The 144,179-nt window shown below is 36.9% G+C and overlaps 4 protein-coding genes and 1 long non-coding RNA gene across 5 annotated transcripts; 1 reads left to right on the top strand and 4 right to left on the bottom strand.

Annotated features, from left to right (window-relative positions):
- Positions 1–15,968: 15,968 nt before the first annotated feature.
- Positions 15,969–28,697, bottom strand: LOC148835586 (sodium/potassium-transporting ATPase subunit alpha-1-like). Its single transcript, XM_088913910.1, has 23 exons — positions 28,460–28,697; positions 27,403–27,513; positions 26,804–26,863; positions 26,163–26,366; positions 25,961–26,074; positions 25,560–25,694; positions 25,341–25,458; positions 24,791–25,059; positions 24,197–24,395; positions 23,651–23,760; positions 23,162–23,296; positions 22,834–23,026; positions 21,519–21,694; positions 21,298–21,434; positions 20,812–20,962; positions 20,360–20,528; positions 20,097–20,251; positions 18,758–18,881; positions 17,644–17,789; positions 17,397–17,527; positions 16,977–17,078; positions 16,612–16,703; positions 15,969–16,154 (listed from the first exon to the last, which is right to left on the bottom strand). Exons 1-23 carry the CDS (start codon positions 28,469–28,471, stop codon positions 16,126–16,128), a joined length of 3,072 nt encoding a protein of 1,023 aa, XP_088770036.1. The 5' UTR covers positions 28,472–28,697; the 3' UTR covers positions 15,969–16,125.
- A 6,457-nt stretch (positions 28,698–35,154) lies between these two features.
- Positions 35,155–42,052, top strand: LOC148835585 (uncharacterized). Its single transcript, XR_016090977.1, has 2 exons — positions 35,155–35,501; positions 40,897–42,052. It is a non-coding gene; the product is annotated as an uncharacterized LOC148835585 (long non-coding RNA).
- On the bottom strand, positions 35,491–49,792 carry mab21l3 (mab-21-like 3). The gene is made up of 7 exons (XM_088913948.1): positions 49,745–49,792; positions 48,123–48,263; positions 47,185–47,256; positions 46,364–46,655; positions 44,204–44,385; positions 40,871–41,065; positions 35,491–37,158 (listed from the first exon to the last, which is right to left on the bottom strand). Exons 1-7 carry the CDS (start codon positions 49,790–49,792, stop codon positions 36,925–36,927), a joined length of 1,164 nt encoding a protein of 387 aa, XP_088770074.1. The 3' UTR covers positions 35,491–36,924.
- Positions 49,793–56,178: 6,386 nt separating this feature from the next.
- Positions 56,179–66,323, bottom strand: LOC148835583 (solute carrier family 22 member 15-like). The gene is made up of 12 exons (XM_088914051.1): positions 66,237–66,323; positions 65,783–65,998; positions 64,673–64,805; positions 63,712–63,876; positions 63,158–63,287; positions 62,224–62,439; positions 61,121–61,261; positions 60,355–60,440; positions 60,077–60,197; positions 58,355–58,427; positions 57,847–58,050; positions 56,179–56,578 (listed from the first exon to the last, which is right to left on the bottom strand). The coding sequence occupies exons 1-12, from the start codon at positions 66,321–66,323 to the stop codon at positions 56,498–56,500; spliced, it is 1,653 nt and encodes a 550-aa protein (XP_088770177.1). The 3' UTR covers positions 56,179–56,497.
- Positions 66,324–70,511: 4,188 nt separating this feature from the next.
- LOC148835582 (kelch-like protein 1) lies at positions 70,512–121,131 on the bottom strand. Its single transcript, XM_088913122.1, has 11 exons — positions 120,728–121,131; positions 105,895–106,077; positions 103,640–103,776; positions 97,724–97,920; positions 92,211–92,420; positions 83,866–84,052; positions 80,829–81,053; positions 72,315–72,477; positions 71,932–72,144; positions 70,709–70,880; positions 70,512–70,588 (listed from the first exon to the last, which is right to left on the bottom strand). The coding sequence occupies exons 1-11, from the start codon at positions 121,129–121,131 to the stop codon at positions 70,529–70,531; spliced, it is 2,151 nt and encodes a 716-aa protein (XP_088769248.1). The 3' UTR covers positions 70,512–70,528.
- Between the last annotated feature and the right edge of the window lie 23,048 nt (positions 121,132–144,179).

The following is a 144,179-nucleotide window of genomic DNA, read 5'->3' as shown; positions in this document are numbered from 1 at the left end:
TGTTTAACCTCACACTGTGTCTGTGTGCTGCTGCACAGCCTGAGCAATTGTAGGCCTGCTTCTGAAAACTGCTAGGAGGGCAATTCCTGAGTGAAACTGTAGTTTCGTGTTTTGTTGAACATTTTGGCTTGTTTTTGTACACGCTCTTACACTTTATGTTGACTCATATTTATGTTTGATAACTCATGAGATCTACTTTCTGAGAGGATAATGCGTCATGGCCAGGAAACAAAAAAATAGTGAGATTGAGAAAGAATAATGAAAATACGTTTTTCGTCTTTAGTTTAAACATGAAACAACGAATGTGAAATATAGGAAAGTAAGATATCTGTACATTTTAAACATTCACAGCCAGTCTAATTTTTAATGGTTGCTGTCTTCCACACTTTTTTCATCTCTTTCTTCACTCAAATTTAAGTTTACCTTCAGGGGAAGGGATTACAATGAATTAGCATGTCTATGCAAGTAAAATAGAATCAGGACATTTATCTTGTTCTGCTATTTAATATAATGCTGATAATGTCAATGGGAGGAAATTTGTGTTGAAAAGGATCTATTTTTTTAACTAAAAGATATTTTTGTACTTTTGAGCATTTTTAATTAAAACGGTTTCCAGCGCCTTTTTCCTTGTTGCTGAACAAACTGAAATGATTAAATTGCAGAACATGCCAGGGCAGATATGGGATCCTGGTGCTGATCCTCTTACAGCGTCAGTCCTGATGGATGGCAGATGCCTGTCCACGAATGCCAAGGAAGTTCACCGATGTCTTCCCACAAGTTGCTGGGAAGTGCCGTTATTCAGGAGAGCTCAATGCTGAATGCTGAAGAGCCCTGGGCAGGACAGGGCAACACTCCTGCGTTTCTAGAATTCCACAGAGGGCACTTGGAGCCAGGGTACCAGAGAGAGGATGGATGGAAAACTCGAAGACACATCCGTCCATGGCAAATCTGAGAAAGAGCGTCCTTCAGACTGACAGACTAAAATCATTTTACACGGCTGAGCCTCTGTAGCCTGGAACATCTGTAGCAGTGAACAGTGAACATGTGCACAGTGAGTGACCAGAAGGAAATTTCAAAGCTACTTGTTCGGAAAGGGCTATAGAGAGCTGTCCTTTTTTGGAATTAGAAAGTACATTGGCTAAACCTCTTATCTCAGCGACATCTGGTCTTTTCAGCTGCGAAGGAGAATGTGGATGCCTGCAGTGAGAGATCGGGGGATTGAGGGGAGGGCCAACGGCGATGACAATGTGCAGTCATGTCCAGCTTATTGTGCAGTGACGGTGAATACATTTGGTCCGTGTGGGAGGATCCACTGTCTCTGTGAAGGGGCCAGGCGTCTGTAAGGAATGTTTGAGCACGAACTGCGTCACTGGAAGCCCGTCTCTGTGACCATGTCCTTCTTAAGGAGGTGAATTCCTTGCACACTGTGCAGGAAGAACAACCATGTGGTGCCCCAAAGGAATGCTTTCTTCCCCCATTTCTTCAGGCACGTTGTGTGGTCATTTTTATGGCTCTGTTTAGGAAGTCATCTCACGGGAAGTACAAGCTACACATCTCAGCATGGCTGAAGAGTCTGACTGCAGTGTGACATTCTCAGCTCAGTCTGTGATACTTCAGTGGAGCAGTGTGTCTATACTAAAGTAATTTACTCTTTTTAATATAATTTACCTAATTATTTACACTGAACAAACGTAATGCACACAAATACGTTTGATTTATTCCTTTATTGATGTCCACGTGGAAATATTTTCAGATTACATGCCATATGAGTCCAGGACTGTTTAACAAGACAAAAGTAAACAAATGGGCCTGGCAAATGAATAGAAAACATCTTGTTTCCCAGATAAAGATACTGATAAATCCCAGGGGTGGTCTGACTTTTAGACGTTCAAGGGAATAATTATGCTATAAATATGCTATGCTATGAAGAAATTCTTCAGGCCATGTACAGGGACACTGTTATTACGTGATATTTTATATCACTGTATATACATACAAACAATGGAAAGTCTGGAACAAGTTTGACTTAACCAACGATCTCCAAGTAAAAAAAATGCAAAAGAATTTTTAATTCTGGAAAAATAAACTGTAATTAACACCAAAAAGGTGCCTTAAAAAGGTTTCACAGGATCTCATAGTTCCTTTTACTATTGCATCCCTTCTCTCAGTGTTTGGTAAGGAATTCTCCTGCCTCCATTATCCAAACCCCCTGAGGACTAAGGCTCAATATCAATAACATGGCAAGGCAGCCTTCACTCTTATTAGCTGTAATAAAAAAAAGTTCAGCATAGGTTTAGAATAACATGGCATTTATGTACAGTATATCAGCAGAGAATTATTTTACACAGCCTGTGTGGCTCAGTGGAGAGTGAAAGAAAGACAAACCCCTTTACTTTATCTTGTGACACAGCCTGCAGCAGTGGAGACAAAACATTCACAAAGACAAGTATGTCCACTGATAAGGATGCTAAAAGCAACCTGTTTATAAAACGCAGATAGGACAATATGGCAGACTCAAAGAAGACTTTATTGGGAAGCAAAATAGCAGACTGAGGTTGAGGAGTGAAGGAAAATGTATTTTACCACCACTTCATACAAAGACACGACCATTATTTCACAGTGTAGACATTACAAGCTTGCCAATCCACAGTGCCTTCAGAAATAACTACATTAAAACTAAAGCACTCACTGTTCAGAATTTTATAACCAGGAAAATAATTTAGACTAATCCCAAAACGTTCTTAATATATATTTATTAAGTTACTATGTGGTGTATTTGAGGACAATAAAAAGTGTCAGATTAGCTGATCCAATGAATGTGTGTATATGTCCTAAGAAAAAAAAACTCCACTTCTCACTATAAATAGCAACTGCACAGCTGCCAGATAACATTATTGCTCTTCAAACACAGGCTGCAGGAGAGGAACTGGAAGAAAAATACTGAAAGGCATTAAAAACACAACAAACCAGTACTTGAACTAATAGCATTTGCTATGCTTTTCATTTCACTTAATATATTATTTAGATATATATATATACACATTTATATATATCAATTCATATATTATATATATAAAAATGTATAAAGAAAATACGTTTAAAAAAAATACTGTTCACAGACTACCTGACAAGCAACGTACAGAATGTGAAGTACCAGTCTTCACTATTAAAACTATTTTTCCTTATATTACTGTCAAAACACAGTGTCTTCAGCTTCAAGTCGAAGAAGCAATGAAACTACAGCACCCAGTTCCAAACATTATACAACGTTTTCAGGATGGTTTTGATTTTCTCCGGCAAAGCAGCTACACTTTGTTTTCCAGCCCCTGCCTTGTGCATGTCTCACGTTCTGATTGTGCAGCCCCAGTGCAGAAATCAATATTTCACATCTCAGGATACTGTCGTGGGGGGAGGACACACAGTTAGCAGGCAGCCTGTTCTTTCATAACGGCAATTTCTGTTCTCTGTTCACCCAGATTCACCATTATCTTATATAAACCGACAATCCTTACTTTGGCTTTCTTCCTCTAAAAAACATTTAACATGAGCAATCTCTTACATCACCATGATGATCTCTTTTTCTCCTTTGAGGGCCAGCACTTTGGAAATCTGGGCCAGTGAGCTTTTTCCAGCCAGCTGCTCCTGACCTCCCAGGATGCAGTAAGCCCTGCCCTTACCTTTCCTTTACACTTCTCCATGCCAGCATGCAAGACTGTGCTTCACATTTAATTTCTCTGTTTTTATTTTATCTAAATACTTACTTCTATAAAGCCTAAAATGGGGGAAGTATCCACTGTGTCAGAACTAAAAAATGTAGGAAGTACAAACTCAAAAACATAACACTTAGCTCAAAACATAGTCAAGTAAAAGATAACTGGTACCTTTTTCAAGATCTTAGTGTTCTTCATACATACTGTATAAAGCTGTCAATACTGGGATTTGAGAAATAAAAAATATTTTTATACTAGAACTGAACAAGCCTTACTTTCTCTTTTACAGGTAGAACTTAGAAATAGCATAAAAATCAAAGAGAAGCATTTTAATGAATGCAAGCGCCAACAAAAAATGTTAATCCTAGAGACACTTGCCTTTATGAGGCTTGCTTCCTTTCGACATTCCTTTACGAGCACATGTGATATTTTTTCACCCTTTAAAGCTCATTTTGTTGCTTGAACTTTGTTCATGTTACTGAAGTTTAATTAATCTGTAAGGTGTTACAAATTTATAAGAACACAGTTTGATATTACAGCTGAGCTGTACCAAGGAAAAACCGCTGGAAACATGAAGAAACACATTTCTCAAGATCCACACAAGACATTGAAATTTCTTTAAAAATAAGAGTCCAGACTAATCCAACACAATCATTAAAAATAAAACAATACCGTATAATACAAATATGCACAATTTTTAACATTTGTTTGGTTATAAGCAAAGTTGATCATTCACTTTTTTTAATTGTTCATTGTTTTGACTGAACTGATTTATGTACACATTCATTATGTTTTTGATTGTATAGCTCTTCTGTTTAATGAGATGACAAGTGAAATAATTACCTATTTATCTTTTATGTCTGCAATAGCTTTAATCCGAAACCTACCATGGCCTTGAGTCACTGGACAGTATTTTATTTACCTGTCTTTGCGGCCTTTTGATAAACTTAAATTATAGCAAAGGGGACATGTTTATTAAATCAAATGCTCACATTTTCTAAACCTTAATCCATCATGCATGTAGAATTGGACTTAATTACAATAGGATAAAAATAGATTTTAAATTTTTAAATACCCAGTTGTGTTGGTTAGTCAACAGATTTAAATGAAAACTTCATTTTACCACTGAGGTTTGTTTAAGTATTTGTTTAAGTATTTAAGTATTTGTGTACATCCAACATTTAAGTACTGTGTAGAGGTCTCTATAAAGAAGTCTAGGTATGACAAACAAGTATTACTTTTTATTATTTCATTAGTTCCCCGAGCGACTCTCTGAACAGGCCTGTACTTTTTATTAAACTCATTTTTCTTCATACTGTTGCCTCAGATTTCTCCAGCAGTGTACCGAAGGGAACATTATCTCATCTTGTCCTGCACTGTACACTGGCACCTCGACTTTGATTCCCCCATCTCCATCCTCTTGGAAGTCCTCTTGTCATCCAACCACAAATCTGTCAATAATCCCCTCACCCACTTTGATCAGTCCCCCTGATGTCCCAGTTAAACCTCTGAGGGGCATGAGAACAGGGTAGCTGGGGCCAGCATGTTCTTGAGCCGCAAGGTAAATTGCATTATTGCTCATCATAATCTCACTGATGGTACGAGTCAAAATTATAGTAGTATAACCGTAGCATACAGAGAGGCATTAAAATCCAACAAATGAGTATTGCAACCATTATACTGATTTGTTGATTTTATTACTTCTCATTAAAAAAACATGGTACATCATTGTGAAAATTAAAAGTGTTTTGGGGAAAATTAAATCACTGGTAATCAACATTTTTAAAACACGGTGACTGTGCTTCTTATTTTCATTTTTTTTATTGCTTAAGAACGCAACACACAGTCTTACACAGAATTCACGATTTAAACTATGGCTTACTTAAAATGAAATGTGCTATTAAGGTTATTATTGTCATGAGCTATTTATGTTTTTACAAGTAACCTGCAATCTGCTTTTTTCTGGTGTAGCGTGTGAAACGTATAAAGTAAAGCTATTACAACATTATGCTTGAGATAAAGGGCCAGAAAATATGATGTACAGTACAAGCTTTAAATATTCTAATAAATTTCCATTACCCCGTCAAAAATTAAAGAAGAGTGAACAGTCAAAAATGTCCTTCTACATACGAAATAATAGTATAATTGATTTAATCTCTCCAATGTTTTCAAAAATGCTGCAGAATGGCAGCCACATACAGAACACTCCTCAAGAGGTCTGAGACATTACAGCTCGGTGTGTTAAGCATGACCCATCTGCATGCAATGGCTGCAATACTGACGTTAGAAAGGGAAGATTACAGGCTTGGGCGAAAGCAGATGGTGCACTTGAAGCCCCAGTGGCATAAGCTGCAGTTGCTCCACATGCCAAGCAGGTCACAAGGCAATACAGATTTTTTCACAGTGAGCATTTTCCCCCTCGGTTTCTCTTTTCAAATCCCGTTTTGCCATCGTAGGCGCTACGTCGTTCGTTCTCAGAGCCCATAGCAGTAAGCTCTTATTGGTTACAGTCTCACACCATGCATTGACTGGTTAAGATGATGTGCACAGGAATAAACCTGACTTCTAAATCCCATTTTCACAGACAATTAGAATACATCAAAACGTGAAATAAATCAATAAGCTTCTAACAGCTATATCAGCAGGGGAGGTCCCAATTTCTTTCTCTCATTTTAAGTCTAATTAGTCTTGTATTGTTTTCTGACAGTTTTTATACAATAGGTGTGGAATTATATATACAGGATACTGTATATGACCTTATTGCTGTGGTGAGCAATACATAGCAAAGCACAAAGAAATAAAAGAATACAACAGCAAATATAGATGCAGCAAAAACATGGAAAGATAACAGTACAAAAAGTGAGTAGGAGACTTGGGAGTATTTTGAGGGGGGTTGGAGAGTTTAAAACAGTACAACAGGGATTGTAACTGACAGTTTTCTTTGTAGAATTATTCATAAGTAACAACACAAACAAGTGTGGAAACTGTCATTGGAAATCAAAGTGATTGTTCAAAAAATGAACTCTGAATCATTAAGAGCACAATGACATTTCCCTTAACATTTCACATCAAAGAGCACTGAACACACATCTGATAACTGATGAAAACCAAAACTAAATTAAAAACATTCAATGAGTTGCAAGGAAGTGAGTGTTAGAGGTAATTCTACAGTAGCTATCCAGTGGAGGGGATTGGTCAGACACTGACCAGTGGCCAGGGTTTATCCCAACCAAATAATGATGCCATTGTACAGCCTGGGGTCTCACACGTTATTCTTCCTGAACCTTGATAGGAAAATTTAAAAATCCCCTCTGTAGCATAGTACAGCTATGAAAACACTACCCAGCATTTTCTATTTTACGATTGGCCTGGTTCCCATTGTGCAGGTTGTAGTTCTAACATGTTGGGTGTGTTTTAACATGTTAATGTGACGTTTTACATGGATTTGCAAGTTTTATATGAAAACAGATTAATTGGCTAATCTAAGTTTTGAACTGGAGATAAGGTGGCAGTGATCGTATCGTAGTTTTGTACTCTTATACGGTTCTCTTCTGTACTCTGTCCTGTCTTGAAGGAATTGGTTAACAAAAGGAAGTTCTGCCCAGGCAGTGAAAATGGCCAAGGCTGTCATTGTATACCTTGCGACACTTCGTCTTGAGCAATGTCTAATTACTCAGAATGGTTTAGAGAACAAAATCCGCTTTATGTCCTTTGGAGCTACACTTACATTGAAAGGGGAAGTCTTTAAAAGGTTTAAAAATATTTTTTTGCACTTAAAGGGAAACTGTAAAATTTTTTTATATCTCAGGATGAGAAAGAATCAGCATCAGTTGCAAGATAGACAAAAATCACAGCTACTGTACGTACAGTGTCATACCTGCGATTCAGAATGAGGCCATAAAACGTCCAGTGGTGTGAAGCGGCCCTATGGCACTGTAAACAAGCAGGGTTGTCTCTTTGTATCCAATTGAAATGTTCCTCTCAATTTCGAGATGGTTTTGCGGACAAATACTATGTACTTGTTAACTCTGCGTGCAGATCACGTTGGAACATTTCAGCAGTGAAATGTCTGCTGCACAACCTGTACTTATTCACTCTACATCACAGTACATTAGTCATTACGGAGACTAGTGAGCAATTCCCGCAACGGTTTGTAACAATATGGCGACCATACAGTACTTTCACAAAACTCACGATTTTGTGCTAAATTAGGAATTTATCAAATGTATTAAATTTCACAATAGCGTCAATTAATTTATTCTGTTACCAAGATTTAATAACCGGTCTGGGAAATTGGGACTGCAGTTTCCCTTGAACAAAGCCAAATCTGTAATATATATACTATTGAATTGTTACAAGAATCATATATCCTTTTGAACACAATATTGCATTATCTTTTTTAAAAATGCAATATTTTTTTAAAACACCAGAAAGACCACTTTCAAAGCTTGTTTTTTTCATTGACCACAACATGTGCTCAAAGTTTAACTTTTAAAAGACCCTGGGCACAGGAGCAGAGTACTCTTGCCATGAGGTGGGAAGCAGACACTTCTCTGAAAGAGATGTGGGAAGGTCACCTAGGAGGGCCAGACCAGTCCTGCAGCAGCAGACAGCATGCAAGATGCAGCCTAATCATCTTCAGTGTGGATCCCCACCTCAGAGTGAGAGCACCTCTGGCCTGGAGTTTGACATCTGGAGGGGGCTGCTGGGATACAGGCTGCAGCCCCACAGGGTCCAGAGTGGATTGAGTAGTCATGTGGTAGACTTTCAGACCAGGAAGTCTCCCATGTGGCTGCCAAGAGCCATGGCCTAGGAGCTGCCTGGGATTCAAAAACAGTGTTCTTTTATTGGCAGTTCAGTGAACTAACACACCACTCCAAACCAAAATCAATCACAAGGCTCTCTCCTTTTCCTCCTTTTCAAGCTCCTGACTAAACTTGTCACAGGGAACAGATACAGTAGCACAGAAAATACAACATTCATACACCTTCCATTGAGCGGTTGCTAGATAAGTTCCTGAGGGTGCACACTCAGGGCTTGACTAGTAACTGCTATTACTTAATTTCATATACATTCACGTACATAAACATACCTAATTTCACATACACTCAAATACTTAAACACAGGTATGAGTGAGTATTGTGGTGTGAATGGAGAGCGCTCTCAAAATGGATGTTACTCACGGTTTGTTTGGTGTTGATACTTCTGGGGTGAGTCAGCCTATGGTGGCCTCAGAAGGCCAAACTTAACCCCACTTCTCAAGGGGTATTTATGGAAAGAGGAAAAACCACCTTGAATTAAAGAAATGGTTTGTTCCAGAGAGGGAGGGGCTTACAAGCTATTTAAGCTGGCTCCTCAGCCTAAGAGTGTTGCTGGTTGCTTTTTTTTGTGGGGGACTGGGAGCACTGTAAATAGACTGCATTTGTTTGCTTGGGTGCTTTTGCGGCAGAGCCAGTTTGAGATAAAATGGACCTACTTTATCCTTGCTCAGGCCATTGTGACACTTCCTATGTATCATAGCTGGGCAGCTGTGCTGCTTACCAGCTTCCAAACATTTCAGCCTCTGAAAGAGGCTTTTTTTCCAAAACTAGTCTCTCCTGAGGCACTTCTCAAAACCTTCAAAAATCTTAAACTGTTACAGTTCCTTTGTCCGCAAAGCAAAGTACTGCAGGGTGAGGGTCAGTCATTCTTTCTTCAGCATTTTGTGCACACAGAGTATCTTCATTCTGGCCTCCAGATAGCAGAATTATCTACTAACTCAGAGTGTTTCCAGTTCCTGTTTTTTAAATACCTGCCCAATTGTCTCCCAGCCAGTGGTCATGTGCCTGGGAGTGGCACCTCATTGCCTCAGAGGCTTCTGGGAAATGTGGTCCAGACAAGGCAGGACTCTCACAATATGTATTATCTTTGAACAGAACTTAAAGCCATGATGAATTATGTAATTATGTAAGTCTTTTTTTAACCACAAATATTAACACAATCAAGGCTTTATAGTTTTGCTTCTTGTTAAGGAGTATCTTTTACATTTCCCATTCCATGGGTAGATTTTCCTTAAAGAAATGTTTGTGTGATCAGTCCTAGAGACCCTGCATATCACACTGCTACAGTTGCTTTCAAAATTTAGACAAAGAATAAGCTTCTCTCCCTGTCTGTGTCTCATGGAAAGCAAGTTGGGGTATGTGAAAAGACAAATTCCTAATACAAGAAATTGTATATGGCCAATAAAGTGATCTTATCTTATATTTCTCCTGAGTGACACAGTGTTAGTATCCCAGAATGTAAAAATAAAGTTGCACACCTTATCTGCCTTTATTACACAAAATATGTCCAGTGATGCAGACTGTTTAAAATTTGAGTGTTTGCTACAGATTTAGACCATGAACATTATTTTCAGTTTCCATGAGTATCATTGATTTTTTCAGTAAAATTGAGAGACAGCTTTATTCAGTTGTTGACTGTCATACCTACAGTGTGCAATATACTGCATAATAATATTAACTACAATAGCTGATGTTACAGACTAGTTGAAGAAGATCAGAATACTATTTTTACTTGACCTAATTTCTCTCTCAATAAATTATTAACTACCAGAGTGCACACAGCAATTAATTGGTACAGCTTATCAGCGAGTCTAAATTCAGAGGTAAATTCTTGGTATGAACTACAATTACCTGACAGAATTTCTGATTAAATGTCTTTCAGAAACATGCACATTTATTTTCTTTAACACTATCGAAGAACTCTGTGTCACTCTGAAAATACAGATACTTTTGCAAATGCACAATGGTTTGCTAGGTCTTAATTCTCTTAATTCCTGTGATTAAACGCCAGGTGACACATTGCATCCATGCGTTGAATGAGAAGTATGAAAAATATTAATTGTACAAATACTTGGTTTCATTTACTGTTTGAGTCAGATACAGTACAATTAAAGGAAACAGTATTTTTAGGATTTTTAAGAGTTCCTTTTTAGAGAAATGTATTGGGGAATTAGAGATTCTAGTGGAGTGAAGCAAAACTCTAAATATTAATTTGGATTTTAAAGATGCCCTTGATAGCAATTATAGCAAATCAAAGTATGAACGTCTTGACTTGGTGCTTAAAAATCTTAAGACATTTTGTGATTATACATAATTCAGCGCACTATCCTATATTTTTGGATGTGCCAGAAAGAAGAGAAAATTCCAGTTCATCCACACCAGCAGAATTTATCTGTCTTATGGGTCCCATGTGTGACCTGGATAGACAGCTCATGGAGCAGACAATGAAACTCCATCCGCAGCTCTGGGGGGTGGGGGTGGGAGAAAACTGGAGCACCCAGAGAAAGCTCACGCAGACTCGGGGAGACATGAGAACTCTGCACTGAAGGGCCCCCAGACGGGAATTAAATCATACCCAAGAGCAGCGACGCAGCTGGGCTTCACATCGCCGTGCTGGCAAGCGAATGTCATGCAGAGATCACTAATAAACAGTCAGAAAATCAAAGCACTCAGAACCTAGAACTGTAGAGATACTCATCCCTTTTCGAACACAATGTTCATTGTTAACATGGAGCACATACTTATCAATGTTCCTATATTTCTGCTTTGTACATGTACAGTATATACTGTATAGGGTTAAACATTTTGTTAGTTCTTATTATTCAATTTGTTTTAATTTTGTGCTTGCTTTCACTTCCAACAGTTTTTTGCATGCTTTTTATTTTATTCTTATTTTATTGTACTTGCAGCTCATCACATCTATTGTTGCCTTGGTAATCACACTTCATGTTACCCTCGTACACCTTGTAACTCACCCTGGAAAAGGGCGTCTGCTAAGAAAATAAGTGATTAATAACACGGAATAAAAAAAGGTTGCAGATTTGTATGGCACCTTTCAGCAACAATCTCAATCAACACATTTCTCTCCCTTGTCCGTAAAGAATAGGCTTCAGGCACTGTATTCAAACTGTTAACAATCAATAAAGGTAAGTAAAACATAATTCCTTACTGTAAAAAACAAAATTTATGAATTTGATGTTGTAACACACATGTGGAAGGAGCACCCCTTTTCCATAATGAGATAATTAAAGATGCAGGCAACAGGTGTAACTGTAGGAGGAAGTGGCACAAAAAGTAAGTCAACATCATGGTACAGAGCCTTTTTTTGGTGGGGTTCCCCATCTTGGCTGGCAAGACTCCAGTGTGACCCCTTCTTTGGCCACTGATTAAAGCCTTAAAGATGGCACCTGGGACACCCAATCAAATATACATGACAATAACATCCTCTCAGCTCATAGTATCATGAGCACTCATGCAATAAGCACATTCAAACGATAATTGATAATGTGGGAGTGGAAGGAAGTGGTTTTCAGAGCTACGACTATTATCGGTCTTTGTATGTATTTGAATGTGCTTTCTGCTCCCCAGCCTGCTGCTGCTTCCTCGACCCTGTCTTACTGAAAGGTCAGACAGCTCGCTGCCGCCTTGCTAAGGTTTTGCCAGTGGTCAACCAGGAAAATGGAGCACTAGGTTGCTTAAAGGGCAGGGAAGCCTCAAGGCATAGCCATAGGCAAATTAAGCATTTATAAATAGTCTGTGGTGTTCAAGAACCATTGTATTTGTGTGACTCTGCCTCCTGCCTGAACTGGGATAGGCAGGAGTTTTTGCCAGCTCCACAGATCCATGCAGCTTCTAAGCTCTTGTGCTGGTCAGTGAAGCATGGTCTGCAGCCACTCATGGTGTAATAGCACCACTGAAGGATCTGTCACGGTAACAGTAACTGTGTTTGAGCGAAAGACGTAATAATACGTCAGCCATATCGTGACACTAGCACATATGGCACTCTCACATGCGGAACACTGAGCTTTAAAAGAGATAGAGATGATCCATTCTGAGCAGTTCATGACGGAAAGGGGGAGATTAAATGTGAATACGAGCTGGACACATTGTTTGGAGGCTCTGACAGTAGCTCACACAAGACGATAATGCAGAGTGTGCTGTATGCTGGTGTGGGTTTCCACCGATCTGGTGGTGAGGTATGGCCGAGCCCTCCTGTGTATTTAGATGCACCCCAGGCCTGAGGGAATGTGAATCTAAGATGAAAAGACGGCAGCTGTGATTCACTGTACACTGTTGCTTCAGATGCTTCGTTCAGTTATTATTTTAAAGTACTGCATTAAGGCTTGGGTAGGACTTACCTCCTGGGAAAGTGCTACATATTATGCCCAGAACCAGTGAGTATTGGCACTCATCTAAAGCTTACTACCACATTAAACACAGTATTCTGCGTGACAGCGCTTTAATAACTATCACATGTTATATTGAAATTACCCGATTTGGCTGAGCTGTATAACATTCAGATAAGGACAAAACATCAGCCCAGATGTTGTGAGAAGGTGGCTGGGCTTGTTTTCACTTCAGCCCCTGTGCCCCTCACAAGAGGGTCAAGAGTGTGGTTAGTGAACTCACCCCAGGGGAGACAGGTCCCACAGCAAACATTGTTCATGAGCCCTTTCTTCATCTGTCACTCTTTTGCCCTCTCTGTGGGATGAGAAAGAAATGTCATTTCAAAGCACCAGACATGAACAGTTTTTATTTTGAAAGCAATTTTTTTTATTCAGGATCACAAACATTAATCAAAATCTGTAAAGACTGTATCTCTCTCCCTGACCAGACATGGCACCGCAATGAAACAAATATTAAATAAACCACAAACATCCCTCTAAATCCCATCAGCAAATGTGGTGACCCTGATGTGGCTTTCTGTCCTGCAGGGACTTGTGTACGTGTTTCAAGGCTGGTAGTCTAACTACAGTGTTTTCACAATCATTCCCCAGCCTATAAACCAAAGTGGCAGCTCTGATCAGATTTCTAAATCTTTGTCAAATCCCACAAGCAGTGTGCAATAAAATATACTTACTAAACCACTGCATCCTTTTATTTTTGTGTTCTTTTCAAAGAAGGAAGATATTTGTTTTAAATCAACTAAACATCAAATTAAATAATCACATGGTTATCAGGAAAATGCCAATGCATGTTCACTAGCATATGTTTTGAGATTTTATGGATATGGAACAGACACAACACAGATACATTTATTATGCCGATTAATGTTTATAGTCATTAGTCAGGTTGATCACTATGAAAATCACAGGCTAAGAAACTGTTCACCTGCGCTGTATTTTTTAGCAGGTTACAGATGTGGACTTGTGTTACTGACCTCTTCCTCTTGTAGGACCAGGACAAGAATGTGCCTGTTCATCGGTCTCAGACCTACCTCATGTCATCTTAGCTCATCCTACAACCTTCAAGGTGACACAAGTCTGGTGAATAGGGTGTCTACACCTGTCACATTCATGTCATGCAGGAAATCCCTTGTTGACTGTCTGCCTGAGATGTCATTACATTCTATACAGTCCAGAGGAGGTGTCAGGACTTGATCAGTGTTGTGCTGTAGAGGCAGGTTGTCGTTGATTAGTTCTGTACTGATCAAACACACCTGCACAAACTACAGTATCTCTCTTGGAACTCACAGTATGATCAACAATTAGCTAATAATTCTGCAAATGTGTTCCACTTTCACTGGCATGTGTTAGCGTGATCTACAGTACACAAAACCTTAATTCATCACTAAAGATTCCCTTGTTGCTGAGTCATCCTTGATATGCAGGCCGTTCTCAGTTTTAAGCAGCATGGCATTCAACAGGTTAAACTGGCTCATCACCTGTCTCCCCAGCCTGGTGATTTAGGGTTTTCACAATAGTCAAGGTCAGATGAGAGTATCGCAGCCATTCATGAAACAAATGATCAATTAATCAAAACCCAAAAACATTTAGTTAAAAAAAACTCAAAACCTGTATATTTTTTTCCATTTTCTTGAAAAACACTTGATCTTTCTTATGTTTTAGAGATTAGAGCCATAAGCTTATGGCAGTGTATAATATAGGCTCTGTGGATAAACAGCTCAGGCTGGAGGCCCAGTTTTCTCCCGTACTGTAGCACACAGCACAGAACACAGGAGTGCAGGCATGGCAGTTCCCCTCCCCTTTCACCACACATCATCACACACTTAGCTGCTAATTCATAAGTAAATACATCCAATCCATGGCAGAGGAGAGCTTTTAAAGCTGTCTCTAGCCATCACTCCTGCTGCTTGTCCGAACTGCCTCCCTTCACCTTTGCCTACTTTCCCCTTCAAAGGAGGAGGAGCAGAGCTTCTGTCTCCCTGCCCTGCTCAGGCAAGCTTAGTTTTGAATGTTGCATAGAGATGTAGCCTAAGGACAATTATGCAATATGACAAAATGTAAAGGCTTAAGCAAACACCTATTTGCCTGAGGTTTTCTGACTCACGTTTTGTGAAGTTACTATAATTCAACTTCTGAAAAAGTAAAAAAAAAAACAATTCTGAATAAAAGGTTAAAAGTACTTTAAAGGTTTAAAATTCAAGGCAAAGAATTTGTAACCTTTGTGATTTTTAATTTGAATGCCTTTGAAAGCTTTTTTACCGAGTTTGTTACCACAACATGTGCATTACACTTCACTAGCTGACCACTAGATGGTAATAAAGAGTCTATTATTTTGACTGGCTTATTTAAATGGAGATCAAAGTTGTTTTTTCCATTGTGTATATTTTTATACTGCTCTGTTGACAGCACTGGAGAACAGAGCTGTTATGCAAGTGAAGAACAGATGTTGTTTTAAAGCAAAGGAAAATAAATGTGACATTTCCTCTTACAGAGCAGTAGGATGCTTGTTTTTTATTTTATTTACTGAGGCAAGTGCTGAATATTTCACATGTATGACTTATAATTCTTTTTATTTAGTACCTTTTTGTTTAAAAGTCTTATTAGTGTAGCCTGCTCTACCTACAGATACCTAGAGTTATTTTCGTCAAGCCCTCTCACAATCATCAGAATAGATGAAACTGCACACAGCTGCTTGACATACTGTACAGCACACATGCAGGTTGGTTGGCATTGGCTGTTGACCACCCATGAAGTCAGAAAACAACATGAGCAGCACAGTGCTGGTAATCTACCTTAGAAATCCATTTATCTCCTCAGATTGAAGGACTCATTATATTTAACTTCTCATTCAACAATTCTACAAAGTGAAACTGTTTTGAAACCTGCGAGAGATGAAATTGCTTAAATATTGTAAATGGTTAGTATAAAAAAATAGAATAACCTGGAGATGCATTCTGTTTTTAGTTCTCAAGCACAAAAATACAGTTAGTGCTAGCTAATATGATCAAATAAATTGAACCACCAGACACAGATAGTAACTCTGTGAAATTTTATTTTGTTTTACAGAGTTAAAAACATACAGTTCTAGGTACTCCATAACAAAGGCACAAAAAGTCTTGATTCTCTAACTGAGCTGTTAAAGGTCAGAGCTGTAAGACTCATGCACAGGCCTGTATGATGTAGAGAACCCTAATAGTATGTCTCTTTCTCCACCCAACCTGAAAAAAGAACAAAAAAGATATTATTCTTTCAAATTTCCACTCATGTGAAAAGTTACCCCAAACCCAAAGAACAAAGACCATAGGAAGACTGCAAAAACGCCAGATATCTGAGCCAATCAGGCACTCCCGAAATGTATTAACATCACATAAAAAGTACATAATAATAAACACATAAAATATTGGAACCAGCTGCATTTATTGCATGTCCAGTGCCACTCATTCAATAAGGTTATTGAATGTACTCCCACTGCAGATCAGCCATTCGGGTCTGCGATTTCATGGTGGCAATAAGCATGGTCAGAAGCCAGTTAGCCACCAATCGCTTAGACGTTCTCAGTGAAACCCTCCAATAAGTGTATGTGTCCGGTCAGTTACGCTCGTTAGTATCACTCTAACATACAGCAGGTGCAGAAAGTAATGCCAAAGAAAATTTAAATCTTGTGTTCTCACTCACCTCCTGGACAGCGTCGGAGGATGTATTTCCGGATCTCGTCATAGACAAAGATGAAGAGAGCAAAGGGAAAGGGGCAGAACCACCAGTGCGGCCTGAAAAGGAGTAAAGAATCTCTAGCAGCACGTATGGAGGCAGTACTGTCTACTCTTGAGTATTACGGTGATGGACACAGACAATTTGAAAGTTAGAATTAAAGTCCCATGTAAGCAAGAGGCTGGTTACACAGAGTACTTTTTGCCACATGTTCTGTTGCCCATGACTTTCAATATAGAGCATTTCTAAATGCAATGTATTCAGCATTACACATTGGTGACAGCAAGTACAGTAATACTAATAAAAAACAAGAAGAAAAAATAAAATCTCACTTGAGTGGGTACATTCTGAGGGCAATGTCCATTCCTGGGCAGTAAGACAGGAGGGCAGCCAACGCTGTCTCTTCAAACAGGCCAAAGACCAGGATTTTGTTTCTTGTGGACAAAACACAAAGAAATGAAGTCATCTAGGAAAGCTGAGGTGCAAACAGGGAACAGGAGGCACTTCTTCACACAAAGGATTGTGAAGCAAGAGGAGGCAGGCTGTGAACCAATTCAGCAATTTGGTCAACTGTGCACACATCCCAGAAGGTGTTAATGGATTACATACCTATAATATTTCATAAAAAATAAACATGCAAATAAAATATTACTTGGAACAAAGAAAACTAGCTTATGCATTCGTTTTTTTTCCAGCATCTTTGTACTGCTGAAGATTCCTTACATTATTAAGACCAGTATTAATCAACTTACCTCAGTCCCTGTTGGAAGACTGAGTTTCTTCTTGTTTTACAGATGATTAACACCATCCACTGGCAAATCACAATGGTAACAAAGAAGGCTGTTTGGCAGGTGTACTCAGCAATCTTTCTTTGCTCATAGGTCTATATAAAAATCAAAAAACAGAAGAGGATGAGAAATGTTATATGGGTTTGTGTTTTTTTCCATATTTTGAGCTCAAAGAGTTGCTCATTTACAAGGAATGATTGATCATACTGACCCACTGCTGTCCATAGCTGTCTTCCAAGTCATTGATATATTTGTCATCCCAGGTAACACGGATTCCCATAAGCCTTGATGGAAGAAAACCATATTCACCAAGAATGACGAAAAATGTGAAAAATCCTCCCAAGGCTTGAATCATTCCTAAGAAAAAGAAGATTTTTTGTATTTATTTGGTTGACAGTTTTATTGAATGTCATCTACTTTTGAACCCATTTATAAAGGGTACAATGGAAATGCTCCATCAAACATCGAGTATAATTTCCAGAATCCTAGTAAGTGTTCCTCACTGCTGTGCATTAAAGTAATTTTGAAAGAACAAAAAGGGCCAATTGCACATTCTTAGCAGGCTTTTATCATTGAATGTATATATATATAGCTGCATTTGTCTGTCAAAAGCAGGTTTAAAAGTTCATTGAAAATTTACTGTGCATTTATTGGAGATCTATCATAGCTCACCTCTGATAAATTTGTTTTGTTTGCTATTAATGTAACTTTGTCTGTGTGAGGAGGAACCAAGCTTATTATTTCACAATCTTTAACTCACATTGATCAAAATCCTCAAAAAGCCATGGTGACAAGTCAAGGTAAAGTATACGTGAATAAGCAATATGAAATGTTGTTGTAGCTAAACCATCACATTTACCAGTCAAATTTAATTGATTGGTAACATCCATAAAGCTACAGTTCTTTTTGTATTGCATTATACAGATCTACTAGCATTTGTTGTATTTTATATTCTAAAATTTGAGTTTCCACATTTTTTCCACAAAGAAAAGCACAGAGTAAAAAGAATACAATAGTGCAACATGTCTAAGACATTTGCACAGCGGTGTGTGCATGGAGCTTCACATAACTATCAGCAAGCACTCAGCAAACAACAGCTTTGTTCATAATTCCCTGTGAAGTACACCTGCCTCTCTTATCTGTAACATGCTATGAAGTACCTTCCTAATTATCCTCATTAAAAAAAGTGGTATTGCCATTTAAATTGACTTACTACAGAATACAGGACAAATAAAAGTAGTGCTATTATGCTTTGACTTTTTCTTGATAATACTTTAAAAATCAATTGTTTTGTTCTCTTGGTTTTGCTAAAATAAAGCTCTTACCGATTTGACCATAGGCCATACTGATCAATCTTTCATTCACTAGCTTGTCGGTGAAGATATTCCTGGGGTTTCTCTTCATGATGTCACTCTCTGCTTTTTCATAGGCATAGGAGATCGCAGGGATCTTGGACATACAGACACATTTAAAAGCCTGTTATTAAATCCTGTGCACAAATGCTGCACTTTTTATCTTCATTCCCACAATAACAGTCAGGACTAAGACACTGTAAGCGGGATTTGTGCCTAAACCGGTCAGACCTCAGTTCTGGCACCTCTTAATTTGAGTCATTTCTCCACATCTAAGACGGTCACTATTTTATCTTGTTCACTCATCTATTACATTTTCATGATGAAATAACTCTTTGCTCTGAGAATACCTTAGATACAGACTAGAAGAGTAACAAAAATGGAACCGGATGCAGAGCCTCACTTTTTGGTTTGCTGCTGCTTGTATGACAGTACAAGTTTGCTTCTTAAATCTGACTAAAGTGTTCTGATTATATTACTGTACATATCACGATGGGTTTAAGTCATTATTTCATTGAAATTATGAAAGATATTAGAATTTTATCCATGAAATGAAATGATCTACAGTATTTGTGTCTGCAAGGTTACCCACAAGGCTATACAGATAACATGTGTGTTCTGTTTGCCACTGTTGAGACTTGATCATGATCACAAAGCCCAGCTCCCAGGCTAGCAGCTATTTCTGCAGGGCCAAATGCCTGGGTCACCTGCTGCAGCAAAACTCCACGCTATCTTTTAAGGGGATGAAGTCACGTTATCACCTATAGTCTACAGGGAGATCATACAGTCAAAACTCAATTGCCCCAATGACAGGAAAAGTAGACTTATCAGTGTATGAGTATAGAAGTTTAGTTACTTTGTTAACATGTTATCAACAGTGGTGGCTTGAAAATGCATTGAAAGAGAGTTACATTGAAGTTAAGCTGTATCGAATGCTCAGAGCACAGTAAAGGTGCCGTTCTTCCGTTACGCATTGCACAGTACACCCCCTCTTTGCTGTTTACATCGAACTCCGGCTCCTTGTGACTTCCAAGTTAATTTTAATAGTTAGGTATTGCTATTAGTAAACAGTACCCTCTGCTAAATATGTACAGTGTTGAAACTGTGGAACATGAAGAGTGTTCCCAATTCCCAATTCCCAATTCCAATTGGGAATTCCAGCCCCAATTCCAGCCACAGTGTTATAATTAATAATTGTACATGAGATACTAGAATTGTGGTTTGCCATACTGTGTGTGTAACCGTTCCAATTGAGTTTTAAGAAGAAAAACAACAGTTCTTGAACAAATGAATAAAATGTAGCTGCTCTCACCAAGTCAGTGCCCAAGTCAATGCACAGAATGGTGACAGTTCCCAGTGGCAGAGGAATGTTGGCAATGATGAAGAGCAGGAAAGGTGTGATCTCAGGAATGTTACTGGTCAGGGTGTAGGCAATGGACTTCTTCAGGTTATCAAAGATCAAACGGCCTAGTAGGAAAAGAAACAATTTTTAATCAAGCAAAAGGAGGACTTTGGGCAATTTCACATGGAATCTAACATTACTGTCCCAGAAACTTTGGGACACACTTGCTTTACCTTCTTCTACACCGGTCACAATGGAAGCAAAGTTGTCATCCAGCAGGATCATGTCAGCAGCCTGTTTGGAGACATCTGATCCAGCTATGCCCATAGCAACACCGATATCTGCTTTCTTCAGGGCAGGGGAGTCGTTCACACCATCACCAGTCACAGCTACAACGGCCCCCTGTAGATGGACAGGGGATTTACTGGTTTGTAAATGTAGGAAGATGGCCAACTTGCTTTGGTTTATCAAATTCTTTCATTTTAATACAGAAATTAAAAAAAAAACAACTGACTGGAATAAAATGAAAAAGTCTGATATGTTTTCAAGCCTGTTACGTAATAGAAGATGTCAGATCTCTTCTTACGCCTTATATACCACAGTATTGTGTATAACCCAATCTAGGGTGTTTAGTCAAGGCTAATGACTATTGTCAGAACAGGAGTAACTCAATACTGCGCAGCACCTGTCGTTGGCAGCCCTCCACGATGATGAGCTTCTGCTGAGGAGAGGTTCGAGCAAACACAATCTCAGTGTGGTGTTTCAGGATGTCATCCAGCTGCTCGGAAGTCAGATCCTTCAGGTCACTGCCGTGAACTACACAGGCTTTGGCATCTCTATAAAACAAGGTAATTTAAAAAATGTAATTAAAGCGACGTGGAAGTTCATTTTTAATTATTCCAAGGCTCTTGTGTTTTACGCCTAATGTAATATACATTGCTCACAACGCTAACAGTCAGAAATGCATCAGTTCCTTCTCTCAATTTGTTACACATGTACTGTATTACATAAATAAATCAAATTTCCACATTTTCCAAACAAAATAAACTCTTTAGTCAACATCTGGGAAGTGATTTCTCCTAATACTGTACCTACATCCTATCACTTAGTATTACTGCAACAAAATGAAGGAAACCTGAGCCACAGAAGCTTAAAGTCTCTGGTATTATACCTCGGGTTGACTTCAGCAACAGGGATTTTCAGACGGGCTGCAATATCTTCCACAGTTTCATTACCCTCAGAGATGATCCCAACACCTTTTGCAATGGCCTTGGCCGTAATGGGGTGATCACCAGTAACCATGATAACCTGAAAGAAATAAAGTGAAAAATGACTCCAGATTGCTTAAGACAACCAACATGACAGAATGCTTATATAAAAAAAGCAAGTTACCTTAATTCCTGCACTCCTGCACTTGCTAACAGCATCAGGCACAGCAGCCCGGGGAGGATCAATCATGGCCATCAAGCCCACAAAGCAGAGGTTCTCGGTTGGGAAGTTCACCTCATCGGTGTCAAACTGAAACCCTCCAGTAAACTGGTCGTCAGGCAGGGCAAAGTGGCAAAATCCTGCAGGACAGCAAATGGAACATGAGGAACCAGCAGATTCAGCAGCAAGAAATCTCGCTCATCTTACTGCATTAACCCACAAGAAAAGAAATCTCAGAAGACTCAGAAGACAAGACAGAATGTACTTTCTTATTATTGTGTGTTCTAGAGTTGGTTTTTAAAGTCCAGTTAGGGAAAGAATTACTGTGTCCCAGCTTTGGAGTCACAATTCCACCAGTTATTAGAACGCACACTATGGCAATTTGATGAATACAGAATTTTTACTTCTTTACTTTTAACATTTTTTAACACCGTGGCAATTTTACTTGCCACTTATTTTACTTATTTACTTGCCAATTTTTCTTATTACTATAAAACCTATTAAAACTATTATTTCTATTAAAACCTATTACTTCAGCCTAGCCTACTCACACCTTACATCATAGTTCGTTGCAACTATGGCTGCTGATGCTGCTGTACATGCCATTGTGTGTCTCAGTGCTGGCCTTCCAGGTACACTGTAGATACATTTGTTCTGACCAAACTATCCTCCTCCCCACATGTCTGGATGGTGCCCGAGCTGGGCACCATCTGAGTTAAATACTGCATTACTGCCATGGATTCAAAAGGGACATAGCGAATACAGCTATCGTTTAGGAGGATTTTCTGGTCTCAGAGATTATTTAGAATTATATAATCTTAGCATGTCTAGAGGGGTTGGGGAGCCAGTTGACCTTGGACCTCTAGAGGTTTTTCCTGACTGAGGAGTTTTGGTTCGTTTCCTCTGTTGTCTTCTGGCTTGTTCTCTTTCTGTATTGTAATGTCATGCATTGTCACACAGCGTTCTTAAGTGCCTTGGGGCAACCTTGTTGTGAAAGGTGCTATATAAACATAAATTGAATTAAATTGAATTTTACTTCTAAAGTGTAAGGAGTGCAGCTCCGCCTCTGCTGGGATTCAATTTTATCTACTTACAGACAACACAGGGCCACACCTCAGTTAAGAATTTTGCTTTATGAAAAGATTGGATTTTCTGCAGATGGTGAATAGAACAGTATTGAAGTTACAAACATGTCACCATCTGTATTTGCTGAGGAACCTACTTACAGTAGGTGCCAACATTTCCAAGTTGAACCACAGCACTGTGGCTGTGCACTTACCAAGCACTCTTTCTCCCAGGCCACCGAGCTCAAGGTAGGCATTCTGGAAAGCATCCTTCATCTCATCGTCCAAAGGCTGTTCCTTGCCCTGCATCAAGATGGTGGAGCAGCGGTCGAGAATTCTTTCTGGGGCGCCCTTCATCACCAGGATGTATCGGGATTCAGATGGATTTGGGTTCTTATGGATAGACAGCTAGAGAAAAAAGCCATTATGCGTTAAGTACACATGAGAGTCTGTCCACATTGATACAAAAATTGTTGTGCTTATCCATGTTTGGAGAACTGGCTTTTGTGGTTTGCCTTTAGGCACCTGGATTAATGTTTGTACCTGGTACTTGTTGGTTGAATTGAAGGGGATTTCTGCCACTTTGGGATACTGCTCTCTCATTCCTTTCACAGACCCACAGCACAGCTCAATACATTTCAGCAGGGCAGCTTCTGAGGCATCACCAGCAACATCTCTCTGCAGAAACAAACATACTGAACTTCCATTGCAAATGCAAAAATCCATACTGGGAATGGGAGTCTAATGCATAGAGTAAAAAATTATTAATTATGCATTTTTGTGATATTTTACTGGGATACCATTTTTTAGAGGGACTTTTTTTAATTGTGTAATATGTGATACAGTATATTCTAGAACAAACAAGTTTTAATTGAGTACTCTAAAGTAAAAATATGTCTATACAGTATATCAATTAACATGAAAGCCTTGAATTATAAATGTGTTTTTAAAATATAAGACAATACATAAAAACTAAAAAAAACAGGACTTGTTCACTACATATTAAGTATGTATTCACAAAAACAGTGTTACCTTCAGCACTGGTAAATTCTCATGGTCAGACATAAACACAGCACGGTTACACAACCCAGCAATACGGGCCAGAGCAGGCCAGGATGGGGAGCTTTTGTCAAAGGAGATACCTGTCAGAAACCAGACATGAAGAACATTACAAAATCCAATCCATCTCTAGAACGTTTCTCAGTCAATTAAAAGTCATTGTGTTACATTTTGTTTTTCTAGGTGGCCAATTAGTTAATTGTATGTTCATAAAAAGGATGGAACATGACATCGGCAGCTACAATCCTTATGGTGCTATGAACTTCCAGCGGGCAGGAGCTTCCAGAGAGTACCTGTTTGACTGAATATGACTGGATGGAATCGGTCAACTGGAGAGATTTTTCTGTGATCTGCTTTTAACATAAAAATACTTAAAAGCTCACAATGCAAGAAGAAGTGGATGGCTTCACAATTCATAGCTTTGAGGATGAGGAGTTTGAACTGAGATATAACAGTCTTGTAGATTGAAAAAATGTTTTTTTTATTATCTGTTGAAATGAAAGTGAACTTTTTTCTTACCGCTCTGATCCTCTGTGGTGTCAACTTTGTGAATTTGGTTATCAAACCACAAATGAGCAACAGTCATTCTGTTCTGGGTCAGGGTGCCAGTCTTGTCCGAGCAAATGGTAGAGGTGGACCCCAGAGTCTCCACAGCTTCCAGATTCTTCACCAGGCAGTTCTTACGGGCCATACGTTTCGCTGTGAGAGTCAGACAGACCTGAGGGAGAGGGAAAGATTAACAAGTATAACAACTGTAAATGCATAAAGTAAGCAAAGATTAGTCCAACTGAAGCTCTACATGTTCAATTCCTTATTTTAACAACAGAGAATGGACCCAGATGATCAGATGTCAAGTTATTACAATACGTTATACATTACATGTTCATTAAACAATGTTACAGTTTGTCTAACTTGCTAAATGCCAAAATTAAATTTAAATAGAGAATCAATTTGTCTTAAGTGAAAATTTGCCTAAATGATCTTTAGTGTCAATGAGATCATGCCATTATTGGTTCAAAACAATAAATATTTTCTTCCTAAACTATCTTTTTATGCCAACAATATTTTCCTATTCATGTTTCATGGTATTTATTGAGAAAATGTTATTCTTACAGTGACAGTAGCCAGGAGACCTTCAGGTACATTGGCCACAATGATTCCAATCAGGAAGATCACGGCCTCCAGCCAATTGTAGCCAAGGATCAGGGAGAGGATGAAGAAAGAGACCCCCAGGAACACCGCCACCCCAGTGATGATGCGGATGAAGTGCTCTAATTCAATAGAGATGGGTGTGCGACCAACTTCCAGACCAGAAGCAAGAGTTGCAATACGTCCCATCACAGTATTGTCACCAGTGTTGATGACAATCCCACGAGCAGTGCCTAAAAGAAGAGAGATACACAATAACTAGTAATACAAAAAATCCTCATTCTTTCTTGAGTCCGACCCTGTAAGTTAATGTACCCTGTAATAATACCCTGTATTAATGAACGCCTTATAAACAGGATGCACAGTACATGGTTTACTGTAGAATGCAGTTTTATTGCAATGTTTAAAATAAACTGGAAATGAGAAATAACTTTTAGGTGCATCACATGCTTCTCAAAATATGTAAATAACTTAATAAAATAGTTCAAGAATGACACTGGATAAAAACCCGCACCTTCAACACAGTTGGTAGGGAAGAAGGCAATGTTCCTGGTCTCAAGAGGATTTTCATTGGAGAAGTCAGGCGATCTGGTCTGAGGTTCAGACTCACCAGTTAGGGAAGAATTGTCAACCTGCAGAGAAAGACAACTGTAATTTTACCAACGTTTGGAAAGGACAGCTACTGTATGTCCAATGGAGGTGTCACTTCTTTTGTCACACAGAATTAGCCAACCTTGCAGCCGTGAGCCGAGATGATTCTCAGATCAGCAGGTATCCGGTCTCCCCCCTTCACTTCCACCAGGTCTCCAACAACAACCTCCTCCGCATGGATGCTCTTCTTTTCACCGTCTCGGATAACCAGCGCTTGCTGAAAACGGACAAATTAGTTATACTGCATATTCCATTTCTTTTCAAATACGGTAAGGGTTTGCATGTGTAATAAACCAGTTGGATACATTATGCATCATTGTTTCATTTAGTCTCACTTCACTAGGACAATTAGTCACACAGTATACGATGTGTCTGTGGTTTAAAGACATTTCATTACCAAGTATTATTGTGAATTTTCTTCCAGGAACAAATATATTAAGCATGACTGTCATGACTTGACTTTAAATAGATGAAAAGAAATACCTGTGGAACCATTTTCTTGAATGAATCCATGATCCTGGAGCTTTTAGCTTCTTGGTAATATGAGAAGAAGCCACTAATGATCACAACAAAAGTCAGTGCAATTCCCAGGTACAGCTGCAGGAAAATAGAAAAAGACACTTGTCGGCACCAAGAACTATATTATACGTGTCTTTAAAGTTTCAGACCTTACCTATGTGCTTACATTGTCATTGACGGGTTCTGGCTCTGTGGCTTGTTGAATTGCATAAGCAAAGTAACAGAGGAAGGCTCCAGTCCACAGAAGCATGGAGAAACCGCCGAACATCTGCTTACAGAACTTGACCCACTCGGGGGTGGTGACAGGAGGAGTCAGGACATTGGGGCCATCTCGCGCCAGGATCTCAGAGGCACGGCTAATGGTTAAACCCTGAAAAAAATCAATCAATCAACCAATCAACCAACCAATCAACCAACCAACCAACCAACCAACCAATCAAACTTTCCTTCCTAAAACTCAATTAAAGATCCTCAATTAAAATGTGTTTGGTAAACTTAATATTTTTAAGATATCATATGTACCATCATGTCCAAACCTACAGCACAAGCTCATTTACGTTCATAGTTCTGTAACCTTTAATTGAACTTTAATTGAAGGATTCAATAGAGTGGGATAAAACCCACCAGGTTTGAGAGCTATACCTATTCAGGTATCAATGGATTAGAATTAAATTTTGGATTAAAAATGTGTGAAAATAAAAATATATACAATATACCATTACAGTGACTGAAATGTGAAATGTTCAGAGATAAAAGGTACTGAAAGGATTACCCCAGTGATCGGAGGAGCGCAGAACAGAAACCTACCCGTTCGAGATCAGTGCCATACTTCCGCTGGATCTCATCGAACGCCAGCTTATGATCTTCCTGAATATAAAAGTTAATAAAACTCCTGAGTACAAAAGGTCTTTAATCAAATAGTATTGTGACAAAATATTAATATTTCAATATTTACAAGATATTAACCATTATATTTTTTCAGATTAAACAAAAGTGATAAGAAGAGGTTGTACTGATAAATATATTTTTTTGTATAGGATATATTTTTTTTAGCTAAGAAAGTAAGTGCTAAATGTTTAACATTCTTGCAACACACCCATTAAGATTATTTCCATATTCACGATTTACCATTGTCATGTTTCTTTACGTAAGGAAACATGACTCTTGGGGAAACTCAATGATTCATTCGTTTAAAAAAGGCCAATTACTGATCATGCGGCATGCCAAATATGGTTGAACCCCAGATTCACATTTCCAGTACTGTCACTCAGTACAGACCATATTATAGGTTCATTTCCCCCCTTGAATTACTGCATTTTACACTCTTACTCTCAATGTAAAAGAGAAAATAGTATCTACAAGTGAAGAGTAACTTTACAAAAACAAATAATATATCAGATACTCACCAAATCAACTTCCTTCTTCAGTTCTTCTATGTCTCTATGTCCCTTCTTCTTTCCTTTCTTCTTCTTTCCTTCTTTCTCTGATGTTGGAGTTGCCTCATACTTGTGTCCTTCCTAAGACATTGTGGAGATTATTATTGTCACTACTGCACTCAGCAGGAAGACAGAATGGTTAGCATTGCAAAAGGTTCAATGATCATTTGAAGAGGAAAACTGAATTGGACCCCTTCATACAAATTCAATTTATGTCCTCAGGATGAAATCTGTGACAGCTTTGCACCAATTGAGAGATTATACTACAATGTACATGTGCAATGGGTCCTATTAACTCTTCTCTTATCCTTATCTTTCCTTATCTTATCAACAGTTTGTAAAGAACAATTAATGGATTGTAAGCAAAGGATGTCAGATACATAAATACAGAAACCCTGCTTATGGTACTGCATATCAAGCCTATTGGATTGTCATAAGGTTATACCCTTAGAGGACAATAAATATGTTAACTGAGGTTAAGATGCCAAAGATTCAAAAGTTAAATTCATTCTTCATACTGCAAATACAGCCATCTTCTCAAATCTGTGACTAAGCTGCTTTGTCAAGTGGTAAATTAGACGGTGGTGAGATTTATTCTTTGGCTGCTTCATCAGGTCTGTTGCCCACCATTGTCATTCAAACAGAGTCCAGTACCACACTTAAGAGATCACTTTATTGGCCATATACAATTTCTTGCATTAAGAATTTGCCTTTTCGCATACCCCAACTTGCTCTCCATGAGACACACAGACAGGGAGAGAAGCTTGGGGTCAGAGCGCAGGTTCAGCCATTTATACGGCACCCCTGGAGCAGCTGGGGTTAAGGGCCTTGCTCAGGGGCCCAACAGAGTAGGATTCCTCTGCCGGCCGCAGGATACGCACCGACAATCTTCTAGCCACAGGCGCAGATCCTTAGCCACAGTGCCACTGCTCCACTTTTTTTTGCAACGTGATGAGCAGATATATGTTGTTTTAACACAAAACTACACTGAAAATACCTAAGGATAGAGTACATAAAAAATACTTACTAAAAATCCCATGTTTGCTGGCTTTGTGTGGGAGTCTTCTTATTTAAACAAACAAACAAACAAACCAATAAATAAATAATTTGGATTTCCTCCTGAGTAGGCTGTGTGGTGTTTCCAGCTGTTCCCAGGGTGAGTGAGCCTCTTCAGGAGGACACAGCCAGCCTTCCCTACCTGTCTTCCTCAGTCCTGCACATTTATATCCTCCAGCCAGCGTGATGTCACAGATCCTGCCATGAGCAGTGAGAAGACTCTTGGCCCTTATTTACTCAAGTAAACTTCAGCGTTGGTTGTGCCTTCAATTTAGTGTAAATTGAACCGTGAAGGTAGTTTAGCCAAGTGGTTTGCCATCATCTGTCTGCCTTTGTAAATACAGGATTCAGTATAGAAATTATTTTGCTCAAACTGCAAAGTTTTGTTTTATCTGCAAAAACTACATCTGTAGAATTTTGCTTGACATCCATATTTCAGCACTGGAAATGAAGAATGTTGACACTTACTGGTGTTTCACATGCAAGTGTTAGTAATTTCTTGATATTAATTAAGGTTTGCGATAAACATTCTTAAACAATTATAGCACCCAATCACCATACCCGAATATTGTCATAAATAAAGAATTGCTAAGAAATTAATTCTCCAGGGAAAAATGTCCTCTGAAGTATGCAGTTTTAAAAGAAAATCATCACTTATTTGACTTAGGTCTAGATTATATTTCTCTATAAGGAAGAATTATTTAATTTTTATCATTTTAAGGTTAGGTGATTATTGACAAAACTCTAGTTCTGTCAACTAAATTCCTTGTGTTAAGTTATGGTGTATTGATAACATGTAACATTTTGATACCACAAATGTATACATTGTTTGTGAAATTTAGTATCTTTACAGGTACATGTTTAGACAAAATGCATACCGTGTATTCTAGAGATTGGCAGAGCTCATGTGGATTCTCTTATATTCAATCAATAAAAGGTTTAGATTTAATGCATGTTAAAATATCTTAGATGCTCCCATATCAGTAGGTTCAAATCTCTGTCTAAAATGTGAACTTAGTACAAAAATAATAAATCTGCTTGGGCATCTGAAGCTATAAATAGAGCTATTCTGTAATAAAGTATCCAAGAGGATGCCATCTCTCAATTTAGTCTCATTGAGTAGTTTCTGTTCTTTTTCCATTTCCTTTGCAGATAACAATATATTTTTGCAATTGCTTAGAACAAAGGAGCCCCTATTTTCTTCATCCGAGTCATGTTTGTTTAGCAAATGTGTCTTTCTACAAAGCCACAGCCACAGCTGAACGGAGCCAGCCCAGCCTAGAACTTCACCGCAGCTGCATGAGGTGACCTTATAAGGACCATAGAAGAGGCTACAGCTGAGATGAGGATCAGAAATGGCTATTTGGTTGGTAGTAGTTCATTGATCTACAGATTTCATCCAGTGTTTTCTTTTGAGAGGTCAGTATTTTAGCTTCAACAACTTGACATGTTGACATGTTGTTTGTTGCAGGTCTTGTGTGTGAAAAATGCCTCCTTCTCAGAGGTTTAAATGCACTTCCACATACAGGAGTTTTCCATTCTCTCTTCTGTTACATGCTATTGATCTAATGATCTTGAAAAAGTAATTTGGGTTCATTTAGTCAACGCCTTTGAACATTTTGAAAACTTAAATCAAGTCCCTTCACATTATTCTCTGCTCAAGAATAAAAAGGGGTTTGTTCCTTTTGCCTGTCAATGTGTGATATTTAAGCCTGAGAATGTATCTGATTGCTCTTCTCTGGACTGAATGTTATACATAACATCCCTTGATTTAAAATCTGCACCTTAAATTATATATCCAAACATTTTTTTCTGCCTCAGTTATTGCTTCCTCACATAGTGTAGATGATGTACAAATGACATGTAGTGTAAGCAGTTTTTATGAATGGAGTTTTAAACACAGGATGAGGTCAAACCCTAATCTCACCCACTTCCCTTTACCTACATATTCAGATCATTTTTCTTACTCACTCTCTTGTAAGTTTCACCCTTACAGAACACTCTGGTGATCCCCTGGTGGGGTGCCAGGGAAGCTACCCCAGAAAAGCATGTTTTCAAATCATGCCTCTTCTCTGCCTTCATTAGATTTTGACAGAACTCCTGAAGTATTTTCTTCAAGTTCAGTGTTATCTGTTCTTTATGCATAGCTAAAGCTTTTGTTGTCTATGTCAAACATTCTATTTATCTTTCCATTTCCAGGTTTGCATAGTCCTGAATTCTACCAAAATAATTGTAATACCAGAATGTGGGTGTATGTATGTTCATATGTGACTGCACATATTTCCATGTATATAAAGGACTGTAGCAAATTTGTGATAACTGTTATCATTTGTATTAAAACTATTTTTAAGAATCTGAGGTTTGAAACTAAGAAATTAGAAAAATCAGTACATATTAAATGTTTACTGAGTCTGGAAGGTGTAAGGAAGTTAGTTGATCTTCAGTAGTATTTGTTTGCTCCACACCACAATATAGCACTAAGATTTGTACTTGACTTCCTTTACCTGTTGAAGGGCTTTGGGAATAAAGTATCCAATAATATTGTCATGCTTGTGCTTACCTACAGTATAAGCTAAATTAAGGGCAGGTATAGGCTAAACTGAACCAAAACAACAGAAACTATAAATGTACTTCTTTTTAATGATAACAGGCATTTCCTGCTTCCTAAATGTTAATGCATTTTTCTTTAAAAAACAGTTTTTAGTTGTGTCTACAACTCTATAAAAAGTGAGATTTCAATGTACCAATTTCAGTAATTACAAATAAAGAACATTTGTTTTGTTTGTTATATTATAGAATCTAAATAAATAATACATTTATGTATTATTTGTTATATCAACGTGGCACAACAGAATTTCACTCAATGTTCTATCCATATCTAAATTAATACTTTGTGTGATATGTAACCAATAAATCCTATAATATTGAAAAACTACAGGTAAATTCATTCATCCACTTTCTAGCCATTTTATCCAAAACAGGGTCACAGGGCCAAGACACCAGTCCTTCACAGGGTGCACACAGACACCACCACTCATATACTCACACTAGAGAGAGTTTTCCCAGAAGCCAATTCACCCACTAGTACTGTATGTCTTTGGACTGTGGGAAGAAACCAGAGCACAAGAGAAAACACACACGAACACAGGGAGAACATACAGACTCAAGTCTGGAATTGAACAAGGTGCTGCAAGGCAGTAATGCTGACCACTGTGCCAGTGTACCACCCCCTACTTTTATTTGGACATTCCTTATTTCGTGTTAAATACAGTGTAATGTCTTTAGTGCTGGATAGTAATGGACAATACTAAGTGTTTGTATAACCTACTGTAGATTGCTTCTTCGTGTCTTCTACTCCAATTGAAATTGTTTTCCTTATATTTGCATTCTAGAATTAACGAATGAACCCGTCCAATTTTATAGTCTAAATTCCTCTCATGTGACATTGGTCACTTCAGATGTTTGGCATTGAAACTCATGTCTAGATATTTTTTGTTTTCCACAAAAAAAAGCTACTCTGCATTCAAAAAAAGCTGTTAAAAGAGGGCACTACTCAGAAGGTTATCTAATGTATTGTAAGTACAGTGAGATTCTAGGCTGGGATGGCTCCATTCCAGTTTGGCTCTGGGTCATTAGGGAGACAACATCTTTGAGCAGACACCAGTATGATGGAGCCCATGAGCTCTCCTTTGTGACCCATGAGTGCAGAATGTTCTTGTTAGCTGCAGTGAGGGTACCTCACAACAAACATTGGCCTGTTTATGATAAACAGTGAGGTGAATCATCATTTTGTAGAGAAAGAGACAGGATGGCGCACTGGGGCCCCGGGTTAAAGTCTTGGGTACACCGGTGTGTGTACAGTATGTTCTCCCTGCGTTTGAGTGGGTTTCCTCTGGGTGCTCCGGTATCCTCCTGGAGAAAAGGCAAAGCCATACTGGTACTGGAGGTTAATTGGCTTCTGAGAAAGCTGAAGTGAGAAAACTGAAGTGAGAATTAGTGTTAGGGGAAGGAGCATGGCTAAGGGCAGTGCCTCCCTACAACTATTTCCATATTAAAAAAACACTTTGTGAGAATAAGCAACGGAATACAACTTGCACGGTATACAGTAGTTCAAGTAGGGAGCTGCGTCAGCATGCGTGGGCTGCTAAGGAACAGGTAACGGGTTTATTCTATGCTGAAAAGAAAGGAAACACAACATTTTGACTGTGGAGCCTTCTTCAGGTGTGAGAATATATACAGTATTGTATATATTGTATATAGTGCTATATACAGTATTGCCAATATGACTAAAAAACATACAGTAAACCACATAAATCCCATATAAAGTTTATACAGTTTAAAGAAGTAAGGGTTGAACATAATGAGTCATGCCACAAATAACCTTTAACTCCAATTATTTATTAACTTTAATTGCCCAGTTAAATAATACACAGCAAAGGACCACAAAAATCAATTTAACATTAATTGGTCAGCACAGTTTAAAAGAAACCTTAAATGCCATGTGCTCTTTTCAATACATGCTGTAGCACAGCCATATGATTCAGTTCTGTTGCACAACCAATAACAGAACTAAACGTCTCATAATGTCATTATTACTCATTTCCACAGCCCAAGTTGTGGACAATCAAATTAACTTAAACACGGAAACCAAAATCCTACTTCAAAGACAGTTGCTACCAAACCATATTTCTCTTTCTGTCCTCTCAGGTTTGCACATACAATCTATGCTAATTATGGCCAAAAATGTATTTTCCTCATGTACAATCTAATTAGTTTACATGTCACAGCTAAGTATGCATAGGAAAAAGATGGGATTGTTTTTAATTCAATTTGGACTTCAAGCCACAAGAGGAAATAAAAAAACAACAACATAGGATCAGGTTCTCGAATGAGGGTTGGGGTTATGTATTTTTTGTAGTAAAGATTTTATTTTCTAAATGGCAAAAAATAAAGTCAGGAGAGTTAGTTATTTTTTAGAAACATGTCCACCTTAGGCAGAATAATAGCTCATAAGGTCACCTAAAAGAGTTGCAGTTAGATTCTGGAGAGGGCTGGTTCATTCTAGGAAGACAAAATTATTTAACAGACACAAGTGGGATGGAACAAATAGGGGTTCCTCTGTTCTCTATGATTGCAAAGTTTTCTTCTTCTTAAAATAAACATTGGTCTGTTTATGATAAATTAAGAAATAAATCATCGAGTGGTTGAAAGAAATTTGGAGTCGGTACTGCTACTTATCCCTATATACAAGATGAATTTATGGCAACACTTTATGACCAAAAATTCCTAACAAATTCCCATTGAATAGGTTAGGAGCAGCATGTGAATACCTCACATATTCTCTCTGATTTCTGCTATACTTCATTTTGAAATCAGTAATTAATTAAAATAATTTTTCAGCCATTATTTTAAAGTGTTAACACATTTATATGTTCAAGAGCTGTCTGATAGATTATTAGAGAAGGTTAAATTTGATTTTGTTTTATTAAGCAATGCTTTTAATTTGATGTATTTTCACTTTTGCAGCTTTGAAATAAAATCGTTCAATTGAATGTGGCTTTATTTGGAACACATAACATAGTTACATAGCTACACTCAGACCCATATTGTGCAGCCAAACTCAGCATGTAATACAGCATACAGTGACAGAGAGAGAGAGAAAATGGAGACAGCAGGAGGCAATTAAATACAAATCAAACATGAAGCTTTTTTCCAGACTATCAAACATTGTTACCAATGTAACATTGCACCAGATTTGATTAAAAAGCTAAAGAAGCTTAAGTACTAATGCCCAACATTTGTCTAATAGTTATTAGTTAATAGTTATGTGAATGTACAGTAATGTTCCATTATAATACAAACTTTAGTCACTTCAAAAGCATTTATGTTTCCTACAAAACATCTTCAGAAAATAAAATGTTCAGGAAAAATATATATTCATAAAGTTTGCTTCCTTAAAAACAAAAACAAATGTGATTTCCAATGGCAAAATATAAAAACTTTTAAGACAAGTCTTCTTAAAACGTATGGCAGGATTTCTTGTACATAACTGATTTTGATTTATTAAACTGTATTCACACTTGTACAATTTGAAAAAGCAAAGAGTATCTAAAAGTTGTAAATACATAAATGATTTAATAATAATAATATTAATAATATGACATTAATAATCAAATTTCTACTTTTTATTTGGAAAAAATAAACTTTCCAGATTTGCGATTGTTTGATTTAGCAAAACATCAGTTCTTTTGGTTTCTTCATGATTGTTAAATGATTTCACTTAAACATAATCTTCCTGAAATGAGCATTGGCTATTCTTATAGTTGGTTTCAATCTATAGCTCTTGTCTACTGTGGCAGCTATACTGTAAATGGAGTTTTAAACAAAAGTTCAAGAGGAGGTCATTCTCCAATCTCAAACCCTTTCAGCTACCCACATACTGTATAAATATCAGACATCCTGCTGACTCACTTGAACATTTTGTATATGCATCCCTCCCTCCACCAGTTCCACCAGCCCATCCTTCATTACAGGTTCAGGAGGGAGGAAGATGGGCTGTCAATCTCCTCACCCAGCTCATTTACCCAAATAAAGTTCACTGTTCAGATCACGCCTTTTCTCCACCTTGTTCAGGGTAGAAAGAGGTACTGAGTAGGGTGTATGTGTACGCATACTGTTTGTTTATGCAGGTAGCGAGAACATGCATTGAAAGTATAAGACAGGATATTAAAGAAGTAACCTTTCTTAGGGTATACCATGAAAACTGTAGAACTGGAAGGAGGAAGTTGAGTAGCTAGACTGCATTTAGAATATTGTAGTCGATTCTTCTCACTTTGTTGCAACAACATTACTGCTCATATACAGTATGGAGAAACTGAAGAATCCAAATCTCTTCAGTCTTGTGCAAAGAAGACTGTGAAGGGTGCTGGAGGCAAGAATTTACTGTGTATTACTGAAAGATCCTGGAAGAGTCAACCCAAGGGACTACTCCAGGACCAACATATACCAAGTGTGTAAGTAGTGTGTATTTGGGTCCTAGAGTGTGGACTTAGGACTGAAAATAGGAAGCACTACTTCAAATAAAGAGGTTGTGGGTGTCTTGAAGAAATTATCCAGGTGTATAAATGCTGAATCAGGAAGAAAAGGGTAAATTACTTCCTCAGATTAGAAAGTTGGGGTAAATAGCCTTTACCTCTTTGGAGCATTTTCTATTCTTATGACAAAGAAGGGTCCCAGTTGTGTTTATATTACTTCCTCATGATTGGCCAATTTAAATTAAAGTTAAACACAAACATTTACTAATGACAGTCACGGCTGTATTTTTGTTAATTTCTTTATGCTACTTAATAAAACTCTAAGCTCATCATAAACCGTAATATAAAACTGCACCGTAGACATTCTGGTGATAATAACATCAGTGTTGATAATATGTTTTGCACCAGATTCCAGCTTTTACAAGACCAAACATTGTGGTAATGGTACCATTATCAGGGTTTTGCTGTTTCAGATTTTAATTATTTCAGTGTTTCATTTTGCTTGAATGACACCTTTGAATTTGCCCAATAAATCACTATGTGTGATGAAGCTTTCAAATGCTCACACATTCCTGATGAAATGCCAGGAATTCTAATTCTAATAATGGTATGTGAATGGCATCACCTTCTGTGGAAAATGCAAAGCAATTCTATTTTATCTCTTTGAATCCTATGATCTTTTTGTCCCAGTTATAAAGGACTGTTGGAAAAATACAGAGACTCTGTTTCATCCCTTTTTCTCTGTACAAATCTCTCACATCTCTGCCTCTTCCTAAAATCCAGTGTAGCTTAAATACTGTCTCCCCATGATGATAAAACCTGAATCAATGCCAGTATTGAAGTTATCATCACTCTGAAACAACATTCCTCCCAGCTATTTCTGCATGGGAAGTCACAGATAATAGTTACTGAATGCTATAGTAGATTTTGAAGGATATAAAGCTGTGAATAGAGTTTAGTTTTGACACAGATTTGTGTTAACATTCACGCAACAAACTGTGGTCATGGGAGAATTACCATGATTAAATTTGCATAATATAAAATGTCAGTGTTAATGTGCACATGTCAAATGTAACGTAAAGGTTTAAAATGGGTGTCAGTCATTTAGGAACATTTCATTTTAAACAGAATAATGAATTCAGGATAAACATAAAACCCAGCAATATATATTAATGAAATAAAGCCTTGGCTTTTAGCCTTTCTGCTCACCTATTATTCACTCTTATACTTAAAAGCCACCTCTTCAATAAGCCCAAACTTGCAGTGCATGTGAAATATGCACTAATTCTAATTGAATATGAGAGTGAAATACAGTATGTTTTTGCCCATTAAAATAATTTATTTTGCCTGGCTCTTGTTTGCATCTATTTTCTTATTCAAGAATACTGTAAAAAGTCTTATATCAGTACATGTAGAGTCCAGGGTTCTCAAGAAAATCAGAGATCTTTTTGCTCATGATATCCAGCTCATTGGTGTTGGTGTATTTCAGCAGGTTGTAGCCCCGGACGAAGTAATGCCTCAGATACCGCTGACTCACACATTTCTGAAGCTTCTTCACAAGACGAAGCACGCTCTGTTTAAAGTTTCTCCAGTCCTTGGTACATGGATATTTCTCACAGGACCAAAATAACAGGGTCTGGAAAGGAAAAATATAGAGTAACATCTTAAACAATTAAATTATCTGCAATGAATTGCTTGTATCTTAAAATTAAAAATAAAAAATCTGAAATTATCAATCTAATAAACCTTCCTTACATTTCTACAACTACTATACTGTATGTGTATTGTACAAAACTATGTACAATGACCCAGTAAAGGAATTGAAGCAAATGAAATGTCATCTACTGATCCATCCGTCTTCAAACCATATTATCCACTAGTGGATCATGGGGCAGCAGTCACCTATCCCAGCGGTAACCTTCCAGTATGTCTTTAGACTGTGGAAAGCAACCAGATCACCCAGAGGAAACCCACAGAAACACACAGAGAAAACCCAATAACTGAACCCAGGGCCCTAGTGCTGCAAGGCATCAACACAAACCACTGTGTCATTATTCCTCCCACTCAACCACCCAAAGAAGACCACAGACATTTTAATATAATGCACAGTAAGAAAGCTTTTTTTTACTTTTGCTTTAAACAAATTTCAAAACACTAATGCTATTTCTGGAGAAATTTTGCTAGGTTCAATGGTGTGCATAGAATGGTAAATATACTGAATGTCAAACAAAGCATCAATCTTTTTCACAGTAGATGCACTGACATTTTATTAAATAGAAAAAACACAGACTAGTAGCATGTAAGGCTACAGCTGGAAGCAATACAAGCTGTACATCTGTGACACATGCGTTGCCTCAGGTTACAGATGCTGTCTTGTGAGATTCTGTCCCATTCCTCCCACACAGTCTGACCAACCGCGTGCCTCATAACCACGTGCCTTACTGTTCTCTCAGTCCTAGATGCCTGAAGTTATTTCACTGCTCAAATGTTCAATGGAGCTCAAGTCAGGCAAACAGTGCATCTACCCCATTGTGTCATGTTTTCTATCGTACAGGAAAGCGGCTGTTACGTAAACAGCATGAGGATGCCCAGTCAAGTCCAGATCATCACTCTCGAATCTACTCAATCACTACCATGTTTTACACAATTAGCCTATTATTCTGCATGGCTGTGTCACATATGCTGTTGTCAAGTAAAGTAAAGTTTAAAAACCCTTGATTCATCATGAAAAGAGGACTTGGTTCCACTGTTGGTGAGCCCATCCAAGGTTTTGCTTCAACATACCAATAGCACAAAGGTATTGCCCTCTTGTTGAAGATGGCACAATGCCTCCTTTTTGTGTTTCTGTTTCTTGATTTTCACCTGGCTTGACATTGCACAGGTTAAATTATCCCACTGAGAGTTGTCCCAATCAACTCTCTCACTAATGAAATGATTCAGTGCTTCTGCAACAGTCAGAGTATCTTTCAAGTATATCTCACTCAGTCATTGATTAATCAAAATGAAAACAGAAATATTTAATAGATCCAAAATCCTTATACTTTATTTTTCTAAAAAAATGCATACAGTACACAGAGTAAGCAAAAACAAATATTTTGCTCAGTATTGTGACAGTGGAGCACACCTCCCACTGCACTCCCTACTCCGCGGTGCGTGGGAATGTGCAGCTACAGCACCTGAGGCTCATCAGGTTTGCTATTTAAGATCCCCACGAGATCGCGGACAGGCCTCAAGCTCTGAACCAGCGTTGTAGCGAAACTGCTACTGAACTATTATTTTTCCCTTTAGTGGAAAAACTCATAGGTGTATATAGCAGAGAAGACCCGCCTTACAATACAACGACACACCGGCACACCGCTCGCTCCCTGGCTAAGGAAAAGAAGCTCTCTGCCAGTGCTCAGGCAGTCCACGCAAACCCCTCACTATTACAGTATATACTTTAAAAAATAGACTCAAATTTTCTGGTCAATTCAATGCAGTACAGCGTTCTGCAAGGCTGTACTGTTACGCCTTCTTCAGGTGTGTACTTGAACCTGTGCAGCCCACCCAGGCCAACACGGTCATGACACCCAAGGTGAGAGGTCTTTCCCTGGACAGGCTCTGTATGTTCTCTGATGAATTATGGATAAAGAAGACAGGGGCCAACTAATTGACTCCAGGGGTCTCCAACTATGGGAAGATAGTTTTATCAGAAGATCAATGTCTGCAGAGAAACTATCCTGCTGCTCCACTTTCTTCACCTGGCAAAAAGGCATGGCCATGAGAATGTGGGTGACTCTCAGCTGCATGAGTGCCTCCCTATCGCTGCCGGCAGACTCTCAAAATCTGCTGACCTGCTGCCAGATCAAAGCCTGTCAAAACATAAGCAGCCAGACTCTCGGGTGAATCCTTTACAAACCTGCTTGCCCTCCGGCATTCAGAACACTAGACAAAATTTGTTCTTCTGATCCACCTCCCACTCCGTCGTCTTGTCAAAGAGTTTCCATTTGAACTCGCCTCCCAGCGGCCCTCGCGTGGACAAGGCAGGGCCAGGCAGTGCCGGCTACAGACAGGAAGTGGGAGCTGACAGCTGGGGCCATTTCAGTCGCAGGCAGCTATGGTCTGGGGTGAACAGTCGGGTTAGCCTAAATGGGGGTTCCCCAGCATTCAGAGGGTTCCCTCTGGATGGTATGGGGATATGCAGCTCTGCAGGTGGGGGTGAGCTGCTGAAAAGGGGCTTCTCTTCCACTTCCACATCCTAGTAGAAGTGCGGCAGCAGCCTGAAGCAGAGGCCATTTGTCCTTCTTCTCCCTCGAGGGGGAACGGCGGTAGCTGGCGCTGCAAGCAGGAGCACGCCACCGAGGACAGACTTCCTGGCTCATTCTCGCATCTGTCTGGAGGCTCTGTGCCTTCTTGAAGAGGTGCGCTGTTTTTCTAACCAGGCACAGCTTCTTGTTCTGTGGCATGGCTGGCATGTTGGCACTGCCATGGTCCCCCGGCCCCGGGTTCTGTGTCCTCAAGTGGAGGATTCCCCAGTGCGATCTACCAATCTGGTCCTTCAAGATGGAAAGGTCTGGCTTCAGCCTGTCCACTTGTTCTGGAAGAAACTTCCCACTTGGACCTGATGTCCTCCATGGCCTTCCACTCACCTTGACACCAGCATAGTGCTCGGACATCCAGTCAGTTTTTCATGAAGCAACTAAACTTTAACCTCAGAGACAGGCAGTGAGTCACATTGCTCACAAAGGGGGAATAATGATTTAATTATTGCAGCGTGCAGCGTGGCAGGAAGCAGATGGCACTGCCTCCCCCACACTCAAAGTGCCCACTTGCTTACTGCCAGCCCTCTCTATACTACAGATTAACAGGGGATGACAGCCACAGACACCAGGACAAAGATACTGTCCTGTCAGTTCTATCCCAGCAGCATCCATGGTAGAGGGCTTACATGATGACAGGCCCATTCATTGCAAGCGGTCGTGTCTTTAAGACATAAGCACTCCAAAAGCCTCTGGGCACTACAATATTGATCTAATTTCTAATGCAAAGTGAATGCACAGCCTATACAGTGCTCCAAATCTTAAGTTAACACAGATATATTATTCCTGGCTTTGAGCTAAATTGGCTATCAACTGACATAAATACAAATAAGAAGCTTCAAAATAGAAACACTGACTACTGAGTTCTGAGGAATCGTTTATGTTTAAAGTCATTAGCTGATACTGAGGCTGATACAGATTTAGAGTAGCTTGCTAATTCTGTAGATTCATATCATCAGTGTTCACCATGTATCACTAAAACAGTCTCCAAAGACAACAGTTTGTTTGATTTATTGATGTGAGTTATGCTTACCAGAATCAGTTTCTCACCTGCAGATGATACGCTGTAATTACAGGTTTACTTCCAGGGCACCAAACATCCTCCTTCAGCTGCCTGACAACCCGGTAGCACTTCCTCCTGCATCCGCCATCCTCGTCAATACTGCTCATCAGGACCTGCTCTGCCCTGGAGAAGGACAGGAGCCAGTGGTAGTTCGAAGAGGCCATCAGGTTAAATCCAAAAGACTGGAAAACAAAATGAGTTATTTTTACATTCACAGTATGTTGGAGCTCCTGTGTGTTTGTTCAGGGATGGGGCTGAGTATTACTGTGTTCAGGGGTATGAATAGTAGGTGTAGGTACAGTACGTTGTCAATGCAGAGAAAGGAGAATTTGTTCTCTCCAGAGAAGGGATTATTTGCCACAATGTAGTCTGCTACAGGATGCACTGTTCTACTGAACATATACACCATGTTTTCACTACTTTATCCCATACAGGGTTGAGGGGCAGCTGTAGCCCATCCCAGTAAGCAATGGGCACAAGGTGGGATACCCCCCGGTTGGGACGCCAGTCTGTCAGAGGACACACCAGCACAGACACGCTCATACTCAAACTGGGGCAACACCTTGAGAAAACCCAAACAAACATGCAAGAACATACAAGAACATGCAGAGAGCACCCCAGCTCCAGAACTGAACCCCAGCGCTGTAAGGCAGCCATGCTGATCACTGCGCCTCTATTATTCATGTCTTCATGGACAAAATTTATACTAGATATAGATAAATACTGTGATGAGGATTTCAATGCTTAAAGTAATGTTTTCCCTCTACCCGAAGTCACGATTTACATTAATTATATGCATACATTTGTGTGTTTCATAAATAAATAACATGTGACATCTCTGCCTTTATGGATTGTACTTTCTTTTAGGCAAACAAACATTCTAATTTTAACTGTAACCACGTCTTTCTTAAGTATATTTGTATCTAAAGCAAATCCCTTGTAATACTTTTCTGAGTTTATTTTGAAACCAATGCTTCTTTTGGCAAAATTGATATGGAGATATGTATATCGCCATCCAGCCGCAGGTTTTAGCAAGGATTTATAGATTTTTTAACTGAGGAAGCCTACACATAAGAGGCCTTGCAAGGGGGTTTAAGGACTCACATTCTTGAATATTAATGGAGGTACTGTATGTTTTAGAATAAAATATCTCTTCTAGCAGTAGAGAAGTAAATTGTGTTCTTGTGTTCTTTGTGAGTCAATACACATTGATGCCTTTCCAAAATACTACTGTATATACTGTATATATAACATATAAACTGTTGATTGGTGGGAAACTCTTATTCTCCTAAAACTCATTCACCCTTCTTCCCACGTTTCCAAAGATTAACATGGACTACCCAACAGGACTAGCTATGTAATATGACTATTAAAATAAATTATTAAAATATTAAAATAAAAACAAAAAGGAGCCCAAGGTTATTGTGGTTATCTGCATGTTTCTTCTGAACCAAACAAAATAATTTTCATCAGCAGGAAAGACAACGTTTTGAAAAAGCTTATCTACAGTATGTACAGCAGTGTTACCACACCATAGCCTGATCCTGCAAGATCTGAGACCAAAGAAAGCCAGTCCTGCTGGTCAGGTCAGGGAGACCTCTCAGTAAGACTAGGCTGCTGTTTCCTTCAGGGGAAACAGTGAACTGAGGTCCTGACCACGTGGTCTTTAAAGATCTAGTGGCACTGATCATAAGATTACCTATCAACACCAGTGCAAAATTCCCCTTAGGTTTTGAGCAATTTTTACTACCTAAAGTTCCCCCTTAGATGAACGTGTGAAGTCATTTCTAACTTCTCCGCCTAGTCTGCTGTATAATGAGGATGTTGGTGCATTAAGGCTGCTGCATGTCACCCAGCAGGACAATGCCTATGTTGGGAGATGACTTTTGAAGGAAAACAAAAATAACTGCTTGAGGCTGATAATACCAGACATCTGCATTGTATAATTGCATGTCACAACAAAGGTCGTTCATTCATTGACTATGCATTTCTGCTTTGATCTTCTTTTATTCATGTCATTCTCAGTGACATTTCTAGGTGTCTCAGAAGCTGTATGCTAATATACTCACTAACAATAACTCATCAAGAGTTCTTATTGTCTTCCTAACCATTCTTCCCCCTTTCTTCAATATGCAATTAAAAAAGCAGATTTAATTTTTGTTGTTAATATTTTGAATCAAGCTACAACTCATTGAATTAAGTAAGATGTGAATGAGCTTCTTTCTACAATTATGTCCATATTAATCAGAACCTAGTTTTATATCACAATAAACCTTTGATTATTCAATTCAAGCAGCTGTTTCATATTCTCAAAAAAAACATCAAGCTGTGCAAGGTCTGCAATACTCCCTATTTATCAGCTTATTAGAATTGAGACTAACCTTCATATTTTATTGGAAGACATCAATTATACAGCACAGTCTAGACAAGAAGAGGATTAAGATATACTACTGTCTTTGGATGCGGTAGCAGTAAAACTGAAGACATAAATTCAGGTATCTAGGAATTTTATCAAGAAGCAATTTATTACAACTTTGACATTTGAAATATACATTTGAACATCTGAATCCCATCATCAGAGAGCATTGCAATCTCAGTATGCTACCTTACATGACAAGTGAGACCTCTTCTGCTATACGCACAGACAAATGAATCTTAAGCCATCTGTTTTCACCCCTGTTATAAATAGCATCTTTCAGAGTTGTCAAACAGATTTTAGTCGGAGCACAAGTTGCAGAAAAACATATAATTAAATGGAATGGGACTAAAGAAATATGAAGAGCAGCAATTTACTTCCTATTTAATAACTGGCTTATTAGATGTGCTGCTAAAGCATTTCAATGATCAATTATTCAATTAATATACAAAGGCTGTTATGGGGGGGCAACACATTTTTCACTGCCGGTGCCTTATTTTAAAGCAGAAAGTCATATGATGCATAAAAATGACGTGGCAGTACTACAGTATACAGCATCGAGTATGTAACCTACACAAAATGATTTTAATATTTAGTCAGAAAACTAACCAGAGTGCAAGAGTGCGTAATCTGTGATCTCCTTTATACAAGGCACAAAAAATGTAATTTTGTATGGCCTTAGAACTGTGATCAATATTTCATGTCTAAGGGCACCATTCTGGGACAGAATGAGCAGTATGAATTAACTTTTTTCTTCATTCTCTTTTTTAAACTGACAGTCTTTAGGGAAAGAAGTAATCTACCCTGAGCTTTGGAGATTCTTTTTTAAAAAAACTAGATCTGACCTTGTTTCTGCTGAAAAGAATTCCACATGAATATTGCATACAGAAGTATTTTACTACACCTTGATGCATCTGGCTTTTTCCTTTGAGGGCCAGCGTTTGAGAAATCTGGGCCAGCGAGCTTTTTTTGGCCAGCAGTTCATGAGCTCCACAGTTGGAATAAGCTCCGCCTCTACCTGCGCTTCAGATGTCTCCACAGCAACACGTACCATAGCACCAACAGTCTCTAAAATAGTGACTTTACCTGTGGAAAGAAAGCAGAACCAGTTTTTACCACTGCGGTGTGAAGACAATGATTTAATGCCAGATATCAGTCCAATACTGAAACAAAAACATCAATGCCTACGTGGTTGATACCATTTTAATATAAATTAAAAGACATGGTTTAAATAAACATATCTGGCGAGCATTAATCAGTATTCAATGTCATAGAGCAAACTTTGATCCGTTCAATCACAATCATTGAGGAGAAAATAATATAGATACAATTTGTTTCTTCAATTTTATGTAAACAAAAATAAGTCAATTTTCCCAGAAGCCAGCTAACCTACCACTTTGTCTTTGGATATTGCATCATTTTTTGCACATTTTTTGTTTATCTTCTTTTAAAGTTTGTGGGGGTTCATTTTATTTTCTTGAATATATATTTGATTAAAACAGTGTGAAAATGCACCTGAACTTGTTCCACACTACAAAGAATCTACAGCCTTATGTAAGACAGCATCATCTAGTGGTGTTATGTGTTATAACATTTTAAAAACCTTGTGTTTCTTAATTAGGGACATTTATTAAAAAATTAAACCACCATCAAAACTCTTTCAATCACATAAGAAAAATAAGTCAGCTTTTTCATTTTATGTATTGACAAAATGGCATTCGGACCGGTGGTCATTTTCAGAGATATTTCCTAGGTTTGTACAGATCCAACCATTCAAAACGCGCGACATATGCTCCAGTAAATCGCAGTGCACGTACGGAAAAGAACAGGGTAATACCGCATGTTTTTTTTTAAGTAGGGTGAATATTTTTTTTTAATAATTTGAAATACCAGGTGGAGAACGTCTCATGTGCGACATTTGGGCTGTCACCAGAAACCGCCTGGCTTTGAATCCCGGTCAATGCTGAGGGATAATCTTTTTCCAATTACAAAATTTACGTTGTATACTGTTTTAAACTTTGTATTACAGCATGTTACACACTAGACTGATTAAAAAGTAGGTATATTTTATAAAAGAAAGATTGCTCAGTCGGACAAAAGTACACAATCTTCCACCTTCTTCATAAAAGTATTTTATGCATCAAAGTCTTTAACTTGGTAACTTACAGTGGGTTTTGGTTGTAACGTGCTTGTTCTAATATTATAAAAAGTTATAACGTTTTATCCCGTTTCTAAGAATACGTACCGTAAAACCAAGTGGTCCTCATCCAAAAAGAAAAAAATCAAACATAAAAAATCTTACTGATGTGATGACAATCAAAACAGATATAAAAACAAACAAACCAGGATGTTTAGGACACCTTTATGGAACATTTTATGGTTGATTATTTCAGTCATAAGCAGAGTCATAAGCAAACTGCAAACATACAGACCAGGAACGTATTTTTTTCTTCATTTTTAATATTGTCTTTCATCCATGTTAATTAACTAGAAGTTTTAAAATGATTATGTATACAAATAAGAATGGAAAAAGAGAAGATATTTAACCAAACTTTAAATCTATAGTTTTTTCAAACCCATAAATATTTCTAAAATCAGGCTTTAACCTACTGTTGTAATCTTTAAGGAAATATGTCTGGTACCACCTTCACTTTAAGTGCCAGACAATATGCATTTCTCAGCTCTTGTTAAACGTGTTAAACTGATGTCTTGGTCATACTGTATACTCTTGTGCATAATCTGCCTAACAAACTCCCCCACCTCTCCACCTTATTTCAGCTGGTTAAGTAATTTCTCTGGTTTATCCTTGTGCTCTTTTTCTACTATCTGGGATAGTAGAAAGCCCTTGATGGTGCGTGTTTAAATGTCACAACGGAAGATGACCTATTTTCTGAATATTTTACTGGAGACAAACATGTCAAAATGGTTTCAGCTACGTTGCCTTAGTCATACTGTATGTGCAGCCCTAAGACAGAAAGAGTGCTGGAACAGGGTTTTACTGACAGGGGGATGTCAGAGTTACAGATCCTGATGTCTGGGCAAGGTGAAAAGAAAGACGACTCACTGGCAAGGTTACAGCTCTGGATGGCGGCTTCCAGGAGCTCCTTGAAGAGGTTCACCACTTTGGCAGGCACAATGTCCCCTTCAATGGCCACTCTGGAGTCGTGCCACTCCTGCGAGGGGCTGCAGAAGTTCTCCAGCTCCAGCCACTGGTGCAGCTTCTCCGGCTCACGCACTGGAGAAAGCAGCCTGGAGCCGCTCAGGGTGTAGTACCGCCACTGCCTGGCCCTGCGCTCCTTGTACCCACACAGGCCCCTGACCGGCACCGAGATTAGGAACAGGGCGGGCGTGAGGACCTGCAGGGGCAGCACCGCTTGAGAAAGTGCACACAACGTTCGAGAACGAGTCTGCTTCAGGATTTCAAAAACAACAGAGACTGAAAACATATTGTTAAGCAAAACACTCTTTTTGACACACGGCATTCTAATATTTATAATATTGGAGATTCTATTCATATAATTCAGCTCAGCCCCACATGTACAGTATATTCAAGTAACAACAGCGTTATGCTTGACAGTGTACACCTTTCAACAAAGAGAAATGAAAAACAGCAAGTGTTTAAAAGTAAAAATGAACTTCGAGCTAAAAGGCTTAATACAGCAATCAGTGGGACAGAAACTGTGGCCTTCCAAGTGTACACAGTGTTTCAATTCCAGAAAACAGTACCAATTATTAATTTTATTAATATCATTAATGTCAGGACCGATCATCATTCATGGGAACTCTATTTCTCTACAGTTAGAAATTGCAGTGAAATGGTTTGGTTTAAAATCAAAGCAGACATGTCCGATGACGCAGATCAGCACAACGTTTATGAGACGCTACCTGAATGGCTGGGTTGAATGCACATTTTCCCCTCAGAAGAGCTGCCCATTTGGCCATTAGAGCAGGCTGATCCTGGCAAGCATAGTGAAGTCAGAGAGTCAGAGAAGAGGACTGCACTGAGAAAACAGGGTTTTTATTTCAGCATTTTTAGTAAAGCTACAGCTACAGTTACGTGTTGAAATTCTGTACATCTTACTACCTTAAACATAACCCCTTTGGAGATACTTGTGCCCCAAAATTGACATTCTACAGTATGCAGTTATTATATAACTTCTAATAAACACTGGACATTTTAACCTACATGATAATTTGGGTTTCAAAGACAACATGGTCTCCATTTGATCTTCACAACAATTCTTTTCAGCAGTAATCCCAAGAAAGAAAAACACAAAGAACACAGACATGCTGGCAGTTTAAGAAAACCTCTATGGAGGGGTGTTGAAGGGACTGTTCTGGAATTAAAACTAGGGAGAGGAAGAAAGCCACATCCGAAAATGGCAAAACTCTGAAATTGGAGACTGAAAGCAAATAAAAGATCCAGAAAGTGCCTGGCATGAGCTTTGCAACTGCACACTCTAATTACAGGGCTGTCAATACGAATGTGCTGGATTTAGATCTACTGTAGTTAAGGCTGTTGATGGTGCCTGTAATTTTGACAACCTCTTTGCTCCTATTACAGCAAAGCAACAAAATAAATTTATGTCTGAATTGGTATAAGCCAGACTTAATTGTAAAATGCTAATGTAGGCACATACAATAATATTTATTTGAATTTCTTCTACCTTATTTTCTTCCATTAATACATTACAGTCATTACGAATGTCCTTCATTAATCTGTGGCTAGTATTTGGGCCCAGCCTTTGAGGCACTACCCTGCTTCTCAGGTAACATGGTAAACAAGTTATACAGATGTACCAAAAAGGATATATAAAATGTACCTTTATATTATCATTGTGGACACCAGAGTTGGAGATGCTCTGAAATCGGCCATCCTTGGTGCTCACCTCTGAGGTCAGGTCCTTGATGATCTGCTGAACCTCGTCCACTGTCTTGGACACCTGACGGTGTCGGAGATCCACCTGCAGAAAGGGGCATTCAGAGCCACAAGGCCACAGGAAACACAGGAAAAGTTTACTCATACAATATGGTGTGACATACAACAGCAATGCAAATTAGAAAACTTGAATAATTTTATCAGAAAGTTTTTAACTGGATGTACTGACTACCAGCAAAAAAAAGCAGAGTTGAGAATATGATTTGTTTTGTTGTAATGAAACAAAACAAATGTTTCGATACAATAAGAATGTCATTAACAAGACAGAGCAGGGGCTTCATGACTGAACTGTTATTTTTCAGCTTGAAAGGAAAATAAGCAGAACAAATGTTATACTGTAGGTTATCAAAAAAGCTAGGGTGAGTGTGCATTAAATGTACCTTTAAATTAAGTTTAGAATTACGATAAATGACTTTTGATCAACATGTTGAATATGGTATCTAAACAATGATATTCAAAGTTTAAGTCACAAACTGAATTTAATTAATTTTATTTTAGTTTACATGCAGTTGTAATACAATTTCCATTACCACAGTTTCCACATGGCCACTCTAACTCTGGGTTAAGAAAAAGACAAACATTTGTTATTTTTAAGTTTCTGAAGTGCTGTTCCACCAATCACCTTCTTTTATACAAGGACTATACAGTACATTATTTATCTTCGAAGGCTAGCTCATACTTATTTTTATATTTTGTTCTTTTTTCAACATGTTTTTTCTGAGGTGTTGATTGTTTACATCTGTACTGATGTATTGGCATGAAAGACTCTACCGTGTATAAAATAAATGTTTAGTATTAGAGTGACAAATGCAACATCTAGCCATACAAAAAATATTTTTACCTGTTTTAGATAATTTTATATTTCATAAAGCCATATCCTTAATTAGTGTTCAAAATAATGTTTTTCATTGCTCAAATAAAATTAAAGGAAAGTTGAGACTAATTAAAGGATTAGGTTAAGACAGACTGGGTAATTGGGTAGTATTTGGGTAATATAAAATTTGGTAATTGGGATTGGGGAAATAATCTAGAACTTGCCTTGCAATATGACACACCTTATATTTAATTCTTCATTAAATATCATTGTAATACATATATGCAAATATTTCCTGATTGATACCAAATCAACTATTGGATAATAAAATACTGATCACCACATTGCAATCCTCTAGTACAATACTGGTCCCTCTTGCAGAATCAATGAAATACATAAATACTGTACACATCATGCAGCACATTTACACATCGTTGTATATTGAGCAGCTACAATCCTAATCATTTTAGAAAGAAACCTGATAAAATAGTCTTTCTCATAATATAATTTTATGTAATTTAAATTACAGATTTATTATTTGAAGATGACAATATTACCACACCCTGAGACAATTTATTATACTGCATTAACTGTATAAATAAAGTAGTAATTTTTTAACCAATAGAGACAGACGAGAGAGAAAGAGAGAATTAATTCATTTTAAAAGAATATTTTCCCAAAAAGATTATTACCTGGTTTTGTAGGAAGTTATCCAAGTCTTCCTCTGTAAAACCTGTCATTTCACACTCTGGTTGTATTTTGGTTCACTTATGTACTTACTGTAGTTCTGTGTGATTCTTGTTGCTTTGTTCTGGGTAAATAATCTTGCTTCTCACAGATGTGTATCTCACTCACCACAAGCTTCAGTGTGGCAATGCGTTTAACACCAAGCCAAAAAAAGGGAATTGAACATTATGTTATTGATTAAACACCATTGACTTTAGGAATGAATGTGTTCTCATGGTCCCTTAGTCCTCCAAATCATACTATCAAACTATCAAACTATTACCCATTTAAACAACACAGAACATTAGCAACCGGTTACTAAAATCACTTTAAATACAATGTAATTTCCCTAACATATACAGGTATGTCATGCTTATGTATGCTATTGGTTCCATATAATATATAAATACATAATAAAAAATACTTAGCACAATAAATACAGATAATAGAAAGGTGTTTGAGAGTATATAAACTACAGTACATTCTGAAGGTATTGAAAGTGAATAAACTTTCTCTAACATTGATTAACTTTATGAATACTACCATGGTTATGTGGAAATCTGAAACATTAACTTGAGGTACAGTACATTTTACGGAGACTATTACCTCACCTGTTCTGTTTGACCTTTGACCCTCTTTATACCGGTGGCTGCAGATACAACCTGCACAGTGACATCAGCTAACATTTCAACACCAAAGGCTCTGTCACCTAGAAAGATGATAACATTCAAAATGCAACAATCAAGAGAACTCAGAAAAAAAAGAGACAGGTTACTTCACTTTACACATTTTAAATATTGTAAACTGGAATGTGAACGAGATAAAAATTATTCACAGCAAAGCCAGCATATTATTCAAAGTGATGCCTAAAGGCAGAAAATAAACACCTGCCAAGATCTGATGGAATCGGAGGTTTCACAACTTTTGACCTGACCTACAAAAACAGCTACTGGAGCTTTAACTCCACTTGAGCAACAGAGCAGCAGAGGCAGATGAACAGAGTCAAACAGAAAGGTCAGGGAAAGGGGATATTGATAACTTGTAAAAGTATAATATAGAAAATATACGAATGCATAGTCAGTACAATATCTAGTTATTCAGGTGGGTAGCTGCGTCAGCATGCGTAGGCTGCAAAGGAACCAGTAATAGGTTTATTCAATGCTGAAAAAAAGAAGAAAGAAAACACAACGTTTCGGCCGTGGGGCCTTCTTCAGGTGTGAGTCTAACAATATCTAGTTAGACTTACAAAACCCACAAATCAGTGATCACACACACAGGAGCAGGGACTGATAATAGCAAAGCCCAGATTATAGCATCATAAAAGGAAATCATTGTAGCCAACAGACTTTACCAGATAAGCTCATTAAGCAGAATATTAATATCATAAACCACTTTATATTAGGATAATCTAGTCAACACCAAATGTCTCCAAATATACAGCAAACGTGCAGGTTACATACTGTATACAGGAAAACAGGACACCTGCAGTAGGTGTGGTGTGAACCAAACCATAGTGGGACTACACCCATGGGATGTTCTGGTGTATATAGTACCTGTTCACACCGAGAGAAAAAACAAACAAACAAACAAACAATGCAATAGGCTGACAGATTACATTCTGTAAAAAGAATACGTCCAAATTTAAAAGGGTCCCGAATGCATCAAACAGGAAAACTGAAGACCAACAGCACTGTCAGAAGACCTGGATTGGCAGTAAACTCACTACTGTGGGACCATGATTTCAGTGGAGGTGAGAACTAACGGTAACAAATCAACAGTAATACTGTGCTTTAGACCCGATTAGAAACACTTAACTCAAGTTATTGTTTTTTTTTATTTGGTCCTATCAACATCAGCGCTTTACATTTATGAAATCCGGATAAGACTGTGAGCAAAAATGTGTATGGCACAGTTAGAAAGCATGTCTCTCATATTCTATTCATGGTGTTATTACAATTAATTAAAAACTCCTCCTTTTATAGGTCAAGTCATGGGTACAGCAAAAACACATAAACGGAAACAGATAACCAATTCAGCTAGCATTTGGACCCAGGGGAACATTTTATCATAGCGACCTCTGCACTATTCAGTCCTCAACAGTCACTTAGAGTGACTCACAATGATTTGGGATTTAGTATAATTGATCATAAAGAGCAGCTAGCCTAAAACATCTGATTGTGTTGTCAACAACTGTAAACTCCCAATAAATACCATTAAAAGTTTATTTTTAGAATAACCATGACTTACTGTTTTAGGGTGCTTAAAGTGTTACTTTAGGTTAGTTTAATGCAAACACATAATATTTATTAACAGATCTGCAATGATTAAAATACTGGCATTTCACAGTCTTACAGTAAAATAATAGTGACTACCAATGCACAGAGGATAAAATAACACAGAAAAGTACAATTTAAATAATGAACTGTTAAATAAATGTGAACACTACGCTGCCCTGCAAAATGTAATCCAGATGTTTTTGTGTCATTATGTTGTAATTTAAAGTGCTTGTGCTAACAAAGTTTGATGCAGACTTGGCAATATAGCAAGATTTTTCTTATTCAACAAATATCCATGTATTTTGAGCATTCAGGATGTGGAAGTTTATTTTTCATTTTATAAGAAGGATCTCAGCCCCTCCTACCTGTTTATCATCTGTACAAACGTACAGTTTGTGTAAATTAGGCACTCCATCTACAGAGTCTTTGCGAATACCATGCGCATAACATGACTCTGTTTACTTGATCCTTCAACATCATTGGAATGCCTTGCAGTGCAATTAGCAGAGTCATAACATTTAAATGAAATTTGTTTTTATAACATGCACATGCATGTAAGGTTTGAAAACACTTCAGTCTGTGGTTTGTGTGTATGCTGTTTCCCCTTGAGCTTATACATGTCTTATCACATTACGGCCTTGTGTGAATCAGCCCCTATGCATTTAGTACACTTTAAAATAATTTAAAGAAGGCTGATGTATAAGCTTGACTACTTCCATTTTATAGCATGCAGAACAGTTCAATGAACTTAACAGTTGGCTTACTTTTCTGAAGCAGGAAAAACAGGAAACTATCAGCGGTTGAGCACAGTAATGTGATCTGACACAGTCGATGCCATTGACTTCTGACTAGAGGATTTTTTTTCTAAATTTGTACTCAAAGCCACTGAATTGATTACGCCCGTATTTCCAGCAAGAATGTATTAATTCACATGAAGCAATAATGTATCTGTGTTACTGCTTGTATAGGCTTCAGTCTCAGAAAAATATCCTTCCCTTATTAATGCTGACGTTCTAACTGTGGCCAGTCCCTGTACATCTGGGAATATGCTACAGATTTTAAATTATTCTAATTTATATTAGTTATTGGTAAAATAACATATTTGCAAATGTGCCTAAATCCTTTCAAACACCTAATATTTGGTCCATGGCTTCTATAAAACCAAGTTGCACATTTTATACTGGGGACCAAACAAGAACAAAATTTAGGTGAAGACAAAACGAATCCAGGCACAAGTAAATTAAAATTTCTCTCCCAAAAAGTGCTTGAAACAATGCGAGAACAAGTGATCTCAGTTTGAATCAGTTTTTTATATATTGAAGAAAAAAAACATGACAGATAATCAGCTTATTCATAAGTACCTCTCCCTATAAATATATCCCATTCCAATATGATTACATATACAATCTTCTACAAATGCAGAGTCATAAGGCACAAAAGAGAACTGTAATTCACTGTAATTTCTATGCTTCAAATGCAGTGTTTCAGAATAATTCTTGCAATTACAAATAAAATACAGTACAAACTGTGAAGACAAAGGAGTAGTTCAATTTATTCATGCTGTACTTTGGTCTTAATCCACATGAATCTGTATAGGGATCACAGTTATTCTTAATTTATATCACTGTTCTCAATTCTGGCAAAATTAATCAAAATTAATCAATAAGTCATGATCACAGATGATACCAAAATATTTAGATTAGCAGGACATTAATTTCGCAACATTTAGAGACAATTCAAAAGTGAGCAATCAATTGAAAACACTCAGAAGATTATATTGACACTATTTCTATCTTCTAGAAAATATGGGGGGACAATTAAAGAGACAAATTGTTTCAATATGTGATTAAAACTGTACAATGTACTGTAAATGTACTTCAAATTATAGAATGCACTAGTAAGACCTAATTTCACATTTTGTGCTCCATTTTGGTTAATTACAAAATTGATATGACTCTGGAATCAGGTACAGGTACAGTATACAGGTATATGGTTCTGTGCTTTGAGGAATAAAAGTACTGAGCAGTAAAGTCTTACAAAGAGACCCGATTCAAGCATTCAAAGGCACTGGCAATAGTCAGAATCATCCTTGAAACACAAGCCAAGCATTCTAAGGAGAAGTTATGGAAATTCAGAATAGGCTACTCAGCCATTGTTGTCAAACCCGATATCTTGGCTTCTTTAAAAAAGCAGTCAGAAGAGATCCTCAGAACAATTCATATTAGCGCACAGTCAAGATGGCCTGATGGCCTCCCTTATCTGCAACCATTCTTACGTTCTTAATCATTTCAGTCCTGTCATACTGTATATATGAAAACTAGAAGTGTGTATAATTCACAGTTAATTTTCCCTGTAACAATTTATGATGATAAATATTCTAGGACAAATAGCTTCAAAACCAATCAGTACACAGGAGAGAAGCTCAGTGATAAGAACTGTGAAGTTAAACATTCAGTTTACATCCTTCTGGTGACGGGAGCTGTTTTATATGAATCTCCTTGTAACCATCCAGGAGTCTGCCAAGCAGTGACTGGATCTAGATCTACAATAAGTCTCTGCAATCAATTTAGATATTTATGTTTCTAGAACTATTTCCTTACTTTTTTGTTAATATTCCAGATTTGCATAGTTTTTTTTTTCATTCACTTCCTTCCTTATGTTTGGAATCAATAAATGTTAAATCTATTTGAATCGCAGCTATGGTGTTTGTACTACCTACTGTACGGTACAGAGACTACAAATACTTTCTTCTGAAATGCACACCAGACAGAGCCAACTTCTGTTTCATTACCCTGCGAGTGCAACAGTGCTTGGAGTGGTAGCTCTGTACCACTAAAACACAAAAGCAGTTCTCGTTTTCAACCCTAGAATCTCACAGGTACTGTACAGCGTCACTGTTGTACTGCCTATCCAGCGACACCCAAGCCAAACCAAGCCCACTGCGTGCTCGGCCAGCGCTGTGGAACTCATTGAACCCAGCCACAGCGGACAGACAGCCATTTCTGGAGTGTTGTGCTCGACAGTTGCTCTGAACAAACAGCCTTCACTGACTGAGCCACTCAGCAGAGGCCATGATGAATCGATCTTGTCTACAGGAAACAAATCCTGACATTCCAGATGAAGCACTTTGCATCTTAACTTTTTGGTCTTACTACCAAGAATCAAATTTAAAATAAACTTTGTATCATTGCGTAAAAACAGTAACGATGTCAAAGTTGGTGAACTTGTATTTTCAATTGATCAGCACAGTGCTCTACAGCAGCAGTACAGTAAATAACCCCCAATCTATAGAAGAAGAGCATGTTTCTATGTAGTTGGTAAAGACTTAGATATGTACCTGTAAAGGCTGTTGTTTTCTTCAATATGATCAAGCTTCAATTTAATGTGAAAAACATAAAATATTTGTTCTAATGTAACATTTTGATCACAGTAACTTTTTTTGCTGGTCAGGATGCTCATCGTTTACGTCAGAAATGAGCTTCAGCAAAAAAAAAAGTTCACTACAATTGTGGTGGATTGACTGATATTTGTAAAACATTACTGATCAAAATCAGAAACTATTTTACTTATCTGAATGCATTATACTGTAGTAGTCATAGTATACCACTCTGGTGCATGACATTAATTAACATATGCACAGTATTTGAGTTGTATAACTTTCAATTGAATGTTAGTCATTTTGATAAAGGTGTTGGGTAGATTATTATTTATATAATTCTTGTTAGTAGAAGCATTATCCCATTAATGAAGTCAATAAACTGATACATTTATAAACAATTTTAACTAAATACCCCAATAATTTTATTTGACTGGGAAACTGAATTATATTCATTTGTACTTTAAAGAGAAGAAAAAGAACAAAACAATATTAGAAATTCAAAACAAAATTTTGGAAAGAAAATACCACAATGCAGTAGTTCGGTATTTTTGCAAGTATCATAAATAATTTTAACGTCTCAATATAATAATAATATAATAATAATATGTTTTTACTCAAATTTAACAAGTACTGTAATGGTTAAATCAGACTATGCAGTACACTTTAGAATGATACAATTAAACCCTTAGATACAGTTCAATCTTCAGATATGTTTTTCCTGATTTTGTAAATAATATAGAATACTATTCTTTTTCCTTATTTTTTCCTTATTTCCTTATACTGTACATGATCTCTGAGTCCCATGTTCATTTAACCAATATCCTACTAAATTGAATATGAGCAAGCTGAAATACAGTACTTCTTTAAAGTGGTGGAAAAATAAAATGAGGCCACAGACTGTACCACAACCTTAAAAATATCTTGCGATTAGCTATTCTAAGAGGAAGGCTGAGTGTTTTGTTCTGCAGCCTGTGTGCTCTTTGTCTTCAGCTTGAGGTTTTATGTTGTACTGTAGGTCTGCAAACACACTGGATCCAGGGATGACAAGTTCCAGACCACTCCACTCATGTGATCATCTGTGTTTGTTCAGTTGCATTAACAAACTCATCCTCATCTGTCTCCTCGTGCCCCTCACTGTGGGCTGCCTGTGAACAGACATTAGACCAGAAAAGCTGAAATAATATTGGATACTCACAGGATTCCAGTTTCCAGCTAATTGCAACTCAGCTAACTAGATTTTCTGGAACAAAACCAAAACTGAAAAGACTAATATTGTCTAATATTTTATTTTTACAAGATAGTGTCACAAAGCAAAAGATTTCTAAATAAAAATCACTTAAGATTTCTGATTAAATATGGCGTCTCTGTGCTTTTTTGTCTTGCAGGGCCTTGTTTGAGTTTCAAAGCTAGTAATAATCTAAAGTACTCTCCAGAGGAACTGCATTTATTGTTAAATAATTTTAGCCACTTATTAGTTTTGAATAATCAATTTTAAGTTTTTGCATTTGCTCTCGGAACATGGGCATTACAAAGAACAAAGTAGACTAGATTATATTAGTGATCTGTTTTAAATATAATCTTGTAAATATTGTCAAATGACATTCTCTTCTTCACATTTATATCTTCCATGCTATTCTTCTTCATAAAATAGACTGTCCAAGACGTAATTTTTTTTTGCGACTGATTCACTTCATAATAGTAGTTATTCCAAAATAAACACAGCAAATACGAGATGTACTGAATCATCAAGAAACAACACAGTTCCATTATAATGGCATGCTCGACATCTAGAAAAAAAAGTATTTGTTTTACTTTCCTTTAGTGGTTATGGGAATCCAGTAAATTCACATTTTATGTCAGATGTGGTAAAGGTTGTCAGGAACAGTCAGAGGAAAGCCAGAAGTTTAGTATTGGTCTGGTGTCAAATTGTGTGTCTGTTACTAGTCCCTACAAGACAACATTTGCACCTCTTAACTTTCACAGCTGCTATGTCAGTCCTCCAGGGCTCTTTGGTATACATGTTTCATGAAAAAGCACAACTCTGGAAACTTAACAATGCATACTTTTTTTTTAAATCAGTTCTTTATATTCTCCATGCAAATGTTTTGCGTTCAGAAAAGAGAAAAGTCATTCAACAAACTACACTAAAGGTAAAATCGCTGTAGACAAAACCATCTCTATTGAGATGGTTGATTTTATGTTTTATAATCATCTGTCATCTGTTATTAGAATATCAACATCAAATGGATCCTTTTTGTCATTGGATCAAGATCCAAAAACTACATTACTTTCTGCAATATTAGGTATGGCCAATCTCTTACAGTTTTGATCAAATGTTACCAGCTTTGGAACTTAACAGCAAAATATTGAACATGCATATTTATGTTTCCTGGAAAAACAAAACGGTATTTACCAATTCACTGCCAAGTGTTTGCAGTGGTAGAGATAATTCATCCTCGATTCTCTGGTAATAAACACCATTGCACCTCTCCCCTAGGTCAGAGATCGTCTCTGGCAGTCGCTTCTGCAGGGTTTCTGGCAGCAACAGGCTCAGCAGTCCTGCTGATAAACCAGCAGCTCCAAATACAAAGAATGGCAGAGCCCACTGTATTGATTTCTGGAAGAAACCAGGAATACAGATTTACAAGAAATGCAGTTTAACTGTATTCATTTTTTAACACCACCATCCTTAACCATTTACGCCATTTATTGCACTTTATGCAATTTACTGTATGTAGAACGTCCTTAAGGAAACTTCATGTGATTCCAAAATGTAAGGACACTGAGTACACCAGTACGGGATGAAGCAATATGAGTGAAGCAAATAACATTAACTTCTCTGCATTTTTTTTAACTTTGAATATTTTATTACTTTACATTAAAGCACATTAAACAAATGTTAAGTCACAACACTTACTGACCAGGGAAGGAATAAAAGGAGCCAGGATTCCCCCCACTCTAGAGGCTGTCGAACATACTCCCATTCCAATATTCCTGAAACAGATCACTCAACATCAGCATGGAGAAATTACAGTTCAGCTAGAACTATCCGCGAAAGTAAATGAGGTACAAGGGATTTTGAATAGAATGATTACAGTAATCATAAGGCATGTAGAGAATATTTTTAGATATTTGTTTTGCAAAATAACATTTCATGTTTTGTCTTGTAATTCATCCTTTTTTATAATGGGAATAAAGCCCTTAAGCAATGGGTTGACTGCAATATTTTAAACTACTTAGAAACGGCAGCAATTGTTTCTGAATTGTTGGAACAACAAGTTTTAAAAGCTTCCTTAGATGAATCATGAAAGAAAGGTAAAAATGTAACTGTAGCCATGGTGGATTAATGATGTATGGATTAATTAAATATTCTTAAACATTCTTTATTAAATAAACCTCACAGAGCAGTGGCTCTGTGGCTAAGGATCTGTGCCTGTGGCTGGAAGGTTGCCGGTTCAAATCCTGCAGTCGGCAGAGGAATCCTACTCCGTTGGGCCCCTGAGCAAGGACCTTAACCCCAACTGCTCCAGGGGTGCCGTATAAATGACTGACCCTGTGCTCTGACCCCCAGCTTCTCTCCCTGCCTGTGTGTCTCATGGAGAGCAAGCTGGGGTATGCGAAAAGACAAATTCCTAATGCAATAAATTGTATAGGGCTAATAAAGCAACATTATTATTATTATTATTATTATTATTATCATCATTATTATTATTATTCTTAGATTCACAGCTGGAATACATCAGTTTATCCCAGAAATGGCTTTGTCTGCCATACTATGATGTGTAAAGAAGTACATAAATAATATAAATAAAATACATTTCAGTGTCACATGTTCACTAATACTTCCTCACAAAGTTATAATAAAGTTTCTTGCAAACAACCGCATAACAAAGCTGCTCTTCAAATCCAGGAATGACTTAAGATAGTCTTAACAACAGGCTTTTGTCACCCTCTAGTGGAAGAAAACAGCATACAAATATTATTTTATATGTGCAATATTTATGGAGCTATGGATTTGTCAGGTACACATGATGAAAAAACTGAGTGTACAGCAATATGCAGCATTAACATAAAAACATTAATCAAAGGTTTTCTATGTACACTGGACAGTGAATACAGATTTAAACTAAATACAAATGTAAGACATATTCCACTATTTATCTATTTTGTACAAAAATGGGATAAAGACAGTCCTGAAAGCAATGCAAACCTCTTCTACGGTAACAAAAACAAAAAAAAAACTTATGAACTATGATGTTATTTTTTAAATTCTGTCACTTCTGGAAAGCTAAAATTGATTTCTTTCCACATGTAGGTGCTTAATTGCAATAAATAATTGTACTTCTGTTTTTATACACATACCTGGACAGGATAGCAGCTCTTAAAACACTATTAAACAGCTGTTGCTGTGCATATTGAAAGTTTCACGATAACAAAAGAAAGCAGACTGTGTAGAGCAAACTCTTGCCTGTGTGTACAGTAGATGAGATCAACCATGTTAATAAACATGTCTGTTTTCCTTAATTCAAGTAATCAGTACCTGACTGTAGGTACCAAGTGATAGAAAGAATGTCTCATATCCTGCACCTGAAACAGGCAACACTGTAAAATGTGAAAACGTAATTAACCAATCAGCCTTTTACCTGACCACCGTTGGATATAGCTCTGATGAATAGATGTAGACTATATTGAAGGCAGAGCTGATAACCATCTTTCCAAACAGCGAGAGAGTCAGTTTGTTCACCACTGCGAACAGGCCAGTTTCTGTCAAGAAGTCAATGTTTTAAAATCAGAAGTCTAGCGCATTGCAAGGTCAAGAGTGAATAATGAAAAGCGAAGGTCTTACAAACTTTAAAATAAATGACCCATTATTAATTCATTCTCGAAGGCTCACTGTGTCTCAGGATATAAGACTTTATACCTTGTTTTTCTGGCACGTATGTGATGATGAGACATGCTAGCCCTCCCAAGAGAAGAAAGCCTGCCAAAGACCTTCGGCGTCCAGACCTAAATGATAACGCAGTAAAGCAAACGTTTTGAAAACTATAGCAACAATGATTTAGATGAAAATACAAACAAAAACTTTTATGAAAAATTAAGCTAAACAGGAATGAGTTTCATTGTCAGGAACAGAACTTTGCTAAATTTAATTTTTGTAGTTAACCGTATTTCAGGAACTTAGTAATTTGTTAGTCATGGTTTAGAGTATTTGAAACTGTTGTGTATTAATAAATATTACATACTGTACAATACATTAATTATAATCACAGTTATTATATAATGGTCGAGTTATAATTTACAAAAACTGCCTTTAATTATCTATCTTCATCTCATGCAACTATTCTGATTGTCTAAATTAACCTGCCTAGAACTGCCATTTAAGACATTCACAATTACCTACAATGGGGGTTGTACTGTATCTCTTTAGCTTTGCAGGTCTGCAAGTGTTGTCAAACTACTAAAACGCTAACTGACCACAGATGTTTAAACCATTAGTAGGACAACAGGTTTAAAACGACAAAACACAGCTCTATTAAACCTTGACCTTCTCTTAAAATCAATTTAAAGAAGTTAATTGAGTGAGGTTTTCGAAAACATTATGTCAGATCTCTAACTGCTTAAAATGTTCACCTACACATTGAATTAGGGTAGAAATATTCTCATTTGTTTAACTAAACATAACTCACCATTTGCGGCTTATTAAGTACAAACAGACTGGATAAGATGGTAGCTCTGCAACTCCTGAAAGGCCCAAATTGACATAAATATTTCCATCCATGTTCCCAACATTCAGCGTAAGACCATAGTACACAAGACTGCACACAAACCTGATACAAAGGATGACAAGGGCAGCTATCAGTCAAAATCAAAGATAAACATAACACATATGGTCATAATTGTCAATAGATTCAAGTGTTACAGTTTTGAGTGTAACCGCAACAGTTTTTCCCAGAATTAAATGAAGAATTACATTTTACTGAATATTTGAATCAGTATCTTTTATTGAGCTTTTAAATGTTTAAGTGCACTGTACCTGTATACATTTTTCAATATATTACTTTCATCCTTACATTTAATAATATTATAAAGAGGATGTACTGGAACTGAGGGTATTTTTGTAGTAAGTGACTATAGTACAAAAGTGTTCATTTTTAATTTAACTGCATTTACAGTCTAGGGGTATTTTGTGAAATACCCTCATTAAGGCCAGGTAAACTACAGCATGTTAATGGATTAATGTTGCATGTTCTCAAAAACTTTGAAATACAATTATTTTTCATTTCTTGAGGAAAATACAGAAAATCAATAATTTAGATTTCTATTTTAATAAAGGTGTTTTTTTTTATTTTGGGACTTTTGTAGGACCTGAAACATTCCTAATAAAGTGATCTACTGAAGGTAACCAACTGACATACAGGCTACTGCACTGACTGTATGATTAAAGAAATATAAAATGACACCCCTAATTACCAATTCACTCTTTTATATCCTGAGATGTTTAAGATACATTTGAAACTTTTAGATAAGAAGTCATAGTGTGCTTCACCTCATCGGAAGTTTTGTTCCCTCGTTCTGAATCGCAGAACATGGGGCTGCGCATACCTGGAAATTGTGTCTATTTTGTGATGTCAATTGGACGTTTTACAGGTTACTGTGTACATTTTAATTTCATTGTGGTTTGAAATGTACTCATCGATACCGATTCTTTCACAACCACGAAATATAAAAACAGTGCTGCAGCTCCCCTTTGATTCTTGGGTGTTGTTATTCCTAATGAAACTTTACTTACCATGTATACATCATGATAAGTGTACGCTGGAGCAGAACCCTGTGGTAGAACAGGTCCAAAGCGCTGGCTTTATGCTCCTTCTTACTCTTTGGTGGGGGCGTTAAAGAAATCGAGCACTTTAAGTTTCTGTTCCATTTGCTGATCAAGAAGAAGACATTTTCTGCTTCACTGAGTCGGCCTTGTGAGTATAGCCAGCGTGGGGATTCTGGGATGAATCTAAAGTCAGGAAGTTATGTTCATTAACGAAGGAAAAGGTCAACAAAACTGTAGATGGTTATTTATCTATTGTAGTTCAGGTGGGTAGCTGCGTCAGCATGCGTAGGCTGCAAAGGAACAAGTAATAGGTTTATTCCATGCTGAAAAAAAGAAGAAAGAGAACACAACGTTTCGGCCGTGGAGCCTTCTTCAGGTGTGAGCTTTCTGCTCTGCTTTCGTTCTGCTATATCGTTCTGCAGGTGTGAGCTTTCGTTCTGCTCACACCTGAAGAAGGCTCCACGGCCGAAACATTGTGTTCTCTTTCTTCTTTTTTTCAGCATGGAATAAACCTATTACTTGTTCCTATTTATCTATTGTATTGGTTTAGAAATATGTATAAATCATTATGGAAAATCATTTGTAAAATGAATCCAGGATGTATAGATGCTTTTGTAGTAACACATTTACTTTGGTAAAGTAATTCATGGTATTAGTGGACATGCAAAATAAATCTCAATAAGCCAAATATTCCTAACTCCCCCAGAAATATCCTGAGTACTCTGAAATTAGTGATAACAACCATTAACATAATACCATAATTTAGAGATTAAAACATAACTTCACTGTGAAAATTACTGTTGTTTTTTCACAGTTTTTCTAAGTTTGTTTAGTTTACCATGTAACCCTTTGTAATTACAACAAGTAATAAAAATATAGATATAAGGAGAAAAGAACTTACAATGAGAGGAAAAACACCAGCACTGCCAGGAGATTAGCCAAAAGAGCAAGCAGCCTCCAGGAGTGGACAAAATAACCAATGACTGCATACAGTATGATTCCCACAGCAAAGAAAAAGCTACTCAGTGTTCCTGTAATCACAGGACAGGAAAAAAGGACAAACTGTTGTAGAACCTCGGCTACATTCTGTTTCTCAGTTGCTAAAACAGCTGATTCAAATTGGGTACTAAAAACCCTGACACAATAACTGAGTTATGACTTTATATTTTCAGTTTGAATATCTAACCATACATCCATTATGACTATAATTTTATTTTCAAAGACTATATAAATGTGTTGAGGAATACAGAGATGCAGAAAACTTCAGAAGTTCTCTAGAAACTAGTACACCGAGAAATGTGTTCCATGACAAATTACTCTTAAAATGTGTAAAACACTTCCAATTAAAATGAATCTCATTAGATTTGTTCCATCACCCTGAAATAAGCAAATATTTTACTTTACGTGTTTAAAGTTGCTTCAAAAATTATAAAAAGCAGGAAAATACTAGGATACCTGTGATTGACCAGTAGGATGTTCCCACATACTCATTAAGCAAAACAAAAGCAACCAATGACATTCCTCCATTCATTATTCCTACCAGGAGTCGAGAGGCAGCAAAGAGCTGATATGTAGGTACAAGGCCACTTGATACACCAAAAACTATATCAAACGCCAAACCTTTAGAGAAACACAAATCAAATTATCAACAGTTGAAGAAATAAAATTAACTTCTCATTTTCACAAATTATGCAGTAGGTTTTAATATTCTGAATACCACTGCTTCTTTATTTATGATAACCATTTAAGGCAACCAATAATTAAGTCATCAGGATATTGTGAATTATTTTGATGAGGAGTCTAATTTATTTGTGGCTGTTTCTGAGTAAAAATACTTCAACATTACCTCTGTAATATCCCCTAAAGAAACTGTGCCTGAAACCACAAAAAGGTGTGATACTGAAATGTCAGATGTACAACAAGGTTAACTAAATCTACTGGATCAATCAGTATTGTTTCAAGTGAACATCTTGCATGTGCCCTGTTAATGATGTTATGACAACATTGTAATGCCTCCAAAGTTCATAAATGGCGCTTCTGCGATCTATGAAGTGACAGACAACAGATTGAAAGGACATTCCAGTTTGAAGCACGCCCGATGGTTGATTAAGCTCATCACTGCATAGTTGCATCATTACTCTCTAGGGCACAGAGATCTTGTTGTGAATTTGTGGTTGCTCATTGAGTCTTCGAGAGTACTGCACACGACGCACTTGTTACAATAAATAAATGGAACCTAAAGTTTAAATGTGCCAGTCAAACATTTTATGACATGTCATGCTGGACTGATTTATCACTGATTTTCATGTGACAAATGTATTTGGTCTACACTGTGAAACATGTGAATCACAGAGAGTAACAGGATGTTTTGTTTGGTGGGCAGTATTGCGTTTTAAAGGCAGCAGCAGAGCCTCACCAGCGAGGTAGAGCTTCTTTCTTCCATAGCGATCAGAGAGTTGACCGAAGGTGACGGCGCCCACCAGCACTCCAACGAAATACAAGGAGCTCGCAAGAGAGACTTTGTAGGCAGCGTCGCCTATCAAATACCACTGAAACACACAGTTATACAGACCAAAAAGTCATAAATAATAGGAAAAGAAGGAAATTAATATGCAAAATACCCTCTCCGTCTGCCTGTTACCTGTCAGATTTGGATGTGATATCATAATATTTCCTCATGTATTTAAAGGCAACAGAAGTGAAATGTCAAAAGTAAGAAAAAAAGCACCAGTGTGGCTGTGCCACCTTCTTCAGACATGCAGGGGGATGAGGGAGTGTGCAAGAACATGAGGATTAGGAGATAAAAGAAAGCGAATGTGAGTTTGGGCAGAAGACAGAAAGGGGTCTAGAAGGCCAGAGATCTGGGGGCAAATCCCAGAGGAAGAGTGGAAGGCGGAAATTTACAGATGAGTGGAGGATTATAGAAGTCATAGAAAGAAATTAGTTGATTGCTGAAAACTGAGGCCAAAGTATGAACCTAGTTTAAGGATACTATTGGTGTCTGATATATTTCTGAAGTAGGAGTCTTTGAATCACTGTGAAGAAATACATAAAGAAAGCACAGTGTAATTATGGTCAGGACGGGTAAAATTAAGAACTATCAGATTGAGGAGGCATTAAATCTTCACTTTTCGTTGATCACTACTGATATGGTAGGACAGTTTTTCTGATTCTTCATATGGCAAGGTTTTTTGCAAGAGATGCAATAAATGAGATGGCTGGACAAGTCAGGGGAAATAGAAGAGGAATTAACTTCTGCTTCATGCTTTGTAGCTTGCATGCTGACACAGTATACAGGATATAATATCTAATTCTGAGCACCTTTCAACATAGTAAAAGCACTGCTCAACAGCTCTCATGCATTACATACGGTACAACAAAAATTAAAAAAGCTAATGACAAGTCTTAGTGATGAATTTAAAGAGCGAAAAATAATAAAGAGTTTAAGTGATGTACAGTATGAGAAAGACAATAGACTAACACCACTGGCTAAGCAAGAAAGCGATGAAACACAGCTCACCCTTACCTCTGATATAATTGAGGTGTAGTTGCCATTGAAATGCAAGTGCTTATGCATTTCATTTTGGCTGGCTTCATGTAGCCACTGTTTGAAGAGCCGATCCTCCGCAATATGAGACACACTGAGCAGGCTTTTATTAGCAAACTGCTTCTGAAGGTCCCATTGGAAAGGAGGTGACAATCCCACCAAGGCAATCAGTACAGCTTCCATTGACACGTATAACTACAGTACAAAATTACAGATCAGTATGCAACATCAAATACTGTAAGTAATAACATGCAAGATATGAATGAAATTTTGTACCATTATAATGTAAATAATATTTAATGTATACATTATGTAAATACCGTATATCGCATGACAGAACGTCTTTCCCAACACAATTTTACAACTCATCAGCATAATATATCTCACTTTTCATCCTTCTCGCTTACCGTATTGTTTACGGTATTTTACTTACCATCAGTAAAAATGCTAGAAGAAAACAGAGGTACATTTGATAAATGCCCATTTCACCACTGGTTTTGAATGCTTCTTCGATTTCCATATTTGTAGTCCGTGTAAATGCACTGAAAAGTTAGACAAAGAGTGTTACTGTACAGTAAGTCGCGTTACTTTTAAAACTCAAAACAAAACAAAGCCTTAGATCCTCAATTTACCAGTTCTGGATAATTGATCTATCCACGTAGACTAACGTAATTTATTTTTATTGCACTATAAATCAGTTCATTGTTTCCTATCTTATGACAACCGTTATCAGTATAACAGTTTTTACATGCTCTCAGCTTGCAGTAGTCAGAGCCGTCAACCTGCAGCTAAACTTCACTTTCCGGGTAGAAAAAACACGCAACGTCGCGTCATCGTATTCAACGGAATCTCTCATTAGCTAAGATCATGTGAAAACAGACTGTTTCAATTCTACTTGTAATCCTCCCTGTACTTCTAATGAAAGAGAGCTTTTAGTAACAAAAACATTAAGGAGATCTACCGAGAATCATTCTTTATTTGGAAATTGTTTCCGCTAAGAAAGGGGCGTTTTCATTTTTTTTCGTCTTAGTTAATTGTGAATACACAAAAGATTGGAATGAAATCTACTATGATTATAAAAAAGACCAACATATCTCCTTCGCATGATTAACTGAACACCATTCCAATTTAAGTTAACCCTTAAAGGGGCTTTTGAGCGCTTACCACAAAAAAAATTAACTAATATCTTAATTTCCCTTTTTGCATTGTTGAGCATAGAAGTGCTCCCATAGATTCTGAGAAACTGCAAAAAAAAGCCTGTGAAAACGGAATTTGTTTCCTTTAAAATTCTCTTGATTCAGCCGCAGAGTTGATGCCGACACACAGCAGACGCGCAAGGTGCTTGAAGCACAAAGAATGACTCGACAGGAGCGGCGCCTCTGACGCCTCTCAGAACAAGCCTTGACAACTGTGCGGCTGTTCCTCCTGTTCCAAATGTGCCGACCGCACTTGGAAATGCATGTTTTTTTTTCTAAATGTCGATTTCTTTATGAAATGTTGAAGTGAAGAAACACTTCCGGATCACACGCAGTCGGAGTTTCATATTATCAGGCTTAGACTTTTTTTTTTGCAAAGAAAAATAAAAAACGAAAAATCTGACTTACCAATACATTCAAAGTAACTTTCTTCATGCCCTGAAATGGTCACTTGGGGTCCACGGGCAGTGAGTGTCCCCTGTGAATAATGTGCGTCATGAGTCCTGTGTGAAAGGAAGACTGAAATAAATGGGATATTATGCAGGATGGTTGTATTGCCTGGCCTGTTGGTGCACTGGTGTTTTGGGAAGATAAAATTAATCTGATGCTGGGGAAAAAAAGTGGTCTTGGCAACTTTTAAAAATTGCTAGGTGAAGTAGTCGACTGTAAAGCAGGAGATTTTATTCTGCATACAGGGGTCACCATCTGTGACAGTTACCATGCAGTTTGGTGCAGATTTGAAATCCGATTATGAAGCTGAGCAGAGAGAGGGGGTCTCAAGCTTAACTCTGAAGCTGACGTTGATGAGTTCCCTCACATTAACATCCAGCAGTGAACAACTTCTTTTGTGCTTCATGAAGAATAGAGCATTGTCTCAGGAAAAGGGGACATATTTGGACATGAGAATGGACAGGATTGAAGCGGACAGAATCATTAGCTACATAGAATGTCCAACTGCTGAAAGTGTCATATTGCGCTCAATGTTCTGACGTAATCAGCTTACAGTATGATCTTTACTGCAACAGATTTACAACAGGTAACCTGATTTTAAACACGAAGAAAAGACAAATTAATTAATTCTAACTAAAATTTACAGCTGCGTGTACTGTATTTTAGATTTATTTAAGAGCATACCACATTGTCATAATCAGGAACTCAAAGGAGCCTCATTTTAAATATCTCAACCCCCAGTTCCTTAAAGCAAAATACATTATTATTATACACTATTATTGATTCAAGAGTATATATAATATATTATTACCTGAGAAAATATTCCATATTATGAAATTCCCTCTATTGATAGAACCATGCTCACCTAATACACTACAGAGCTTTTAATATAGTGTATGTTCTCATTATAGTTTTGTGATTAGACCTTGAGGAAGTCCTTGCATAAGGTGGTCAGGCTGGTTGTTAACGGATTGATTGCTGATGAGTCATTCGTGGGCTGTACTTGTGAAGGCCTGTCTGCCTGCCTGTGAAGGCCTGCCTTCTCTTTCTGCTTCGCTCATCAAGGTTTATGAGGTTTTCAGGAGCCACATTCCATTACCGGCTTTAGCTGCTTGGCATTACACTCAGCAATCTGAGCTGTTAAACCCTTCTAAAACACTGGGTTGGCACTGTGAAGCCATGCAGTATCTGTACTGAGCAAAGTTTTCCAGAAAACCTCCATTCCATCTCACCTGTTAAGCTTAACAGGCTTAACAATGAGTACCATACATTCCTTTTTTAAAATCAATAAAATAAATGAAACAAGATCATACATCTTTTACTCTAGTCCCCAGAAACACCTGTGTCCCTACCGAAGGTTTTCAATATCTGTCATGTTTCATGTGTCAGTGCTCTTAATTGCACTTAACCTTCATCAGGAAGAGAAGAAGATGACTTTATTAGCCCAATACAATTTCTTGTGTTAGGAATTCATCTTTTCGCATACCCCAGCTTGCTCTCCATGAGACACACAGACACAAAGACAGGGAGACAGACGCTTGGGGTCAGTGCGAAGGGTCAGCCATTATACAGCGCCCCTGAAGCAGTTGGGGTTAAGGGCCTTGCTCAGGGGCCCAACGGAGTAGGATTCCTCTGCCAGAGTGGGAAGAGATTGTTTATCAGTACTGTCCATAATGAAGGAGCTCAGATTGAGAAGAGGAAAAGCATAAATTAGAATATTACATTCAACATTAGCAGAACCAATTACAGTGATAACAACAATAATTATTAACCACACCCATTCCATTGTACCTGTTGAATACAGATTTCCTGAGTAGTTCTTGATTGAGAATTTCCTTCGTATTAGCAATGAGATGACACAGAGCAGATGTATAACGTATAACGCAAAATCACCAAGCAGCTTCATTCTTGTAATATATCAGGTTCATGCTTTAATTTACATCTCAGTAAATTTTATTGGTACAGTAGGTATGGAATAAATAAATGGTTAGAATCTAATGGCCTGTGGATGACAAATGAACAATACTCATTTTTTTTCTGTAAATGCCCAGTATTTGCTAAACATATTACAGAATTCCTTATTAATGTTTGGTTGATACTGTAATAATACTTTGATCATTACAATTCTTTGCACAATCTTTGGAAGAAAACAAAATGACATTTTGTAATTATACAGTTATTATAGTTACTATTTTTATCAGTTATAGCTATTTTCTTTAGCTAGAAAATACTTAATTGGATGATATTGACACAACAAAACAAGTGTTACCATAAATAATTTTGGTAATAAAAAAAAGATTTCCTGAGAGTAAAAATAATGCATCTCTGACTTTGGTATATGTATATAACTGTATATGCTTTTAAAAACCATGAAAAACAAATGTTTTTTACTTTTTGAATGAAAGTTAAAGATCTACTACTGTAAATGCTCTTTTGCGGGAAAAAAACTGTAAACATTTAGTCTTTCCCACAGAAACCACAGATTATTGTCTATGAGAAATATTGCACAATTATTTAAATGGAGATTCTGCTCAACCTTTTGTTGTTATGTAGTTTGTACACCAATACCATATTTTAAAAGTTGCAATGTAAAATACTGCATATTATTTTAGTTGCATCTGGAAGGAAAGTGAGATTATTTTTTGTCATGGGACAGTAGAAGAATTAACATAAAGTACTTAATTTCTCATCACTTTTGCAATAATGGAAGAATATCCAGTTAAATTTCAATCAGATATATTGGATATATGTGGCCATTTTAAAACAGCATGTACATTTCCTTAAAAAAGTATTTCTCGAATACAATATTTTCAATTTACACAGGTCTCCAAAATGTGGATTGTGAGTTTAATTCAAGGTTATTCCAAAAGACATCATAGGTAATTTATTTTGAAATAATCTTAAAAATATCTTTTAAAACATTTTTAACTTTCCATTCGATTAGACACTTCAATTAGACACTGTCATTGTTCTAACAATTTAATGGTTGAACAAATTGACGATGATGTTTGGTCATGTTTGATATTTTGCACCATTTCAGGAAACACTTGTGATACAAGAAGAGTCTTTTCTGTGGACTTCATGGCTGCTTAATGACAACAACACAAGCACCAGCTCTTCCAATGTTCAGTGATGCCATCTGTATAAGAGAAGATAAGTTTTGTGTGAAAAATCTATTTAAAGAGAAGTAGGAACACTGCTTTATCTTACTTCTACTAATGGAAAATGTTCATGTTCTTTTTTTTTATGTCTTACTCACCTTTGTCCATTCATTTGTTTGAGGGTCATAACACTCCATTGTTTGTAAGTATGTCTGCCCATCATAACCACCGATTGCGTACAGCTTATCTCCAAGAAGGCAAACTCCAACAGCGTCACGAGCCAGGCCTAACGGTGCCACAGCTGTCCATGTGTCTGTTTTGGGGTCATATCTGCATGGAAATACCAAAGGCAAACAAATAAATTATGCAAATGTATATAAGAAGTTTAATTATAATTATACCCCTTATACACTGGGGCCCTGGGACCAGTCCTGGGTGCCAGCTGCATGGAGTTTTTATGTTCTCCCCATTTCTGTGTGGGTTCCCTCTGCTCTCCCTATGTCTGCTCTGGTTTCCTCCCACAGTCCAATGATATACTGGCAGGTTTACTGGTTTCTGGGAAAGTTGGTCCTGGTGTGAGTGTGTGTGTGTTTGTGTCAGTTTGTGTCTCGCGATGGACTGACATTCTGTCCTGGGTGTATCCTGCCTTGCGCCTGTTACTTGCTGGGATAGTTTTCTGCTCCCCTGTGACCCTAGTTTGGATAAAGCAGTTAGACAATGGCTGACTGTATTATTAAAAAGTTGTTTCTTACTATACACTTTTAAGTACCTGTACAGAGTATAGATATACTGTATGAGTGCACAGTCCAAATATAATACATGTTGTATGCAATATACATTCAAAAATACAGTGAGTATGAGGATTAGCTATTTAGCCTAGTGGCACAAATGTACAAATTTCAAAGGTACTTAACTCCAAAGTTACTTAAATTAATTAAGACAAGGAAATTTTTTGTGCTGATAGATTTGGCTTTCCATAATGAAGCAAAGTGACAGACAGGGAATGCATGAATGACTCAGTTTGCTTGTGTTGATCTATACAATTCTTGTACAGCAACAAGCCTAATTAAATGCCTGTCTAAAATATCACACAGTGACATTCTGTATTACAGCCAGTCACGGAACGGATGGTTTTCATCAACCAGATTTTCAGATTTTTTTGCTTTTATTTTGACACAAATGTTATAAGAAACCTTACAGTAGGAAAAAAAATAATCAAGACCTTAATTTTAGACAAAATGAAAAGGGCTTGAATAACCAGCATTGCTGACCTTCTACAGGACATTATGACCAGCGATCTGGCATGATCGCATTTTCTAAAGACTATAACTACAAACTGTATTTATTAACGTAATTCTACCAGGGGGTATTACTTAATTACCTTTCCACGCAATCAGAGAGATGGGAACTGTGATTGGAAGCAGGTGCATCATGCCCCCCAACAGCGTACAGAAATCCATCACACGTTGACACCCCAACACCTCCTCGTCGTTTGGACATCGGCGAACAAACATTCCACTTATTAGTGTGGGGATCAAAACACTCCATCGAGCTGAGACAGGAGCTCCCATCCCGGCCTCCCACTGCATACAGCCTGCTCAGACAGAGGTACGGGAGATCGACATTCACTCACAAGGGCTTTTACTCAGGTTGCCATTATTTTTCAATCAATCAAACATCAAAACAAGCCTTAAAATGGGAGAACGTCTTTTGACACCCAATGTGTGGCGCTCTGTGGAAATGCAGAAGTTGCCCATTACTCACTTTCCATTCAAAGAGGCCACTCCTACAGTGCTCCTGGCGGTGGACATGCTTGCCACAAACGTCCACTGCTGACTTTGAGGATCCCACCTCTCCACGGTGCTCAAGTAACTCCAGCCGTCATGACCTCCCACTGCGTAGATGGGGCCTTCCAATACTGTCACGCCTTGGAAAGACATGTTATCAGCAGCAATGCAAACTAAATACTGAACAGAATGATGACTTTGTATTTCAAGACCTTCTAGAACTACCATTGTGTTTGATTGTGATTGGATGTATGGTGCATGTGCTATTGTGTGTGCATTCACCCCTGCAGTAAACTAATGCCCAGATTACTTAAAAAAGGGGTTTTAAGAATAACAGAATATTAGCCTCTATGACAGTAGCCTTAGGAAAATACTATACGACATAATTACTATACACATGGTTAGTTTTTCTTTCATTTATAATAATTGAACACTTAAATAAATAGCCCCAAATGAAAAAGTAAATGACTTAACAATGCATTCCCTCTCTTTCAGTAAAGGCAACAAAAATTATTTTGTTGCTAATTTATGGCAAACATTACTGCAACACAGTATCAGGCCTCTTATTTGTAGGAGGAATGTATCATCTTCATTAGGAGCGAGAATCCTTGTCTCTAGTGTATTTTGCATTTTATGCACACTATAAAATACACCTTCATTCTAGTAATATTTATTTACTATGTCTCTTTTAAAACATGCTTGATTTACATGTTTGTGTTTGGCATTTTATTAGTGAAGATGAAAATATTTTCATAAGTTACAGCAAACAAAATTACATTAAGGGGTAATCAGTCTATATATAGATCATAGTTACATCCCCTGTCTTGTATAAAAAACAAACTCTGTGATTAAACTGTCAGATATGCCTCTTAACTCTTATTATAGGATTATTGGTGTAGGGGGAACACCTGTATACATCATAGTATAGTATTTACATTTTTAGAACCTATGCTATTTCCATTTTGATATTTCAAAAAATACCTTTATTTTGCATAAATAAGTCATACATCATTGCCTGTTGATAAATATGAGCACTTAGATCACAATAAAGGCAATAAAGGTTACAAAAGAGAGGAGGCCATTGGCCCCTTCAGCTTGTTTGGTTGCTAATAGAAAACCGATCCAAGGATCCTATCCAGCTTTCTTCTTTAGAGTAGCCAGGGCCTTTGGCTTTGACAACAAGGGTAGCAGGGTAGCTTGTTCCATACTTCCAGATCCCTTGGAGTAAAGAAGTTCAATTTTAAACACACCTTCTCCTCACTCCTCACTCACATCTTCTAGCTTGTTTCAGTGTTGATACTGAAGAAGCCCATTGAAGAAAACACTGTGCTCTGCAAATACCCTCAAAAGAAAAGTGATAGAGCTCCTGAAAATGCATAAACCTTTTTATTGCATATACCATATACAGTATATTTTAACAGTTTATAAAGTTACCTACATGTACTGTAGTACTGTGATAATCACTTTAACAATAAATGTGAGCAACATATTTCTCAGATATAAAGCTATAGTGAATATAAAAACACAGGCACCACCTGGGGAGTGTCTTGGAAAGCTACTTAATGACATAAAGAAACCCAGCAAACTTGTTCCCCTGCCCAGACAGAAAATGTGTGTCAAACAAACTAATGCAAATATCTGAGGTATCACCAGAATTTGGTGAAATGCCATCCACGTTTTTATGTTGGAGATGCAATTAGATAGAATAGATAGATAGAATAGAGATAGCCAGATCAGTGGTATAGATGTAGATTTGAGTGTCATCAGCATAGAAATAATAGTTGAGGCCATGTGATCTTAAAAGGTGACCAAGTGGAAACATGTACAGTAAATACTGAAAAGTAAAGGGCCCAGTATTGAGCCCTGAGGAACACCAGACTTAACGACCTAAATGCGCCAAGACAGACAAAGTGACAGCGATCAGTGAGGTACAGTAAGACTTGCACCATTTGAGAGCAGTGTCAGAAACTCCAAACACAGACTCAAGATGAGAGAGTAAGATGTCGTGGTTAACAGTGTCAAAAGCAGCACTGAGATCAAGAAGAATGAGGATAGAAAGAGAACAAGAATCAGAAGCTATTAGAAGATAGTCCCTCCCAACCTTTGTTCTCCCGCTACTTTACCTTTGCCTACTGCCCTGTCTCTCTCACACCTGAAGAAGGCTCCACGGCCGAAACGTTGTGTCCTCTTTCTTCTTTTTTTCAGCATGGAATAAACCTATTACTTGTTCCTTTGCAGCCTACGCATGCTGACGCAGCTCCCCACCTGAGCTATTAGAAGATTGTTAGTGACTTTGACCAGGGCAGTTTCAGTGCTGTGAAGTTGTCAGAAGCCAGATTGGAGGGGTTTGAAAGTTTATTTGCAATGAGGTGGCTATGTAACTGATTTGTGACAGCACATTACAAATATCTGGAAAGAATAGACAGATCTCTGATTTTTTTCAAATAGACAATATTTCAAAAACAATGCACGCAGTTGAGTGCTCTTAAATTAACTCCTTAACCCAATAAATGAATGAATCTGTCACAGAATTTTACATTTGTGTGTTCTTCAGCAGTCCAGTCTGTATCAACCATGGCTCTCCAACGCACCGATCAGCAATGAATATCCAGACAGTGAAGGCATGGTGAAGGAAGGTGAAGAAATAAAAGAAAATGAACTACACAGCCCATAAAAGACACTGGAATGGAAAGGACAGAGTAATGATGATGAACCAATGAGCTAAACAAAGTATTTAGGTCGAACAGCTTCATGTGATGGGTGACGAGGTCAGCATTGGGTTCGGTTCCTGGGGTGCTATGTGCTATGTGCACGGAGTCTGTATGTTCTCCCTGTGTTCACCTGGGTTTCCTCTGGGTGCTCTGGTTTCCTCCCAAGGTCCAGAGACATTCTGGTAGGTTAATTGGTGCTCATGTGAGCGTGCGTGTCTGAGTCTGTGTGTTCTGTGGGGGCCCAGGGGTGGGCTGGCGTCCCGTCCAGGGTGGACCCATTGCTTCCCCTGACATGCTCTGCCTCCCCTCTGACCCTGAGCTGGATACAGCAGTTAGAAAATGGATGGAAGGAACTTCATGTGAGGAAAAAGAAAACCCCTAATTGTTTTAAAGTTGCTTGTTTTTGTTTAGAAGACCATTTCAACTGTTATTTTGAAGGAGCTAGATACAAAAGCATTCCAATACATACTATGGCTTTGTAATACAAAATTTTAAAATCTTTGCATTTTGTTCAGAAAAGTTTTTTTTTATTGACACAGGTATGATTATATTAGATTATATTCTATGAACTGAAGTAATTAAAGTTTCACAAAAACCATCATGTGGTTTTATCTCATTAATTATAATTAGTTATAATATGTATAATATGTAACCTAATTGCAACTCCTGACTTATTCTAAGGTTTCAGCCATTTTCTAGGTAAAATGTCAGCCTTATTTAGCTAAATTATGTTTCGAATGGTCCTCTAGGAAAAACATATTTGTCTAATAAAACAGGATTTAATTAAAACTTCTACCTCCTTCAACACCTTAAATTACGAAAATAAATTCTTGGTGGGGTTTTTAGACAAAAGCTTCTTTCATCTGTTCAATGCGAAATAGTCAATGCAGGATTTAAATTCATAGAGAGATTGGATTACTGTTTATACAGAATACAGACTTCAATTTGCAGCTGAACCTCAAGCTAAAATTCATAAGTGGCTGACATCTTTCCTGCTAGGAGGCAGGGTAACAAAGATACAGCGCATTACATGTTCCTAGAAGTGACATCATCTGCTGCCAGGGTGGCTTTCTGTGTGTTGTGCTGTGTGTCATTAGTGAGCGTCTTCTCACAGCTCAGCAAAGAAGATCTATGGCGTTGATTTCTTTGCATAGGGGGAATACTAGATTTCAGTAGCAATGTCACTCAGTCTGACATCAAGGCAGTAGTACTGTATGTCACTGCCCACAAATGTCGACAGATAATTGCACTTTGAAAAACGAAGACCTGGGAAGACCGATTGTCATGATTAAGGTCAGGTTTGCTTTGAGTTTAATGACTCATCTTGCCTTGAGGGGATCATAACTACAAACTGAGAAACGAACTTCTGTTACTTTTAATTGGTTTTGGAGTCCTCTGCTTGTTGAATTATTTATATGATAATATTATTGGAATTGTTTGCTTCTTAGATCTCCTCTTTTTTATTCTTCAGTACCTTTGAAAGTGAACTCCACATTAAAATCACATTCACGATTATGTATTTCTTACTTATTATTAAACAAACACAAATACTTGTTAATAATGCCCCATCCCAATTCTATCCCAACCTGTTTTTTGACCTGCTGTTCAACTCTAGGTACTGTATAACTGTATATTTATATTACTGTGTATATTATAATACCGTGTAAACTGGATTCCATTTAATCCAGCTCTTACACCACATTGCATGTTTTCACAGACAACCAGCAAACTAAGGGGGAGTCATATTAATAATAAGTTTAATAACAGCTTCAAATGAAATGTACACAAGCGTACAAGTAATAAATGAACAAGTCAGTCCTGCTGGGACATGTAGTATCTGTGATGCAGTGATGTGATGTGGTGGTAACTGTGATCCTGTGATGCAAACCTTTAACGACATGAAGAGAATGTAAAACAGGTGTGTATTTACAGAAGCAGAAGGCGATGTTTCTGTATTAGGCTACAATATGGACTTCTAATGCAGGATGAATGATAATTGACTAAAAAAGATAGTAACTGCATCATCAATATTGACTTTTTTTTTTAGACACTCACTGTCATTTCAGAGTGTTGGTTAAATTTTAATAGTTTCCTTTCATCATGGAATTATAAATAAAAACATTTTTGTGACAAATTTAGGAAAGGCTATACAATCCTTATATTCCCTTTCACAAACAATATCTGCACATGTGCTACCATCTAGTGGTAATACTAGAGGAGTCCTTCCTTGTCTTGCACAACTGTGAAATCATTAACACTTTTCTTCTTTTAATTATGGACTTCAACTCTAAGACCAAAATATACAACTGCAACCTGTAAAGGAGAAATTGGCAGTTTTAGTTTCCAAGAGCAAGAGTAGCTGCTGGTTGATGTGAGTTAACAGTGCTGTGATCTGATGCCACAGCTCAGAAGGATATTCCAGTGCTAATCAACTCCATAGCAAGGCCTCAATGGACATAAGCTGTTGGTATGAGCTGTCATAGCAGGTAAACCTGCAGCCCAGTAGGCCCCTTAAAAAGAAATTAAAAGAAAATCTACTGGCACAGCTCTGTGAACAAGGGTAGAAAACTGACATCACAGTGTAAACACTGCAAACAGCTAAAAAGAAGAGACATTAAATGGAACAGTGAAACCTAATGTTCTTTGCTGGTGACTCCTGTTAACGCCGGAATGGATTATTGATGGTAATCAGAGATAAAGCTTTACTTTCTGAAGTCTAGCCAGGCATATTGGTACTACTGCAGCAGGTCTCATCGTAATCTAAATAACAGTTAATTGAAAAATAGTATGTAGAATGGTAAAACCAAGTCTTCCAAAAGTGAGTGTGTATAAATAAGTCATCTTGCTATTAATCACCAATTCTGTCTAAAATTGTCATACATGTTTCTGTCAAAAATGCCATAAAGTCCTGTTTTTTATGGCATAAAATATGCTGTATATAAATGGTCTAAATAAAACAGGAACCTTGATTGGAAAACAATACACAAGTTTGAAAGGTTAAAATCAATAGTCTTTTTCCAGTCATACCTTTTATAAGACTCATACAAGGTAAGATTCACTAGACAAAGCACTTAATCCTCATTATGTTGCTATTGACCTTGTTTCCTTATACACAGTGTGGTTTTTTCCTTCTCTTATGTACAGTATACTCAAATATGTTAACCTTTAACTGTGTTTAGTTTGGGACAGGAACAAGAAAGAGATCTGCATCTTTTCAGGTTCACACAGTAAATATCCACTGCCTTGCTGATTGTGTGCTCCATACACTATTTATGAAATTCACCCAGAGAAGACATACTGTATCAGAAATATTATTCTTCAGTATGTTGCCAAATAAACCTGCTCTGCACTAAAGCATATTGTTGCCCATCCATTATGAGGATGATGCTTTTCTTGGTCAGGGCCACAGTACTGTATGTCAAGGCCCGTCCAGGGAATATGAGGTTCAAGATGGGACAGAGAGCCTGCTCTCCACCTGGATGGTGTATCAGTCTGTCACAGGGCTACAGAGAAAGGGGAACATTTGAAATAGCCAAACAAACCTTCCCAGAATGTCTCAACAAGCAAGGTGGGAGGACACAAGAGCACCCAGGACAAAATAAGTGTGAAACTGTAGAAAACATGCAAACTCCACACAGTGTTGACAGCAATAGAAAATCAGAAGAAACTACTGTATGTAACAATAGAGCAGACACCATGATGATCTTTTGAAAATAGAATAACACCTGCTTACATATAAAGATAAATTATGAAACTTCAAAGCTAAATAATTGCTTCACCGTTCATCTGTTTCATTTTGACAAGCAAATATTACATGACTGCAAATAAGTCTCATTAAAATGCATCAGATGCTTTAGTTTAACAATGTCCATGTGTGCTGTAACTGCTATGCAAAAAAATCTTGGGTCAGATTCCCATCTGTTAAAAAATTAGCTTATTGTAAGATATTTTCCTCACAGTGGTTGAATAGTAATTGATCAGTATCAACAGTGCAAACGTACTGGACAATGGGAAATGAACCACTAACCTCTGGGAATAAAACTGCAGAACACAAAGTATAAGGACATAATACTTGGCTGAAATTTCTAACAGGAAAAATGTGTTGTATTTAATTACATTATTGTGTAATACATGCCATAATATGTACTGTAGATATTAGAAGACAACATCATTTTCACCAATGTGAGTTTACTTATACATTTTATTTGTGTTTTTCTGTGTTCTATTTTCTTCATATTTAAAATAATTGCAAATGTAACATTATATAGTCATTTACAAAATGAGTTAATGAATTCTTTGCTTATTTTGCAGTGTTTCATAACAATGGTTGAATTTAGCTGTTATATAGGTTATTTGTTATTTAGCTATATAGGAGACAAAGTTCTTAAAAATCAGCACAGCACTTTGTAAATTAAAATCTGTCAAAAAACATTTAAAACCAAAGTAGAAAAAAAATATAAAAATTAAAGGTGAAACTTTAAGTCTGAGCAGGCTGCTTCTAAGAATGACTTTGCTGCATATGATGATGCTATTTTAATCTTCCAGCAATGTGGGAAAGCAGTAAGTGAAACAGGATATACAGTATTGTTAAAAGCAAGTGTTGTGAATCAGTGGTTATGATGTTAAAATTGCCTAATGCACTATTAAGGCCTCATTGAGAAAACTGTGTACAATTTGGTCACTGAGATGCGAGGAAGATATTGCATTCGGCTCAGAGACGGCAGGCAGATAACTTTCTCTGCTCGGAGGAATATCCTGCATAGAGCCGGCTATGAGAGGACTTGATTCAGAATCCTCAGAAGCTGACAAGGTAATTATATGGATTGCTTCATAATCACCAGTGAAACTAAACCAGACAAGACAAGTGAAAGCTTTGGAGATCTGAGAACCGGAAGGCTGTGGGAGTATGGAGCGAGTTGAAGCCGATACCCTGGTCTCCTTCAAGAAAGCGTAGAAATAGATTCTTGGGTGGTCAATTTAATTAGTTACTGACAAAAAAACAGATAGATGGGCCAAATGAACACCTTTTTATGTAGTAATAATAAGGTGTTAAACAGTACACCTTAGTGTTAAACAGTATGGAATATATGTAGTAGTAAAGTAGTAGAGGAGTTTATAGACATTTGTATGCAGTATGTACATTAGACACCACACAGGGTAGACAGTACAAAAAAACATGGTAGACCATGCAAAAAGTGCAGATGTGCATCGAGTCTGAGGCCCTGCAGTCAGCTGGTTAGGAACCATATGCATTTAATTAATCAGGCATCCAAAATATTCTCCTGGAGAATTATATACTCCAAAGTTCTTATACCAGAAAACAATTAGCTAAAAAATGTGTGTGTATCAAATAGGTTAGGTTCAGTCTCAGTTTGACGTAATAATTGCATTTTTATCTATTTAATGTTCTCTGTTTGTCGTGGAAATGGAAGGTATGGAAGTCCTTAATTAGAAATTAATAGGGTAATGGGGCCTGAAAGGTTACAAGGCTCAGAAAAAGTCATTAATGTCTTGTAACAGGAAGGAGAGTGCTCATCAATTTATTTTTTGTCTCGTGTTATTAATCCACTGGGCTGATTGATTTGAGAATTATGTCTTTAGCTAGTATCAGTTACCAAAAAACAACATAATGAGAGTCTTCTTGTGTAACTGTTTCTGACTGCCCACTTGTATTCATGCTTCACTGCTGTTTGGGTAGCCTTGAAGGAGCCAAGACACCAGATCTTAAGACTGAGAGCTGAGTTTATTTGAACTGCACTTACAGTTCATGGTTTACTTACCAAGTCCGTGTCTATGAGTTGACATCGCAGGCACGATGGTCCATGTTTTTGTTTTCAGGTTGTAACATTCCACTGAGTTTAAAGTCTGTAGGCCATCCCTCCCACCAATAACATACAGCTTTTCATCAATCACAGCCACTCCAAACTGCAGCCTCCTACCGTTCATAATTCCAGCTTGTGTCCAAGTGTTTGTCCTTAGGTCATATTTCTCTAAGGTTGTTGCACCTAGGGAAGCATTCAGTACAAGAAAACAGTGAAAATTTATGGTGTTTGTTCACAAAGGATTAAACTCACCAATCCTTATTAGAAATTAATACCCTGTTGTTCCATATAAAGAAAGCAAACATATTTCTTATACATCTAGTACTACAGCAGAGATATCCTATAATTAATTTAAGCATTTTTACTTCCTAATGCAAATTTAATTGCCTGAGAATACAACAATTACTATACAGGGTGTTCCCAGGCTAATAAAAATATATATATAATTGATTTGTGTTTTCAATTTAAATATTTATTTTTAAATTACACACTTAAAATACCAGTTGATAAGCAGATGCTATACATAAATAAGTTTGTAAATCATTGCTGAGTGATAGATGATACATTGCAGAGTGCTGATGCATTGAAACATTCTTATCTAAGAAATAGCAGCTTCAAATTATTTTTAGATGATATTAGGACAAAGAGAAGAGAAACTAGATTTTATACGGGCTATAAGAATTAGGTCCGAAGTAAAGGTAGTAGGTTTCATTGTAACTGCCAACTTAGTTACATAAGCAGATTCCACAGCAATATAATAACAGGAGAGCAGATTTGTTTGAGCTGCAGTAGGTGTAGCTGACATGACTGCAGGAGTCATCAGATGATTATTAACATTGTATGTCTTGCTTGTGAATAAAATCATACGTATTTATATTGTTCAGTAGAGGAAACAAAAATAGACTGGCTCAGACATTTTCGTGATGGAGAAAAAAACGTGACCCTTCCCAAGAAAAAAGGAATAGAAGAAGGAGCTGGCAGCCTTGAGTGCTTCCTTATAGACCTGGCAACGCTGTTCACAAGCCTGTAAATGAGCAGTCAGCCCTGTCTTGCTCGGCAAGCGATCAAGGCATCATCCTCCCACCTTGAGAGGACTCGGCTGGTCGGTACACCAGGGGAAGAACGAGCAGAAGAAACTGGATGTTTTGGGAGTCGCAGGAGTGTCAATAATTTGTTAGCATCTCACTATAAAAAGCAACCGAACCCACAAGAAAAAACAGATTGAGCTAACCTACTGTACTTGAAGTTTTTTTTTTAGTTTCTCCACCAGTCTAGTTGGGATCCAGCTGATTCTTTCCATGGGAGGGCATAGTCCATTGCCTACTGGTAGGAGGTGGAGAGACTGCCTCAGGACAGGAGATTAGTAATGCCCAGTTTAAATGCCTGTAGGATGGTAATGTCCATGCCACAAGAGTTCATCATGTCTATTGTATAGCCTATGTTCTGTGCTGGGAAGTTGGCATCCTTTGTAAAACTAACGTAATTCAAAGTAGCTAAGCACTGTAACTGACAGTAGCCCGCCAGTCAAGAGTATGAACATGCAGAGTATATTGAAATCACTGCGAAGTAAAATATATAGACAGCAGTGTCCAGAAACCCAAATAGAAAGGTTGAAGGAGGACAATGAATCGATCCTCGTTTTCACATGATACAAAACTGCACAGGAACCATATTCAGACCACACTACACAATGAGTTACAGCTTAACCACCACCCCGACTGAAGTTCACAGATATAACCAGAGGTAGCAACTTCATTCAACAGCAAAAGTCATTTTGAAATGGCAGAGTAAGAGACATAGGAGCGGTGTAGTGTCATGGGGGCTTTAATGTCTTCGGGCTGCCCTAGTACAAACAGTACAGCAGACAGCCATCTTCACAGCCTTATTAAACAGCATAGTGGATTTTATGACTAAACTTTTAGAATCAGAGAGGTACATCATTAAAGAACACTTTATGTCAAAAACATTTTTTTCAAATATTCTTTTTATCCTGCAGATCTAGAAATAAATCTGTTTTTACATGTAAATCATGTTACCACCAGCATCATGGATTTATGTGGCTGGACAGAGTTACAGCGGTAAGGAAAGGGTCTGTTTTTTCCTTTAAGAACCTGAGTAGAAATTCTGCCTGGTTTGTTCCCCTAAGACCCTGAAATGAATAGTGCAAAGAATTTTGCCCGGGGGCAATTTGTTTGTTTGTATTTCTAGAAATAATATATTGTATTCTGAAAGCACTTTAAGTGATCCAGAAGAGCATGGGAATGTTTGTAAGTAATGACAAGAGATGTCGTTACTTATTGAAACGAATAAGGGAAAGAGTGTAGTTAAGCTGATAATTGTTTTGGAAACCCAGATACTATCTCCGAAGAACTGGGCACAGGGAAGAATAACTCCCAGTGATAAGAGGTGTCCAGAAAATAATGTTTTTATAGTCAATTTAAATAAGCTTTGTTTCTACATAAGCAAACATATTAATTAAGTACGCGCGTAATTATCTATGAGGCACAATGCACTGGCTTCTGACGGTGTTTCTTAATAATGTACATTGGAATTCCCTTAACAGAAAATGAAATACAATTCATAAAAAAATAATTAACTCATTAGTCATGAGAATATGCACTATATTGCATTGTGCCAAAGCAATTAACCAGACACTTTTCTGCTGTATATTAAATTACTGTACTCAACATTGCATCTTTAAAGTATACTTTATTCCTGTAAAAAAGAAAATAATTCAAATGTATTCAGAAACACATTATTTTCCTACTTATGTCGCACTGTCTTGAGATTATATTGAATTATGGATGTGACAGATGCTAAAAAGTTATTGTATACAAAGTAAAAAGTAAGAATTTAAAACAAAAAGAAAACACACATTGCCTGGCTGCTACAGTATTTACAAGGGAGGTACAGTATCTTTGAAGACTGAAGCACTGCTGGAACAGGGCAAATGTTTCCTGAGGAGAAAATACCATTTCCATATATTATTCAGTACCTTTGTTATTATCCATCCCTCCAACAGCATATAGCGCTCCAACTGTAGACTTCCTCGGTTTTGTCCGCGGGCTTTGCAACAAAAGCCTCCTTTCTGGTAGAAGGTGATATTTCATGGCTTCAAGAATTAGCTTTTGACATTCAATATCATCCTTGAAGAGAGCGTTATTCTCTAGATCTGCCAGGAGCTGTATGAAAAATACAATAAAAAGAACAAAAGCGTCATTGATTTTATCTGAAATTAGAAAAGTTCTGCTCAGTCCGAGAATGCCCCTTGCACTGAACTGAAATCTCACGTTTCTTCCTTGATTTGTGTCGACAGGGCAATATCCTGCATAGGTGGAGGACACCTATGACCGCGCCAAATGGAGACGGGCGTGCCGACAAGCGGACCCTGCCGATGCGGGATTAACGCTAGGATGAAGAAGGGCAATATCCTGCAGCCCTGATAAAATGTTAGCAATCTGGGTTAGGCACCAAGAAGAGAATACACGAACCCCCCTTCAATGAAACGGGTGCTAAATGCAGCTGAGCTGAAGGACATGCTGTATTACCTCACACAATACCATACGAGCAGACAGACCTGGCACAGTCGCTCAGCATAAGCTATTGGCACAGTAGCTTTGCAAATTAAATACCGTCTTCCCTTAACTTAATGATCATGTTTGCAGTTGATTTCAGTGTATCACTTTTGAGAGAGAAAAAAACATTTTTATTCTATAAAAGTGGTTTGATTTCTGACGAGACGTTTATGATCCACATTCATTATCCATTTACTGTTTTTTTTTTCTTTTGTAGGAAGTTGTGGTTTTGTCTGGTTTTCTTCTGTAGGGTGCCTTAGAAACCTGTATCAAATTAAAAGTGAATTTCATTTTTACAGTACTGTACATGTATATCTGTTTAATTCTTACATAATAGTTAAGTCCATAAAAGACTCTTATAAAGACTCATAAAAGTCTCATGACTCTTCAGCCATTCAAATTGGTGTTTAATAGTCATAGATCATTGGGGAGGTTCTTTCAATATTTTCTCTCGTTGAAAGTAATACTGTGCTTTGCATTTCAAGGCAAGTGTTTTCGCACATGCTAAGATGTTTCTTTTTTCCTGGATTCTTGGTTGTGGCAGGAATAAACCCAAAAGGTTCTTAACTTTATTCCGAGTCGCTTGACATGTGTCCAAGCATGAACAGTTATACAGGTAAATACGTTTTTTTCCCTTAAGAACAATTTCACAAAACAAAATGCTACCAAACCAAAACCCTAGCATTTAATGACACAAAAAATAACTCCATCCCCAAACGCAGGTTTGTTTGTTTTAGTGGAGATGAGCCCTGGTTGAGTAGTTTATGAAGATGTACATGAAAATGTGTGGGATTAAATATTTAAACAGTGTTTAACTACATACAAACATGGTGCAATTCCAAGACAGCAGTTCTCTTTATTGTTTGGAAATAACCTTCAACACAAATAAATATATAGGTTTCAATAAAGTGGCTCAATGTTCCAATTCATAAATTATGCTGCTGGACAGGGGTTTTTAGAGGTGAAGGTGTTGTGTGTTTTATTATCTAATTACAGTACATGTACCTAGAAAACAATCACTTACACTGACGGACCTGAGAAAGCAATTACAACAAAGTTCAAAGATCAGCAGTCCGTTTACAGGAAGAGCTCAACTTATTGTCCTTATAAAATGATACATCTAACCATTAAAAATTTTTTGCTGCCAGATTTCAAGAATACTGTGCCGCAGTCATGGCATGTCCCGAGTGATAAGGTACAGTAAATGCACTTCTACAAGCAAGACATTTCAAAACAAAAGATCAATCGTATTGAAAGTTTTGAATTAATCAGGAAACTAAGCATGCTTGTAGTGTTTATGACATATTGATCTGATTAAATATGATTATGTATATGTATTTTCCATCCCAATAATTAAGATTTGTGTTGCATGTAGTTTATATTTCTCTACGTAATTAGATTCCTGGGCTTAGTCTTTTTCTTGGCACACAATCAATGAAAACTATTCAAAACCCAAATGGCATTCTCTCCCTTTTGGCTCAAGGCTTTAAATACAAGCAAACATTCCTTTCTTTTGGCCTTTGAAAAAATGAGATCCACAGGCCAAGCACCCTTTTCTGATTACCAAGGGCTCTTTATTTGCTTTCATTAGTATATTTGTAGACATATATCTCTTGATTGTATTGGAAACCAAGGAAAGGTTTTGTATTTTTATTTATAATTAATATAAATAATAACAGCAAAGTATTATGAATGTTTCTTATTGTGTAATATAATATTATTTTGATAAATGCATAGGTGCTTCTAATAATGTCAAGAGTCTGAAGTATGATGAACTGTGCTGTCTGTGTACATCTGTATAATACAGAGACAACATCATAGCTTTTGCCTGTCAGGCCAGTAGGAGCCCCTTTCATTTAATATCATTGATCCACATTTCTTACTTTTACACTGTCCTTGTATAGGTTATTTATTTTTGTTTTTTAGATATTCCTACTTTGGCATTTAATTTGTCGACACGATATACACGTACTCCAAGAAAGAGAAAAAAGAACATCAACTGTACAATGTGCAGAAATGACATCTGCAGTTAAATCAGTGTTGTCACAGACATCAGCACATCAAAAGGAAATCCAAGTTGAATTTCCTCCATATTCACAAAACACCAATGGCAGATCATACATTATCTGTAAACTGCTTAACCTTGAGCACAGGGCACAAATCAGAGCTGAATAATCCCCCTGGTTGGGAGACAAAGAGACGTTTCAGGGCAGCCAATCAATTCTTTCGGGAGGGATGTGGAAACGCAGACACACAGAGAAAACCCCCACACACTGGACAACCATGTAAACTACACACGGATACCTGAGGCCAGGATCAAACACCCAGAAACCAGAGACCGAGAGGCAGCACTGCTAAACACTCTGCCACACATAATAACACACAAAAATCAACTGATGGAAATACACTTTACAAAAGTACATCTCCCGAACATCATTGCCTTGTGTTTTTAAAATATTAATAAGCCACCATGAAATTCCTATTTTTTCAGTCCCATTATTATTTGTCTTACATCTGTTAAAATGAAGCTGCAAGTTCCTGATATGTACTGTATCTCATTCATTTATTTCAGTTGTGCTCTCCTTCCAAAAGTAAATAATACATAGGAGATCATATCATTGTGTATTAGACATTTCAAGAATAAATTCAGCATGGTTATACTATTGTTTATCTCTATATGTCATCTGTCATTATTTTTTGTCTTCTTTTCTTTGACATTGTTATGCTTCTACTATTTTGCAAGAAAACAACTTTTGTAACATTATATTGTACATCAGAATATTATATTTAATTTTGTCATTCAAGAGTAGTATTTATCTATCTTTATCCAACATACTAGATTACATATACAGTACATCATTCTATTTTCAGCACAAACAAACTGAATTATTTTATGCTGAAAAGAAAAGAGACACAATGTTTAGGCTGTGGAACTTTCTTTAGGTGTCTGGTGTCTGATACCTCTTTTCTTTTCAGGAATAAACCTTTACCTGTTCCTTTGGAGCCTACGCATGCTGGCACAGCTACCTACTTGAATTATTTTATTTTATATTTTATTTATATATTTTATTTTATTTATTTATAAGAGTCTATTTCAGATGATATTACAGAAAAGTTTAAAGAGAACAGAAATGTAACAATGGCAATATTTTACTGTAGGGTCAAAGTGAGAATTTTATCTTTTGCCTTTTATGTCCTTTTAGAAATAAGGAATAGCACAGTAACTCACTAAATTCCAAGTCCATTGGTTTTTGAGTGAAAGCTATTTTTAGTAGTGTCTGCTTGGAGACAGTCCTGTGCCCTATATATACTTATATATACTTTGTTCTGGTAAGTCCAACTGTATTCTTGATGGGACTTATGGTCAAACCTGCTTCCCTTATGCTGTTAACAGCATTCAGTTTTTCAATCTGTGTCAAAAATGATCACGTCATCCATGTAAATGGAAGACAGCCAAGATGGGGCTGAAGCATCCTGTTTATCAGACACTGAAATGAAGACTAAGCTCCATGAAGCTCAGAGGACAGGATGTTATTTGGGTTTTTCCTTTGTCAATTGTTGCTAGTGAAATATGCTTGCATGTTTTTAGAAAACGTGTCAAATCCAAGGTTTCAAGGTATTTGACTCAACTGAGTCCATCGATAAGCTCATACACCCTGATCAACTGTTAGTTGTTGAATTTGTCAACTCATTTAAACGACACATATTTTTGCAAAACAATCATCAGGCTTAGGTATCATAATGATTGGGTGGACAAGCACTGTCACTTTCTTCTATATCTTTTAAGTGCAATATTTACAGTATATTTCAGATCTTTTTTTGGGGCACCACCACAAGTGGTGCCCCGACCGCAAGTTTTGCTGATTAACATTTGCCAATAACAGTGTTCATCAACAGGGAGCTGACTGTGAAAGTCACAGGCTAGTAACTTGTGTTGCCAACATTGGAAGCAAACACCTGTAACACAGGCTTTCCAATAGGCAGCAAATGCGGTCTTGGGGGATTCTGTCCCCAAAAGGTTTCTTGTAGAGTGTGAATAAGCAGTGCCTGTTAACTGGACTGAGCCACAGGTGCCATAGTTTGTCTAAGCTCATCCTACAAATCTTCAGCATAAATTATGTATAATTGTAGTATTAAGTATAATTTATATTTTCTTATCTTACAAAAAAGCCATTGACATTATTAGGACATATGTTGTCCTGCAGGAATGTTCTCACATCAACATAAGCCTGCAAGAAGAGCAGCAGATGACTTCCAAGAACTTGATTAATATAACGCAGTAATTTTAGGTTGGCTTCTACAGCAAAACGACACTCCTGACAAGATGATCACACATGGACCTCCTCATTGTTTGGTGTGTTGTGTCGTTCTGTACGTGCACCATATGCACTGATTTCCATTCAGGTGCTTTACAGAAAACCTTGATTCACGCTGAAGAGGACTTGGCTTCACTGTGGCGAAACCACTTGAAGAGACATTGTACCACTAAGGCCTTCTCTTAATACAGTAAGTGGGGTTTATTGGTTCTTTTCTGTGTTTTTCTTTCTTGATTTTCACTGCTTTTGTTCCACATTTTAAGTCATTTCACAATGTGTGCCCATCCAACGTTCATCATTGTGCCTTATGAGGCATGTAATTTATTTCCACTCCAACTCAGCGATGGAACAAACTACGCAGCCATTTGCTGGAGCTGGAATGGTTGGATGTGATCTTCAGGTCAATGAGCAACAGTCAAGCAGGCAAGATGAGCTCTCATTTCTAACTGCTCTTATAGTTAACATAGTCCTGGGAAATACTGTATATACTGTATATATACAGTAGTCATGCCTTTGACTTCTCTGACAAATAAAATAAATATTTCCTACCCTCTTGCTTCGTATTTCTGCTCTCACCCTCATTCTTTTACACACCAGAAGAAGGCTCCACAGCTGCAAAGCTGGTCATTTACAATTTTTAGTCTTTGGACTCCCCATGGCCTCCACTGGTAGTCCAGTGTCATTGAATGTGACCCGACATGTTTTACAGGGCTATCCTAGAGACTAGTGTTTCAGCATTCAGCACACCGAGTTTAAATATTTTACAAACCTTACCCGCCTACAGCACCAGAATCACTAACTGGATTCCAACTGAAAAAAATAAAAAAATATTTAACATTATGCTTTTATTTATGTTAACAGTCTTCTAAGCCCTACTATAAACTGTTTTTGTTTTCTATTTTTTAGAATCTACTGGAAAACTGTTTCATTTTACAAACTCATGTCATGTCATGCCTTTTACAAAATGTTCCCTTTAGTTCCTTAACAAAGTTGCTCCCTTTAAAAAGGCACAGAAAACTAGAGCTAGTGATTGATGCTTGTAATATCCATTTTATACGAGGCATGACTTTGTGAGTCACTATGGACATAATAATGATGGTAATGAAAAAATCGAAACATAAACTATAGCCTTCTAATAACTTTAAAATAAAGAAACTGCTTCCTGCCTAGACAAATTCCTTCAGGCACTTAAGAATATCATTAAAGCTATAAAATTGAGCTCTGCCAGTATTGTAGTAAAAGTCTTTTGTAATTATATAGTGGGGTTATACTCTTCAATAATTAGAAATCAATATGTTGAATAATTAGAAATCATAATGCTGTTTTTCATTCATCCAATACATAGGCATTTTAATTGTAAATATTTTATGTATAACATTTCAATTGCTTTTTTAATGTAAAGAATTGGTTGCACTGTATCTTAGTTGTTTGGTAGAATCATTACTAAAATTGCAATGTACTGTACCAATGTGTCTACAATATAAGATCCAATATGCACTGATCTTTCAGCAGACAAATTCAGTATTAAATTGGGGAAGTAACTGCCTTACAATTAAAGGGAAGAAGAAGAAGTAATACAGTTTTCACCGCAATCTTTTTAATGCGTAGTAAATGTGTAGTGTAGACATCAGTAATCATAATGCACAGTAAGTATGGAGAAGACAAAACAAGACACTCACATTTGGCTATGTAACTGTCAATGTGTCATTACATGCCTTTTACAAACTGCACACTTTAGTTTCATAATTAAATCATCTGCATTTGTTTTTAAAATAATGCATAATTTATCTTTCAAGTACAGTAAACATTATCTGATGGTTTGGTGACTTACAGTATGTGTGTTAAACATAACATACATAAGTCATTTCCACAGAGGTATCTCAGCCTTGACTTTGGGTTACTGCCTCAAGGTTACTACTAGTTCAGTCCAAGGCTAAGCTACTCAATGACAGTTCTGGAGTTACTTTGGCTCAGCAGTATTGACCACGAACCACTGTGGCTGATTGACAAGAACAGCCTAGAAGATCATTAACTACAACAGACAAGTAACGTAAACATTTTTTTTCTGTTCACCTTCAAAAAACTGTTGTGTTGAAAAGGTGCATACGTTCAGTTCACTACAGTGTAACACTACCATCAGTGATGCATTTTCTTAATTACTATTTTGAAATAAAAAGCAAGGACTTAAATCTGTAGCCTAGACTTGTTTTGACCTTTCTCTTTCAGATGTCACTTATTTTTGCGGGTTTTTTTCCTTCCTTTGGCTGTCAGCACCTGTGATCCCCATTATGAGTTTTGCAGTTTCCATTCCTCTGTGCTGTTCCACACTGAAGTGTAGTGATTTAATGTATTGTGTCAAGACCACCGCAGGAGGAAGCACCTCCTGAAAGCATCTGAAGGCCTCAAAATCACTATCTAACAGTCAACAAGGGAATTGCTCTCCGGGAATCACTGTGTGAGCTATTAGGAAAAGAGACGGCTCATGTGGAAGTTCCAATAAAACACAAGTGTCCTGGATCTAGTAAACCAGCACAAAAGTTACAGTACACAGTAACTGGGGGGGGTTATACTATTCCAGCCATTCGTCCATTTTTGGAGTGCTTTTTCCAATTCAGGGTCATGAGGGAGCCAGAGCCTAGCCTAGCAAACACCACGCCCAAGGTGGTGTATTCACTGGACAACGGTCCATTCCTTCACAGGGCAGACACACAGACACACACACAGACAAGCACACCAGGGCCAGTGTTCCCAGAAGCCAGTTGACTCAACAGCATGTTTTTGGACTGTGTGAGGAAACCAGAGCACCTGCAGCAAACCCACACGAACACGGGGATAACATGCAAACTCCACCCAGACAGCACCAGGTCTGAATCCCCCCGCGCCATCCGCACTGCCCACTATATTATTTGCTATTCTTAAAATAGCAGAGGTATAAAATAGCAAGCTGGAAAATATTTCTTCTTTTTCAAAAAGAGGTGTTTACACTAGCAACATGAAACCTACTAATTGTTTACTACTACTAATAAAATTAACAACTTTAACAGACGTTAAACATAATAGGTGGTGTTTATAACGTGACTACAACATGGACAGACTTCACTTTTGATCAGTTAACTGAACTCATGAATAAGATCTGTTTTACAAGCCATAAAGGAGCCACATTTCTGGACAAATATTGTTTGCCTACAACTGCGACAAAGAACTTTGCAGCTTCAGTAGAAATATATGATGACAGATGTGTAGTAATTCATATGATTATATACAGTATTTATAGATGGATTTTCATGTATAGAATAGTTTTTCTCAGCGTCCATGGAGTCCATGGAGTCTGCTAGTCAAATGTAGCCACTGTGCATAAAACGCTGTAATTTAACATTTGTTCTACAAATTCTGATCTGTCTTAATTCTAGAAACATTTTTCTTCACCCTGTTTGCAGTAAATTATTTACCTGTGCTGGAAGAAGAGGAAGTCTAATGTAGGCAAGCAGAGTACTTAAATATTTACACCTTTGTGTGTCATATTTCACCCATATCATAAGGGCATGAAATATTGTTTCTTCATCGGGAACATTAACATCGTCACTGGCAAGGAGCTGGAGAATTTCATCAGCAGAAAGCAGCAGGAATTCTTGATTTCTTATCACCTCCATAATATGTTCCTGTGGAGAAAACAGAATTCTATTATTTGAATGATTTTAAAATTAAGTATTTGATTGCATTTTTTAATAAGAAGCCTCAACTAAACATTAAAAAGACTACAATTATTGATTTGATTGTTTTGTGGGAATTAATATTACTTAGCACTGGCTGTTTCATAAGACTAGAAAGAATAATTGTGTAAAGCAGCTTCTAATTCCTTGGTTGTTCATATGTGTGTGAAGATAATTTTAATCCAAATTACACCTTTCCAGAATTCATTTGTTACAACATATTCATTAGGATGAGGAGGAAAACAATTTCTTCACCCAGGCTGATCTTTGTCTCTGCTGCTCTCTCCTGCCTTGAGTTGCGCACTGTGCAGCTACTCTCCCGCTTCTACAGTCCCACACTGATGTTCTTCACCACCTCTTGGACCTCCTGCTCAATTCCCTGTGGAGTCTGACTTTCCCCTCTCACTTCCCTCTATGTTTTCTTTCAGCTCCCCCCTCGCGCTCTGACCACTGTTCTTGATCCTTTACTTTTCCATCCCTCCTCACCTCGTGCTCCCAGAACAGCTTGTCCAAGGAGGGCTCCCCCTCTCCTGCTGCTTGTTGTCGCCAGTTGAGAGAGGCGGAGGGTTCAGTTCCCCGTTTGTCCACATGAAGAGCTACAGTGCAGTACATACCACCTCTCCTCCCTTTTCCCTTACCTCTTTGCTTCACTGACAAGTACATGGCGCTCATTTGCCATCAATCAAGAGCATCCAATGAGTGTGAAGGAAGGATATATAAAGCTACTTCCACTGTATGAGCTACTTGCAAATTCTAATAATGACAACATTGAGCATTTTTGTTTCACCTCCTCCTTTCCACCCCACGGTTGCTTCCTGGTTCTGTCCAATGTGGACTGAAGTAAATAACCCTCCTACTCAGCCATTACTGATACACAGGTATGCTGATCTAAAGGATTGCTTCGGGGCAGGGTTACATTGAAAGGGGGGGTACAAGGCCAGTTTTGCAATGTAGGATATTAAGCTATTTTTTTTACAAATGACTTCTTCTGACCTTTATCTGGTAATATTCTCTCACCTACTGTATCACCTCCAACAACTCACCTATTTAATCTTGTGCTGAGTTATATCATCTCACCTTGAGTGCTGCTCTCTTCAATATCACAGCAAGAAAGGGATTTCAAAATATTCTGTCATGAGTTTTTGAAATGGGATTTCACATTTTGCCAAGATAATATTATGTGAATCCATAAGGTTGTTTTCCGATTTTGTTTTCTCCCAAACTCTTATTACAACATAAACATCAGGAAATCCAGCAGACAAGATAATGCAGGCTGTTGAAAATTCATAACCAGTGTCAGAGAATCCAAATCTACTGTATGTTCTCTGTTTAGGAATCGCTATTGTCCGATGGAGTACTGTATATGGGCTGTTCCGAGGAGAGTGGTCTCCTGTGCCTGAGCCTGCAGCTCATCGGGGTACTTTTGAATTACGAGTCGAGGAGTTCCAAGAGCTCCAAATACGACTGGGATCACACGTGCCTTTGTGCTCCACATGCGCAGTATCTCAATCTCAAGGTCCTTGTATTTGCTTAATTTTCCGGCCTCCTTAAGATAGACATTTGAGTCATCTGGAACAGCTACATCGATGAGAAACCATCGCTTCTTGCTCCGATCATGGAGGATGATGTCTGGTCCGTTGGCTCCAATGGTATGATCGGTCATACACGGTGGTGATGTTCCCCTTCTCCACAACCTTTTTTAGGCTGGTGATTGTACCAGTGATCAGGCACTGGTAGGCCAAGCTCCTGAAGCACTGACCAGTGCAGGTAGCTAGCTATTCTATTGTGCCGATGCGTATATTCTTTCGGCGCTAGCATAGAGCATCTAGCAACAATGTGGCTGATGTGCTCCTCTTGTTGGTGGCACAACCGGGAGTTGCCATCCACATCCGTCTTGAGGATATTCCTCTGATCATAGCGAGTGTCCAGTGCCTGATCTTGAGCTGCTGTGATAAGACTCTCTGACTGTCATTTTAGGCCAGAGCTTTGTAGCCATCCAAAGGTTAGTTTTCTATCAACATAAACTGTTAAAAGTCTGTTTGTAAAACTGACCGTGGAGTGGCTTCGACAAGAGTTTGCTGATTTTCTCTTCAGTGAGCAAAGCCTTCATCCTACTCTTGATGGACTGCCGACTAGATGTTGTTGTATGGGAGCTGATTTCAGGATTGATGTATCGGCTTTTGATTTAATAATATCACTTTATTAACCCTATACAATTTCTTGCATTAGGAATTTCCTCGCCGATGTTGACCAGAGCATTTCTTCGTTTTTTCATGTCTTATTATGAGCCTGTTTGTTGGATCCTTGCTTGATGTACTCGCTTAGGCCGACAACTGTGCTCTTGTATGCGGTTTCCAGCTCAGTGAGCCCACGGCCACCACTGCTCCTAGGTATATATATTCGATCTACATCGGTTCTTGGGTGGAGAATACCAAACTTTGTTAGCAATTTTCTGGTCTTCCTATCCATCTCCTAGATTTCCTGCTCTCTCCAATCAATGATTCCAAAGCTGTACTGCGGCACGGGCACTGCTAAGCTGTTAATTGCTTGCATCTTGTTCTTCAAGTTAAGCTCAGTGCCAAGAATAATAATAATAATTAATTATTATTATTATGTGTCACAGTCTGATTTTTATGTGATCATGAAACCTTAAACAACATAAATAACCTTTCTATTGTTTAATTTTATCACACCCATGATAAAATTTATAACTGAATAAAAGTGCTTGTGTCAACTATAGTTTTAATGTACATAAAATTTGATGTTTTAAAGCTAGAATTCAAATTTCAAGAATACTCAGTACGTTGTATATAAAGTAATGTGATATAATTCTATAAATACATACTCAAAAGTATATACACTTTGTACAATAAATAATGATAGTAATAATTCTAAATCACATAGTATCTAAGAGTATTTTACAGTACAGAATATGTTGTATTAAGGAGGTTACATTACACAATTGAAGTATTTGGACAAGGGAAAGGCTTGTCTAAAGAATTTTATCAAAACAATGTTGAAAATAAACTGATGATAAAGCTTGCCTTAAGGAGTTGAGTTGTTAAACAAGCCAAAAAAATATTACAATCATGTACAAAACAAAGAGCATAAGATGAAATTGAAACATGCTATACAAATATACCAGAATTAATTGGCAGTCCTTTTTATGCATTTGTCACCAGCCAAGTGACCAGGTTTGGCTCAAAAGAAAAGAAACTCCCACAAAGCAGTCTTCAAATGCAAACAAAACTGGATTTATTGCCATCAAAATAGGAATAACGGGGGGGGGGGTATAATTTATACAGTATCTCTGCTAGGTTATCATCTATTAAGGCTATGAAAGTATTGAATGGCACCAAAAGAGCCATTATTCTTCAGTCAACATAAAAACAATGTTTTAGGGTGCATGAAATCTGATGGATTAATGCTTTTTTAGACCTCTGCAGTTTATTGAGGTGATTTATTGCACTGGTGTGAGCTGTACAGGTATGTTACTTAAAATCTATGTAAAACTAAAAATATATTAAACACTTTAAGGTAACACTTCATTTTGAAGGATTGTCTTTAAACTGTGTATTATTATAATATTACTGAAAAACATTGGATGAGTGTTGGTTGATCCACATCCATGGTAAATATTGCCATTAGTGAAACTTGAAATATGCTTTATTAATGGATAAAGGTAAGGCAAGTTAATAAGCTTTAAATGATAGCATTTAATTCATGAATAACAAACATATGGTTTGCAGATGAATCTTTAAATAAAATGATATCCACTACTCTTTAAAAATGTAGGGAGCAATGCAGACAATAGTCTTGCATATACAGTACATTATAATGTTTTAGAACCACTTAGAGGTATTAAAAAGTCAAAACTCATTTGTTCTGCCTCTCAGTATGTATTTACACATGTTTTTAAAGCTATACTAAGAAAAAAAAATAGCTGAATATTTATTTCCTACAAAATACAGTGATGAATGTTCATGTTGTTATTATCACATATTAATAAGTGTAATCGTAAAGTAAACCATAATTCTAATTTTGAAATAGGAAGTTATGTTAAAGTATTACATTACGCATAATTGCTTTAAAATTATTTAATGCTTTTCAGTTGTATCTATTACATTTAGATACAAAATCTCATGGTGAATTTAATCTGCATTAAAATTGTTCAGAGGAAACATTTCAAATGGGACTAAATCATTTTAAACTAAACATGAGTATCTACACAGTTTGGTCTTGTACAAATGGATTCATTATTCTTGCAAAAAAAAATTCAGAAAAAATATGACGCAAATGAGTACTGGATTAAAGATTAAATTAAGACATTGCTTTCACTCTCTACACTGAGAGATACAGTAAATTATTTTAAAATGCCTCTGTTGTCGTGAATCCAAATACTAATTTTAAAGCTTCTGCACGGTAAATCTATTGGGTATAGATTTGTATTAAAAACTGAGAGAAATTAGTTTGGTCCTTTTGTCACTAGAGAGTGGGTATTGGATTATATCACATTATAACTGCATTACTTTTTAATTTTCATTTGGTTAGTTGTTAGACACTCTCTAGGCCAATATAAGATTTTCTGTGCTAAGTATACAGTATTTATGTAAAAGGCAGGAAGGCAGGAAGCGGAACATTCCTTGAAATATTCAACCATTAAAAAAAACAACTAAAAAAATGTTACAGAAACTTTTAAACACTTTTACAACCCTTGGCATATCATTACCTGTGCATTAGCCTCAAAGAACAAAATAAAACAGATGTGTTCTTTAAACTACATCTCTCTACAAAGGGGATTTCTAACACAATTAATGAAGCATCCTATAATTAAAATGAACTTTCCCTGAGCATAAACTTCAGAATCCATGGCTAAGAACTAAATGCATTAAATTATTTTAACACTATTAACGACTCAGAAAGGACAAATGTCCATAAAAATGTTCATATGATTTGTTTGGTGCTGCTACCCTGGCTGGGCAAAGCTAACTGCAAATGAGTTGATGGATTTGTTTAGGAGCAGCAGTTAATATGGAATATGGAACATTTCAAAGACAATTTGCAGTTCAGCAAATAAGCTGTGTCAAGCTGCGATCCGAAAGAATATCTCATTTTTTCTCGTGTACCATATATGCTGCACTGGTATTTTTCTATTGAACTACAGTAATTTCGGGATTTTAATAATGCTATGTAAAAAACGAGAAAGAAGCCTGGAAATAAATTAAGTAGCGTGCGCTGAGTCAGTTTCTCACCATGCTGTAGCTGTGTGCCACCTTCATGAGTTCAAGGCAGCCCTGAGCATCTGCAAAAGCCCGGATCCCAAGACAGTTGGATGGATGCAGCAGCTTCATGAGGAAGTGACAGCAAACGTCAACTACCTGCGAGAGCTGCAGCAGACAGGCAGCTGCCAAGAGGTTTTCAATGTTGTCTTCCTTCAGCTCGAGGCACCCTACAAGCACACGATGAAAGACTAAATCAGGGTCTTCAAGACTAGTTCAGGTTTATTTCACACCCGCCTTATTTGGTGTGGAAGGTAGGATGGCAGTTTTTTTTTTTACCACTGCAAAACCTTGAGGCCTCCTTGGTGTTGATCTGGCGAAGTACCACTGGTTCCACTATGTTGATACACTGAACAAGTGGGGCATTATTTTCCTCCATCTTGTCTTTCTAATGAAAATTGATAGAATTAATATTTCTTAAATGCCGGATAATGGATGCTGTGGTCAGTGCTGGGCTGTTTTTGTAGGATATGAACAGTACAGTCTACAAACAATGCGATTTTATTCACCAACTAACCAATCAGTAAGCTGTTGCAGACAGACACCAGCTACAAACCACCTGAAAGCAAAAAAAAAACTTTATCTTAGTACTGTCAAAACCTGGTAAAGCTGTTTGGATTGGTAATAAACATTTTTGTCAAGTGAGTGTTGTTTTTAGATGTTACTCAGATCTATTTGCAATGTTATCTGCTTTGCATGTGTTTTAATTACTGTGTAAATCTTCATCTCAGGTTATTGAAAATCATATATTACTAAGCCACCGTAAGCTCTAAATTGTATAGATATTAGAAAATGGATACTGCACATGAAACAAAAGTGGCTGGTACAGTATAATTTATTTTTCCTCTAGTTTACCTTGATTAATTACAGTAATTACTAGGTAAAATACTCAAGTGTTTCATCAGTCCTGGAAAACATCAAACAGACAGAGGACATGGCGAGAGACAGGAAGATGGAGAGGAGAGAGAAGACGGCAGAACAGAGAAAGGAGAAAAGTGTTCCTCTAGATTATCCGTAAAGATCTTGTTCAAGTTATGTGTTTGATCCTTGTTAAGAGAGCTGGCAATTCTTTGGTATTTAGGAAACATTGATTTCCCGTATAGAGAATCTGTCAGTTAAAAAAAGGGCTTCATGTTCAGTGTGTTACTGTATATTTTATTTTTTTTAATAGGAAGATAGGATCCCATTTATTTTTTTAGCTTCCAGGTTCATAAAGAAAACTGACTGTAGGTCATATCCTGTTTGGCTTAGTAGGCAGGCTCACAAACCCTTTCCGATTTAATGCTCAAGATTCTCCCACACAGAAGCACACATGTATTGTTTACATGTATGCTTTATATTCTGTAGCGCCCACGTGGGGCACTGTAGCCATCGCGCATGCAAGGCAGGCTGGGAACGGTGGCTGTTGGGCTGGACGAGGGATGGAGACGCCCTCTTCCCTTCTGTGTCTGTGTAGGCGTGGTGCAGTGCTGTATCTCCCCTGTCCCTGTGTGTATTACCCCTCCTCAGCGTCTCTAATAAATGTCTTGCCAACAAGCGCCAGAGCCTCTGGCCTGTTTCTTTCTGTCAGGCTAACCCTGGGAGCGTCACACTTCTCATGCACTGTAAACATACAGTAAAACTATGTGAAGAAAGAGATCAATATGCAATCATGAAAGATTTTATTGCTAACTCTGTACAACACTCTGTACAACCACAGACAGTTGCAGTTCTGATTTTGGAAAGATACCAAATCATCCAGAGTCAATAGTTAATAAGAGCTGAGTTTCTGCAAGGAGAAAAAAAAACGGCTCAATATCAGTGCTGCAAAGAAAAATCCTCATCAAGACTGGTGAGAATTTTAAGGTGTCAACACAATCCAGGGCCATGTACTGAATCGACAGGGAGATCGTCTCCAGTACAAGAAAACAGTACCACACAAAAATTCTTTCAACATGCAGCGAGCACTATGGGGCCTTGCAGCCGAGAGCTAATCATCTACTGTACGTCATGCAGTATCTGTGGTGTTCTCTGTACTGTACTGACAGAAAATACACAACTTATACAGTATGTATAAGTTCACCACACATAAGGCCATCTGACAATAATAATAATAATAATAATAATAATAATAATAATGGCTACTTTCCCCCCTTGTTTAAAAGGCTAATGACATCACCCAGATTCAAATCCATATCCGAGCCATGATGTATGCAGGGGATACAGGCTCCTTTAATATTTTATTGCTACTCTTACAATACACTTTCCTTTGAAGTTTAAGCCTGGTACTGACCTCTATGACTGTTGTTGACTAGCTGTAAAGAGGATAGTATTTTCAGCTACCTACTGCACCACTAGAGGCTGTAAAGTTCTCTATCTCTATCCAATTAGTTAATTGGTAAAGGGCTAAGAGCCACATTCTCACAAGGGAATAATTTATAAAGGGACTCACGAGTTTTAAAGTGAATCTTTGTTGGTGTTTATAGAATATGTGTATGAATAAAGACCCCTTTATATTGTGTGCTGCTGTCCATCATGTGTTGTGCAGTATATGTTCAGACCTCATGAGCCACCTATTTGGAAGGAAACCTGTCACAATCTAGTTTACCTGTTTTAAAATTCTTGAAAAACAAGTTGCTGACTAATATACTAAGGAGATCAAGTAACTGGTTTGCTAGAGAAGCTTATTTTAGTCTTGGCTTCATTTACATCATTTACATCATAGTACAGCAAGTGCCTTCGTTACTTGTAATTTTCTTAGATCTTTCTGACAGATTTATTATAATGGATCATTTTATTCTGTTAGTTTGCTTGCAGTCTTGCACTCACTTTTCTGATAGTTTTGGATGGGTTTCAAAACATTTTGGTCAGAGGGAAACTGTACTCTGAAATGAGTTATGTGCAGCTTGGTGCTCTTAGAGTTCCAGTCTTGGTCCTTTATGTTTTATAATGTTTGAGTATAATGTTCATTTTTACACAGGCAGCGCTAGTCATCCACACTCTTACTGAGTATGTAATTCAGAATAATGCATAGATTGCTTCAATCTGAAATTAAATTCAGATAAAACTGGGATTTTGGCACACTTTGATAGGCACACTCTGGCCCATTAATCAAACATTTGCTAAAATATTGCACCATCTACCAGAGCAAAGAAAATGGAATCTGGGCTCTATTTAGAGTAATTTACCTTTAGAGGTAAATTAAAATTATTTTGTGAAAACTACATTTTGCTGTATCAGAAACCCAGCTAGGTTGAAATATGTTTGCTGTAATGGATGTAGAAATAATCCAACATGCATTCATAACTCCACAGCTAGGTTTCTGCAATCACTAGAGCCTTTTGCTGTTCTCTTCCTGATACATGGATTTCCATTCCATTAGGAATTTCACCCTTTATTGCAAACATTATGCAGGACAAAACCTCAAGGTCTTTGAGGTGTACATTTTAATCTAAACCTGCTCTTAATAAATGCAGACTTTTGAAAAATAATAATAGTTATTATATTATATATTATAATTATGTAATGAATTGTGTATAATAATACTCGTTATTATTATTATTTTTATTATTATTCTTCTTATTATTATTATTATTATACATTGGGTGACTGTAATCAGTAATTCTATGATTTTCTGAAACTGGTGTTAGCCATTATGAAACTCCAGTAAAGATGCTTGCCTGAGTGTAAGATGAGGTCTGTCTGTTTCAGGTGAAACTGTGAGCCCTGCAGTGATGCTCTCTCCTCCAATCAATACTGAACCTCCTGTACTTGAATTTTAAAAAAAAATGAATGGCCTTAAGGCAGATGTATCAGAGCTATTCACACCTCCTCATACTCCCCCTGTGTGGGTGTGTACAGTAACAAAAACTATTTGGCGGATCAAAATTTAGAAATAATAATATAAATGTATAATATTGTATATTACAGACTTCTGACCTATAAATATAAACATTTTTATTGAAAAATGTACTGTACTAACCGACACTATCAACCGCTAAATCGCACTATTGAGAAACTTTCTGCTATGCAAACTTGAGGAAAACCTTTATTTACTTAAAGAAAAAAAGCCTTTATTCTCTCTTTATCAAAACTCAAACACACATTGAAATCTACCTTCACCTCGCATGTCAAGATGTTCACTCCCCATAATTTTGTATCCTTTATTTCATTCTGTTGACGTATTGTTTTGCACTTTGCCTGTTGTCTCTGTTTTTCTTTTCTTATACAATTGTATTGATGTTTTTTGTACTACTTACCATCTGAAAGCTAGCTAAATAGCATTTAGTTATATTATATACTGTACCTGTGTTTGAGTATAATGACAATAAATTTGAACTTGAACTATTGTGTTTTGACCCATTCTTTGCATACAGTACGCTTGAAGAAAACACTTTCTTGCACTGGTTTTCTATATAATGCCGAGATCCATCCAAGAGCCTGAAAAGAGGCATCAGTTTGACTGTATAATCTATATGAATGCACATACTGTACGTATGACATTATGTATAATTAATATATTACCATTTTTTGCTGGTGTGTAAAATAGGTCTGAGTGTATACCACTGCTCACACACTGTACTGTTTGACCAAATATACCCTGCCATTATTAATGTCTTTATGTAGTGATGTTGTTTGAAACTCTTCAGCAAAAGTAAACTACAAAATGGACAGGGTGTATAACATATTGGTGCATATCAGCTGTGTACAGAACTCCTTGTTTACAAAACTTTTATATCTTACAGCTGTGTCTTATACAGTAGGTCAGTTTGTTTGTTGTATTGCCAAAGAGCAAAGAGCACGTAGCTGTATCCTGTGGACGGAAAGTGTGGTTAAAATGGATGAGCGGAGTGAAAACCAGGCACATAGCTCTCTCTTCATCTCTTTTTTTTTAATTAAAAAATTAGTGTCAGATTACACTTTATAGAACAGAGACAGATCCTGATTTACAAGGCAGTAATCAATATTTTATAATGGGCTCCTATTGATTCAAACATACCTAGACGGTAAGTGGTTGAATTAACTCAACAACAAATTTGTTTCAATTTGCCTTTGTTCTGGATAAAGTATATGCATCAATAAAGTAAACTATTACATTTTAGTTACTTTAGAAATGTTGTGACTATGTCAAATATCAATTTTTAGTATATCCCATTTATATGTTTGTTCAGCCATTTGATAACAAACTTTCAATATGTGATGTTGCCTATTCTATAAATGGCCAAAAACACATTAATAATACAATTTGTAGTAACAGCAGTGATCCCAATAAGAATTAATTTGGTTTCACATTCTAAGAATATTTTATTATAGAAATGGACAATAGAAATTTCTATCATTCAAACAATATAAGAATTACTATAAATCTTTTTATAAACACATAAATGATATCCTTGCCATCCTATATATATAATTATTGGGTTATTGTATGTATGGTATTGATTCTAAATATCAATCTAACTACTGTAACATTATTGAAATAAATAATGAGCTTGTTTTGGCTACACAAATGTGTGGAATTTACTACTATTTAAGGCTGTCAAAGTTACCTTTTCATTGCAGAGAACATGCTTTGTTTTTCTAATGATGTTTCAGCTTGTACAATGTCCAGAATTTAAATTACTCCATAATCACTTTTCTTCGAAGAAAAGCTTTATAAACATGTTTTTTGTACTGGCATTATGAGATTTGTCTGTTTGTATGTCCCTAATCCTAGCTCAGATTTAGAATAAGATACAATAGTCACATCTGTGTTAATAATTCCTTCAAGGAATTTTTAATTGTTCCATACAATATCCACATCCCCCCGCATCTCTGCGTTTGATATTATGTTAAATTTCATTTTGATTCAAGGAAAGGTTTATGGTAGAAAGCTGCTTTAATTAGTAGAATGTAAATTAGAAAAAATACCAGTGTAAGCGAACTGCACCAAATCCCACAGGGCAGATGGATCAATCCCTTCCATTTTGACTTCTTCTTGTTTGGCTTCACAAACATCACTTGTAAACATTGCAGCAAAGTAGTCTGACACAGCGCTTAGAACGAGCCTGCAAGTGAATCAACGAGACAGTTCAGAGTCTGATGCTAAAAGTACATGATGATCCAAAATATCTCTATAATTGCTGATATAATTACAGCACTTTTCAAGATGCTTTAAAGCTGTACCGTCTGCACACATAAAACACATAAATGAGAAAATAACATGGTTAACTGACTCTTAAAACCATGAGTTTTATTTAGCTTTTAATGTATTTTTTGTAAAACATATCACATGAAGTGCTCAGTAGAGTGGGAAGCCCTGAATCAGCAGGTCTCAGATTAAGAGTTGAGCTCTCCCCATTAAATACGCCTTAAGATATGCTCTATGCAGACCATTATTTTACTTGACCAGGAAAACGCTAAAAGTCTCAATTTCATAGAGAGCAGGTTTGTTATCTGGAGTTTGGCCAATTGGTGAGCAATAGAACTCTAAAATCCACACTAGACTTGCAATTTACAGAGTACTGAAGTCATGTCCCGATTATGAATAGTTTTAGTTAGCCCATTTATTACCATAGTAGATACCCAGTAAGACAGATTTCGATGTGATCAACATGAATTCTTTAATTACACTATTGAATATTTGCACAAACAGAAAGGGCAATTGCACTCCTTCTTAGGCCAAATTAGAAATAATTTTGTTGGATTAAGAGGATGATAAATTTCTTTAAATTCACATTTGAAAAGGAGCAAAAAATATTCCCTATATTTTTTCTTTTAATCTACTTCAGCAAAAATGTGAAAAATGTGAAAATTTTTTAAATGCAGTTTAGACCCCTTTTCATTATATTATTTTTAATATATTTGCTAGTATGAGTTGAAAAGAACAATAAAAGACATTTAACTTGAATTATATTGAAATTTAAATGTAATGTAGTGTTCAAGCACTACAGTAAAGACTACAAAACATATGAACTAACAACACAATTTTCTGTTTTGGGCTAGAAAAAATATTTTCTATACAGAGTTCTCTGTTATATAGTTCATATTGAACATACTGTATATACAGTATATTCTTAGTTAGAAAAATATATTCTTGGCCATTTAAAAATAACTGTAATTTTATGGTTTATTATCCATACAATACATAAACATTTTGTAAATCATCTGTTATCTTTAACATATTTTATGAAAACTTTAAATGTCTCCTTTAATTGATTTGATACAGTATATTTTATTTATATACATAAACTGCATATGCATCATTTCATCAAGAAACCTGGAACACATATAAAACTAACAACACCTCACAACCTAGGCACGTAGCACTACTGAGTCTCTATTTAAAACACAAAGCCATGTAACTTGTACAAATTATGATGGGAATACTATGTTGCACTTATCTTGACCTAAGATGTTGATTTAATCTCAAATATCTGAAAAGCTTAAATTGAAACTCATGAGGACACAAACTAAAACCACTGAGATTGCTAATAAAGGTCACAAGTGTCTGTCAAAAGATAAGATGTCCAAGGATTCTTTAAATGGCATCTTTGATGCTGGTGGCATACCAAATGATTCACTTCCATTGTGAAGAAATAGTATTCTAGCAGAGCAGCCTGGATATTGATTTATGTGAGAAACAATCATTTTATGATACATATTATTTGTATCTGGATATTTATATTCACTGTAATTTTCTGTTTACAGTATGTCACAATACATTTACAGTCATGTTGATGAAAACTGTGTAGAAATTATCTGTTAAGGAACACTGCCAGGTCTGAACAATCCTGTTGTACCCAAGAAGTCTTTTGCTTCTTTGACGTGCAGTATTCATTGGCACACTTTGATGATTTCTGATTCTATCTTATGCAATTATTAATTTCTATTTACCACAGTGTTATTTAGAAATAACTGTCATGTTCTATGTTTTATCCCTGCTCTCTGTTATGTTTGATTTTCTGGTGAAATTTAGAACTAGAACAATTAACGTGTTTCCCCCATAATTCTCAAATCTTAAGTTTGAAATTATTTTAGAATAAACTTAAACAACATCAAAAATATTTATGTGTATGTAGAACTTAAGAAGTGGTAGCCATTGCATGCATAATTGAACAGTTCTAATTCAATAGCTTTGGTTTTGTTTAATGTCCAAGTTCCTAGTTCACAAACAAATGCCTCACCTATGAGCAGGTATCTTGCGGTCTCCGGCAATCAATATAACATCACAGAGCTGTTGCTGCTTCAGGTAGCTCTCCATTTTCCTGAAGGTCTGCTCTGCATGATGTAAAGACTGATAAAACTCTTCTGAACTGTCTGACTCCATATGGTTGAGAGGTGTCAGGGGACAGCTGGCCACTGTCAGTCTAGAAAGCACACAATAATAGCATTGGTGATAAAAGTGCTCTTAATTCAGCAGTTTTAATCACAGTGTTTGCAGCAAGACCCTGAAAAGCTAATAAAGGAAATCAATATCCCTCTGACAACCACCAGAGAAAGAGCTACAACAGAGAATAATCTGTTGAACTTTCTTTATGGTCTGTTGTACTTCTGAAGTAAAACACCCATATTACATTTATGAAGAAAATGTAAATGACTTGGCACTGTTTTTAACTTTTTATTTCTAGACAAGTGAACAAAAGTCAGAGGTTACAACAGTGTGTTAGATGATGAAAAGATTTAAAATAAAACTACTGGGTATTCTATAAATTACTTGCCTCATATAGTTGAATAATAAAAAGATAAATTAATATCCCAGGGTCAATTCTTAACTATACCATTGAATAAAACATCAGTTCTTGAGATTAAAGTTTTACTCAGGTTCAATCTTAATTAGAATAAGGTTTATGATGAAATCAGGGAGTTTAAATCAGCAGGTCTCAGGGGTTTACTATACTCATGCAATAAGTTTGTAACCTGGAGTTTGGTTATTTGTTGAACAGTAATACTAATAGTGTAAATTCCACTCTAGGGTTTACAGTTTACATATGATTTGAGTTATGTGCTGATACAGGTTTATATGTTAACTTTTAGTTATCACATGAGCCACATACTGTACCTCTGGACATATTAAAAACTGTTTAGTACCTTATGTGATATCCTTGAATTACAATAGTTTATGATAATGTACGAATATCAAACAGAGTCGGATTTTTAGCCAAACAATATGGCACAAAAGAAAGATATCCCTGTGATATTATTAACATAATATTTAAATGACAACATGTGATCACATATAACATCAATGTCCATCAAGACCTGGATATTATCATCAACAACATCAAAACCTCAGTCATTAAATTTGCTAAGATAATGTTGGGAACCTGTGAGGATAATTTTATTCTTTGAATCTGTGTGTCCAGTACTTCTCCAAAGGTTCTGATTGATTGATGCCTAATTGATTGATGCAAGTTGATCTGAGTATACTCAGCATGCTACTGAAACCCATGGCATGAATTATCTGACCAAGATGCAACATACAAACATTAAATAATAAAGATCTCAGCACAGAAGTTTATGGCAAACCTTTTGCAAGTAGACAACATCAAATTTTAAAACTATCATGATGAGTTAATTGGCTCCTCATAGCCAAAAAGCAGCCAAACCAGCAAAAAATGTGCAGTGCCTAGATGGTCCATCAGACTGTGTGACTGACAGTATCAAAAGCTGCATGTACTGTAAGTACAGAAGGAGAAGAATATTATGTGATCTAGAGAAAGACACCCTCTGCAAACATTTAGCTGCCTTAACAAGGGCTGTTTCTGTACAGTGTCTCTGTCAAAACTTCAACTGAAAAGGTGCAAAGAGCTCATTAAGCTTAAAATGAGATTGTAATTGAACTGCCAATTCATGTTTTTCTGTGAGAAGAGGAAAAATGGAATTAAGACAGAAACTGTTTAGTGAAATAATTGAATATCTTTATACCATAAAAAGATGAAAAGTTGCAGAATGTATTCATCTGACACTTTTATTCAAAACAACCTACCATGTGTACCCATTCACACAGTGGGTAATGTTGGTGAAGCAATAAGAGTGAAGAATCTTGCTCAGTGTTCCACCAAGGCTTTAACCCCAAAGTGTTCCAGATACAGGGCCCAAGGGTCCTAACCACTACTGCTGTCATGACACAGAAGTACGTTTTAATAGACTTCATCTTTTTTGTGTATATGTGAAAATGATCTTGTACAAAGTACAGGGTATCTAGCCTGCATTGGCAACAGTTAGTCAGCTTGGACATTTTAGCTTCTGCAACATAATGTGTACAGTGAAATATCTACAATATCAAATAATTATGTATTAGTCGTGGTGAATATTGCAATGTGGTTAGCATTGCTACCTTGCAGCACAGGGGCTCTGGGTTCAAGTTTAGATCTGGGGAGTTGTCTTTGTGGAGTCTGTATGTCCTCACTGTGTTTTCATGGGTTTCCTCTGGGGGCTCTGGTTTCCTCCCACAGTCCAAAGACATGCTGGAAGCTTAAGTGTCTTCTGGGAAAACTGGCACTGGTGTAAGTGTGCCTGTGTCTGTGTGTGCCCTATGATGGACTGGTGTCCTGTCCAGGGTGTGTGTCAGTGTGTGTGTGCCCTATGATGGACTGGTGTCCTGTCCAGGGTGTGTGAGTGTGTGTATCTATGTGTGCCCTGTGATGGACTGGTGTCCTGTCCAGGGTGTGTGTCTGTGTGTGTGTGCCCTATGATAGACTGGTGTCCTGTCCAGGGTGTACCCTGCCTTGTACCTGCTGTTTACCAGGATAGGCTCTGACTCCCCCACAGCCCTGTAGTGTATTAAACAGATAGACAATGGATGGATGGAACACTACCATACCACAGTAGAAAAGACATGTGTTTTGATAAAATCCCTTGTAGTGTATCGACATGTGCTTAAGGAAATCATCAGATATCTGCAACAGTAGTGAGGTTTAAGGGCTGAACTTTAAAAAAGATTTACCTTTATTCTGAAAATTACTCACACAGAATATATACTGTACAAATCACACATGCAACTACAATGACACCCAAGATCAATGCCTGTATGAGGAATGTCTGTTAGGGTTTTTTTTCTACAATTGAATTGAAGAGCAAGCTTGTTAAATGAAACAAAATCAGTTTCTAATTTTATTTAATCTTAGTTCTGAAAATAAATATATACATTTTAAATTATGAATATATTTATTATTAACTGGTTTAATGTTACTGTTTACTGTTACATTGTTATTTGACATGTATCTGAAAACCCTGTTATACAGTTCACAGTTGCCAAGTTAAGAAATATTATTCCTGTGCAATATCTTTTGAATTATTAAAGCCCTATAGAATGTAGTCTCTTTTCACAAAAAATGTATTTAATTATGCAATCTACTGCACAGTTTAATTAATTTTATTAATATCAACCTTAGATGATGAAGAACCAGGCAATTTTGTGAAGCACAGTTGTGGAAGTAATAGCCTATTTTAATAATATCCATTCATTACATTCTTTAATTACTTGGATATCCTCTCAACCCAATTTTGTTAAATTGTTACTTGGAAAATGCATTTGTATTCACAGCTAGAAGTTGCAAATGTACAATAGGTAATCTGTTTTATACCAAAGAGGGGTTACAGAATCACAGCTGATTAGTATTTCACCCACTTGTAAGATGTTAGAAATTTAGCAGATAATTTATTTGACGCATGTATGTTCCGAATTCCAGTACTGACATAAAAAATGTAAGACAATATAATGCAAGATAAGTTAACCAAAACTATAGCTATGCTGCTTCATGTGTTTCTATAATGGGTCGGATAATTCAGTTATTGTGTAATTATATCTAATTACATAGTTTACTCTGTAATTGCTACAACCTGCTTCAGTGCTTTATATTTCCCTCATAACTGAAACCCCTGATGTGTTTTAAAATGCCAGACATGCAATGGACTACATAGTTAAAATTGTTTTCATTTGCATACAAATTATAATAGTTAAACATCTGCTTTATTTAAAGCTTAGATAGATACAATCTTTAGTCAATATTATTTTGTTTTGCAACTAAGTAGTGTTTATTGAAAAATAAACTATTTAAGTGGTGAACCTGGTTTTGGAGAATCACGATCCAGAAGGATTTATGAGTCAATCTTGAAATGTGAATTTCTAAAATTTCTAAAAATTTAGTTTTGAACTAAGTGGGAGATTAAGAACATAAGGTTTCAGACAAGAGGAGGGAATTCAACATAACTAGCTAATTTGCTAATTATTAGCCAGTTGATCAAGGTCTCATCCAACCACGTTTTGAAAGAGGCCAGGAGTGGCTGAGTAGCCTATTCCACACTCCCACAAAACCTTGCCTACAAAAGTGCCTTTTGTGTAAGTGTTAGTTTCCACTTGTGTCCTTGTTTGTGTTTATTTTTCACTGTTATTACTGAAGAAATTCACTGAGCTGACTTTGTGAATAGTTTGAAACTTTTGGATCCACTCCTAATCTTCATTCAATTTCTTATCATCATCTTTCCTCAGTTTGTTCAATGAAGTAGTTTAGAGACTGTTAGGAATTCAAATGCCTACACCTTGTAGTTCTCTAACACAACCGGCCTTGACACACAGTATTTAACATACTAAATAGTGCAAAAGTTCCTATGTCTTCCAATTCTGCAAATTAATCTTTTAAATGTGACCTTAAAAATGTATAAAGACCTGCTGGACTGTGCTTCTCCAAGATTGGAGCTGTCCATTCCTAAACTAAAACCTGAATATAAAATATATTAGGTATACTAAGGACAAGCAATTGTTTTTCTGAAAAAATACTCTATGTATTCCTGAAATTCTACATCTAAAACTTCTTCTACTCCTTAATGAAAACATTATGTTAGTTATGTGGGTGGATCTCCTTTTGACTATGAGGGCTTTTCTATAACTAAGGTAAGACAGTGTGTTTATTTGTACATATAGTAGCTACAAGTACAACTAAAAAAGCTATGCTGCACGTAATTTTCCCACAAAGTCCCAAAACCATTTTAGGCACGTGTCCCTCTGCAACACCAATGTATTGAAATTTGGCACATGAAAAATATCTGTTTAGAGCTCCTGTGCTTTGCCATCACTTACTCATCTTCTTCTAGAAAGTCATCTAAGGGCTGTGAGTGGGGTATTTCAAGAAACGGATGCTGCCGGCAGTATATGATTTGGCATTAATGTGTGAAATACAGCAGCCTTGGCTATGTGTATCTGTGAGCATCTGAGAGTTACTTTGGAACCAGTACCCAGAGGGTGAAGACTTTGCAGTACGCTTACTGACAACGTTTGTGCACAGTGCTCAAGGAAATGCTGAGATCATTTGCCACTACAATATCCGTTTTCCTTAATCATGACTTGATTAAGGAATAAATGATTTAATTACTACATTCTCTTGTGAAGAGACTGCCTGGTTACCCATGTTATGGCCCTGTTGAAGTCTTAAATGTCCACCATGTCATTACCAAAGGTATTAAAAACTACATCCATACTTGTTTCCATGACATTACACGTTGTTATTGTACTTAGAACAACGTTATTATACGCTATTCTTATACATTATTCTCATGACTTAGAGATGAAATTCAGACCGTGCCGTGCTCTTTGCACATACAAAATGCATCACAGTTAGCAGTTCATATTTGCACAATACCAAAGCACACAAATGGAGTTACAGTGCTATTTTTTCTCCAACCAGGGTAACTTGTTTTAAATAAGATAGGCCTTGTTGTCTTATTAACCTTGTCAATGACGTTATTATGTCAATACCTACAAAAACACACAACTCAATTGGATTTTGTTTCAACAATAATGGGAAACAATATCATAAGTGAAAAGGATGTTTCTAAAAATACTGTTCAGGGTATTTGTCTATTATAATTGAACTGGTAATAATACAGTATGTCAATGTGTTACACTGAAAAATGATTCAGACTGAAGCCCTCCTTTAAAAAATAACAATAACAAAAACACATTTCACAACCTGATAATTTATGGTTAAGTGTGTCCTTGCCGGTAGCACTGTCATTTGAAAATATGATTTAATAATCAGTGATGTGAAACATCTTAACTAGACAAGATGATCTAGACAGCTTCTGACAGTGTAACTTCTAGCATAGTTTTTACGTAGTGTCTTTTTTCAGGGGTTGTTTAGAAAAAAATCACCCATTTCATACAAAGCCCCTTTACATAATCTAGTTTAACCCAAGCCTCTCCCTACCATACTTATATTGTAAGATTCATCATGGTTTGCATCACTTCAAGAACATATATTACAGTTTTTCATACCGAGTATTGACTGCCAAGCAATACTGGTTTTCTGACTTAATTGACTTAATGTCATCCTCACCCACTGTCATAAGCTTTTTGTTCAAATGCTCCTCAACATCAAACATATAAACAATTAATTTAACATATAGACTGCCTACAGTAGAGAACTATGCACACTCCTTCCACAGTGCTGCATTTGTTGTTTATTTTACAATTGAATACCTCCTTTTAAAATACAATTAGCAGTCATTGTATCTTTATTAGATAACAATTTGGCAAGCTTATTCATTGCCTTCAGATCATACAATGTTTTTTATCATTATTAAACATAATTATTCATTATAGATGCTATTATTGTATGCTGCACACATCTTTGTTCTGTTGTCAGATATAAGGATGGATGTCTCTTTCAAAAACTAGCAAAAATAAATCTGCAACAAAATCTATTAGTTAGTAACCTGCAGAACTAAACCTCAAGGTCACCTGTAAACAGTGTTTGAAAGATTGATGAGGTAAAACACTCAGGGGCAGAGATGTTAAGTGAAATCCGACTTGCCTTGTTTCTCAATTAGCAGACTTTTGGTGTTTTTGTTTGGGGAATGGAATGAACCCAAAGCAGTTTTATAGAGAAGTGAAGTGACAAAAATAAACATTGAAAAGGAGAAACACTAACTCTAAACAATGCAGTCAGCAAAACTCAAAACTTGGTCTTCCAATACAGTAAGCATTCCATGTTTTTTGTTTTACAAATCTTTAAGCCAATTAGAAAATGTCTTTCAGTGTTACAACATTATCTTTAATTCATACAGAAGATTAAGCAATTCACAAAAATCAAACTGTGTGGGGCTGAACCAAAGTATTCAACTCATACTGTACTGTAAATCAAAAGCTTTTAAACTTCTTAGTGGTGATCTGGTGGTAGAATCAGTCTCAGCACAGGTGTACAGTAGATATCTAAGAGATCTGCAGCTCCTGGACAACAGCAGTTCTCACCTACTGTATACCAATATGCAACAGCAGTAAGAGCTAAATGTCATCTCTAGTAGATCACACTAATGGAAAGACTGAAAGCATTTGGAGTATTTTGCAATATCTGATCTAAAAATAAGAAGCAACAATGGTTTATTTGTATTTATTTATAGGTTAAACAGTTTTTAAAGGGCAGTTTCTGCAAAATCACATCAGAATCTTTCCATAAAAGAGACATAATTATGGCTAAGTTGTTTCTCAGCAAGAATTGGACAAGTTGTAATTGTTTTTAGATTAAACCCAAAGTACTCGACATAAAGTACACAGAGGTGCAAAATAAGTCAGTTTTTAGCTTAGAAAGGTTATAGACATTTGAACAAGTAATTTTCAGTAGTTTAGCTTAAGACTATTCCAAACACTGAAAAAGAATAACCTACATTAATTATTTAGTAAGCCAGTACGGCTGTTTCTTTGTACTGTAGTAAACAGCAGTCATTGTAAGGTTCACTAAATGTCACAGGAGCAAATGAAAACATATTCCATTATATGTCAGTCATTTTAAGCTTGGTGAAGCTGAATTAAAGCATAAATCTAATGCCACTCTTGGACGAATGCGGCTTTATATTTCCTTTTGTTTCTGTAAAGGTCCTGTTTTATTATCTACACCCTAGATAAAGTCCTAAGAGTCCTGCTTTTATTAACAAAGGGCATCAAAGGGCACTTGAGTGGCAGTAAACCTGTCAGTCTGCTTGTCAAATAGATTTGGAAGGAGCATCTCATGAAAAGCGACAGCTATCATGCTGTGAAGGTTTTGTTTAAAATGAATTACATCTCATGACAATGCATATCACTAGTTTAGACTATACATCTGTCAAAATTAACTATAACCTTGAAATCCTTTATGGTTTTGCTATGGTGAATTGATTATGTATTTCAGATATAACCACGTATGTACAGCATATAAAAATGGAAAGTGTACTCAGTGTTCTGCTGAAAGGTATAATTTGCAAGCCTGATATATAGGCATACAGTACATGGTAGACACCTTGGCTATTTCTGAACTCACCAATCCTCAGTGAAGTTTAACACTTTAGTATTTAGTAGTTATTTTTCTAGCAGGAAAAGACTTGGCTTTAAGTCAAGTCATACTACCAGAATTCCTTCTACAGTATATGCTCTCAAATGACATCTTCCTTTCTCTGGACCTGAGCAACTTAAAACAGACACTCAATAATTTCAGAATCTGATATTGTATTGTTAAGACTCAGCTTTTCCTTAGTGAGGAAATTCTTTAACTTGCTGTTTTTTTCTTTCTTAATTACTGAACTAAAGTAATTTTACAAGATAACTGAAGGTGTTAGAGGGATTAAACTATTTAAATTTTTGACATTTTTTAAAATTGTTTTTGCTGTATGTTTCACTGTATATTTGCACAATTAACCTTTTACACTCTTTGCAGGATTGTTGGAATCCAGATAAGGGTAAATTGGAGTCCTGAAGCAATGTCACTGTCATAGGATTGATTTATTTCATTGATCTGAAGGGTGCAGATAAAGGTATAAATTCAATACAATAATGCCAGCAACTGTGAAATTGTTTTCTGAAAAAAAAATGACAATCTTTGTAGTATTCTATAAAGAAAACTACTTAAGGCACCCAGCCATGCTATCAAAGCTGATACCCTGGCGTCTTTCAGTAGCATTTAGATGAGATCATTGGATAAATTAGCTACTAACAACCAAATGAGCTATATGAAGATGAGATAAATGGGCTCCTCTTGTTAGCAAGGTTTATGTTCTTAAAATATTTGAGTAACAGAGCTCAGTTAAAAATATATACAGTACGTTCTTATCTTGAAAAAAAGGTAAATATTTTTATTATTTTCTTTAGGACACCTAGATTATACAGTCTTGTGTGTAAAGTCAATGAAAACTGATATATATTATCTTAATAAAAAGCACAGTTTTTGTTGTTGTTTTTGTTGTTTTAAATAAACAACATCTTATATTAGTTCAGGTGTGTAGCTGCGTCAGCATGCATAGGCTGCAAAGGAACAAGTACTAGGTTTATTCCATGCTGAGAAAAAAAGAAGAAAGAGGTGAAGAAGGCTCCACGGCCGAAACGTTGTTCTCTTTCTTCTTTTTTTTTCAACATGGAATAAACCTATTACTTGTTCCTTTACAACATCTTATATTTATACATTTGTATTTGCAATTTACAATATGACTTTCTAGTCAATCGTTTAGCTCATTTCAGCAGCACAATTACCTCCTAATGAAAAGGACAGAGGGATGAAAGGTGTAGAGGAGATTTGGCGTGACTCGCCTAGCTGAGGGAATGCAGTCTAGCTGTGAGGACAGGCTCCCCAAACCCCCCTCTCCATAGCGAGGACTGAGCTGGGGAGCTGCTGCGAGAGTGTAGGTGGGGAGGCAGGGGGGATGCATAGAGAGAGAGATACACAGAGGGAAGTCCTGGGTAGGAGACTTAAACATAGGTGAACAGAATGTGTGAGATTAGGATCTAAACTTCCTCCTGAACTTTTGTTAGAAACCCCATTTCACAACAACCAGTCTAGAATTTTACACAGTATAGGTGAGCTCATAACTTCCCTCAGTTGCCTCCAGCTACCTGCCTCTGAAATGTAAAGGACATTATACAGTAATGGATGCCCCTTAGCTTAATAAACTACCATTGAATATCTTGATTGTAATGCATTGGGTCTCTAGGAAACAGATCGGGCACTTCTGCTCTGTTCACTAGCACCCTAGAGGACAATTTAGGTACAGTATAGTCTGTGGACTGCGTGCTTTGCTCATCAGCTAGGGCTGGTAGACCACAGTGCTTTGTAAAGACAGCATTCTTTAAGGTCTAGAGGTACAGTCAAGTGTGGAATCATTGGGATCCAACCCTTGTCCTGAAGGATAAGCATGTTTTCATTTTGGCTGGTCTCTGAATTTCTTAATTGACCTCAAACGGACTGACAGCTGAACATAAAACAGTAGTTTTTCAAGGCCAGGCCTGGGAACCATTTCATTAGAAAATTGGTAGAACAGAATTCTCTGAGTATATGTGTTAAAGTTTGCTTTTAAATAACTGATTTCATGTGTGAAACCTCATGAAACATTAAGACCTTTCATGTTCATCATGGAATAGAAATTTGTATGAATACCACAGATCAAAATCCCAGGGCGTTTCTCGAAAAGAATAGGGGTGTAACCCCGGCGTCCTGGCCAAATTTCCCATTGGCCCTTACCAATCATGGCCTCCTAATAATCCCCATCTCTGTATTGGCTTTATCACTCTGCTCTCCTCCCCAGTGAGAGCTGATGTGTGGTGAGCGTTCTGGCGCACTATGGCTGCCGTCGCATCATCCAGGTGGGGCTGCACACTGGTGGTGGTGGAGGGGATCCCCATTACCTGTAAAGCGCTTAGAGTGGAGTGTCCAGAAGTGTAAGCAATTATTATTATTATTATTATTATTACCACGCAGATAAAAAAACACCAACATCACTTTTATTGCTGTTAGGACATGAATGTAATAGCTCAAATCAAACACAAATCAAATAAGGAAAAACGTTCTGATAAAAAGAAACATTATTATTCATTAAACATTAGTAATCTAATATGTAATCTAATTTCTACTAGTTACATCCTTTTGTTATTATATTGCAGCTTAAGGGGTATCCTGTTCTTTATATCTGCTGACTTTGTGAGGACATATTGGGATAAATGCCAACAACACCCTTTGGCATTCTTATTAGATTGTTAATTATAAGACAGGATGTTTTGTTTTATTATTTAATTGTTGACATACTAAGCAGCTTTACTATTTACTGTTTGTTTGACTCTCTGATTTTCTATTAAAGATGTACTGTAAGTATATGACAACCCCAGTGATTGGTGTTGTTTTTTAAATGATGTTTGCTTAATGTGAATCCTTCCTGATACACATTTTTGTTTTCTGAGAAAGGAATCATAGTAAAAGGTGACCATGGAGCAGAGACCCACTTGTAGTTAAGACATGGAGATTTTTCATGTTTATGTTACAACCACAGAAGCAGACTTTCTAGATTAACAAATGTATTATACAGTACATGTCACTAAGAAACTGAACTAAAACATGTTTCAAGAGCTTTGGACTTACACTAACATTAATGTGTTTAAAGTGTTTGTGTTACAGCTTTGGTGGCCTTGCTTAAGAAACAGTAAACTGACCATTGAGAAGCAATCGGTATTGGCTGGACCTTAGTGGCACTATACCGTACATACTGTACTGCATTGTAGCTTACACCATTTTGTATTCATCCCACCTTTATTTTTTACAATGTACATAAAGGGAAATCAGTACTTCTATTAAATTTCTCATTTCATTTATGTAGACATACAGTAGATACAGTATGTGTTTATGATGCAAAACATCTTATAACAGAACAGCAAATCATCACTCTGAGGAACAATGTTGGGACAAAAGCAAAAAAACAAAACAAGAAAGGATGAAATGCCATATTTGCACATTATGATATAAAGCATCTTAAAGCAAAAGACGTAGCTGAACACACACAAAGGTTAGAACATTCTGTGAATGAGCCACTAAAAGAGCCAACTCAGAAGGCTTTTTTTCTTTTTTCCCCTTAAGAAACAACTCTGCAGACTATGACTAGGGTGCATTAAACTCAAACTGAAACACTAAAAATCAGAAAAGAAGAAGCAAATGACAAAACTAACAATATCTTTCCTGTTATTATATGTGTACAGTATGTACAGTATAGTGCCTGATCAGAAGTACATAAACACACAATTTGCACTATAGCCCGCATATTCATAGTATAATTACACATTATCTTTGGAATACATGTACAGTGAATGAAGAATGAAATGTAATTGTTTAAACTAAATTGCTGTAGCTGTAACCTGATAAAGGGGTTAAGGTTTCAAAACTGGCCAAGAAATGTTACTACCCACTCTGCAGTGACTGGTTTAAGGTGAACAAATTTCACTATATTTTGTTTGAAATGTAGAAGGTAAAAATATGGAAGATAGGAAGATAAGGTGGTTTATGAACTATTTAACAAACACAGTTTTGATTAAATTCATTAAACATACATTAAAAATACAAGTCTACCACAATGTTACTGTATATCACATACCAGACTGTGTGCTGTATCCTCTAAAACTAGATCATGATATTAAATTGAACCTGTGACTTTACATCTCCTTTTTTATTTTCTATAAAAAATATATCACCCCTCTTCCATTGGACTAGCACAACAAATATTTAAAGTAGAAGGACAGGAAATCAAAAAAGACACTTAAAATGGGATATTCATGGGAGGAAACATAAATAGATAATGCAGATAATATAACATTTTTCTTTAAATTTAAATGTTTTTTTTTAATGTCAAGTATATCTTTGACAGTAAACACATATACTGTACAGTATACTGTAAGCTTTATTCTCAATTTCTGTTCGTGCTCATATGTGTATATTATTCAGTTGCATAGCTTGAGTATTCATTTTTATGTAGCTGAAAAATAAAAATCTTTGAACTGGCACATGTTACCTTGGCTTAAGTAACTTTTGTTGTCAATAGCACAGCAGTCTTCGAATATACAGTTTTATAAACTACAGCCAGTGCATAAATTACTATCATGGATTACATGAGAGACTTGTGAGATTTCTCAATATTCATTGCTTGTGATTCTGGAACTGCAACAAAATGTTACACAGGATATATTTTATCATCAATAACTATATTTTACATATGTGTAAAATTATACTTCTGTGCATGCAATAAATGACTTAATATATTTAAAAACATGAATATTTTCCTCTTCTTGTGATCTGCTGTCATGTTTAATCATTACAATAAAGAACATTAACTGAATACTATGAGTTAATAGCTAATATCTTATTAATTTATAGAAATAAGTTAATAAGATGCTTTACAATGATTAAATCCAGTATTTTTTTCTTGCTGGAAGTCAACACCAAAACATTGGTTAAATGTTCAGACCTTTATCTAAGTATACTGTATGCAGTATGTTTACTGTATGCAGTATGTTTATACACATTTTTGGTAATCTAGGGCATGTCATCTGGTCTTTTATGAGGCGGCACATTTTTCGGGCTGTTTGTCTTGTAAATAAAGTCAGCAGAGTAAAACTGATCCTTACTTATTCAATCAGTTTTATTAGACTGAAAAGCTGCTGCTTTGAGTAGTCATTTTTCATAGAACACAGCACATACTGTTAAGTATTCAAGGGCATCCTATGATTCAGGCTACCTTCATCTGTCTTAAATATAATTGTGTTGTAAATATCAGACTTTAACAGCAGAGATTGCTGTTTTTACCTACAGTATGTTGCATTTATATTTGGATGCCAGGACAGCTGTGCTAAAATTGTGTTTGATTTCTTAGGGGTATTCAGTAAACACAAGGACATGGATACAGTGCAGTTTGAAGCATAAGGCATTAACTTTAGAGGGAATTATAAATATAATTTTATTACTGAGATAAAATAAAAGATTAGAAACTACCAGAGCATGGGTGATCAGATTCTATAAATTTACTTTCTTAAGCTGTTTTGCTTCAGAGTGATTGAAAATACACCATTTTTCTGAACATCTAGAAAATTAACACCATACCTGTACATACAATCAATGTGAATTGCACCCCTAATTTACTGTCTTATTTTCAGTGCTTATTTTTCATGTAAGAATTGGCACTTTTTCCATTTTACTTACCTTTTCCTTAAGTATTGCTTAATGTGTTCTGTAAACATTTAAAATTAATCCATTAAAGCACACTGTTTTTAAGGACATTCCTTCTGTATTAAGTACATGTTATCACATTGTTTGTCATTTTACTTCAGTTCATTTTTTATATGTGCAAGTTGAAAAGCCTTAAAGTATAAGCTTTCTGTCATGTTTAATGAACCTACATGTAATCCTTTTGCTCAGATAGCAACAGAATGCAAAAGTAAAACTATTAGTATCTGTTAAACTGAACATCAGCTGTTTCTTTTTCACCCCTCTATTTATTTAATTATATTGAAGTAGGTCTCTTGAATGTAAGTTTCAAAACAGGTCCATGTAAAGGACAGAGTGATACATTTCATGTTGTATCTATGCTTTCATGCTCATATTTATTTATACATAACAGATGTAACAGCTATGATTCTGAAAAATAGAAATCATAACTGGATCATCTTGCAGTTGTGTGTAAAACTATACTATATATACAATATAATTACAGTTCACACATACAGTACACACTACCAATGACAATTCTGCAAATTCCAAGTTACAGTAAACTACAGTTGACCCTTGTATTACTACAGCTGATTGCAATGTAACCTGCCTGGTGGAGACTGCTGTACAGGAATCTTCAAGCTGTATACTGTATTTCTTAAATGATCTGTGCTCCTTCACCCTATTAATATTTCAAGAGAGTCATTGTTTTGCTGCAGTGTGTGCTGTAAATCTTCACCAAACACAACAGATGGTATAATACAGGTTGCTTGAGTAACGAAACGCCCAGTGGAAGATTTAAATTAAAAAGTTAAAGTACTTTGCTCTCTAAAACTATACAGTACATCAAGATTATATCTCCCAACAAATGAAACTACCTCACTAATACCTATTTATCTCCAAATAATAGGAAATAATTATAATATCTCCAAATAACCAGGAAGTGAAATGAAAAACTTATTCAAATAATATGCATTTTGATTTCTTCTTCTGCAGAATAAACTTTAACATATTTTAACAATCTATTTTAAAAAGTCCTTACCTGTTCCCACACCCCACTCCTGTCACATTACTGCTGTCGGAATCGCTTTCTTCTTCCTTGACTTCATGACCATAGGGCTGGACCTCCCCGGTGAACTCCACTCCAGGCATCTCACCAACAGCCTCCACGTAGAAAACAGTTCTCTGTTGCTGGCAGCTGTGGTTTCCATGCCTGCCATTGCTGGGCGATGGAAATAGAGAGCCATTCACACCACTGACTTTCTTCTTTAAAGCACTCCTCTCGTGGCTGTGACTCTTTATTCGAGGCTGACTGGGGCCCCAGTGCTCGAAGCTGTCCTGAGGAAGACAGCTTCCCGCGGAGCTCTGAGATGGGTGACTGAAAAGTTTCCATCGCAGCCTCAAGATGTGTTTCACATCAAACTCTTTTCTACCTGAGGCAGACATTTCCAACAGCAAGCGAAGGTACGGTTCTGCAAAGTAGACGTGCTCAATCTGCAGATATCTCAAGATATAGCATCACTGTAAAGAACAAAAAAAACAGTTAAGCAGGAAAAAAAAACGGTAATCTTACATCTTAAGGCAATACTGCCATTCAAAAACAAAGGCTACAGTATCTCAGGATTATATTTGGATGGTACCTGACAAACTCAGAAAATCCATTCACTGCTCAGCATGATAAAATGTGACAAAATGGAACACATGTGGAGACAGTTCAGTCGGATGAGAGATATCAGGACTCGTGCATGAATATTGTGCACAGCCATGGTTTCAGAAAAGAGAGTGACAAAGGCAAAACACCAGTCAAGTACTTGACAACTCTAGGTTAAAAAATGGGCAAACTGTTATTTGAAAACATTTTAAAAATCTGATTGGTGCCTTTAACATGCATTCAAAGATAATTAAAATGCAGCAGCACCACTCGAGATGTTTCTGCCTAGCATTATCTTTTACAGTCTGCTCCACACAGGCTCACATGCTGGAGCTATAGTGACCACGCTGAGGCAGACGCGAAGAGCAGCTCAGAAGCAATAATCAGATTAGAGCAGCCTTACTGAACAGCGCGAGCAGCTGGCTTTGTCCCCTTCTGAGCAGTGGCAGAAGTGAGCAGTCACCTATAAGCTTTCTTCCTTCACCAGCCCTCCCAGACGTCTCCAGGGAGCTCGTGCTCACCGCGGCAGAACCGGCAAATAGCCTGACAGAGTCTCCAAGCAGACTCTTTTTAAATACAAATGCCAGTGCTGTCAGGGACCTCGGAGTGTAATTTCTGTTCCTCCTCCTCCCCATCCAACTGAGTGACGCATCTCTGCCTTCAAAGAGATAAGGGAGTTCAAGTCCAGTTTTCTCTCTCTCTCTTTTTTTTATTTTTTAACCTGCTCTCTAAGCCTTAACTGCCTGTGTGCATTTTTTATTTCTGAATATGTACAGAATAATGCTCACACGAGTGAGCTTTCTGTAAATTAAGTAAACACAAGCCAGTTAGTGAACTAACAGATCAAAGGAGAAAAAAAAGCTGTCTGGAGGCTGCTGAGGAGAAGGTTACACTGCTATAGCAAACACCAGCAAAGACAATGCATGTGAATGAATGGATTGCTATGAAAAATCTTAAAAGAGTATTTGTTGTGAAATTTGCTACAATTTGAATTGAAGAATGATGCTTAAGGATAAATCAAAGTAAAGTGTTTTAAAATTAAACTAAATAATTTCCTTTTAAATGTGATATTTCATCCTACAATTAGTTTTTTTTCCAATTCCTGTGGTCTCAAATATAAATTTATTGCAATATAAAATATGAACAAAGACTTCAGGCTATATACTTATTAATTATCTATGTAAAACATTTAACAGTTGAAAAAACTTCAGAGAGGCAACAGAATATTGCTGTTAAGAAGATAAATAAAATTATAGGTCACACAGGTACTGCAGTGGTACCCCAGAGGACATTTTTAGCATTAAAATACACACTGTCAAAAAAGAAGGAAATCAGCATTAATTTGTTTAACTGGACTGATACATACTGCAGTTACAACTGATCATAAAATCAGGATGCATCCACTTGCAATAAAGTGATGGATAGTAAATAATTCAGCATAGTACTCTCATTCAAAAATCAATATGTGAACATACAGTATATTTTCTTATATCACCCAGGTATTTTTATTAATTGATCATTCATGACAATTATCCATGACACACTCGAGTGACTCCAACTGTTGCATTAGCACTAAATCACCTCATTAGTGAGAGGGGTGGCTGGAGAGCAGTGAGGTGATTTGACTTGTTGAATATCAAGCCTGGAATAAATCGAGGATGAAAACACAGAGAGCAACCATTTGCCCCATGTATCAAGACACAAACACCTTTCTGCCATTGTCATGTTGACCATGAATTACAAATTGGAGAAACTGATGGGAATCTCCAAGTGTGGCAGCCTGTGCTGGAGCTTTACTTGTACCAGCTGGTGTCCATCAGTAATAGAGGACCTCTGGGACTTCTACTACTGCGCCTCCCGAAGGCTCATCCTAACTATCCTGATGCAAGAACATGCCCTTCTGCAAACACAAAGCACTGCAGATGTTCAGCTTGTAATTCTGAAGACAGCTAGGCTTGCGACGTTTACAGTAGACTGCCTGTTGATTAACTCTGTCAATGACAAATGTTAAAGAATCTATGAATGAATAATGAATCAAGAGTTTGTAAGAATTTGTAATGGTCCTGGAAATAACGTTGTGAAATTCTCACAGTTAAAAGTAATGCTATTCTTATGATGCTCTTAATCTGTCACTAAACTAAATATTTAGTGACAGATTAGAATCCTGTAAAAGTTTAGGTATCAGTCAATAACACCTAGGCTATCAGCATGATACAGGTAGGTACATTTTTGTTAGATACTCTGAGGGAGGGGTATGGATTTGACATTATAATGTAGGGATCTTGGTAATAGTGCAATATTGTTTTAGATTGTATGAATTATTGGGAAGTATGAAGGTCTATGTATTATATATCATCATAAAAAGAAAATTTAATAAAAACTGACTGATGAAAGACTTTCCAAGTCAATATTTTATTTGTTATTTTACAGTTTCTAATCCAGATTGAATTGTGAACTGTAAACCTCAGCTGTCAGTAATCACAGTTGGAAAGAGGATATACAATTAGTTTCTCTGCATAAGTATTGCTCCTAGCTTTGGTATCATATACTGTACCTTCCGAAATAGCTGCATGATTCAAATGTTTCAAAATGACTGTTACAGTTTTGTGAGAAGAATTCTGATCATAAATACCCTTTAACAGCCTGCAGCCCTTACAATAGGAGCAATATGATAAATTTGATGCTGATACTTCTATTATAAGAGAAGCACAGACCTCATTTTTATCAAATAATCAACATTGAAGAGGTTCAGAAAAAAAATGAAAGCCAAAGAGGTATTAATTTGAAATTAACAGTTTTTAATGAAGGATTTGAAGTGTTTTGTTTTCTTTAAATGTCTAAGTTCAATTTTAATAAGCAGTCACTCACAAGGTTGAATGTGGTTGGAAAAATGTTTTGATAGTAAACAACTGTTTGTCACGATCGTAATCCCTCCTCTTAAGGGCGCTCCGGCTCTTTCACATTTTGCTGATTACGTGCACCTGGCCCTAATCCTGCCCCTCCTTATTTAAGCGGGGCGCTCTCGCTATTCCTGGCTCAGCATTGGAAGATGGACACCCAGAAGCCTGCCTACCAGCGGGTCCAGGAGAGACCCGACGACATCGGCTTCATCACGGCGTCCTGACCATCTGAGTCTGGGGCTTGGAGCACCTGGCCTCGTCATCCTGGTTTTATTCCCCGTCTCTGTACCGGATCCCTTTCCGGCTTTTAAACCTTGTGTTGTTTCGTCTCGGATAGATCACCCGGTTCTGGATCTTGGACTTCGCCCCGGATTTTCCCCCTGGACTCCTTTGACTTGTCTGCCTTGGCCAAGCCCCCTGAGCACTGGATTACCGTCGTCACGCCGCCCTGTCCGTCAACCCATCCTGATCCTCTTTCTCTCCTCCCATGATGTCCTTTTCCACTTACTTCCGGATTATGCTGTCTGCATAGGCTCTTGAACTACGCTTCATGGGAGCCTGGACCGGCCCCCGTTACACTGTTGTTGTATGAAATTGAATGAAATAAAGCAAATTGCTCATAATGTTACAATATACTGATTGTTTATCTTAAATCCATATAAAATAGATAGATACCATTACAATTATTATTGAGGTATCTTAAGAATGTAGTGACAGTGGTCAGCACCTGGCCTTTGCCAACATTTCTCAGGACCTTCAAAGCAAGAAAGGAACTGAGGTGTTTCATGAGTGGTGATTTGGTTGACTTTGGTGTCTTAGACCGAGACACATCGATCAAAGGAATTGTTTGGAAGCTCACTGACACCAAGCAACCTATGTGTTCTATGTGTTCTAAATGTCCTATGATTTGTTTATATTGTAAATATCTGAAAATGTTGTATTATCTGTATATTCTTTGGCAACACTGTAATTTACCGGTCATGCCAATAAATCTGTTTGAATGTGAAATTAAATTTGACAGCGCAAAGAGAGGAGTCAGGTGTGTGGTCCTTGTTCTGATCGGCTTTTAAGACCTGATTCGAGTCAAGTATTTGGACCTTGTTAAGAGAGCTTGCCATTCTGTTGTATTTAGGTACTGTAATTCTGATTTCCTGTATAGAGAATCGATAGATTAAAAATCCTGGTTAGTGGATGCATTTTTAGAGTAGGAAGATATACTGTAGTAGGTTCCTATTCGTTTTGTAACTTCTGGGTATATACATGGAAATATTTAACTGTAGGTCATATTCTGTTTGGTTTAGAAGTCAGGTTTATCTCTCTTGTTAGCCTGTGTGGGTGTTATATAGGATCTATATAGGAATACTTACAGTAGCAGCAGTCTGGAATTTTTCTGGTCGGTCAGTACTGTATGTAGACCTTCAAGACACCTTGTTTGAAAATAACTTGCATGTTGTATTCTGTTTTTCTGTGTTCTAGGTATGTGTTATTGTCATGTCTCTGAGGTACACTGCACTGCAACTTCTTCAACTAAAACAAAGCTACTTCCTGGTCAAAGACACATTCGATTACTGCCGTTTCACTGGGATTTTACGACCGAGTCGCTACATCCATCGCAGCACGGGACGCCGTTTTTTTCGTTCGTCTGCCAGCGGAGTCTCTATCCCTGCCTTTCGGCGCACGTCTGTAAGTCTATCACGTACCAGCGCCGATCTCAAAAATCTCCTCTCACTACCGCACCTGGACCGCACTCCGCTTCCCCCTGCATCCCCGAGACTGGACAGATCAGCGCTTCTAAACACCCGCTCCATTAACAACAAGGCTCTTCTTTTATGTGACATTATCAAAGAAAAAAAACTGGACCTTCTGTGTTTAACTGAAACATGGCACAAACAAAACGATGGACTCCTGTTCAACCAACTAGTTCCTCCTGGATATGGTTTGTTTGACCTTCCGCGTCTTTTAGACAGAGGCGGGGGCATTATTGTTATTTACAACCTTTTTTACAGTCTAAGTCCTATTACTATACCTCCTCCCTCTTCTTTTGAGTGTCTTGTTTTAAATGTTTCTATCCCCCAATCTACTATTATTGCCACAGTTTATAGACCACCCAGACCTAGTGAAGCCTTCTTAGGTAAGTTTGCTGATTTTCTCTCATTCTTATGCCTTAAGTTTAAAAGGATCCTTATTCTAGGGGACTTTAATATACACATTGATTCAACCTCTTCCAGTCTGGCTAAAGACTTCCTTTCTCTTTTGGGATCCTTTGACCTTACTCAGTTTGTTTGTACCCCTACACATAACAAAGGACACACCTTAGATCTAATTATTGCAAATGACTCCTTTGTCTCCCACTGCTCTCCCCTTGATCTAGGCCTCTCTGACCACTTAGCCATTCTCTTCAATCTGGAATTACCTGTTTCTAACACCTCCTCCCCACGGTCTGTAAATTTCCGCAACTGGCGATCAATTGATCACCCAAGGTTTGCAAATTCTGTTCTGTCCTCCTTATCCTGTTTCTCTTCCTCTGACCCTCTAGAGGACAAAATACAGTTACTTGACAATGCTCTTTTATCTACCCTTGACACCTTTGCTACTTTAAAAACTCGAACCATCTCTTTCTCTCGCCCTGCCCCCTGGTACAATGACCATCTGCGATCCATGAAGGCAGCCTCTCGCAAACTTGAGCGTAGGTGGCGTCTTTCCAGCCTACATGTACATTATCAGGTTTGGAGAGATTACTTATCTGAATATAAGGTTACTATAGAGTCTGCTAGATCCACCTACTTCTCTCACATCATTGAAAATCACCAAAACAACCCCAGACATCTTTTCTCCACCATCAACAGACTGCTCAAGCCAAACTGCCTTACCACATTACCTGCCTCATCACAACTTTGCAACACATTCTTAGATTTCTTTAGTCCTAAGATTGACAACATCCGCCATCACATTCTCTCCACTACGCATATAATTTCCATACCTCCTCCCTCCTCATCCAACTTCTCTGGTTCCTGTCTCTCCAGCTTCTCTCTTCTTGACTCAGCATCCCTAAACAAACTAGTTACGCGCATGAAACCCACCACATCTATTTTAGATCCCATTCCCACCACTTTATTCTAGTTCTGTTTCTCTTCTCTCTGTCCCATTGTCCTCAATATTATACATGAATCCATGAGCACTGGCATTGTACCAACGGTCCTCAAAACTGCTGCCATTACCCCCGTGCCAAAAAAGCCTAACATGGCTCTCAACAATCTTAACAACTTTTGCCCCATCTCCAACTTACCCTTTCTCTCTAAAATTCTACAACGTGCTGTCACACTTCAGTTACATAACCACCTCATGACAAACAACCTTTTCGAACCCCTCCAATCTGGCTTCCGTCAACTTCACAGCACAGAAACTGCCCTGGTCAAAGTCACCAACGATCTCCTAATAGCTTCTGATTCTGGTTCTCTTTCCATACTCATCCTTCTTGATCTCAGTGCTGCCTTTGACACTGTTGACCATAACATCTTACTTTCTCGTCTCGAGACTGTGTTTGGAGTTTCTGACACTGCCCTCAAATGGTTTAAATCTTACCTCACTGATCGCTGTCACTTTGTCTCTCTCAATGGGTACAGGTCTGAAATTGGTCTTGTCAAGTCTGGTGTCCCCCAGGGCTCAATACTGGGCCCCTTGCTCTTCAGCATTTACATGTTCCCACTTGGTCAGCTTTTAAGATCACATGGCCTCAGCTTTCATTTTTACGCTGACGATACTCAAATATACATCCATACCAAACCCGACACTGATGTGGCTGTCTCTATTCTATCTAATTGCATCTCTGACATAAAAATTTGGATGACTCAAAACTTCCTTCATCTTAACTGTGACAAGACTGAAGTCATGCTTATTGGTACCCCCATCAACTTCGTAAAGCCAGTCCTGTAACCCTGTCTGTAGATGGCTCTGTACTTGAGCTTCAATCAAAATTGAAAAACCTTGGGGTTATATTCGATTCTGGCTTAACATTCGACCCACATGTACAGCATACTGTCAAAACATCTTTTTTTCACCTTAGAAATATCGCAAGACTACGCCCTATGCTATTATTAACTGTGGCTGAAAAATTGATCAACATATTTGTATTCTCTCGAATTGACTACTGCAATGCTCTACTCGCTGGGGTATCTAAATCTACCCTGAACAAACTGCAGTATGTCCAAAATTCAGCAGCCAGAATCCTGACCAGGTCTAGTGCAAGTGTTCACATTACTCCTATCCTGGAGTCCTTGCACTGGCTTCCGGTCAAATTCCGCGCAGACTTTAAAATCCTCATGCTCACCTATAAGGCTCTACATGGCTTGGCACCTCAATACCTGTCTGAACTATTATCGCCCTACTCCCCACCTCGCAACCTCCGCTCTTCAAATTCTGCCCTCCTTACTGTCCCCCAAGCCCGTCTACATTGTATGGGTGACAGGGCCTTCTCCTGTTATGCCCCCAAGCTCTGGAACTCTTTGCCCAAGGATATCAGAGAGTCACCTTCTCTAAACTCCTTCAAATCCAGACTCAAAACCTTCTTCTTCAGAAAAGCCTTTTCTTAACTGGTCCCATTCTTCACCCCTCTGCTCTTCTTAGTACCACCTTCCATGGTCTCCTCTATTGTAAATGTTGTATTGTTGCAATTGTAATTGTGTCTTATCTTGTGTATTCTTCTTATTTATTGTTGTATTCTTCTTATTTATTGTTATTGTCATCCTGTAAAGCGCTTTGAGAAGCCACCTTTAAAGGTGTATATAAAATAAAGTTTATTATTATTAATAAATATTTGTTTAATTCAATGTGCCTGATTTATTACTCTTTTCACCAAAGCTGTGCCACAGAACAAAGAACTTAAGTGCCTCTAATTATGCCAACCCCTCGGGTCTATCCCTGGCATATCCTTTACAGCTTTGGGGTTAAGATTATTTATTTCAATTACTGACTAATCCTCGTGGTCTGTAATTCTCCATTTCGTAGCCACCCTAGTGGAGGAGGCAACAGAGAGCAGAGCTGTTCTGCTTTTTTCACATACATGTACTTTATGTTTATACAGTGTAGGTGATTGTAAAAAAAAAATACAATACAGTATGTGTTTCAGTTGGTTTTTATCTACATATTTTGTATTTATAAATTCATAATACATTCATTCTGCAGTTAAGTTATATTTGAGGAAACGTGATATACCAGAGCTTGATATGACTGGGTTTGCTATGAAGGTTGCTGAGTCACAAGGAGTAGGGGTCAAAAGAACTGTTGGAAAGCATAATAGCACAGTACAATTACATTGTTATGTGAGAAATAACAATATTTTTCTTTACATTAAAATCAATAGACTTTAAAACTGTGACTCCTTTTAATTTAGCCCATTAATGCCGCCTTTGAGTTGCATAACTGTAGGCTGTTGTCAAAGCTGATTTATTAAGGCTGTGTTAATTAGACCATGTCCCTAGCGTTTGTCCGGCACCTGGTACTGAAGGTAAGGCAGACAGGAGGGCTCTAGTGGATTTCATCCAGATCAAGCACTGCTGTTAATGAGGTTATTTTCACATATTTTTGTCATTGCATGATGCAGGTACTGAAATTACTGTATTTGCTTTGTTCCAACTGTATCTTTATAAGCTTGTAAATATTTAGGCCAGCACTGAATGTGTATCAGACACTTAAAGTTAAAATTCCAGTTTAATTATGACATCGTTCACAGCACTTTTTGTATTCTGTGAAACCAAAACCATCGCTCTCACCAAATGAAAAGCTACAGTACCAGAACAGCAGAACAGAATACTGAGATTCCATTTCATTTTTACCTGTAGTTGCTTTAAAGGGGAACTGCAATGCTATTTTATATTTTGGGCTTAGAAACAATAGGTATTGATGAGTACATTTCAAACCACAATATAAGTAAAATGTACACAGTTGCATGTAAAACCTCAAAATTTATATTAAAAAACTAAACAGGAAGGACCACTTCACGTCGCAATTCTCAAGAACTCTCGCTTTCGCCTGTGGCAATATGTCGACCATATGGTACTTTCAAAGGGTTCATGGTTTTGTACTTAATCTGGAATTTGTCAAATTTGCATTACCGTCAATCAATTGATTTTGTTACCGAGATTTAATAACCGGTCTGGGAGACTGCAGTTTGCCTTTAAACTCGTGAGATAAGTATCATGGTGCAGTACAGGGAGGATGTACTGGGGGTGCAATCAAGAATCTACTCGTTCTAATGAAGACAAACAAAACTACTTTACGACACATGTATTTATAAAATAACTTGTTCATTTTACGTTACAAAAGTTCCTAAAATGAACAAGGGAGCTTGTTTTGTACTTTGGAAGTGCAAAAATACCATCTAAAATTTTACAAAAATGTGTTAAAAAAATAAATTAGTAGAGAAATGTGATTATGACTAGGAGGGTCACATTACTATTACTTATAACTTTAATATGCAACTTATATACAATATCTCTAACATTGTAGAAAAAAGATTAAATTAAGAATAAGAAAAAATAAACTCTTCTGGCTGTTCTGCAAAAACTCAAAGCATTAGAATTAAACCTCTATAATCTATTAACTGTTTCTTTGCCTTGCACTCAAATGCGTTGCCTCACAGTGCCCATAGTAGATCACAATTTCCTTCATTGCTTGAATGCTTGATCACAAACAGTGGATTCGTTTAGAATAACATCTATCTTGTTTTGCTGTTTAAGCACAGCTTTTTACAACATAAAACTTTTAAAAAAGGTTAATTACAATATTACATTTTACAAATAAAGTTAATTTCATCATGAAGAGTTGAAAGAAACACAAAGGCTCTTGACCCTCCTTCAAGTGTTCACATGTGAGGAAGTGTGATGGCCCCTGAAGAGGCCTTAATAATGAGGTTAATGAAGAGGCCAAAACAATGCATCTTTTATGTCTTTCTACTTTCAGTGTTTAATTAAATTTTTACTTGTTTCTGTGCTGTCAATGCATATTGGGTAGATCAAGAAACTGGTTCTTGATCTGCCCATGCAAGATTGTTTTCACTCTATTAGATCTATGCAGTACCCTACAGTCAGTTTTATCAGTCAGCTTCTTCCTGTATTGTGGAAATTATTTGCAGTTAACTTAATCAACTGGATAACTAATAACACCTTTTAACCAGTTAATAAATAGTTAAAACAGTGGTACCTAATGAGCAACAGTTTTTTAAATGTGTGATTATATATATTGTAGGACTAATGGATATACAGAGCATAACTTATGGTACCATACTGGTAATTTCGTTTTCGTCTCGAAAGGCAGATTGACGAACTGACCATAATGAATGACATTATTTAGACATGCACCTTTGTATACAGATTTATACCAAACACACACACAATCAATACTTAAAGACCTTTTGATTGTGAACAAGATAAATTAAACCCACAGTTTATTAATGAGGGTTCTAAATAAAGCAATGTAGTCCTACATTCACCTGTGATTTCAAGGGAAAAAATCAAATCTGTCCATTATTGTACGTTGTATTTATTTTTTATTTCCCTGTCAAAATACTCTAGAAAATGGATAATAAAAGCCTAAAGAAATGCAGCACTCGCTGCAGATAACATTCTGGTCTGAGTTAATAGACTATAAAATCATAAAAGAGATTCATAAAATGATTTTAGGACCATGCCATAATAACACAGACTGATTCATGAGCTGAAGCCCTGTTTTGTTCTTTCATTGCCTCAGGTAACTTTTTGTGCATTAATATGTTATGACAAAGAGTTAACCCAAGAAAATATGACTTATCTAAATGTGTAATCTGAAATAAAATGAATACTACTTGATATCATTATTTCAATTAGAAAGATAATACTGGTATATACATTTATACATAATCTCATTATATTTTGAGATCTCATAACTCATAGGAGCTCAAAAAGTTGTTTTCTATTTTTATTTCTTCTTTTCCTGGATTACAGAATAAGAAGTGCACTACAAAATCTGAAGCATTTTATTCAAATATAATATCTTTGTAAGTATCTCCTTCATGCTGCTTCATGTACACCTAAAGGAGGTCATGAACTTCTTGGTTTGTTTACAATTTCCATGGTAGTTTCCCGCAGGAGTGAATAATAAACTGGTAAACAGTGCCTTCTACAGCCTTTGTTTATCTTTACAGAACTGTTACAAACAGGCATGTCAGCTAATACTTGAAGCATTAGGAAGCATATTGCTACTATTATAATGTGAAAAACAAACATGAATTTAAGAAAAGGAATTAGGTTTTCAGGGGTTCCCAGAAAAACAACACAGAAAAGAGCAGAAAACATCAGAAGATTTTTATAGATGTATTATGTATTGATCAAGGTCTGTATTTTTTTAAACTGTATCTTTGGGATATTATTAGCATAAAATACCCAATAAAATTGTCCACAATTGTTTACGTCCACAAAGACAGAGAAGCTCAAAGAAGAAAAATAAATATAGTGATCTTCTATATTTCTGATTTCATTTTACTGTTGTATGAAAAAATAATTACCTACTGTACTGTATACTTATAGTATACCTATACCTGTATAACAAAAAGTCAATCAGATTAACACCACAAAAAATGGAGCATGCAATGTGATTCGGACCATTAGACATGAATTCCATTATTCCATCGAAACTTTAACAATAAATTTGAACTGGAATCTATGAAACCCTGTGTGTATATGCTTCCATTGAGTTCTGGGATGCTAATTTCTTTCTTGTGCTTTTGAAAACAATGCACTCACTAGTAAAAATATTAGGAACTACATTCTACAAGATTTAGAAATATTTAGTCCATCCCATAACCATTCTTCTTTTCTTAACCTTTTTTTTTAACCTGATCCAACTGAGAATGTACAAATTCTCATTGAACTTCTAGCCCAATACGTTTCAGTTACAGTAAGTGTGTGCAGTGATAACGTTGTAAACCATGTTTAAGTGTAAAATGAGCAAAGCATTTATGTAAATCACTCAATGCATTTTCAAGCCCCTGCTATCAATAACATTCAAACAAGGCAATTAAAAAACATTTTAGTGATTTCAAATACCTTAATTACATTCAATGAAGCATATTCTATTTTTGAAGCATTTCCACTCTCACTGGCCTTTTATCATTGGGGTTTCATGCACTGTGATCTTCCACATATAGTACTGTACGTACACTATGGCTCAGTGCAATGAATATATTACAGAAGTTATGTCATCCCCTTGAAAACCACTGTAGACAGTCTTGAATTCTGCCTCAGTAGAAGAGCTGGTCTTTGTGCACAGTGGAGCTCTCTACTGTGAATGAAGAACAGAGCTGTGACTTCTGAGACCATGAGTGATTAAATTCCTGCAAGGGAAGCTGACTGCACACACTACATACTGTATATAGTCTGGTTTAACCAAATTGACAAAATACATTATATTATTTTACTGATAACATTCTTTTCTTTTTCATTTTGTCATAAACCCAGGATTTAAATACATTTTTATGTAGGAAACGTATAAGCAGGTGTGTAACATGATTAAATAGCTTATTTTCCTTTCAGGCTGGTAGCCTTATCTAACATTAGCCAGATTTTAGGAGTGTACTGCATTACCTTTTCAAACACCTTTCTCTTAATTTCTGAGGAATAATAGGGCATGCATCCCACATCAAACCTGTTCCTTTCCTGACACTTTTGTGTTCAAAACGCATAAGTAGCTATGTTATGTTTAGTCATTTATTCATGTTTTTGTAAGCTATGAAGAAATCTCTGGTTGTGGTGGATATTTGTTTAGAACGATCATTGATGATGGTCTGCACTAAATACTTTGACAGAAGGCAGTGTGTTTGACCACATTTTGACCATTTCTACATAAACATGGTAGCAGAATCACAATTAAAAAGGCTAAACTACAGTAGAATTGGTTTTAAAGCTTTTTTATTGCATTTTTCTATGCACCGAACATCCATCTGTACAGTTGTCATTTCTCTTATGGACCAATTGCAGTCAATGATACAATCAACACATTGCAACATCTTTACAGTATATTTAGGTCACTTTTAGTACAACTAAATTAAACTGTATTTAGTTAAATTTTTGTGCCACAAGGAAACGCTGGTGTGCTCAGAGGACCCAGATCTCCAACAGTCTAAAATCTGCAGGTGATGGAGCTGAGCCGGGCCAAGCACAAATCAAGCACAGGCTAAGACTATGCGCTGAGCTGCAGATCCCTCTGCTCCCAGGGCTCTTCAGCATGTTTGCAGTCTAGGAAATGTGTCCAGGGAAGGTAAGAAATTCTGCTTCATGCTCTTCAGGCCTTTGCCTGCTATTGAGAGAATTTATTCATTTGATCATGGTCTTATATTTTGTGCTGTCAGTGTGATAACAATTCTTCTGCTTAACCCACATAATGTTGCAAACATCACACATCTTTTTGCCTTTTGAAATAACTATCTTTTGGTTCCTGTCACAAATTTTATGCTCCACTGTATGCATTCATCTTCTCCTAATATAAAAACACAAAGTAAAAAAAACAGAAATTTAGATGTGTATACTGTACCTAAACAATAGTATTGCAAACAAAATGCTAGTAGATAAAGCAACTGCGTTACTATGTACTGTATGCATATGATGTAATTGGAACCACTGAAACATTGCTAATAGTGACGCTGACGAATATAATATTAGTGGATGCACAGAATACAGAATTAACAGAAAAGATTGAAAAGAAGGAATGAATACAGGGGACACTATACTGTACATTTAAAAAAAGCATTTAGGCACCGGAATGTAACCTGACAATAATAGGGACATAACCACACTCTTCAGAAAAATAAATGACATTTTAATTTTTATGGGTCAAACCTTTAAAAAAATAACATTTAAAGGGCATAGGGCAAAGATGTATGCTACCGGCCATAACATTCAGATATTAATTATAATGCATGGGATTGTGCCATGGATGAATGTACAGTATCAAGGAAGAAGTGGCATTGCCACCTTCATCACTGATTACCTTATCAGATGTCAGAAGCTAAGCAAAGCTAAACCAGGTCAGTAGTGGGATGGGGGACCTCCAGGGAAATCCAAATTGCAAGTTGTGTCCATGAACCAGTAGATAGCACTTTTCCCTCTTGGCCAGAATTTCCAAATCTGTATGATAAGCAGATATTTGTTGTTAACATATTGTTATGCAAGACATTATAAGTAGTTTTCACTGTAAGGAAAGTAAATACCCCCACAATTAGGAAAAACCAACCAGTGATATTAAAATTAAAAACTATTTCAATTCAATTTAAAGCTTTATTGTCCCCTGGGGGAAATTTATTTTATGACACAGTCCAACAAAACAATACAACAAGGACAATCCAACATTACCAACAAAGAAGGCAGTACAGCAGAATTTCAAGAGTTCAGAGAGTTACTTTACATTGTTTGACAGCCAGATTGCACAGGGGATGAAAGATTTCCAGATTCTGTTACTGTTACTCCTGGGGATACAGAGGCATCTCCCAGATGGAAGTAGTGTAAAATCACTATGGAGGGGGTGAGACACACACTCCATAAGGCTCTTGGCCTTTTTTACCACCCTCTGTTTGTAGTGGATATGTACTGTAGGTTGATTTAACTTATCCCCATTATTTTGCTACTTTTCTTCACTAATTTCCCCAACAGATTACAATTAACAGTACTTGTTTTACCAAACCAGCAACAGTATAAACAGTATCTTAAAGCACTTTCAATAAATGACTTCTAGAAAAGTGTTTAAATTAAAATATCGATTGTAAAAAGATATATACAGTAACAGATGCATTCTCAGAGCAAGTAAATCAAAGTCAGGAAAGCTGTGACCTACAGTAAAAGCGTTTAAAACAAAACAGCAAAATCCAGTTTAGGATAGATAGTACAGTGATCTGAAAGCATTTGTCAAAATGATACTAGAAAAGCAAGAGAGTGTGATAGAAAGGGATGTTGCAATGGAGGTTAAAATCAATAAAAGTTTTTTGGGTATTACAACAGCAAAAGATCAGTAAAGCATGAAGTAAAATGTATCCAGAATAATAATGGAAAACATCTAGAAGATGAAACAGAAATGACTGATGTATTAAATTAATATTTCACCCAGGTGTTTACCAAGGAAGAAATCAACAGCATGCCTCAGGCTGAATAAACACAAAGTTCTAAATTAAATAATACCAGAATAGAATAAGTAGAACTGTTACATATACTGTACCAGAAAAACTTAAGATAAACAAAACTCTGGGGCCTAGTGGTATTCTATCAATTGTACTGAAGGAAACAAGAGTTTCATAAACCATTACGAAGTCTTTTTGCAGCAGTGTCTCATGACAGGGTTGGAAAGACACGCTTAATACCCACTGACTTGAAATTCGCTCACACACAGAAAAAGTTACAGAACTAAACCAAATAATTATAGACTAATAAATCTGTTACATGTAAGGTTAGGGGGACAATAATTATAACTAAGCTAGAGGATCAGAGTTCTGCATGGCAATAGGATTCTAATGAATAGTGAATACTGTATGAATTTAGAAAAACTAGGCCTTTCTTAACTAAGTTGTGAGAATTCTTTGAACAAGCAACAGACGTGATGGACATAAAACATGCAACATAGTTTATTTCGATTTTTAGAAGGATTTTCCACAAAAATATAAATTCTCAATTTACAGGCAATAGGTGTCCAAATTAAAGCATGTACAGGGCTTAAAAATCTATCAGTGGACAGGAAATAGTGGTAAATAGATCGAGGGTAAATACTAAATTTCAGATGATGTACTGTAATTAGTGGAGTACTTCAGGGGTCTGTATCTGGTGCACTGCTCTTCCTAATTTAATTCAGTGATCTAGATTTCTGGTAAAGTCAGCCACCTACTATAGTTCCCAGATAATGATAAACTGGTACACTTGTAGGATTGTTGTTTTGGAAATCAGTCCTTACCTATCATACTGTAAGCCTCTGAGACGCCTTGTTTGTAATTAAAGGAACTTGCATGTTTCATGTTAATGTTATGTGGTGTTTAGTGTGTCATTGTCATTTTTAATAAATATTTGCCCGACCCAATGTGCCTGACATATTACTCTTTTCACCAAAGCTGTGCCAAGGAAAAAGAACTCAAGTTTATTTTAACTATTGATCATTGTCACAGTCTCGTCCTCTAAAAGTTCAGAAACGCAGATTGGATGCAGATATAATGACGGTACAGCCACAATAGCAAAGAAGTGCAAAGGTGTTTGTTGTGAGGAACTGTGTTTGTCTACACCCCCCCCCCCCCAAAAAAACACTGTGAAAAATATAAACTAACCAAGGGGGGAAAACACAAAACTATAGTTACAAGAATATATATATTAATTGCTTTTTAAAAAAGGGTTTTGCTGTAAGCAGCGCCTATGCAACACTACTGCAAGCGTCCTATCTTCTTTTCCCTACGCTGAAGAGCTCCTTTTGCAGGTAAAACTCCTCCCCCTAGAAGATTCCACTATAAAGCAAAAAGGAATTCTACAACATAATGATCAAAATTCTGATATACGCCTTTCACCAACAAATACACAATTTAGTAATCAATATATTCTTAATAAAATAAAATATAATTAATCAATGTATGTACATAAATATTTTTAAGAAAATACTACCTCCTCAAAATGGTATCTTCTTTCAAGTTGATCAACGCATGCGCAACACTGGAACAGGCACTACTAAGCCAGCCCCTGTTGCCATGGTTTGGGTCCTACAGGCTGCAGGAGAAACCATTTTGCAGGTGAGAAACAAAACAAGACGTTTATTAGAAACACGCGGGTTAAGCACCAATTTGGCCATAGTCATTTAGTCCATTTCACTAATAAAACCAAGGAAACACATGTTTGGTTTGAGTTAATATTTAATTTTGATCTTACGTGAACAACCTTACTTTATTCTATATGTGCATCCCTAAAGCAATCAAGCAAAGCTGTCCCCGGGATTCCAGACTAGTTCCAGTTTGTGTTTGAATCTGGTTTTATAGATTTGTTTAGATGGTGAAGTGCTTGCGTACAGTATGTGTATGTGTGTGTACATGTGGATACCTCACCAGTGTCAGGTGACCTGGAAACGGAGTCTCCTGTCACAGTTATCCAGATCAGATTTTGGGCATTCTTTATTTTGGTAACACTATTTGTTACTCTCTATACATTTAATTACCCTATTGCCATTTGCTTTTTTTCCCCATTATTGTCTTTTACTATTAATTAACAATGACATCTTATAGAACATCTTTTTAGGAAGGCTTCAATGTATAGAAGGAAACTTAGAATGGACAAAATGATTTCATTAAGCTTATAGTTATAATGAACTATTGATGACAGACAATTGGTTTCCTATCCATTCGTGTTCTTCTGTGGGTTATTTGTGTTAGTGCAGCTACAGTTTGTCACAGTTTAAATATTATCTGATCATTAGAAATTTGTCCAAACTGGCATTGCTCCTATTCAACCAAGTTTATCACATCTGATATTCTTCAGGGCTTGTTCTTGGTGCCATTTTTTATCTATATACTTGGTTTGCAATTGTCATTTTTGGATTGGGGGGCAGTCTTTACATCTTTAGAATACGTACATTTTGCTTTACTATCTTTTTAGATTTATTTGAACAAACAGTGGCAGTGAGTGATGCAAACAGAATGTAATATCATATGTTTAGATTTTCAGAAACAACACAACAAAGAAACATTTTGATAAAAATCAACATAAAGATCTGAGAAATTGGCTTCCAGTGTTGGGCATTAATGGAAAATGCAAGTATTTGGATTTTATCTACTGCCTATTGGATAGAATACAGAGAGTACATCTCAGGTTGGAGTGATGTAAGTCGCAGAGTAAGACAGCGACCTGTATATTAATACCACTGGTCTTCCTGTTTTATAACAATGATTTACATTCTGGTATAATTAGCAAGCCAGTCAAGTTTACAGATGATCCCAAATATAAGGATTAGCAAACAGTGTAAAGAACATTTAGGTAGAGTTAAAGACTGCAAACATTTATTTTTACCTTGAATTTCTACAAATTATATCACTCCAATGTAAGCTTAGTATAAATAGTATATTACGCATCTACTGTATGTATTTATTTTAAAATGGGAATTGCTCATGCATTTTATTACATAACTGACGCAAACAAAATCACTGGGGTTTTTTGAAGCCTGCTGTTTGCAACTTGCTCATGGTGAACTTCTATAGGTATTTATTTTGTTGGCCTCAAGGGATAAAAATAAATGTAATTAAATCACATTTCTTGTCATACAGTAGGATATGTGGAGCAATGGTATTTTTTTAATCTCAGTAGTAATTTCAGCATCAATCATTCCAGTAAGGATATAAAATATACGGACATTATTATCTTTGCATCTAGCCCGCTAGCTCCTTGTCATTGAGCATACTGTAGGTCCAGAAGACATGATGGTGTTTCTTATGACTTTGTGATATCCTTTTAAGCCTGGCACTTTTATTGCCCCCAAGTGTTTGTCCTGTCACTATCTCTGTCCCATATTGCTGTATATAAATTGTATATACAGTACTTTCATTTTCAAATAAAAGGATCTTGTAGTTGTTTTTATTCTCTGTACTATACTCATCCTTTAGTCCTCAGTCTCTTGAGCAGGGACACGATTGAGTTGTCAGTTCCACAATGAAAGTGTACAGTATCTTAGTAATAGCATACTATTTTAAAGACTAACAAATGTAAACAGAAGGACTGTATAGAGCACAGGCAGTACCCTTGTCCAAGGGTTGGTCATCTAGTATCAGATAGAAAGAATAAACCGTACTTGTCTTCATTTTTAGGGAAATTACTAAGTGATTCTATTAGAAATTAATGATATTAAAAGCTGCATCATATTTTAATCGTCAGCTTATATTTGATTCCACAAGAAATTACCTTATGATTATGGGTAGAGCTTTTTCAGAGATCACAAATAAGTCAATGGAACTTAAAGGGGAAATCTGATGCAAAATGAAAATCAGATATAAACTATAAAAAATACAGTTCAGAATGTATCGTGATATTGTAGGATAATTGTATGTTTCAAAACATCTCTGTAATGACACATTGCCAATCTCAAAATTCAGTCTTTTCAGTGCAGCTTCCAAAAAAAGATGTTTCAGCCAAAAGATTCAAGAACCTACCTCTAATAAAAAAGGCATTTTTCAACTTTGAGGTGATTGTCTGCAGCTGACAGGAATCAAACCTTGGCATTAAAGGATGAAAGCAGCTTTTTCCTCATAAACCTGCAGGACAACAGGGAAGGGAAAGACTACATTCCAGATGGAACCAGATTCCATAAGAGAGCAACTTGCCATGCACCGAAATCAAATTAAATTATCTGATCTCACAACGAATAACAACATCTAAGAATCAGATGCTATGCAAATGTCTGAGTATTGAAGTATAAGTTTTGGCTTAACCCACTTGGCTAAGGGGTAGACTGATTGGACAAGGAGGAGATTACCTTAGAGTTAACCGAGAGGGAGCTGCAAAAGTGGAGATGCTGGTATATATACTGTATAGAGAGTGATACTGTATACTGTAGATATACTGTATATAGAGATGGATACTGAAGGCCAGCAGGGGGCGCTCACCCTGCGGTCCATGTGGGTCCTAATGCCCCAGTATAGTGACGGGGACACTATACTGTAAACAAGCTCCGTCTTTCGGATGAGACGTAATACCGAGGTCCTGACTCTCTGTGGTCATTAAAATCCCAGGGTGTTTCTCGAAAAGAGTAGGGGTGTAACCCCAGTGTCCTGGCCAAATTTCCCATGCCTCCTAATAATCCCCCTCTATGAATTGGCTACATTACTTTGTTCTCCTCCCCCCCCAATTCCGACGGCAGGCGGAGCGACGCGCCGGTTGGAGTATTTCTCAGTCGCATTTAATGGCAACGTCAGCTCAAAGATTTGGTTCAAACCACCAAATGGAGATGGGCGTGCCGACAAGCGCACCCTGCTGATGCGGGATTAATGCTAGGATGAGAGAGAGATGGATACTGAAGGGTCTCAAAATTTGCACATTTAACTGTCACAAAATTAATTTATTCACAAAATTTGGTCTGGCTGATTCGATCTTGTACAACATGGAAGAGAAGAGCAGGGGGAAACCGGGCCAAAGGCTGTAGCAAATTTCAGCTTATTGGCAGAACAGACCAGGACCATGAATCTAGGTAGTGAGTGAGGCTCTCTAGGTAATCACTATCCAGCATCCACACCTCAACGTGATCTTGTTTTTATAATGCAACTAGCGTGCCCAGTTGTGTCAGCAGTATGGGGAATGACTGACTGGAGACGACTTTACAGGCTCGCTGACAGTTTTGTTGCCCCTTTCATTACAGTGGGGTGTGTTAATCACGGAGCAGAGTATTTCCCATAAAAAAGATAGAGAAAGTACAGACATCCACTGGATGCAGATGAGGGATTCTTGTTATTTACTGTTGATGATTAAGTCTGTGATTACTGCAGTTTGTTTCAGTTGGTTAATATTATTTAAATTAACTTAAAGCTAATGCATTAGTATTTTACTTATCATATAAGGAAAGGATACTTATGCCTTTTAACCATACATATAGTATATTATATTCTCTGCACTGAAACCTGATGAATGTGAAGACTCTGCTGTATTGCAAAAGTCAATAATGACTATGATTCAGAGCAGCTGGGGGAAATTGGCCTGTTATACCTCCCGAGCTTCAGTTAAGAACTGTCAGAAAATTTGTGTCTCATGCATCTTTGGGACAATATTTATTCTAAGGAACAATGTCTTCAAAGGCAGCTTAAAACCCCTAGCAAAGTTTGAATCGGAACTCATGAGACCATGGAATGCTATGCCACTTGATTGGATTTAAACTTTTCACTGAAGTCAGTGAGGTGTTGGTGGAGTTAGAGCTGCTGCCAGTATTCAAACTGAATGTCTAAACCAGAGAAAGAAAGAAATTGTTTGGAAATGAGCAGGATGTTGTAACATTACAGTATTATGAGCTCCTCTCTCTCATGCTTTACCCTGTCATGCACATTGTTTCTTGTGCAGGAAAGTACAATATATGGACTGTATACTATGTACAGTCCATATATTGTACATAAACATGTCAAGAATGTACCTGGAAAATGTATACTTAATCTAAAAAACATCTCCATCTTTAGTTTCTCCTAAAGAATGGTGAAGAAAATTATTTTGTGCATTACCTGCATTCTCAAACCTTGGATACCTGCAGGACATTCTTATGTCAGACTGCTTGTAAAGCTTGTAAAAGCTATGTCTTTAAGAACTACGAAACAAGTATTGATCCAAGGGTAAAAAATGCACTCACTCCAGAAGGCGAAGTCACAGTTTGTTTTAATATAAAAGCAAGTCAACCTGAAACACATTGGCATAATGATTTAGCACTCTTTCTTTATAATATCAGTGAATTGAAACCCCTTTATAACCTGCAGCCTTTTATTCCTCATTCTAGAAGCTCATTTTCCTTGTAAAATTATTGGATGCTTTTTACAAGTAGGAGGAACTATGAAATTTTTAGACCTTGAAGAATTTCAAAATGAGTAACCATCAGGACAAGGGCAGCTAGGTCACAACTCATTTTCCAAAACAATTTAACCACATCAGTATCTTTGACCTGAAACAGGGCATATGTCAGTGTTACTTTGGAAACAAACCAAAAGTATCCAAAATACTGAATTATGGTGACAAGACCAAGATGGAATAGTAAGTTGAAAACTATTTAAGACAGAAAATAGAAACGCTGATTGAAATCCTGCAGTCGGCTGTTGTTTACAAACTCTTTGTAAACCAACAGCTGACTTTTTTTTCTACTGTGGCAGGATGTGACACGGTAGGACTGTAACAAACATGGCTCTGCCAGTAGAGGCTGCCAAAAATCCCTCAAAAATACATACAGTTTCATCAGGAGGTGCAATACTGACTGATTAATCATTTGAAAAGGGTTCATGTTTGGGTGTGTGTATATAAGGGTGTCTCACCCAGACATTTGGGAATGAGGAGAGTTTTGCTTTAGTTCATTTTGTAGTATATAACAACGGTTTACAATTTTTAAAGCTGTTTTTATGTTCTTTTGAGAAGTTAAAAAATCTTTTTTTTAAAGGTGTGGAAGCCTCCTTAGTGTTTGTATGTGCGAATGGCCTTGAGGTATCAGGGCGACGTGGTGGATATTTCTTCCTGTTTACATAATGCAAATTATACCGTTACAATTAATTTCACTCATAACTAATAAACTTCTCTTAATCCTTTAATTCTCCTTGAACACTTCTACAGTGTTTGTATTGAGTGAACTCTAGATTAAGCAGTTTACTAAGAATGTAATGTATATACCTTAACTAATTACGTATAGTAATTTCCTGTAATTACTGTATAGGAAACCTATAGAAAAATGTAAGTTTGCTTTACATATCACACCATATTACTTTAGATATAACACCATATTACAGCATTATACTGTGCATAAATAGATCTCTAGATATACTGTAGATGCAGATACAAAACATGAGGTTTGCTCAATTTTAAGCACAGTAAAAGTTATAAATAGCCGTTACTATGTGTTAAATCTGCATAAAGTACAGTATCTAGAATGAATTAAATCTAGAATTAGTAAAACTAGAATTTCCATATCTTCAGGTATGTTTTGCAGATTGTATATACCTGGATTGGTAGAATCGGTGTAAAAGTTTAGGTTCTGACTGAGGTCTACATCAATAATTCCATTATCTTTGCTATCTTAATTTGATTAACATGTTTTTCGTTTTAAACGTTTGTTGACTAAAACTCATGGTAAATATAACTTTGTTTAAAAGATCCTCACAACTAATTGAAAGCTAAGAATGAGAAAAAAGAGGAATCTGATTAAAAATGCCCACTGCAGCTGTACTGTGAATGATACATCCTCTC

Source organism: Atractosteus spatula, chromosome 4 (assembly GCF_055471065.1).
Source record: "Atractosteus spatula isolate fAtrSpa1 chromosome 4, fAtrSpa1.hap1, whole genome shotgun sequence".
Lineage (NCBI taxonomy): Eukaryota > Metazoa > Chordata > Actinopteri > Semionotiformes > Lepisosteidae > Atractosteus > Atractosteus spatula.
The sequence above is the reverse complement of the archived record's forward strand: the minus strand, read 5'-3'. Positions and strand labels throughout refer to the sequence as shown.

Excerpts from the sequence above, each read along its gene's own strand:
- LOC148835583 (XM_088914051.1), bottom strand. The coding sequence starts at position 66,323 with ATGGAAATCGAAGAAGCATTCAAAACCAGTGGTGAAATGGGCATTTAT. Across the intron at positions 63,288-63,711 it reads ATCCTACTGGTCAATCACAG|GAACACTGAGTAGCTTTTTC; the intron begins GTATCCTAGTAT and ends CTGTGATTACAG. Across the intron at positions 58,428-60,076 it reads CTATATCCAACGGTGGTCAG|GAATATTGGAATGGGAGTAT; the intron begins GTAAAAGGCTGA and ends GATCTGTTTCAG.
- LOC148835586 (XM_088913910.1), bottom strand. Across the intron at positions 25,459-25,559 it reads TCTCGGCTCACGGCTGCAAG|GTTGACAATTCTTCCCTAAC; the intron begins GTTGGCTAATTC and ends CTTTCTCTGCAG. Across the intron at positions 17,790-18,757 it reads TATGGCCTATGGTCAAATCG|GAATGATTCAAGCCTTGGGA; the intron begins GTAAGAGCTTTA and ends TCTTTTTCTTAG.
- LOC148835582 (XM_088913122.1), bottom strand. The coding sequence starts at position 121,131 with ATGTCTGCCTCAGGTAGAAAAGAGTTTGATGTGAAACACATCTTGAGG. Across the intron at positions 97,921-103,639 it reads GGTGCAGTTCGCTTACACTG|GGTGCCTCGAGCTGAAGGAA; the intron begins GTATTTTTTCTA and ends GTGTGCTTGTAG. Across the intron at positions 72,145-72,314 it reads GTGGCCTCTTTGAATGGAAA|GCTGTATGCAGTGGGAGGCC; the intron begins GTGAGTAATGGG and ends CTGTCTGAGCAG.
- mab21l3 (XM_088913948.1), bottom strand. The coding sequence starts at position 49,792 with ATGACAGGTTTTACAGAGGAAGACTTGGATAACTTCCTACAAAACCAG. Across the intron at positions 44,386-46,363 it reads CCAGAGCTGTAACCTTGCCA|GTAAAGTCACTATTTTAGAG; the intron begins GTGAGTCGTCTT and ends TTCTTTCCACAG. Across the intron at positions 41,066-44,203 it reads AAAAAGCCAGATGCATCAAG|TCTTTTGGATTTAACCTGAT; the intron begins GTGTAGTAAAAT and ends TTTGTTTTCCAG.